This window comes from Leptodactylus fuscus, chromosome 7 (assembly GCF_031893055.1).
Source record: "Leptodactylus fuscus isolate aLepFus1 chromosome 7, aLepFus1.hap2, whole genome shotgun sequence".
In the NCBI taxonomy this organism is placed as follows: domain Eukaryota; kingdom Metazoa; phylum Chordata; class Amphibia; order Anura; family Leptodactylidae; genus Leptodactylus; species Leptodactylus fuscus.
Window position 1 is genome coordinate 151,326,831 of NC_134271.1, and position 140,161 is coordinate 151,466,991.

The following is a 140,161-nucleotide window of genomic DNA, read 5'->3' on the forward strand; positions in this document are numbered from 1 at the left end:
TGTAATTCAACTGTAGCTAATCATAGGTGTGGGTATTGTGGCCCTGGCAGTGGGCCTGTGTGCTAGTCAGGTGAACACATGGCAATGCAGTAATATGAGTAGATAGAGGAGAGGCTGGGTAGGAACAAATCTTCAGACACTACTATATGTGAATTATTAAGTAGTTTAGGTGGGCTTGTGCAGTCCACAGGAATGAAGAATGTAGACTATGGCAGGAAATATCACCCTATAAGACCTGGAAATCTACGTATGTAGAAGCACAAGAGGAAAGTTTGAGGATGATCTAAGCATGTGGGTTTTCACATTCCAGGAATGGTCTTGGTAATTTTAGTTGGCCTGGACATCCCAATGTTCTTTGGGCAGCACACTCCAGATAGCAGAACAGTTCTCAGAAGAGGACAGTTGCAGTAGATACCAGAGGATGGGAAGAGGTGAGAGTCAGTCTCTGGGCTTGTCCAAAGCAGCAGCAGCAGATTGTGGTCCTGTGGCTGAGGCCACTGTGCATGCTGGGCGGTAGTGCCACGTCTGGTTTCAGAGTAGCTATTGTAGCTGAACGGTCCACCCTGCAGTCATATGAGGGGTTAGTAGGGCCTAGGCTGTAAGAGATATTTGGGTAACAGGTGAGGATAGGGTACTTGAGAACAGAGCCTCTGCAATGTACTACCTTTGGCCATGCTCCAGTAGCTCTTTAAGGTAACTTGAACTGTTGGGTCAGAAGGAACCAGCACAGACCTAATCAAATTTTTGGTCAAATTAAGCAAACTTGAGCCCAATATAATTGTGAAAGATTCCCTAATCTCTGCTCTTCTAGGTGTTAAAGATAATTCTACTTTTTTATCTTCCCAGGCTCAAGAATGGCTGATAGAACTTCCAGCTTTGGTAAGGATTCCTCTACTTTTCCCTCCTTTCTTCTTATTCCTCTATAGGTGGAAGGTCTTATAACATCTGGACAATTCACACATCCCAATGTCTGATAAGGAATAGACTGAATGAGAAATGGCCCCCTATAGATAATATAATACTATGAAATGGCTGATGTTATAAAGGATTAGACTATTACACTAGGAGGATCTCTCCTGACATGTCCAGGCCAGTAAATCTCGTGAACACATGGAAGGAATTTCATGTTGTGTGAATGTGGCTTCACTAGTGGTGATAGTGCTTCACGTTTTGATGATTCTGATGAGAACAGTCGGTGTCTGAAGGAGGGTCAAGTAGAGGTGGAGGCCATGACTGTTCTTGCTGGTAGTATTGGTGCTTGTAGCCATGTTTGTGATACTGGTAAGAAAAAATCTAGAGGTGGAGATCATGATGGAAGGCAAGAACTATGACACACAGATGTAGCCCTTGCTATTTCATGAGAATTATTACTCCGCAGTCCGATTCCTTCTCCCACTCTCTGCTTCAGTAGTCACCCATTCTTTGGCTTAGTAGTGTTGCGTGTGAAGCAGGTAGAGATAACTGTAGTGAACAGGTGTTAAACCCCTAAAGCAAGGACGCAAGTGACATTGATAATGATGGGTATGTAATGGAGAGAACCCAGGAACAGACCAGAATGATGAGGAGGTGATGACATTAGAGGAACAGGTATTCAGCACCACGGGTGGTGTCATCACACAAAAGCGATATGATATGCTGGTTCTGGTGACAGTAACCTATCTATCTGCAGGGCTGGTAAGATATGCTGGTTCTGGTGGCACTAACCTATCTATCTGCAGGGCTGGGGTGATATGCTGGTTCTGGTGACAGTAATCTACCTATCTGCAGGGCTGGGGTGATATGCTGGTTCTGTTGACAGTAACCTATCTATCTGCAGGGCTGGGGTGACATGCTGGTTCTGGTGACAGTAACCTATCTATCTGCAGGGCTGGGGTGATATGTTGGTTCTGGTGACAGTAACCTATCTATCTGCAGGACTGTGGTGATATGCTGGTTCTGGTGACAGTAACCTATCTGTCTGCAGGGCTGGGGTGATATGTTGGTTCTGGTGACAGTAACCTATCTGTCTGGAGGGCTGGGGTGATATGCTGGTTCTGGTGACAGTAACCTATCTATCTGCAGGGCTGGGGTGATATGCTGGTTCTGGTGACAGTAACCTATCTATCTGCAGGGCTGGGGTGATATGCTGGGTCTGGTGACAGTAACCTATCTATCTGCAGGGCTGGGGTGATATGCTGGGTCTGGTGACAGTAACCTATCTATCTGCAGGGCTGGGGTGATATGCTGGTTCTGGTGACAGTAACCTATCTATCTGCAGGGCTGGGGTGATATGTTGGTTCTGGTGACAGTAACCTATCTATCTGCAGGACTGTAGTGATATGCTGGTTCTGGTGACAGTAACCTATCTGTCTGCAGGGCTGGGGTGATATGCTGGTTCTGGTGACAGTAACCTATCTATCTGCAGGACTGTAGTGATATGCTGGTTCTGGTGACAGTAACCTATCTATCTGCAGGGCTGGGGCGATATGCTGGGTCTGGTGACAGTAACCTATCTATCTGCAGGGCTGGGGTGATATGCTGGGTCTGGTGACAGTAACCTATCTATCTGCAGGGCTGGGGTGATATGCTGGGTCTGGTGACAGTAACCTATCTATCTGCAGGGCTGGTGTGATATGCTGGGTCTGGTGACAGTAACCTATCTATCTGCAGGGCTGGGGTGATATGCTGGGTCTGGTGACAGACTTATTTAAGTGCAATATGAAAGTCAGGAGATGGGCCAAAGCTCTGCTCACTTTTTTGGACTAGTATGTTTATAATTTATACATAACACACTGGAATGGGGGATTCATCAAATTCCCTACTTCAAAAAAGTGGTGTAAAATGGTCACAAATAGCTGTTATTTAGGCCACAATTTTTTATATATTTATTATGTAGATTGTGAGCCCCATATAAGACTTACAATGTGTATTTTTCCTATCAGTATGTCTTTGGAGTATGGGAGGAAATCCACACAAACATGAGAAGAACATACAAAATACTTGTAGTTGTTGTCCTTGGCAGTATTCAAACCCAGGACTCCAGTACTGCAAGGCTGTAGTGCTAACCACTGAGCCACCATGTTGCTCCACCTTTCTACATCTTCAAGACATAATGATCCTGAGCAAAAGAACTCTCCCTTGGTCTAGAATGATCCAGGACAGGAATATTCTCCATATAATGCTGCCAGTCTTCTTCACGTCCTAGAAGATTTCATTCTTGTGTCTCTTTCATGTCCTAGATGATGATGAGACCCGGCAGTTTCACCAGCGGCTTTGTCAGTATGAATATTATGTCCTGAGGATGACGTATGAATATTTCCAGGATGATCTGCTCTACATTGTGGAGAATATCAGTCCTAGATCACTGCTGGCTGAGCTGAAATCCCAGAATATCCCAGATGTTGAGGTGAGAAGACATGACTGCCCACTTCTGTTTGCCAGTGTCCCACATCTTACCATGTGTTACCAAGTGTTGTAAGAACAGTTCACTCCATGACTTCCAAAGTAAAACATGAAATCATTTCCAGGTTAGTTGAAGAAAATATCTTATATTCAATGCAGACGACCCCAAATGCTTATAATCCTGACTTTGTGGAGTATATAGCCCCCCACTTCCCGCACTCTTAGAGATTAGGGGGTCATTAGAACATGGGAATAATCTGATTGTTACTTTTGGATTCAGACGTTTTTTGTTTCAATAATTTTTTATTAGTTTTAAACAATAGAATTCAAATAACATAGAAACGTAGAGCATGTCAGTAAATAAAGGCATTAATACCAGGCCCTAGGGCGGCGAAGTCAACATGCCGTGGTGAAGGAAGATTGTAATATGTAATATAAAGAAGCCAAAAGGAAACAACATGAAGGACAGCACTGTAGGACACCAAGTAGGAGAGAGGAGGTAAAACTACAGTAATGATACCATGTAGACAACAGGAATGTCACGGCATGGAGGCGGCTAAATAGTAATTGTAAGAGTACAACATAATCTCATTTCTAGGGAAAAATTACACAATATATATAACAACATACAAAATTTTATTAAAGATACATCAATAAACATAGATGATAAAAGGTGACTAGTATCACAACACCATCAAACAGGGATGGACGCAGTACATCCAGGGTAAGCATATACTATAGGTAAGTATAAATCAGCAACGTGATTTTACATAGAGATTCTGTATACATAATAATTGAAAAGTGATATTTTACCAACTTGGCATTGCACAAAGGTTCAAATAAGTATCTAAACAGACGTATCTCTTACCCAACTACATATACACTAATCAAATGGAAAGGTGGCACAGACAATAGCCATGACAGCAGATATACAGACGCTGTAAACAGTAAATATATGCCACTGGAGTCAAAGCTTGAACCTAACCCCTACATATGGGTAGTGCAACCAAATGTGCCTCATCCGTGCCACATCACCGCTCCACCCACAGCGCCATTCGTGCTGTCACAAACTGGAAGAAAGCTAAACAAATGAACCATACCTCCCAATCGTCCCGATTTTCGTGGGACATTCACGATTCCGGTGACGTGTCCCACGGTCCCGGTTGGTGGGAGATATGTCCCGATTTCAAGTCAGATCTGCATCCGGAGGACGCAGATCTGAGTTGAATACATACGCGGCTAAAGCAAGGAGCTGTCACAGCCTCTGGGCTACTGGCTGTGTAGACGCGATGTGATGACGTCACATCGCGTCTACAACTGTGTGCGAAAGACAGAGAGAGCGGCGGGGGAGCGAGGAGAAGGTAAGTGTAATGTGTACACATTGAGGTGGAACATGAAACTGGGGGTAGATGAGGGAGAAGATGGCATGACACTGGGGGCAGAGATGGAGGGGACATGAATCTGGGGGCAGAGATGTGGGGACATGAATCTGGGGGCAGAGATGGAGGGACATGAATCTGGGGGCACAGATGGGGGGGACATGAATCTGGGGGCACAGATGGGGGACATGAATCTGGGGGAAGAGATGGAGGGACATGAATCTGGGGGCAGAGATGGGGGGGACATGAATCTGGGGGCAGAGATGGGGGGACATGAATCTGGGGGCCGAGATGGGGGACATAAATCTGGGGGCAGAGATGGAGGGAAATTAATTTGGGGCAGAGATGGGGGTCATGAATTTGGTGGCAGAGATGGGGGGACAAGAATCTGGGGCAGAGATGGGGGACATGAATCTGGCGGCAGAGATGGGGGGACATGAATCTGGTGGCAGAGATGGGGGGACATGAATCTGGTGGCAGAGATGGGGGGACATGAATCTGGGGCAGAGATGGGGGGACATGAATCTGGGGGCAGAGATGGGGGGACATGAATCTGGGGGCAGAGATGGGGGACATGAATATGGGGACAGAGATGGAGGGGACTTGAATCTGGGGGCAGAGATGGAGGGGACATGAATCTGGAGGCAGAGATGGAGGAGGGACATGAATCTGGGGGCAGAGATGGGGGGAGATGAATCTGGGGGCAGAGATGGGGGGGACATGAATCTGGGAGCAGAGATGGAGGGACATGAATCTGGGGGCTGAGATGGGAGACATAAATCTGGGGGCAGAGATGGAGGGAAATGAATTTGGGGCAGAGATGGGGGTCATGAATTTGGTGGCAGAGATGGTGGGACAAGAATCTGGGGGCAGAGATGGGGGACATGAATCTGGGGGCAGAGATGGGGGGACATGAATCTGGGGACAGAGATGGAGGGGACATGAATCTGGGGACAGAGATGGAGGGGGGACATGAAACTGGGGGCAGATTAAGGGTGTATATGAAACTGGGGGAGAGATAGAGGGGGGACATATAATTTATGGGTGACTGTAGGAGGATTATACTGTGTGGGAGCACGTGAAAAATGAATGAGAATGGACGGAGTCAACATAAAAGTGGGCGGAGCCAAATTTGCCGCAGCGCGCTGCACGTGCCGCACATTTTGTCCCTCTTTCTACTTTTCAAAAGTTGGGAGGTATGAATGAATAAACAAGATAAACTGTAGCAAATACATGAGGTCACCCAGAAGAAGGGAACCAACAGTAGGTAGAGAACAGCGGACCAGCAGTTGGTGAATTCTTGGTGGATTAAGTCCAGCAACAGCAGGCTCAGAGAAGGCTGGGGGTGTAACAAGCCTCTGATTTCAAATTCCAGTGGCAAAAGCTTTCCTATTCTGCACTGGGTGCCATCCATCTGATACAGGGCCAGGTGGGTGCTTGATAGGAAGATCTATCACAGGAATATTCCACGTGCAGAGTAATGCTTTGCCCTCCTCCAAGGTTTTAAACACATGTAGTAGATTGTCTTTGGTGACCAGCAGGTGAACTGGGAAGCCCCATTTGTATAAAATCTTATGATGGCAAAGTGCTGCAGTCACAGGAATGAGCTGACGTCTCCTTTGTAGCGTGGTGACTGACGTGGCAAACCGTCCATTGTCCTGGAAGCCTGCAGCACTAAATCTTTGGTCTGATAGAAATGTATTCTTGCTAGAACATCTCTGGGTATAGAATCATCCAAATGAGAAAGTTTGGGGACCCTATGGACCCTTCAATAGAGAAGTCCAGAGAATTGTGGTCAGGTGTTTTCATCAATTTCTGGAGAAAATTAGCTAGTTCTCTCGGGGGTACAGTCTCTGGGACTCCCCTACATTTCAAGTTACTGCGGCTCGACCTGTCTTCCAAATCTGTAAATTTGGCTTTAAGGAAAGTAACATCATTTTCCACATCATAGTGGGTGCCTATTAGATCACTATATGAAGTAGCAAACTGCGCCATCTTAGTTTCTACATGTAAGGTGCGGCCTTTCAATTCTTGAAGATCTCTATCCAATGAACAGGGTCGGACTGGAATCCCCCGGTGGGCCCCGAGCCCTGACTGAAAGTTTTCATTTTACCAATGCAGATGCATTGGTCGGGGCCCGATCGGGATGGCCAGGGGACCCCAACTGGGCACCTGGCCAATGCATTTGCCTCCACACACAGGGGCCCCCATTAGCTGATGCTGAAGCTGTACATATCGGAGGACAGCATGTGTATCTTCAGCATCAGCTAATGGCCTCTTCCTTCACTTACCTGCAGTTGCTTTCCTATGAGGTCTCCCCTGCTGCAGGTACTTCCTCCCCCTCCCCCTCACACTGAGTCCTCTTACATCATAGCGTGTGGGGAAGACAGGAGCCGTCTGCTGCGATGGTTTACTACTGCTGGAATATGTGAGTAAATTCCTTTGGTAAAATATGTTTAATATGTATATACAGTCCTATGAAAAAGTTTGGGCACCCCTATTAATCTTAATCATTTTTTGTTCTAAATATTTTGGTGTTTGCAACAGCCATTTCAGTTTGATATATCTAATAACTGATGGACACAGTAATATTTCAGGATTGAAATGAGGTTTATTGTACTAACAGAAAATGTGCAATATGCATTAAACCAAAATTTGACCGGTGCAAAAGTATGGGCACCCTTATCATTTTATTGATTTGAATTCCCCTAACTACTTTTTACTGACTTACTGAAGCACAAAATTGGTTTTGTAACCTCAGTGAGCTTTGAACTTCATAGCCAGATGTATCCAATCATAAGAAAAGGTATTTAAGGTGGCCAATTGCAAGTTGATCTCCTATTTGAATCTCCTCTGAAGAGTGGCATCATGGGCTACTTAAAACAACTCTCAAATGATCTGAAAACAAAGATTGTTCAACATAGTTGTTCAGCGGAAGGATACAAAAAGTTGTCTCAGAGATTTAACCTGTCAGTTTCCACTGTGAGGAACATAGTAAGGAAATGGAAGACCACAGGGACAGTTCTTGTTAAGCCCAGAAGTGGCAGGCCAAGAAAAATATCAGAAAGGCAGAGAAGAAGAATGGTGAGAACAGTCAAGGACAATCCACAGACCACCTCCAAAGAGCTGCAGCATCATCTTGCTGCAGATGGTGTCACTGTGCATCGGTCAACTATACAGTGCACTTTGCACAAATAGAAGCTGTATGGGAGAGTGATGAGAAAGAAGCCGTTTCTGCACGCACGCCACAAATAGAGTTGCCTGAGGTATGAAAAAGCACATTTGGACAAGGCAGCTTCATTTTGGAAACAAAAATTGAGTTGTTTGGTTATAAAAAAAGGCGTTATGCATGGCGTCCAAAAAGAAACAGGATTCCAAGAAAAACACATGCTACCCACTGTAAAATTTGGTGGAGGTTCCATCATGCTTTGGGGCTGTGTGGCCAATGCCGGCATCGGGAATCTTGTTAAAGTTGAGAGTCGCATGGATTCCACTCAGTATCAGCAGATTCTTGAGAATAATGTTCAAGAATCAGTGACGAAGTTGAAGTTACGCCGGGGATGGATATTTCAGCAAGACAATGATCCAAAACACCGCTCCAAATCCTCAGGCATTCATGCAGAGGAACAATTACAATGTTCTGGAATGGCCATCCCAGTCCCCAGACCTGAATATCATTGAACATCTGTGGGATGATTTGAAGCGGGCTGTCCATGCTCGGCGACCATCTAACTTAACTGAACTTGAATTGTTTGTCCAAAATACCTTTATCCAGGATCCAGGAACTGATTAAAAGCTACAGGAAGCGACTAGAGGCTGTTATCTTTGCAAAAGGAGGATCTACTAAATATTAATGTCACTTTTCTGTTGAGGTGCCCATACTTTTGCACCGGTCAAATTTTGGTTTAATGCATATTGCACATTTTCTGTTAGTACAATAAACCTCATTTCAATCCTGAAATATTACTGTGTCCATCAGTTATTAGATATATCAAACTGAAATGGCTGCTGCAAACACCAAAATATTTAGAACTAAAAATGATTAAGATTAATAGGGGTGCCCAAACTTTTTCATAGGACTGTATGTGTACATTTGTGTAAAGTATTTGTATATTGTATATGTGTGAGTATATATGGTATATGTATAAGGCCTGGTTCACATCTGAGTTCGGTGTTCTGTTTGGGGAGTCTGCATGGGACCCCCCTCCCCCCCCGAATGGATTACCAAACGCATTAGCAAGCGGTGTGCAGGGAAAGTACGCGGACCCCATAGACTATAATGGGGTCCGTGTGCTTTCCGCACGGTGTCCGCACAAGTCATGTGGACAGGAAAGTAAATTGTGAAGTACTTTTCTGTCCGCCTGTTCTATGCGGACACCGCACGGAAAGCACATGGACCCCATTATAGTCTATGTGTGCTTTCACTGCTAATGCGTTCGGTAGTCTGTTTGGGAGGGTCCCCATGCGGACTCCCCGAATGCATTACTAAACACAGTGAGTGCAATCCCATCCGCACATTGCAGAAAAACACACACGGCGGACACACTGCAATTTCCAAAACTGTTGCGATTTTGGAAATTGCAGCATGTCACTTATATCTACAGAAACACCTGCAGTTTCCCTATAGGCATAAGGCTAAGTTCACATGGGGTTTTTTGGTCCGGAACCTGAGGTGGAGGCCGCCTCAGGTTCCGGACCAAATAACGGGTAGCCGCGACTGAATGCCGGTGCACTGCACCCACATCCAATCACGCACTCTGCTCCAGATTAGGCCCAATGAATGGGCCTAGATGGGAGGAGGGAGTGTCTTCAGGCTGAATCGTGAGGCGAAACGACCTGAAGAATGAACATCTCGCTTCTTTTTCAGGGAGCTGGAACAAACTGGCTCCCGGAAAAAAAGAACTGACCGGCTCCCATTGTTTCAATGGGAGCCGTCTTTTTGGTCAGGATTTTGAGGCAGATACGGCCTCAAAACCCTGACCAAAAATCCCCACGTGAACTTACCCTAAAGGAAACAAAGTCCTCAGAGGAAACCTCTGCGGAGTTTCTGCAATAAGCGCTGCAGGAACAACTGATGTGTTGCCGCCGGGGTTTTTCCCGCAGCGCTTTTTGCTTTGTCTTGCTACATGGGACTTTAGCCTAAAGCTGAGTTCACACGGAGTGATTTGGTCAGGAATCCACCTCAAAATCAGCCTCCAAAAAAGCCTCCCGATAGAACTCTAACCCGATAGGACTCTAACCCTCCCAATAGAACCAAATTCCTGACCAGAAAACTCTGTGTGAACTCAGCCTTATAGTATGATGCTCAGTATATTGAGATAATAACGATGAGGCCCGACAACGAGACGCAGCTAAAAAAAATAGCTGTGGAAAAAAATAGTGGCGAATCTCAAAGTATTTTTTCCACAGTGTTTTTTTATTGAGCTTTTGATGCATTTTCCCTGCATGTTCACCCAATTGTGCAGCTGAAAGTAACCGGCCATGTTTTTAGAAGCGCTCACATTTTAGAGTTTGTGGCTGTTCCACATCTTTTTTTCCTGCAGTATGTGGATGAGGGAAATTTGATTACATTTCATTCACTTTGCTGGTTCCGTAAAACACATTTTTTTTCTGTAGTAGCCAAAGATGTTGTGTTTCTGCAATGTGAGGTTTCAGGTATTTATGGCCTACCCTGAGTATAGGCCATAAAAAAAGTTTAACCCTGCACAACCCCTTTAATATGCCACACACAGTTTAACATCCCCCTTCTGAACAGGATGTTACCCCATCACTGCTCCCACACAATATAATGGCCCCATCACTATTCCTCATACATTATGGGGGACCAGTGAAGTGGCCATGAAAAATTTGGCCCAGACAACCCCTTAAAACAGGTTGTCTGTAAACTGGAGTGATCACTGTGGCGGCCGCCAAGGAGGTGTAAATAAAAAAAGTTTTAAAAAAAGCCTTCTCCCCTGTCCTCAGCACCCCGTTTTCCCTGCCAGTGTCTGTTTGTACTCATGGCCTCATTTCTGGAAATCCTGTACCTAATTGGCCTCAGCAATCACATGAGGTGCAGGACTCCCAGCAAGGAGGTGCCAGCACGAGACTGAATAGACACTACCAGCAGACAATGGAGCGACGGGGACAGATGAGTATTCTTTTTTTATTTATTTGTTATTTATTTTACACCTCCCTCCCACCACATGAGTTGCTCCAATTCCTGGACAACCACTTTAAAGGATTTATCCATCTTTCTAATCTTGATGGTCTGTCCTTAGGATAGGCCATCAATATTACATATGCGATGATACAACAGCCAGGACCTCTGCAGATCAGCTTTTCCAGGACACTTCAGCTACGGGTAATGGTAACATTTCTAGTAGCCATGCTGTTCACTTGCCACACAGGCTGTAGCAGTAGGTATATGTAGTGCACATGGTATAGTGCGTGAGTAGCATGGCTCCCAACATGTTATTAACTTTAACCGCCCTGTCTCGGTACCGCTGATCTGCAGGGTCCTGGCGGTGGGCCCCTAGAAACAATTCCACTGGTGGGCACTAGACATCCCAGTCCGACCCTGCATGGAGTTTCAGATTGTATAGCAGAGCTCATCTCATGTGCAGGGGAATTGTCATCCTGAAATCTTGGTTTTCTGTTCACTGGACTGGTAGTCGGTGAAGCTGACAGGGACCTTGTAAGAGAGGATGCCGAGGCTCCATCTTGTAGAAGAGAATGTTCCCTGCAGGTCTCCTGTGTAGGAGATCCCCAGGCAGACGACTCCCTGAAGTATTCAGCAGTTGTTACAAGGAAGGTGCAGACAGGGTCCTCTGGTGCATGCAAGGAAAAAGGCTCTTCAGGAGAATTGCAAGGAGGTGAGGAAGCCCTAGCGGAAAAAGGAACCGATTGAAGTCAATGAAATCCACGTGGATTTTCAGCGCCAAAATCCTCGCCAAATACTCAGTGTGAATGGACCCTTGTGTGTCCTTCTCCATCCCCTGCTAGGCTCCGACCCCGATTCAGACAGTTTTGTCTCCCAACTATTCTATACATTTATATGAAAAAAAACAAAAAAACTTTTCAAGTCTTCAGTAGGTGATACCTTTTTTAATGGCTAACTCATAATGATGACAGAATATGATGTTTCGAAGCTTCCTCTGAGCTTCTTCTTCAGATATATCTAAAAACACTTTCTAGAGGCTGCATATTTATAACTGGACATAGGGGTAGGGTTACAGGAAGGAGGGGGGAAGAGGCTTATTACTATATACTTATAACAACAAACAATCAATTGCCAGATCCCCCAGTTCTTATCTTAATGGCTGTCTTAATGATTTGTATAAAAAGACATAAACCCACGTGAGATGTTCATCCCATTGTCCAATGTCTGGAATAGGGTCATGGCCTTGTACTCATAAATCAGTCGCTGTTTCCTTGATTTAAAGTTCCCTTTTAAGATCAAGATTTTCATGTCATTGATGATGCTGTGGTCTTTCTGGCAGAAGTGTTTTGGCACGGGAAGATCAGTTCTCTGTTGTTTGATTGTATGGCGATGTGAATTAATTCTCATTCTGAGTTTCTGTCCGGTCTCTCCAACATACAGATTTTCAGTGGAACATTTGGTGCAAATGATCAAATGCACTACATTAGGTGTGTTACAGGTGAACACACCTGGGATTTTATATTCCCTGTTAGAGTTTGGGATCTTTATCCTGTCAGTGGTCAGTATGTGAGGGCAGGTCTTGCACCTCTTCTGTCCACATGGGAATGTTCCTTTGTTATTTGGAGGTGACAGAGAGCTGCTAATAATCATATTCCTGAGGTTTGGTGGCTGTCTGTAGCACAGGAGAGGGGGGTCTGAAAATATGGATTTTAGACGGTTGTCTTTTTGCAGTAGTGGATGTAATTTGCGTGTGATTCCTCTCAGCGTCTCCAGGGGGGGGTTATATGTGACGACCAGGGGCACCCGATTGTTCTCCTGTTTGGTATTGTATTTTAATAACTCCGATCTTGGTATTCGGAGAAGGAGTGATTGAGCGTCAGGTTGATGGTGGGATGGAACTGGTTAAATAGTTCATGGAAGGTTTTCAGCTGTTCCTCAGAACAGGAACAGCTGAAAACCTTCCATGAACTATTTAACCAGTTCCATCGAACCATCAACCTGACGCTCAATCACTCCTTCTCCGAAATAAACTTCCTGGACGCAGTCATCAAGATACAGGACAACAAAATTGAGACATCGTTATATCGGAAACCAATTGACCGCCCTACCTACCTAAGATGGGATAGCTTTCATCCTAAACACATAAAAAACTCCATTGTATATAGCCAGGCCATCAGATACCATCGCATATGTTCAAACCCTGCAGATAGAGACGTACACCTTGGGGGCCTCAAAAACACATTCTTGAGGCAGGGTTACCATCCAAGATCAGTTGATAACCAAATCACCAGGGCCACCAGAATACCAATACCAATCGGTGACGCTAAGCCAGTCCAGGACAGCTTATCCAGGCCTGGCTTACGTAAGCAAAAATGCCGCCCTCCCCGGGGCCCTGGCATAGCGCCGCCTGAAGCGGTCGCTTCAGGTCGCCTCATGGGAGGTGCGGCGCTGGCCCTGCTTTATCTTTGTGTGGACCAGCACACTACAGGGAAGACTGCCATGAAATATATGCGAGTATTAACCCTTTCTGTTATTTATCTTTTTACAATGTGTGACATTTCTTTTGTTCTAGAAATACCTGAGTCTGGAAAATGATAGAAAAAAAATGGCCCGGACTTTACTACAGGATATTTTCCAGAGTAGAAGAGAAGCTGTGATAGGATTGTGGGTCAGTCTATACGTCTCACAGAAGAATCATAGTTCCCCCGATCTGCGCGCTGTACTGGAGGAGCTCCGTGAGAGAGGTAACCTTGTTTCCCCCTACGCCCAACAGCAGCACAACTGGGTATGGGGTATTTCTGCCCCTATGAGCTGTTAGTACAGGTGGAATTTTTAATTACCTAACAGCTTTTGACCCCTATAAGAGGCCGGAAGACATGCTCCTCCCTTGTGTTTTTTCCTGTCCTGTGGGACAGGACAGGTGGTAGGGGGAGCAGGGGTTCTGACCTCTCATAGGGGTCTGCTACTCTCTCTCCCCCTCCTTCTTACCTGACAAGCGCGCGGTATGCGGTTCGCACGGCCGCCGGGGGAGCCCGCCGGCTCATGCGTGCGCCTGGAGTGCTGCCGCGCCGGAGTCGGGCTTCCCTGCACGGCTAGGAACCTTTCTCCTGGGAACCGTTTTTTGGTTCCCCGGGTCCGCCGCCCTACTCGTCCGCCGCGCATGCGCGGTATGCGGTTCGCACGGCGGGCGAACGAAACCCCCTGGAGACGAGTGGATGCCGGGGTTCCTGAGGGGGGCCCCCTCCAGTTTCTGGGGATCCTGTCAGTATTGAGGGGCCCCCCCTCTGTGAGTTTTTGCCTTTGCCCCCCAAAAAGATTGCCCCAAAGAAGGAAAGGGCGTTCCTTTTTGTAGTCCCGCCCCCTGGCCTATATAACCCCTCCAAAAACCATCTTTCAATGTCTGTTGCTCCGGTTACTGGCACCTCAACTAGAGAAGCTCCTTGGTCAATTTGTCCTAGAAGGCAGCTCCGTTGATTCAGGTTTGGTGGAGGCGGCCAGGGGGAAGGGGTGGTAGCGGTTCCCACTATGGGAGGGCAAAGGTTGTTAGTATTCTTTTTCTTTGTTCCTTCTCAGAATGTCTTCTTCTTCCTCCTCTACTGTTCCTCCTCGGAGGAAGGCCGTGGCAAAGAGGAAACATCTTTCATGTGCTACCTGCAGAGTCCCACTGCCTGACGACTCCCAGTTTCGTTTTTGTCCAGGATGTAGAGCCCCCCCTTCTGAGGCAACCCCCATGCGGGAGATGGTATCCTGGGTGAAGGGCCTCGTCCAGGACTCCATGAAAAGGATAGAGTCCTCAGCCAAAAGACCATGGCTGGACTGCGAGTTGTCCCTTCCGCCCCTGGAGAACCTGCGCCTTAGGGACGTGGAATCATCATCCGATTCTGAGGAGGAAAAGGAGATCTTCCCCTTAGAGAAGATGTCCAGGGTGTTCAAGACACTTAGGATCAGAGACCGGGAAGGTGGTGAAGGCCCAAGTCGAAGGTCTCGTACCTTCAGACCGTCCTCGGAAATGCTTCGCCTGATGGAGAGCGAATGGAGGCACCCGGAAAAACCCTTTGCGCCATCCAAGCGATTTAAGACCTTATTCCCAGTCCCTGAAGGTCTAAAGCTAAAGGCGTGGGGTCCTCTGCCGAAGGTTGACGTCGCTGTTGCGAAGCTGTCAAGGCGCACTGTCCTCCCAACAGAGGACGGGTCGAGTTTCAAGGATCCGATGGATCGCCGGGTGGAAGGATCACTGAGACGAGTCTATTCGGCCTCCTCGGCCCAGGCCTCCCTGAGCATGGTTGCGAACGAGGTGGCCACTGGTCTGCGGGCAGAGCTCTCGTCACTTGCCAAGGACATAGATTCCGGAGTGGATCGAGATGACCTCCTGGCAGCAATGTCGGACATCTCTCTGCTGGTGGATCATCTGACGGAGGCGACCCATTTTCAGACCCATCTGGCCGCCAGATCTATGGCACTGGCTACTGCTACTCGCCGGCCCTTGTGGCTGAAGCCCTGGAAGGCTGACCTCACCTCCAAGAATAGCCTGTGTGGTCTCCCCTTTGAGCCGGGACGGCTGTTCGAGAGGGAGCTCGACCGGATTATGGAGTTTCTGGCGACTCCAAAGGCAAGAATTTGCCACAGCCCCTTGAAGGTCGGAGTCCCTCTGTCACGGAGCAAAGGTATACGTCTTCCTCCGGATGGTCTTTTGAATCAACACGGACGCAAGAGGTCGGGAGACAACAGCAATTTATTGTAATCCACAAAGTTAGTAGCCGGCGGCGGTCACATCCACCGTAATAACAATAAGTCCACAGAAGTCACAATCCAATGATAGCTTTGGTTCCTTGGTCCTGTAACTAAATCCTGGCTCTCTTCAGAGCTGTTCACAGGCCGGCTAACACATACTAACTGCTAGCTATATACTATATACTAAACTGTTACACCTATACCTGGGGGTGGGAAGGGCTGAGTCACAGATCCTTCCCCCCTCACCTATACCAAGGAGAGCAGACTCCCTGTCTACTATGGACAATGCACCGTCCAACATCTTCTTGGAGACACTGATCAGATTATCTCCACCCATTGTCCTCACTAGTTAGAGGTATTTGCATACAATGTGCTAACACACTAGACCCCAATCAGCCAACTACACATTGATGTATATAACAGGTTAGAGAATACATTCCACATGAAATATATATTACACATTGCCTATAGTATAGACTCTAACCATCCCGTGACAACCCCTCCCCCTCTCAAAACATGTGCATGACACAATTGGCCTACACAGGTAAATTGGGGAATGCACATCAGTCTCTATAGCTCATATGTCCTCCTGCCGGGATAACCCATCCGCGTTCTGGTGTTGGTTCCCTCGGCGGTACTGAATGGTAAAGTTGTAGGGTTGAAGGGCTGGCATCTGGCAGAAAATCCGGTGGATCCATGTTGGCGTCTCTCTGAGCTTGGCTTCGGGTCACTGCTCCCACAAAGTGGCACTGTAGATTTCCAACATCGTTGCCTAACAGAACATCGGCCGGCAGCCCGCTCATCACACCAATTGTGCATCGTTTTGGTCCATAACCATAGTCGAGTTCCACGGTAGCTTTAGGAATACGTCTTTGAGTACCCCCTGCCAACTTGATAGAAATGCCAGGGCCCTCCTCTAGGGCCTCGGGTCGCACAACTCGGGGGTCCGCTACCGTTAGGAAAGCTCCCGAGTCCCGGAATCCAACAACTGTTCGGCCATCCAGTAGGACCTCCTGCAAGTGCTTCCTCTGAAGGTTTGCGGGATGTGTGGCGGAAGGCTGAATCCCATAGACCCCTGGAGGTGGAACAGATGGGTCATTCATGGAGTCATCTGGAAATGGGGCCAAACTTTCAGTCCTAGGGGTGGTTCCCAGGTAGTGAATAGGCCGGGATGCCACGGTGGCCCGTGCCCCCATGTTAGCAGGGCAACTAGCTTGCAAATGTCCAGGCCGCCCGCACCCAAAACATCTGCGCTCTAGCATTCTTCCAGTAGGTCGTTGTCTAGGGACAGGGTTGTTCATAGCTGGAGGCCGATGGGCTGGGGCAGGGGTAGAGGGGGAATTGTAATCCTGAGGCCGGACACGAAAGGTGGGTGGCTGGCTGAAGGGTGTCTGGCGGACTGTGGTAGTTTTCCGCTCCTCTGCAAACAACCTCTTCCACTGCGGCTTGATGGTCAGGCCCTCATCTGCAAGAGAAGCAGCTTGCTCCACTGTGGCTGGGTTCCGTTCCAGCACCCACTCACGAATCTCAGCGGGGCACTGGGAAAAGAACTGTTCCTTAAGTATGACTTGGAGGATCTTATCGACTGTGACAGCCTCCTCTCCTTCTAGCCAGCGCTTGCATGCTTGCTTCAACTTGTGGGCGAACATGTGGAAGGAGCTTCCCCCATTGTAAGACAAAGAGCGGAACTGAACTCGGTAGGTCTCTGGAGTGACTGCATAATACTTCTGCACCGCTCTTTTAATGGCCTCATAGTCCCGCTGATCACTAGGGTCCATGGCTCTGAGAGCTTCCGCAGCCCCATCTCGTAGGTGCCCCACCAGATACCGGACCCAATCCTTCTCTGGGACTTCCATCAGGCGGCACTGGTGTTCGAAGTCCTGAAAATATCCCTCAACATCCCCAGCCGCTTCATCAAAGGTCTTGAAGTGTTTATGGGAGACATATGGTGGTTCTCTCACTGTTGGGCTGGGGGTCGACGTTTGATTATAATTCCGCGTAGTTATCTCAGCCATTCGCATTTCATGCGCCATTCTTTCCTTTTCATACGCCATTCTCTGTTCCTCCTTCTCCGTTTCCTGAGCCCTCTGTAATGCTCTACTCCTTTGCTCTGCAGTTGCTCCTAGCCCCAGCACTGCCAATTCCTCCTCATACAAAACAACCCATCTGCTCTTTTGGGTCTGTACCTGCCACTCCTGTATCTCTCCAGTCTCCTGGGGGCAGCCCTCCTCATGGTCGCTTTGCAGGGTCATCTCCTCCAGTGCCTCGATCAGTTGCTCTTTCGTTCTTCCCTGGTAACTCAGGTTTAGTTCCCGGGCCCTTACTTGTAGACTTGCCATAGTCCAGTTAGTGTATTCTGAGGTTGTGGCTCCATTAATCGCTGAGCTGCTGTAGTCCATCTCGCTGTCCGCTGTTGATCCCACCGCTGCCAACCAGTTGTCACGGAGCAAAGGTATACGTCTTCCTCCGGATGGTCTTTTGAATCAACACGGACGCAAGAGGTCGGGAGACAACAGCAATTTATTGTAATCCACAAAGTTAGTAGCCGGCGGCGGTCACATCCACCGTAATAACAATAAGTCCACAGAAGTCACAATCCAATGATAGCTTTGGTTCCTTGGTCCTGTAACTAAATCCTGGCTCTCTTCAGAGCTGTTCACAGGCCGGCTAACACATACTAACTGCTAGCTATATACTATATACTAAACTGTTACACCTATACCTGGGGGTGGGAAGGGCTGAGTCACAGATCCTTCCCCCCTCACCTATACCAAGGAGAGCAGACTCCCTGTCTACTATGGACAATGCACCGTCCAACATCTTCTTGGAGACACTGATCAGATTATCTCCACCCATTGTCCTCACTAGTTAGAGGTATTTGCATACAATGTGCTAACACACTAGACCCCAATCAGCCAACTACACATTGATGTATATAACAGGTTAGAGAATACATTCCACATGAAATATATATTACACATTGCCTATAGTATAGACTCTAACCATCCCGTGACACCCTCCTTTCGAGGAAGAGGCACCTCCAGAAGAGGAACTAGAGGCCAGCGACGATCCGGCAGAGGTAGAGGTCGGGGCTCCTCTCGTAAACGTAAGGGCACCTCCTTCTAATCCTTCCACCCCACCTCCCCTCTCCTCATCCCCCCCCTCCCCCGGGGTGGACGGTCGTCTTTCCCACTATGTGGATGCCTGGCGCCAGAATATTCGGGACCCCTGGGTCATCCAGACGATCCAGGAAGGCTATAAAATTAATTTTGTTTCCCAGCCGCCAGAGAAGATGGTAAGAACCCGCCCTCTTCAGGGCCCCAAACAACTTCATCTGGAGAAATTGATTCAGGAGTACGTGGACAAAGCCGCGCTGGAGGTGGTTCCTCGCGCAGATCAAGGCACAGGCATCTATTCTCCAGTCTTCTTGCTCCCCAAGTCATCAGGCGAGTGGAGTATGATCATCGATCTCAGGTATCTGAATCGCTTCATCCGCAGGCTGCGGTTTCGCATGGAGACCATCAGGTCAGTGCTACCTTTCATGCACCCTGGAGATCACTTCGTCACTCTGGACCTGAAGGACGCCTACCTCCACGTACCCATCTTTCCGGCACACCGAAAGTTCCTAAGGATTGCCGTATACATAGAAGGGAAAGAGGCGCATTTCCAGTTCGCAGCCCTCCCGTTCGGCATATCCTCCGCCCCCCACACCTTCAAAAATGTCATAGCTCCGGTCGCTGCCGCCCTGCACCTTCAAGGCATATTCATAGTCCCGTACCTGGACGACTGGCTTCTGAAGGCTCATTCAAAGGAGGTTCTTACCACGCAGGTGCAGACCGTCGTAGCTCTACTAGACAAGCTGGGGTGGCTGGTAAACTGGCAGAAGTCAGTAATGGTGCCATCAACACGAGTTCAGTTCCTGGGACTTATTCTAGACTCTCTCAGCATGACGGTCTCTCTACCCTCTCCTCGCAAAAGGAAAATTGCTCGGGCAGCACATCATTTGTCTTCTACACGGAAGGTCACCATCAGGACGGCTATGAAGGTCCTTGGATTGATGTCTGCTACCCTAGATGCAGTTCCTTGGGCCCTATGGCATATGCGCCCTCTACAGAACGAGATCTTGAGAGTCTGGAATCACAGTCCTTCAGGTTTACAGAAGCCAATCCAGTTAACCATCAGCACCCGGCAAACCTTGCCCTGGTGGACCCATCTGCAAGATGGGAAGTCCTCGGTCCAGCCCGCCTGGACCCTGTTGACTACAGATGCCTCCCTCACAGGCTGGGGAGCTCATCTGGGGGAGACCCCGGTTCAAGGTACATGGAATCAGCGGGAGAGGACGCACTCATCCAACTGGCGCGAGCTTACCGCAGTTCATCGAGCCCTTCTGTCATTTGCACCACTTCTACGAGGGAAAGCGGTCAAAGTAAGATCAGACAATCTGACGACAGTCCACTATATCAACAAGCAGGGAGGAACCAGGTCCCCCTCGCTCCTGCAAGTCACCAACCTGATCTTCTCCTGGGCAGAACGGAACCTCTCCCAGCTGGCCGCGGTACATATCCAGGGCCGCCTGAACATCCTAGCGGATCAACTCAGCAGAGGCCGCCCGACCGCAGGCAAATGGTCCTTGAATCAGGACATCTTCCACTACCTGACCAGGAGGTGGGGTCTCCCCGAGGTGGATCTGATGGCCACCCAACACAATGCCAAAGTAGAAATGTTTTTCTCCCTGTACCGGGAAGACAACCCTTTGGCTGTGGATGCCCTGTCAATACCATGGAGGTTCGAACTGGCATACGTGTTCCCTCTCATCCCAATGATCCCAAAGGTATTGGCGAAACTCAGGCAGGACCAGACTTCGGCAATAGTGATCATGCCGTTCTTGCCAAAAAGGGCATGGTTCACCGACCTTATCCTTATGAGTCAGGGGAACTACTGGAGGCTTCCACAAGTCAGGAACCTGGTGTCACTGAACAGTCGGCCGTGCCTGGGCCTAGACAAATTCAACCTCACTGCCTGGAGTTTAACCGCGCCATACGCGCAAACAGAGGATTGTCCCAGGGAGTGCTAAGTACCTTAGCCCATTCAAGAGCAGAGGCAACCAATCAGAGCTACCAAAGGATCACCCGGATATTCTGAGATTGGTGTACAGACAGCCACCGCGATCCAGACAGAGATGCAGTCCTAGAGTTCTTACAGAACGGCTTGGAGAGAGGACTAGCACCTGCCACCCTCAAGGTTCAAGTGTCAGCTCTATCTGTTCTCCTGGAGACACGGTTATCACAAGATCCTCTTGTCAAACAGTTCCTTAGGGGGGCTGCCAGGCTCCGCCCCCAGGTACGGCCCCCTGTCCCCAGGTGGGACCTGGCCGCGGTTCTACAAGGGCTATGTGCGCCCCCCTTCGAACCATTATCTGAAGTGGACTGGAAGTACCTGTCATTTAAGGTGACTTTACTGCTGGCAATAACCTCTGCCAAGAGGGTTGGCGAATTGCAGGCCCTAGCGGCCTCCGAACCTTTCATAACCTTCTTCCCTGACAGGGTACAGCTAAGGTTCGTTCCGGAATTTTTGCCAAAGGTACCAACACTTCAGAACACCAACCAAGTGATCACCCTACTGGGGTTCTTTCCCTCCCCTGCCACTGAGCAGGAGGAGAAGCTACACACCCTGGATCTGGTAAGAGCTCTACGTATCTACCTGGACCGTACAGCACCATTCCGAAGATCAGAGAATCTTCTGGTTAATGGCCACAATAGAGGCGCTAAAGCATCAAAGGTAACTCTGTCGAGATGGATCAGAAAAGCTATCAGCTGTTCCCTTCGGGCCCAGAATCTTCCTGTTCCAGATTTCCTACGAGCCCATGCCACCTGAGCAGTGGCGACATCATGGGCAGAGACACGGTTCCTCTCTCTAGAGCAGATATGTGCTGCAGCCTCGTGGAGCTCACAGCTGACTTTTGCCAAACACTACAGATTGGACTGGCGTACGGCCGATGCTACAGCATTTGGGCACTCCGTCTTGGCATCAGCCTGCCAGGAGGACCCGCCCTAGGGGAAACAATACTTGCTAAATCCCCAGTTGTGCTGCTGTTGGGCGTAGGGGGAAAGAAAGATTATGAATGATAATCTGTTTTCCCTTAGCCCAAACAGCAGCACAAGGCTCCCTCCCTAGGAGGTACTGTTGTACAGATTTTGTGTATGTGTGTGTAGCTCTTGGCATAAATTGCTCTCTGTATATCATACTTGTTACTAACACAAGGGAGGAGCATGTCTTCCGGCCTCTTATAGGGGTCAAAAGCTGTTAGGTAATTAAAAATTCCACCTGTCCTAACAGCTCATAGGGGCAGAAATACCCCAGACCCAGTTGTGCTGCTGTTTGGGCTAAGGGAAAACAGAATATCATTCATAATCTTTCTGTATAAGATGTGTCCACCATGTAATGGGGGATTTGACAACTTACATTGTCCACAATAATAATGATCTCCCCTCTGGATCAGTCACATACAGCAGTGTATACACATAGAGGCTCCTGCTAGGACTGGAGAATACATTCATGTTATACTGTAGATTTTACAGAAGAGACATTCATCCATTTTGTTGAGCACAGTTTGTATTAACCCCTTCTCTCTTTGCAACGTACTATCAGGGTACGGTCATACAACAGAAAATGAAGTGAAATTCCTCTTCATTTCCTGCCGCCATATATTCGGCCACAGTCTAGCCACTTTGGCATTCTGTCATGGCTTTCCACTACTGATTAGGACCAGCGGAATTAGGCCCAATCAGCGAGGAGTCTTGAGCTGTGGACTCCGCGACAAGTTCAAGCAGAATACTTATTTTTTCCGTGTCCTGTTGAGATCTCTGCCTAAAAACAATGAAAATAAACCAACTGATAGACTGGCCGGGCGTCCTTGTTTGGGAGGTTTGCGCAAATAAATACTGCGCTAGAGCCGAATGATGAAAAAACTGGAGCTTTATTGGAGACATGTACCAACACAAAGCTTTCACCAGCGTTACGGGGCCAAAAATTCCCCTTTCTCAAGTGATACACAATTAAAAAGAACGATTCTTTCTGGAGACATCAGACATGTGCACCTGGCCAATCTGTAGCAGAAAATGGAGGTGGCAGGAGGAACTTGTCTGCCTGCAAGATGTCTGCTAAAATACAAATAGCTGCAGTCTGCTGATAATCTTGAAGACACACCTGTTGCTTAACTGTTTGTGGTCTTGGTCATTGATACTCTCATATTTCTATCTGTACATCCAGCACTACTGATACGTATACCCTAGAAAATCCTACAAATCTGTCTTTTCTTATTAGGTGACATTCTGGTGTCAGAAATCCTACTGGATAAAGAAGGACACCGACTAACCCCAAAACTGACAGGTAAGTGTATATTATATATACTTATTATAGACACAATGGCCACAGTATCCATGAAGCTAAACCAATACAACCATAATCCAATGAGGCAGGTGGTCTGCTGTGGAATGCAGACACTTAACCCTTTTATTGCCCATAATCTAATTTTGTAAATGTCTTTTGTGCAATAGAACAATTTCATCTCTATACACATTCTTTAAACATACTTTTCACTCACAAGACAATCCTGTTAGTAAAAATGTTTTGTTAATTACCATTTGGGACAAGAGTTTACATTTTTTCATTAAATACATACTGCTAATTACTCTCTGACGTCCTCCTTTGTGTGGGGCCACTCCAGGCCTAAACTGAGCTTGTTTACCCTCCGACGGACGAAACAACTCAGTGGTACATCTCTCCCCGATCTTTTTCTTTATTACTTAGCTGGCCAGCTTCGTTTTCTCAAACCCTGGCTTTCCCCGGACTGCTTCCGGGCCCCGAGGCCCACCTGGCTCACCATCTGGACTTGCGTATCTTGTGGCCCGTGTTGGAACATCCCAGACTGTTTAGGGGCAGACTTCTGCCCCTTCACTCTCTGGCAGCGCAGGTCTGGAAGCAAGCCCGGAAAGTGTCTTCCTTCTCTGATGTCCCTGCGGAGACCCCACTATGGGACAATCCTGGTTTGCCTGACCTCCATATATTGCCTGATGCCCAGTCCTGGTCTCGTTATGGTGTGTCCTCCTTATCAGATTTATACAAGCAAGGTGTCTTTGTTACATTTGATTCCCTAGTCTCCTCACATGCAATCCCTCGTCATCAATTCTTTCGCTTTCTCCAAATACGGTATACAGTACGGTACGGTGTTTTAATGATAGGATCACTTTAAAGCAAAAAAATATATATTGTAATTTCATATGCTATTTTATCTGCTCTGGTGACCACATACATGTGATGGAGCATTGTTGCTAATATGAAAAAAATATTCATTGTTTAAGTGTTTACACACAAGTCTGCATGTATTCATACACAGTAGTGCAGCCTCTGAAAGTCTCTGTTATTTCAACTTTTTTTTTTTTTTCATGTGTTCACCCAATATACAGTCTAATCTGCAGTAATATTAAAAAAATCTTGTAATTTCATGGATTGATCTTTCCACTCTGGTGGGTGACCAAATACACAGTGTGAAGGAATGTGGCTAATAATCTGAAAAAAATATTAATTGTTTAAGGGTTTGTGTTCATGCGCAAGTGCACACAGTGGTGCAGCCTTTGCTAATCAATAAAATTCTTCATTATTACATTTCTTCGTTAATTAAGCACTAGAGATGAGCGAACAGTAAAATATTCAATATTCGTTATTCTGTTTCGAATAGCATCTCAATATTCGACTATTCGAATGAATATCGAACCCCATTATAGTCTATGGGAGAAAATGCTTAGTTTCAGGGGATCCCACCATTCGACTCAGGAGGGTCACCAAGTCCAGTATGACACCTCAGCAAATGATGCCAACACCCTGGAATGCAACTGGGACAGCAGGGGAAGCATGTCTGGGGGCATCTAACAAGCCCAAGTCCCTCTATTACCCCACTATCTCAGCCTAACAACTACACACTTTCCAGACTCAAAAAAAACCTATATCAAAGTGGGAAAATACCTAGAAACCTTCTTTCTTCCCCAAATGGATGGACACAAACCCCAAATTTAAGCTCAACAAACATTAACAAGCACCCCTTTAAATCACGTTGCCCATGACAACCACAGATGGAATAGGCAATGGGAAATCCATCAGTCCCCACCCTGAACTGTCATTGTGGATGTGTGTGTGATGTGGTAAGACCTTCAAAAATTCACTTTTATGGCCCTTGACGTGAGCACTTCCAAATTAAGTTACAGGCCCTTAAGCTGAGCTACCAGCAGAGAATGAGGCCCTTTAGGTGACTTCAGCCTTTTAACTGCAGAGTTTTAGGTCCTTTAACTTAGTTCAGACTTGCACAAGCAGAGATTTGTTGGTCCTTTGGTGAGTTGAGCCTTTAAACAGCAGAGATTTAGTTTTTGGCCCTTGGACAGGGGCGAACCTGCCCCTTTCGCCGCCCGAGGCGAACTACAGAAAGCCACTCCCCCTGCCGGAAGCTTGTCCTGGACTGGCTTAGGTAACCAAAAATGCCGCCCTCCCTGAGGCCCTGGTATAGCGCCGCCTGAAGCGGTCGCTTCAGGTCGCCTCATGGGAGGTGCGGCGCTGCCCTTGGAGTGAGTAGAGCCTTTAATATACAGTGCTTTTGGCCCTTGGAGTGAGTAGAGCCTTGCACCAGCAATGTTTTTGGCCCTTGGCGTGAGTAGAGCCTTGCACCAGCAGTGTTTTTGGCCCTTGGCATGAGTAGAGCCTTTAAAAAGCAGTTTTGTTGGCCCTTGAAGTGAGTAGAGCCTTTAAAATGCAGTGCTTTTGGCCTTTGGAGTGAGTAGAGCCTTTAAAAAGCAGTGTTTTTGGCCCTTGGAGTGAGTAGAGCCTTTAAAATACAGTGCTTTTGGCCCTTGGAGTGAGTAGAGCCTTTAAAATACAGTGCTTTTGGCCCTTGGCGTGAGTAGAGCCTTTAAAAAGCAGTGTTTTTGTCCCTTGGCATGAGTAGAGCCTTTAAAAAGCAGTGTTGTTGGCCCTTGAAGTGAGTAGAGCCTTTAAAATGCAGTGCTTTTGGCCTTTGGAATGAGTAGAGCCTTGCACCAGCAGTGTTTTTGTCCCTTGGCGTGAGTAGAGCCTTTAAAAAGCAGTGTTTTTGGCCCTTGGAGTGAGTAGAGCCTTTAAAATACAGTGCTTTTGGCCCTTGGCGTGAGTAGAGCCTTTAAAATACAGTGCTTTTGGCCCTTGGATTGAGTAGAGCCTTGCACCAGCAGTGTTTTTGGCCCTTGGCATGAGTAGAGCCTTGCACCAGCAGTGATTTTTTTCCCTTGGCGTGAGTAGAGCCTTTAAAAAGCAGTGTTTTTGTCCCTTGGCGTGAGTAGAGCCTTTAAAATATAGTGCTTTTGGCCCTTGGTGTGAGTAGAGCCTTTCAATTAAAGTGCTTTTGGCCCTTGGATTGAGTAGAGTCTTGCACCAGCAGTGTTTTTGGCCCTTGGATTGAGTAGAGCCTTGCACCAGCAGTGTTTTTGTCCCTTGGAGTGAGTAGAGCCTTTAAAAAGCAGTGTTTTTGTCCCTTGGTGTGAGTACAGCCTTTAAAAAGCAGTGTTTTTGGCCCTTGAAGTGAGTAGAGGCTTTAAAATGCAGTGCTTTTGGCCTTTGGAGTGAGTAGAGCCTTGCACCAGCAGTGATTTTGTCCCTTGGCGTGAGTAGAGCCTTTAAAAAGCAGTGTTTTTGGCCCTTGGAGTGAGTAGAGCCTTTAAAATACAGTGCTTTTGGCCCTTGGAGTGAGTAGAGCCTTTAAAATACAGTGCTTTTGGCCCTTGGCGTGAGTACAGCCTTTAAAAAGCAGTGTTTTTGGCGCTTGGAGTGAGTAGAGCCTTTAAAATACAGTGTTTTTGGCCGTTGGCATGAGTAGAGCCTTTAAAAAGCAGTGTTTTTGTCCCTTTGGCGTGAGTAGAGCCTTTAAAATACAGTGTTTTTGGCCCTTGGCATGAGTAGAGCCTTTAAAAAGCAGTGTTTTTGTCCCTTTGGCGTGAGTAGAGCCTTTAAAATAAAGTGCTTTTGGCCCTTGGCGTGAGTAGAGCCTTTCAATTACAGTGCTTTTGGCCCTTGGATTGAGTAGAGTCTTGCACCAGCAGTGTTTTTGGCCCTTGGCGTGAGTAGAGCCTTTAAAAGGCAGTGTTTTTGGCCCTTGGAGTGAGTAGAGCCTTTAAAATACAGTGCTTTTGGCCATTGGAGTGAGTAGAGCCTTTAAAAAGCAGTGTTTTTGGCCCTTGGAGTGAGTAGAGCCTTGCACCAGCAGTGTTTTTGGCCCTTGGCATGAGTAGAGCCTTTAAAAAGCAGTGTTTTGGCCCTTGGAGTGAGTAGTGCCTTGCACCAGCAGTGTTTTTTGGCCCTTGGCGTGAGTAGAGCCTTGCACCAGAAGTGTTTTTGGCCCTTGGAGTGAGTAGAGACTCTAACCAGCAGAGTTGGGGGGAATCAGGGTGGATTGATACTCTAACCAGCAGAGTTGGGGGGAATCAGGGTGGATTGATACTCTAACCAGCAGAGTTGGGGGGAATCAGGGTGGATTGATCCTAGTAGGATCAGAATTGTGCAGCACTGATGGAGGAGGAATTGTAGAGGGTGAGCACACACATGCAACTTCATGTCATGGTGCCTGACACCGGTGGACATGAAAATGATGGGTCTATCCAGTGGCTATTCATTTTTATGAGCGTCAGCTGGTCAGCACTGTCAGCTGACAGCCGGCTTATCCGTAATTATGCCACCGGCAGCGCTAAAGACCCTTTCCGAAAGCACGCTGGCGGCAGGGCAGGAAAGGACCTCCAATGTGTACAGCGCAAGTTCCAGCTACAAATCCAACTTGGAGACCCAATAAGTATAGGCTGGATAGGGATCGGAGAGGACAGGGCTGGTGTCGGCCAGGTACTCCCGCAACATGCGCCTATACTTATCCCTCTGGGTGACACTAAGCCCCTCAGTGGCGGTACTTTGGCGAGTGGGTGCCATTAACGTGTCCCAGACCTTGGAGAATGTGCCCCTGCCGGGTGTGGACCGGATGACAGTTTGCCGCCTCCTGGAGGAACTCTCCTGTGTGCCACCAACGAGAGTTGATGGAAACATCTTCATCATATTCTGCACCAGTTGCTTGTGGCAATCACTCATGCGACTGGCCCTCCCCTCTACCGGAATAAAATTACAAACATAATTTTTATACCGGGGGTCGAGGATTGCAAAGATCCAGTAGTCGGTGCTCTCCAGGATTTTGGCAATGCGTTTGTCAATTGCAAAGCACTCCAACATGTATTCAGCCATGTGTGCCAGAGTGTTACTTGGCGTCACTTGACACTCCTCCATTTCGCCCCAACCGCTCTGCAGCAATGGGGCGCAATGAACTTCCCTGCTAGCCTCCTGTGTGACAATGAGATCTGCAACTTCGTCCTCCTCCTCCTCTCTCAATATACGCTGTGAAGCGGATAGGAGTGTGCCATGACTATCCTGCTGGGATGTTTCAGCTCCTATGCCCGACTCCTCAGCATCCAATTCGTTATCCCTGATAGCGATGAGGGATTCTCGCATCACACACAGGAGCGGGATTGTGACACGATTGTGTTGTCACAACTGACTCCTCAAAGACACGCAAGATCTCGCATAAGTCTGCCATCCCTGGCCACTCATGGTGCAGAACAAGCTGGAGTGGTAACATCTCCTGGGCCAGCAGTTTGGAGATGTGGGCGTTTAAGGCTTGTGCATGGGGGTGGGTAGCGCTGTATTTTTGCCTGCGCTCAAAAGTCTGGGAGATGGTGGTTTGTTTTGAGGAGGCGCATGATGGTACGGGAGAAGGAGGTAAGGCAGGAAAAGGAGAGGATGAGGGAGAAGTCCCTAAAGTGGTGGAGGGAGATGTAGAGGTTTCCTGGCTGCTGGTCTGGACTGCAACGCCAGCACTGGCAACAGTGGGAGAGGCAGTGGCGGCAACGCCGGATGACGATTGTCCTGCGTTTGCTCTCTGCCACTGAGCCCAGTGCTTGCCTTCCAAATGACGGCGCATGGTAGTGGTTGTAAGGTTGCTCTTTTCAGAGCCCCTACTCAGTTTCGAGTTACAGAGTGTGCAAATGGCACTAAATTTGTCCACAGCACATACATTAACAAATTCCACACCACCGAAGACCGTGGCCTCGATGGGGGAGTTTTTCTAGGCTGGCTACAAGAGGGAACATTTTGGGCCCTGCTGGCTGTGGTCTGGTTTCGGGTGAAGCAGCTGTCCTCTGCCTCTGGACATGCCTCTGCCTCTAGCCACCCTCTTTGGTGCTGCACTTCCCTTCACCTCTCCACTGCTCTCCCCGCTTCACATCCGCCCTGTCCAGGTCGGGTCAGTGGCCTCATCGTCCACCACCTCCTCTTCCAAATCCTCCGATGGCTCCTCCTACTCTTGCGCAACGACGATAGCAACAGGCTGCCCTGATGGCAACTGTGTCTCATCATCGTCGTCACTGAGGGATGATTGCTGGTCAACAACAGCAACAGGAGATAACGGATGCTCCAGTGTTTGTGCATCAGGCAACTCATCTGTTACCTCTGGTGATTCAGGACGTGGTGGGACAGAGAGAGGGACAGTGAATGGAGCCGAAAACAGCTCCTGGGAGGTGGGAAAGGTGGGATTAGGTTACTGGGAAGATTGAGCATGTTGTGAGGAAGGAGGACCAGACTGTTGGGTAGGAGAAGGAGTTGAGGTAGAGGCTGACTGGCTGGTGGAGAATGTGCTGGAAGCATTGTCCGCCAGCCATTGTAACACCTCTTCCTGGTGCTCGGGCCGACTTAGGTTTGCACCCTGCAGCCTACTTAATGTGGCCAGCAAGCCGGGGACTGTGGGGAAGCGCAATGCTTGCTGCCGCAGAGCTGTAGGCACAATAGACGCTGTTCGTTGAGTGCAACCTTGCTCATCATGTGCATTTCCATGCCCCCGTCCTCGCCCCCTTGCGCTAGCCTTGCGCATTTTGGATGTATAGTAATTCCCTTTTTTATAGTCTATATAACACAAAGAAAAGCTGTTTTCCAGCTATATATGAACTTGTAGTGGATTGCTGCCATTTTTCAAGAAACCCCAAAATGAAAGGCTTTTTTCAGCTCTATATGAACTTGTAACTGCTGTGGATTCTGGCTATTCTGTGTGCGGACAGCCAAGAATGAAAGCTGTTGCTCCGCTATATATGAAGTTGTATCTGTTGTGTATCCCTGTTTTCCACTGTCCGGGGAAAGCTGGGCTGATGTCCCTACAGTGTGTAGCTCTGAGAAGAGCTGTTGGTTTTCTTCTTTAGTTCTTGCCTGCCTATCTGAAGCTAATCGCTATCTAGCCCTCAGCAGATGTCTTTCTCTCCCTATCTCTCACTGGCAAATGACGAATATTGGGCTGGACTATTCCTATAAATGGGAGGTCAACTGATTTCAGCAGCCAATGGTTTTTTTCATTTTTTTTCACTGCCTCTGTTGTTGTAGTTCCTGTCCCACCTCCCCTGCACAGTTATTGGTGCAAAAAACACGCCAGAGAAGGTGGGAGGTGATACAAATTTTAACTGCGTATGCGGCCTGGTATTCGATTGTGAACGAATACATCGAACGCCCTGATATTCGATGTATTTTTTTCAGTTTATATAGCTGAAAAAAAACTTTGCATTTTGGGGTGTCCTGAAAAATAGCAGCAATCCACAGCAGTTACTTCTTGCTATATACGTGCAAATCAGCGTTTCAGGCTGTGTAACCAGGGCCGCCGATAGGCCAGTACTACTGCTACTGGCGTTAGGGGCCCGGCCAAATTTTAAAATGGGGGGGGCCCGGGCCCCTTGGCGCCGGCAGCAGTCATTGTATGTCCTGTTTCAACTCAGATCTGCGTCCAGCCGCATATGTGTCAGCGAGAGAGCCGGCAGCGGCGAAGTGAGGAGCTGACACAGGTCAGCTCCTCGCTTCAGCCGCATATGTGTCAGCGAGAGAGACACCCAGCGGCGAAGCGTGGAGCTGACCTGTGTCAGCTCCTTCCTTCAGCCGCATGTGTCAGCTCCTTCCTTCAGCCGCATGTGTCAGCGAGAGAGACGTGCAGAGAGCGGCGAGGGAGCGGAGGAGAAGGTAAGTTTAATGTGGAGGTGGAACGTGAATCTGGGGGCAGATGAAAGAAAGGACGGAATGACACTGGGGCAGATGAAGGAGGGGACGGCATGACACTGTGGGGACATGAATCTGGGGGCAGAGATGGAGGGACATGAATCTGGGGGCAGAGATGGGGGACATGAATCTGGGGGCAGAGATGGAGGGGACATGAATCTGGGGGCAGATGAAGGGTGTATATGAAGCTAGGAGAGAGACGGAGGGGGACATATAATTTACGGGTGACTGTAGGAGGATTATACAGTGTGCGGGCAAATGGAAAATTAATGAGTGGGCGGAGTCAACATAACAGTGGGTGGGGCTAAATTTCCCGCGGCGCGCAAAGCAAAAATGGCAGGGGGGGGCCCAGACACTTAGGCTGTATGGGGCCCCAAAATTCCTGATGGCAGCCCTGTGTGTAACCCCAAAACAAGGATACAGAGCAATTAGGTCAGGCTATGTCCGCTCAATCCAGATATCCAGGGTGTGTACCCCTAAAACCTAGGTGGGAGAGACAGAAATTCAGTCAGGCTATATCAGCTCAATCCAATTGTTAAGGGTCTACCCCCTAAAGCTAAGTGTGATACACAGCAATTCAGTCACTCTATATCAGCTCAATCCAATTTTTTTGTTCAATCCAGTATTGTTTGCTCTCCATGATGTGAACTATGCCTTTGTCTCTTGAAAAGCAACCCAACATGAAGTCAGCCATGTGTGCCAGTGTGTTACTTGGCATGACTTCGCTGCCCCCAACTGTAAGGGTCACTCTCCATTTCCTTCATTTTCCACTCCCCTTCAGACCATCTGTGCTGAAACAATGGGGATGCACTGAACTTCACCCTCAAGCCTCGTGTGGGACAGTGACATGAAATGCCACTCTATCCCCCTCGTCTTTCTCCGCCAACCAACGGTGTGAAGATGACAGGAGTGTGCTCTAAATCTTTTCAGCCTAGCTGAGGCTACTTCTCACTTACGAAAATGGCCGCACTTTGACCAGTATATCAGGCACAATGGTATAGGTTTCAAAGAACCTTTACACCAACAAGTTGAAAGCGTGGGCCATGTGTGGACCATGTTTGAGTCTGGCAAGCTCCAGATCTGCTACCAGGTTCCAACCATTATCACATACACAAACATGCCTGGGCCCAGGTGCAGCAAGGAAAAAACACATTGCCATCTCAGTCAGGATGGCATCCTTGACCTTTGAGGTAGTGTGCTGTCTGTCCCCTAAGCTGATGAGCTTCATCACGTCCTGCTGATATCTCCCCACGCCAGTGTTACAGCGTTTCCAGCTTGTAGCTGGGGTGGAGGTTGCAGCACAGTAGGCTTTCAGATAACTCGTGCCATGAATTTTGGGCTGGGAGAGGAGATGGGCCACCCCAGTTTGCACCCCGGGCCCAGACTCCACTACATTCACCCGGCCTGTCATTAAAGATAAGCAGCATCCCTGACCACAGGCGTTGTCGATGCGTCGGTGGTCAGGTGGACCTTGCAGCAAAGGCTCAGCATAGGGAGGTGCCCCAGCTGCCATCTGGTGAAGGAAAGCCTGGGTATCCAGAAGCATAAACACCGACATCTCCAGGGCCAGCAGTTTTTCGATGAGGCGGTTAAGGTGGTTAGGACCTAGTCCTAACCAACAAGGAGCACATGGTTAAGGGACTACGGGTAGCAGGGACACTGGGATTCAGCGATCATGCTATACTTGAGTTTGGGGTTGCAAGAAGAAGAAGACCTGAGAAGACACAGACTTCAAGGCTCGACTTTAGCAGGGCAGACTTCAAGAGCCTGAAGGCAAGGGTTAGCAGAATTCCATGGTGCAAAATTCTTAAGCACAAAAATGCACATGAAGGGTGGGAAATCTTCCGTAGGGAAATCATTAAAGCACAGGAACTAACAATACCTAGAAGGAAGAAAAATGGGAAGCACCTAAAAATATCAGGATGGATGACCAAAAAATTACATAACATGCTAAAAAGGAAAAAGGAAACATACAAAAAGTGGAAGATGGGAACTATACCTAAGGAAGAGTACACAGCAGTCTGCAGACTCTGCAAGACAAGCATCAAAGGAGCTAAGGCTGAACACGAATTGAAGCTTGCAAAAGAGGCAAAGAGTAAGGTAAAAGGATTTTGGGGATATGTTAAAAGCAAAAGAAAAGTGAAGGAGACCATTGGAGTCCTGAAGAATGACAAAGGAGAAACAGTTAACATGGTGGAACAGCAGGTGGAGCTACTAAATTCATATTTTGTATCCGTCTTCTCCCAAGAAACTAATGGAAATATCGACATTAATGGTGATGGAGATGAGGGGAAGGAGGACTCCAAGCTGACTATAAGCGAAGGTCTGGTAAGAGAGCACTTAGCCAAATTACAGGAAACCAAGTCCCCAGGACCAGATGATTTACACCCTAGAGTCCTGAAAGAGATAGCAGAGGAAATAACAGAACCCCTTGCTATAATCTTCAGTAAGTCATGGGAAACAGGAGTGGTCCCTTTAGATTGGAAAAGGGCAAATGTTGTCCCCATCTACAAAAAGGGGAAAAGGGACGATCCAGGAAATTACAGGCCGGTAAGTCTGACCTCGATAGCAGGAAAAATCTTTGAGCAAATTGTCAAGGAACATTTACTTCGGTACCTGGATGGGAAGGCATTAATTAACCAGAGCCAGCACGGCTTTATGACCAATAAATCTTGTCAGACTAACCTGATTTCCTTCTACAACAAAATCACTGAATGGTTGGACCAAGGGAATGCCGTGGACATAGTATATCTTGACTTCAGTAAGGCATTTAATAAAGTATCACATAACCTTCTTATTGAAAAAATGATTAAGTATGGCTTTGACAAAAAATCAGTTAGGTGGATTCACAACTGGCTTAATGATCGGGCACAACGAGTAATACTAAATGGCTACACATCGAACTGGAAGAAAGTCAAAAGCGGGGTGCCGCAGGGCTCTGTTCTGGGCCCAGTACTTTTTAATCCTATTAATATTATAAATGTGAAAGTTTGTGATTTTGGATGTTTGTGGGTTTGTGTGTTTGGATGTTTGTTCCTCAATCACGCAAAACCCGCTCGACCGATTTGGCTGAAAGTTTCCACAAACATAGCTAATACACCCGATTGCGCAATAGGCTACTTTTCGTCACAATAGCGCAAATACGTTTGTGCCAGGACCCCCACAAAACCCAAACTCACACCACCATCTCTGCAATCTCACCCACTTTGGACCCTCTGCAGCCTCGCCCCTAACCCCACACAATCTCATATACATATACTTTACCACTTTGCCCCTCACCTTAACGATACTCCAGGAGGCTCTCTTTAACGCTCCGGAGCAGCCATGTTTGCCGACCCCCACCGCTCTCACAATCCGCAACACCGCCCACCCATGTCAATACCCCTAGGCGGTCTAATAAATGCAAAAAAAAAGTTTTAAAAACAGTAAAAAAATATATAAAAACAAATAAAAAGGATTAAAAATTCAAATCACCCCCCTTTCCATAGAACACATATAAAAGTAGTTAAATACTGTGAAACACCTACATGTTAGGTATCCCCGCGTCCGAAACTATACAAATATTTTTCCTGTTCGGTAAACGCCGTAGCGGGAAAAATGGTCAAAAGTGCCAAACCGCCGTTTTTTCACTGTTTTGATTCTGATAAAAATTTGAATAAAAAGTGATCAAAGCAATAACATTTCCCGAAAATGGTAGAACTACAAAGTACACCCGGCCCCGCAAAAAAGACGCCCTATACATCCCTGTACACGAACGTATAAAAAAGTTACGGCTGTCGGAATATGACGACTTTTCAAAAAAAAATTTTTAACACAGTTTTGGATTTTTTTAAGGGGTCAAAATGTCAATATAACCATATAAATTTGGTATCCTCGGAATTGTAACGAAACATAGAATACAGGGGACATGTCATTTTCGTTGCACAGTGAACGCCGTAAAACCAAAGCCCGTAAGAAAGTCACAGAAATGCATTTTTTCGTCAAATCCACTCCATTCAGAATTTTTTCCCTGCTTCCCAGTACATTATATAGAATAAATAATGGTGGCATCATGAAGATACATCTGTCCCAAAGTCACTATGTAAAGCTTCTCACAATACCGTATATATAGCAGCTCTAATACAAATTAACTTCAACACAAAAGTCTCACGTATTCTCTGAATTACAGCAAAAACAAGATACAAACTTACATTTCATATCCCATCCCTTATACACAGTACGAAAACTTTACCCACGCCTGTATATACCCACTACTACAATCACCGCAGATGAAGTCGCGGGTACCAGCTAGTATCTTTATAAATGATCTGGACGATGGAATTATTGGGGAACTCATAAAATTTGCAGATGATACGAAGATAGGAGGAATAGCCAACACTAGAGAGGAGAGAGAGAGTATTCAAAAGGACTTAGACACACTGGAACAATGGGCTGAGGCCAACAAAATGGTATTTAACAGGGACAAATGCAAAGTTCTACATCTGGGTAACAGAAATGTAAAAAACATATATAGTATGGGAGGAATAGAACTAAGTGATAGCATAGGGGAAAAGGACTTGGGCATAATAGTAGATCACAAACTCAACATGAGCCAACAGTGCGGTGCTGCTGCAAAAAAGGCTAATAAAATTCTGGGATGTATTAAGACAAGCATTGAATCTAGATCAAGAGAGGTCATTATTCCGCTGTACTCTTCCCTGGTCAGACCACACCTGGAATACTGTGTACAGTTCTGGGCGCCTCAATTCAAGAAAGACATCGATATATTGGAGCAAGTCCAGAGAAGAGCAACCAAAATGGTGGAAGGTCTGCAAACCATGTCCTATGAGGAGCGGCTAAAAGAACTGGGATTGTTTAGTTTGCAGAAGAGAAGGCTGAGGGGAGATTTAATAGCAGTCTACAAATATCTGAAAGGTAGTCACAGTGCAGAGGGATCTCCCCTATTCTCATTAGCACAAGGAAGTACAAGAAGCAATGGGATGAAACTAAAGGGAAAGAGATACAGATTAGACATTAGGAAAAACTTTCTGACAGTGAGGGTAGTGAGAGAGTGGAATAGGCTGCCACGGGAGGTGGTGGGCGCTCCATCAATGGAAATCTTCAAGCGGAATCTGGATAAACATATAGCTGGAATGATTTAGGAAAACCTGCACTCGCAGGGGGTTGGACCCGATGGCCCATGAGGTCCCTTCCAACTCTACCAAAAGTAAAGTAAAGTAAAGGTGTGGGCATGTGGGTGGCTTGAGCTGTACTACTGTCTGCAATGCAAAGCCTGGGAGATAGGGAGTGGCTGGGAAGAGGCGCATGATGGTGCAGGCCAAAAGGGTGGATGAGGGTGAACTCCCCAATGTGTCAGAGACAGATGTGTAGGTGTCCAGGCTGGTTTAAACAGTGGAAGAGGCAGTGTCGGCAACGCCGGGCGACAATTGTCCTGCATTTACTCTCTCCCACTGAGCCCAGGGCTTGCCTTCCAAATGACAGCGTACGCAAAAGGTGGTAAGGTTCCTCTTTTCAGAGCCCCTACTCAGTTTAGACTTGCAAAGTGTGCAAACGACACTAAATTTGTCATGTAACTTGTGACACTAGGCACCTCAGTGTCTCTTGAAAAGCAACCTAACTGAAGTCAGCCATGTGTGCCAGTGTGTTACTTGGCATGACTTATAATGAGCTTCTAACCAGCACAGTTGGGGGAATCAGGGTGGATTTAGCCTCTAACCAGAAGAGTTTGGGGGAATTAGTGTGAATTGAAGCTAGTCGGAGCAGAATTGTGCAACGCAGATGGTGGAAGAGTATGAGGAGGAGGACACTGCTGGAAATGAGGACACTGCTGGAAATGAAAATGATGGGTCTATGCAGTCGCTGCTCATTTTGATCAGCATCAGCCGGTCAGCACTGACAGCTGGCTGTGCTTATCCGTGATGATGCCACCGGCTGCGCTGAAGACATTTTCCGATAGCACACTGGCGTCAAGGCAGGAAAGGACCTCCAATGCGTAGAGCGCAAGTTCCAGCCAGAAATCCAACTTGGAGAACCACTAAATGTAGGGAGCAGAGGGATTGGAGAGGACAGGGTTGGAGTCGGCCAGGTACCCCGCAACATGCACCTATACTTGTCCCTCCTGGTGACACTAGGCCCCTCAGTGGCGGTAATTTGGGGGTTCCATTAACATGTCCCAGACCTAGGAATAAGTCTTGCAACAGGGTAGAGTTTTGCATGAGTGGCCTTGCTGCCTCTGGACATGCCGTTGCCTGTAGCCACCGTTTTTGTTGCTCAGCTTGCCTCCACATCTACACTGATTTCGCCCCCAGACATCACCCCAGTCTATGCCTCTGCTTCTAGACACCTTTTTTTGTTGCTTAGCTTGCCTCCACATCTACACTGCTTTCCCCGCTAGACATCACCCCCGTCCATGCCTCGTTGTCCACCAACTCCTCTTCCAATTGCTCACTGTCCCCTTACTGAAAACCGCACATAACCACAGCTCGGGCCTGCTCTGCGTTGTACCCTGCACCCTGCTTAACGCATCTGCTTTATCCGGAATTGTGATGAGCGCATGCTAATGTTTCGTGTCCAGAGGAAAGGATGGGATAGGATTTCACATAAGTCTGCCACCCATGGAAACTCATGGTGCAGAAACTGAGGGAGCTGACTTTGATGAACCCTTGGGTTTTGGAGATGGAACTCCATCAAAGGTCTCTGCAGCTCACACACCCTGCTCAACATATGGTATCTAGGGTTTCAGCGTGTGGGGACGTCACACAACAGCCGGTGTTCGGGCAGATGGAGGTGTTGCTGGAGTGTTTTGAGGCTAGCAGCGGCTCCTGTAGACTTGCGAAAGTGGGTGCACAAGCGCCGCACTTTTACCAGTAACTCATGTACATTTGGGTATGTTTTCAAAAAACGTTGCACCACCAACTTAGATGTGGGCCAGGCATGGAACGTGTTGGAGGCTGGCAAGCTCCACAGCTGCTACCAGGTTCCTGCCGTTATCACACATGACAAAAATGCCTGGCCCCAGGTGCAGCAGGACAAAACACATTGCCATCTCAGCCAGGATGGCATCCCTGACCTCGGAGGCAGTGTGCTGTTTGTCCCCTAGGCTGATGAGCTTCAGCACGGCCTGTTGACGTCTCCCCACGCCAGTAGCTGGGGTCGATTCAACGGTGGAGGAGGAGGAGGGTGGTGTTTCAGCAGTCCTGCCAGGAATATTGGGCGGGGAGACAAGGCAGGCCGCCACAGTTTGCGACCCGGTCTCAGCCTCAATTACATTCAGCCAGTGTGCTGTGATTGAGATGTAGCGTCCCTGGCCGCATGCACTTGTCCACGCGTCGGTGGTCAAGTGGAACTTTGTGCATCTTAGCGCAGAACTTAGGGCCCGCCTTATGTTATGGGACACGTGCTGGTGCAAGGCTCAACTAACCCCAAGGGCCAAAAACACTGCTGGTGCATGACTCAACTCACCCAAATGGCCAAAAACTAAATCTCTGCTGGTTAAAGGCTCAACTCACCCAAAGGGCCTAACATTCTGCTGGTGCAATGCTCAACTCAATGAAAGGTGCAACGTTTAGATGTCTTCTTTCCAAACCGAGAGTGATTCCTTTTGGTAAGATGTGATGGCTGTTTCCAGCCCCGATTATCCTGGTTGATCGTATTCAGTAATGAGGCCAGCTCAGCATGAGGATCTTGGATGTTAGGCTGTCCATGCCCACTAATATGCATGAAAACTCGATCACAGTCCTTATTTTTCTCCAATTCAATCTCTGAATGAACTGCTCTGAAAGATGGCCTAGGCACTGCTGCAATGGCAATCACTGGCTTTTCCTGTTCTGGTTCCAAAGAATCTTGTGTCTTACTTGAAGAAGAGACAATCTTAGTCTGACTGCTGGTTGCTTGTGCTGCAGCATTTGGAGTTGGGTCTGTCAGCCTTGTGATGAACTCCTCATTCTGGATCCCATTACTTTCAACAGTCTCTAAAGTCTTTTGACACTTTGAATTTTGTTCAGTTCCAAAGGACTCTGTGTTTAGGTTTGGCTCAGTCGCAGCTCCAGAACATGCCTTGGAAGGCAAGGTTTCCTTTAGTGGCTCCATCTCAGCAGGATGATGATGATGATGAAGCTTTGTTAAATCTGGTGTTGGAAGGGAAAGTGGTTTCTGATCTACAGCTAAAGTACTGGAGCATGTTGTTTGGACTATTAACACCTGATCAGAACCCTGTAGAGGTAATGTAGAGTCCGATATTAGAGGACCATTACCGCTAGTAGTGGTTTCAGCCAATTCTCCACCTTTGCGGCCCTCTAAATAAAAGTTACCCCCAGGACTTGATGCCAAAAAGTTATCAATTTCACAATCAAAATCAAGGTCAATGTCTGGGTCCTCAGTCCAATCCACTGCATCAATGCAACACAATGAGAGTGATGGTTCAGGAACCACCCTTTTAGGGGCTAAGGAATTTAAAGGGGCTAACACTCTGCTGGTGCAAGGCTCTACTCACTCCAAGGGCCAAAAACTAAATCTCTGCTGTTTAAAGGCTCAACTCACCCAAAGGACCAACAAATCGCTGCTGGTGCAAGGCTGAACTAAGTTAAAGGGCCTAAAACTCTGCAGGTAAAAGGCTGAAGTCAGCTCAAGGGCCTCAATCTCTGCTGGTAGCTCAGCTTAAGGGCCTCTAACTTAATTTGGAAGGGCTCACGCTAAGGGCCATGAAAGTGAATTTTTGAAGGTCTTACCACATCACACACACACAATGACAGTTCAGGGTGGGGACTGTTGGATTTCCCATTGCCTATTCCATCTGTGGTTGTCATGGGCAATGTGATTTAAAGGGGTGCTTTTTAATGTTTGTTGAGCTTAAATTTGGGTTTGTGTCCATCCATTTGGGGAAGAAAGAAGGTTTCTAGGTATTTTCCCACTTTGATAGAGGTTTTTTTGAGTGTGAAAAGTGTGTAGTTGTTAGGCTGTGATGTTGGGGTAAAACAGTGACTTGGGCTTGTTAGATGCCCCCAGACATGCTTCCCCTGCTGTCCCAGTTGCATCATTTGCTGAAGTGTGATAGTGGACTTGGTGACCCTCCTGAGTCGAATGGTGGGATCCCCTGAAACAAAGCATTTTCTCCCATAGACTATAATGGGGTTCGATATTCGTTCGAATAGTCGAATATTGAGCGGCTATTCTAAACGAATATAGAATATTTTACGGTTCGCTCATCTCTAATAATAAATTTTATTTATATAGTGCCAACATATTCCGCAGTGCTGTACTACAATCTTCATCACTGTTTCTCCTCCTCTTCCAGTTGAACGTCAGTCATCCATAAGGGAATGTGTGGACAGGAGACACCAATATGTGTCCAGTCATCTGGCAGTTGTGCAACTTAACTTGCAACTAGCAAAGCTGCTGGGGTGCAGCCGCTGCAATACTGTTTAGTGGATTCTACTATTTTTCACCAACTGATGGCATGGGCTCAACCTCAATGGATACCTTGCCACCAATTTTCTAGGAAAGTGTTCACTGCGTTATATGGCCATGTGTTGGAGAACATGTGCCTTTCCTTGAACACTATAGGATTAATACTAGCCTACCTCCACCTCTATGGTCTATATCCACAAACTGTCTATATCACATGGGGTGAATTTGATAGGGCTCATATGTGAATATCTCCAGGGCCCATGAGAATTTGTATATATATTTCCCCATGTTCGTTACTGATGTTTGGTACTGAGCGACTTATCATTGATCCTACTACTGTGAATTATTAACAGTGGAGGAGGTCGTGGCAATTCCCTCCTATACATCAGTTTTAAAACCCACTCATTTTTATGGGTTTTAAAAGCAAATCGCCAGTGTCCCTATGCAGTCTCTCCACAGCGAAACCTTTTTTTTGGGCCAGTCACAAAGTCCTGCATGTCCGACTTTGTGTCCGGCCAAAAAAACGGACTCCCCGTGGAGAAAGGCTGCATATGGGCACTGTCAGTTTGCATTTAAAACTCATAAAAATGAGTGGGTTTTTAAACTGACCACCGGGAAGCCGCCCCCTATGCAGTTTCTCTGGGAAATAGAATGGAGACCTGGAGGGCAGACAAGGGCGCTAGTGCTAACGCCCCCTCAGTGGTGTGGAGAAGGTAGCTTGGTAGAAGCAGTGGTGCGGACCCAAACAGTCAAGACAGGGACACAAAACTGTGCAGCAAACTGGTTTATTTACAAAAAAACCCAGAAAAAAATAAACATTCAATTAAAGCACAAACAAGCAAAATAAAAATACAGTCTTAACCAGGCAAAAATAAAACAAATTCTTGCTCGTCTGAGCGACTAACTAAGCAGAAGTTATAACCTAACTATACATGTGGCTTAATTCCAGCCACACGAAATATGCAAGCAAAACTGAAATTCTGCTAGCAAAAATAGGAACCCATCAAAGTCAATGGGAGGCTTTTTTTCAGCGCTGCAATTCAGCACCAAATTCAGCGCCATTTTCCACCGAGTGAATGGACCCTTCATTAGGTCTATCTGCAAGGCTACAATAGTTGCAAAATTTGGGATAAACCTGCAGTAATAGCCAATGATTCCCTGGAAAACTCTGACTTGCTTTTTATTTAACCAATTCCCAACATCCGCCATCTTAGTACGTGTGTAGTAGGTGTTTAAATATGGCGGAAGCTATGTAGCCTGCAATAGAAATGCTGGTATTTTGCAATGCATTGCAATGCATTAGCATTGTAATGCGCTGCATTAGTGATCAGATCCCTTGGGGTTCAAGACCCCCTGGGGAGTCCAAAAAATGCATAAAAAAATTAAAAAGTAAAAGGAAAAATATTTTTTTTAAAAAGTAAAAAAAAATATTTAAAAATTAAAAGTTCAAATCACCCCCCTTTCCCTAGAACACATATAAAAGTATTTAAATGCAGTGAAACACGTACATGTTAGGTATTCCTGTGTCCGAAAATGCCCGCTCTACAAATCTATAAAGATATTGTTAGGGGGCAATCACCCTTGGATATGTTGTTGTAGGCCAAATTGATGACATAATCACGAGCGCTCAGGAAACAGACTCAGACACCAGTGTATCTCAAGCAAATGTTTCAATCTATTGCAGCATCCAGTGCAGGGGTGGGCAATTAATTTTCCCATGGGGCCGTATAAGAAATTGAAACTATGCTAGAGGGCCGCGCCACGGCAAATTTAGCTTCCACCCACTTCTCTGTTGACTCCGCCCATTCGCAATCATCTTTCCATGCCCCCCCACACAGTATAATCCTCCTACAGTCACCCGTACATTATATATCCCCACATTATAATGTCCCCTCCAACTGCCCCACAGTATTAAGTCCCTCACCTGGTGCCTCAGTATAAACTGGGGGAAACTAGAAACTGGAGCAGCTGGAGGGGGACATTAAACAGTGGGGATAGTTGGAGGGGGGCAATAAATTGACAGCTGGAGCGGGACATGAAACTGGGGGCAACTAGAGGGGGATATTAAAATCGGGAAGCTGGAAGCAGACATTAAACCGTAGGGGTAGCTGGAGGGTGACATTAAACTGGGGGCAACTAGAGGCAGACAGGTCCCCCTACAGCTTCCTCCACGGTTTAATGTCCCCCCAGTCTGTGCCCTCTTCATCTACCCCCAGTTTCATGTCCCCCCCCCCCCCTCCATTTCTCCCTCAGTTTCATATCCCCCTTTATTTTCCCCATTTCATGTCCCCCCCCTCCATCTCTCCCCCAGTTTCATGTCCCCCCTCCATCTGCCATCTCTGCCCTAGTATAACATTCCCCTTCCATCTCTGCCCCTAGGTTACTGAGACACACACACACAGATAAAGAGACACATATAGACACACTCACACATATATAGACAAACAGACAGACACACATATAGACAGACACATATAGACAGGCACACATATAGACAGGCACACATATGGACAGACACACACATAGACAGACACATAGACAGGCACACATATAGCAGGCACATAGACAGGCACACATATAGACAGGCACACATATGGACAGACACACACATAGACAGACACATAGACAGGCACACATATAGACAGGCACATAGACAGGCACACATATAGACAGGCACACACATAGACAGACACATAGACAGGCACACATATAGACAGACACATAGACACACATATAGACAGACACATAGACAGGCACACATATAGACAGGCACACACATAGACAGACACATAGACAGGCACACATATAGACAGGCACACATATAGCAGACACAGAGACAGGCACACATATAGACAGACACACATATAGACAGACACACATATAGACAGGCACACATATAGACAGACACACATATAGACAGACACACATATAGACAGACACATAGACAGGCACACATATAGACAGGCACACACATAGACAGACACATAGACAGGCACACATATAGACAGGCACACATATAGCAGACACAGAGACAGGCACACATATAGACAGACACACATATAGACAGGCACACATATAGACAGACACATAGACAGGCACACATATAGACAGACACACATATAGACAGACACACATATAGACAGGCACACATATAGACAGACACACATATAGACAGACACACATATAGACAGACACATAGACAGGCACACATATAGACAGACACACATATAGACAGACACATAGACACACATATAGACAGACACATAGACAGGCACACATATAGACACGCACACATATAGACACGCACACATATAGACAGGCACACATATAGCAGACACAGAGACAGGCACACATATAGACAGGCACACATATAGCAGACACAGAGACAGGCACACATATAGACAGGCACACATATGGACAGGCACACATAAGGACAGACACATAGACAGGCACACATATAGACAGGCACACATATAGACAGGCACACATATAGACAGGCACACATATGGACATAGACACACATATAGACAGACACATAGACAGGCACACATATAGACAGGCACACATATAGCAGACACAGAGACAGGCACACATATAGACAGGCACACATATGGACAGGCACACATAAGGACAGACACATAGACAGGCACACATATAGACAGGCACACATATAGACAGGCACACATATAGACAGGCACACATATGGACATAGACACACATATAGACAGACACATAGACAGGCACACATATAGACAGGCACACATATAGCAGACACAGAGACAGGCACACATATAGACAGGCACACATAAGGACAGACACATAGACAGGCACACATATAGACAGGCACACATATAGACAGGCACACACCCTCTCTCTCTCCACCCTGCAGCTCACCTTACATCTCTCAGTACTTTATGACACGCTCCACATCTCCATCTTCGGCCGGCACTAAGACACGCCCCCTAGACACGCCCCCCTAGTCAAAGCTGTGCGGGCCGGACTGAATAAGTCAGAGGGCCGGATATGGCCCGGGGGCCGGACTTTGCCCAGGTCTGATCCAGTGGATACTTATAGGAAGTATGATATACTACAGTCACAGGGTACATGCCCTTACAGGGAGATCCGCTGCCGGGCCTAGTTTTACGACATGCAGACACAACAAGAACTGATCACAGTGTACATCTGCTTCTTTTCCCAGCTTTGATATCACTATGCCCTAGACTGGCATGCCCTTTCTTCAAGTGGATTACGCGGCTTATTCAGCCACTGGCGTCTACCTTGCCACACTCCCTCCCGACTAGGCCCATACATTTGGGCCTAATCCAGAGTGGAATGCTGCAACTGGATGCCAGTTCACTGTATGCACTGCATCGGCATCCAGTCGCAGCTAGCCGTTTTTTGGACCGGATTCTGATGCGGCCACCGCATCAAAATCCGGTTCAAAAAACTCAGTGTGAACCCGGCTTCACACTCCTGTAAGGAGTTTGCTCTTGTTCCCAGGATTCCTTGGCTATGTCTAGGAGACCACGTGGGTGTCTATCATACACCTTGGGGGAAATGGGGAAAAACCTGTGGAGGACTGGGGGACCTCCCGGATTACAAACATTAAACAGGCCAGTAGGTAATCGTAATCTTTGCCATCCTTGCTAACCATCCTCTTTAACATGCCCTTAAGGGTTTTATTGAACCTCTCCACTATGTCATCTGTCTGGGGGTGATAGACAGAGGTGTTTAATTTTCAGGATCTTACACATCTTTCATTACCTTGGACATAAAAGCAGTCCCTTGGTCAGTCAGGATCTCTTTAGGTATGTCTTTCTGAGAGAACATATAAAAGATCTCCTTGGCAATTAATTTAGCCAAAATGAGTCTCAAGGGTATGGCCTCAGGGTATCGGGTAGCATAATCTAACACCACTAGTATATACTGCACACTATGCAGCAACGTGACCCAGTGTATGGCACTGCCAACACCTGAGGCGGTTTGTGTCTCCATTCTGATACCTGGGCTTAACACTTTCTGTCCCAGCTGCCTGTTCCCCCTCTGAGCGTCCTCCCCTCACAATCTTTTTAACCCCCACAGTGGTAGGTGCAGCCTTACCTGCCTTAGGATTAAGATAATCCTTTAATAGTCCCACCATGGGGAAATTAAGCAGCATGGATAATACAGTAATATATTCAAGAAAGAACACATACACTCTCATAGCAGAGAGAAAAGATACTAGGAATCATAGCAATTAAGAAGGAAAATGAAAGACTCGGAACCATTTAGTTCTCTGTGCGAAGTGATCTCCACTCAGCCGGATGTTGATTATACAACCTGATCGCAGTTGGGAGGAAAGATCTCTGATAGCTCCTTCTCGCACTTGGGGTGAAGCAGTTAGTCACTGACAGTGCTGCCCAGTGCTGTCACGGTCTCATGCATGTGATAGGAGTTGTTCTCCAGCATGGAGCTCACCACAGACAGTGTCTTTCTGTCACTCACCCCCTGTACTGGGTCTAAGGGGCTCCGCAGGACAGAGCTGGCCCTTCCAATTAGCCTGTCAGGTCTATTTCTAGCCCTGGCTGTTGTGCTATTCCTCCAGCAGCCCACTCTGAAGAAGATGGATGATGCTATCACAGAGTTGAAAAAGGCCCTAAGAAGCGCCCCCTGGACTCTGTGACCCTTTCTGTGCAGCGCCTCCAGGTGATCAGCCCAGTCCAGCTTATTATTGAGGAGCACACCCAGGTACTTATAGGTCTTGACTATGTCAATGAATGTCCCTTGGATGTCAAGTTAGTAGATCCTGGAGACACCTGCAGTAGTTCCTCGGTGGCTCGGTATCGTTCCACCAAACACACCAACTGGTCAGCCGTTGTAGGTCCCAACCAATGCCGGATCTTAGATGGAAATGACCAAGTACCACTTTCATTACTTTATTAAAGTCGCCCAGACACAGCACCACTGCCTCGGGGGATCTAGTTACAAACTGGGCAGCCTTCTGGATTACAGAAAGGTCAGACGCAGGGGGCAAGAACATACCCAGAATCACATACAAGGTTGAGTCTATCCATGCCTACACAAACACATAACACCCCTCAGTGTCCCTCTCAACCAAACCCAACTCCCATCTAAGGCTATGATGCACTAAAACAGACACCCCTCTGGAAAAAGAAGTATGCGTAGAATGGGCGGCCCAATGAACCCATGGTTTCTGCAGCCATCTAAAGTTTTCTGACACCAGATGGGTCTCCTGGAGACACACAATATGAGGGTTAACCTGTCTAATCTGGGAAAAGATAGTGGAGCGCTTATGCGGATTACCCATACCCCTCACATTCCAAAAGAGGACATTAAGTGACACCATAACAGTCTATTTTCCAACAGGCGTCAGGACATAGAGGCAAGATAGCGTGCGGCAGATCAAGAACCAAACAAAAACATAAACATAACAAAACAATACACCCACAAGAGGTGCAAAGAATTGTGTAAACTGTCTTAGAATACTGGACGTACCAGTACCGTGGCTACTAACAACGGGGAAGAAAGCACACCTAAACCGATCGTAGCTGGGCACTCTCTCAAGAAAATAGCGCAGTGAAGCTAAATACAGTCATACAGCAGACCCGAAAATACAGAACCATAACAGTTGAACATCCTAGGCTCCTGGGCCTAATGGGGCAGAATAATGTCCACCTGGTCAATGAACACAAAGGGAAACACAACAAGCATATCAACAGTACATTTTCAGAGTAATTTCATAAATCAAGAGTCCATATACTCGGTTTAGGTGGACCTCTCACCACCAGGATGTGGGCCAATGCCGTGGGGACCCGGGCAGAAGAGACAGCCAGTCCTCAGTGTCCTTAGGAGAAGTGAAGAATAGAGAGCGGTCACCATGGATGACACGAAGCCTGGCTGGGTAGACCATGGAGTATTGTATAAATTTTTCACGTAGCCATCTTTTAACCGCCACAAAGGAAGCTAGGGTCTTTTGGAGGGCAGCTGAGAAGTCGGGAATAATCGCCACCACAGCTCCATTGAACTGGATTTGTCAAGTACCACTTTCAACACCATTTGTGCCAGAGTGGCTTCCACAGGCTGAAGCCATTTCTTTACTAGGTAAATCAAATCATGAATCTGGAACCGGGGTGGGAGACTCTTAGAGAAAGTCCAATAGTGCACTCTCCCAATACATACATATATATTCAGACTAGAATGTGTCAAGATCTAACTTCTCAGTTTAAAGTGGTCCTTAGCCTCCTGTTCACAGAGGGTGTAGTAGGCCTTCTGAGGTTCCCCAGTGAGAAAAGATGCCACATCTTCCTGCTGATCTCTCAGCAGCTTCTCCCTCTTAGCAACTCGCTCAAAGCCCCAAAGATATGCCTCCACATTGTCTGTGGATGTCATCTTTTTCAGGGTACTTTGAACTGCAGCTTGGGCAGCGGCTTGTACTCTCTGGGTCTCTTTTATACCAGTACTCTCTACTGCCATCGTCTTGTCAACCAAAGCCTGGCTGAGCAGTGTCAGCTTCTCCATGAGCTGCAAGTTCATCTCCTGCTGCTGTACTTGTGCTTGCTGCTGTCACCTCTAGGCTTCTATCAGGGCTTTTTCCTGCTGCCCCTGAGCTTCCTGTTATCGCCTTTCAGCTTCCTTCTGGGTTTTTTGCTACTGTGACAACATTTGCTGCAGGATGACCTGCTCAAACTGATAGGATATAGGAAAGTGGGAAAAAATAGGTGTATTTCTCTTTAAGACTGTGTAACTTGGGTTTGCCCACATCCGAACCACCATTTGTGGAGAAGGTAGCTCAGTAGAAGCAGTGGTGTGGACCAAAACAGAACATGACAGGGACATAAACTGTGCAGAAAACAGGTTTATTTACAAAAAAAACTCAAAAAGTATATTAATCTTCACTTCAGGCACAAATAAGCAAAAAAAAAAAAAAAAAATACAGCCTTAACTACAGGCAGAAATAAACAAATTCGTGCTCACCTGAGTGACTATCTAAAAAGAAGTAATAACTTAACTATACATGTGGCTTACTACCAGCCACACGAAAAACACAAGCACAATTTGGTCTCACTGGACTCAGGGTTACAGGACAGACCCAGTCACTTCCTCTCCTCCAGGATCTGCCCTGAAGTGCAGGCTCAGCAGGCTTTTATGGGCCAGTAAAAAGCCTCAGGACCCACACCTGGGGCTCAAACTTATTCCAAACCCGCACTGGACTACACATAAGTCAGGAATCTGGGGCTGATATAGTGTGATTCCAGCACTTTGCCTTTCACTTTCTCACAGTGGGTTTCCTGATTTTGTAAGTATCTGAACTGGGAAATCCAAAACAGGCTGTAAGGAGTGTGAAGACCTTGGAGTTCAATCCCTGATGAAGCCATAAAGGTGTAAACTAGTGGGACTTGACTGTCTTCTATGGAGTGGTGTGACTAATCGATTTTGAATGCTAAGAAGATCGCTGTCCAGAAGCTGTGAACATTTGATGCTATAAGAAGTGGAGAATGTAGTACAGGAGGAGATATTGTGGACCATCTGGAGGGATCGGACTATGTTTTGAAAAACAAAAAGAACAAAGAGTTTTGCGCTGCTAGGCTGATGCCCCCCGTTGCAGTAAAGATTTTTTTTTTTTTTTTGCTGCAGATTTTGCAGTGTTATTTCAAACTATACCCAAAAGTAGACAATTCAAGGGTGGACTAGATACCAGAATCAAAATCAAATACATAAAAGGGGTACGCTCAAAAAACAAAAAATGATAATAAAATGTAACCTTTATTGATAAAAATATAAAAACTAGACATCAACACACCAAAACAAAAATTGATGAAACCCCTACACTAATAGCCATATAGGTGGGGCCACAAACACTCGCTACAGTGCTAGCAGATGTAACAATACACCAGCACTGCTCAATAGTGTGTGTTTGAAAACACTAATGCACATCAAAGGCCAGTTACAAAGTTTCACATACAGTGGAACAGGGATACAGGTTGAACGCTCACACCTCTTCATCTAACTAGCACAGGGTTAAACTAGTGGTAGGACCGGGATAGTCACCAAACAATGGCAACCTCCCTAACTGTAGCGAAGTAGAAGTGGCACACCTAAGTCCCACGCCCCCAGCCTAGTACAGGAGTTGGAGCCCCTGTCCCTATTACCTACTCTGTATACAGTCATGGCCAAAAGTTTTGAGAATGACACAAATATTATATTTTCACATGATCTGCTGCCCTCTGGTTTTTATGTGTGTTTGTCAGATCTTTTTATCACTTACAGAAATATAATTGCAATCATATTATGAGTAACAAAAGCTTATATTGACAGTTAGAATGAGTTAATGCAGCGTTGCAATATTTGCAGTGTTGACCCTTCTTCTTCAGGATGTCTGCAATTCTCCCTGGCATGCTCTCAATCAACTTCTGGACCAAACCCTGACTGATAGCAGTCCATTCTTGCACAATCAATGCTTGCATTGTGTCAGAATTTGTAGGTTTTTGTTTGTCCATCCGTCTCTTGATGATTGACCACAAGTTCTCAATGGGATTAAGATCTGGGGATTTTCCAGGCCATGGACCCAAAATCTCTATGTTTTGTTCCCTAAGCCATTTAGTTATCACCTTTGCTTTATGGCAAGGTGCTCCATCATGCTGGAAAAGGCATTGTTGATCGCCAAACTGCTCTTGGATGGTTGGGAGAAGTTGATCTTGGAGGACATTCTGGTGCCATTCTTTATTCATGGCTGTGTTTTTAGGCAAGACTGTGAGCGAGCTGATTCCCTTGGCCGAGAAGCAGCCCCACACATGAATGGTTTCAGGATGCTTTACAGTTGGCATGAGACAAGACTGGTGGTAGCGCTCACCTTGTCTTCTCCGAATAAGCTGTTTTCCAGATGTCCCAAACAATCGAAAAGGGGATTCATCAGAGAAAATGACTTTACCCCAGTCCTCAGCAGTCCACTCCCTGTACCTTCTGCAGAATATCAGTCTGTCCCTGATGTTTTTTTCTGGAGAGAAGTGGCTTCTTTGCTGCCCTCCTTGAGACCAGGCCTTGCTCCAAGAGTCTCCGCCTCACAGTGCGTGCAGATGCACTCACACCTGCCTGCTGCCATTCCTGAGCATTCCTCTGCACTGCTGGTAGCCCGATCCCGCAGCTGAAACACTTTTAAGAGACGGTCCTGGCGCTTGCTGGTCTTTCTTGGGCGCCCTAGAGCCTTTTTGCCAACAATGGAACCTCTCTGCTTGAAGTTCTTGATGATGCGATAGATTGTTGACTGAGGTGCAATCTTTCTAGCTGCGATACTCTTCCCTGTTAGGCCATTTTTGTGCAGTGCAGTGCAATGATGACTGCATGTGTTTCTTTAGAGATAACCATGCTTAACAGAAGAGAAACAATGATGCCAAGCACCAGCCTCCTTTTAAAGTGTCCAGTGGTGTCATTCTTACTTAATCATGACAGATTGATCTCCAGCCCTGTCCTCATCAACACCCACACCGGTGTTAATGGAGCAATCACTGAAATGATGTTTGTAAGTAATTGCTGTTAAGATGATCACTCTTTATAACATTCTGTAGTATATGCAAATTGCCATTAGAAAAACTGAAGCAGTAGACTTTGTAAAAATTAATATTTGTATCATTCTCAAAACTTTTGGCCATGACTGTAGGCTCTGCAATCACACAATGCTGCTATGTAGTCTCATTGTCTTAGTCTAAATGTTTCTACACATTTTGCTAAGTATGAGCTCATCAGCAGACCAATCCCAACTACCACGACGTGGTTGCGGTCAAAGCCACAGTTTCCACGACCTGGATGGTTGGGATTGGTCTCTTGATGAGCTGATACTTAGCAAAATGCGTAGCGACATCTAAACTAAGACAATGAGACTACTGTTAGGACAGTGCGGCAGCTGTGGCCGAGGGGACAGGTCGCAGTCTGCTCCTTGGTTGCTGTGCCTTGCCGGCTGTCACATTTCCCTACTTGATACTGTTCCACTTTGGGGTTAACCTTCCTTGCATCAGCTGGGCATGGTTGGTTGTCTGACTGACTATGGTGTTGGCCAATGTGCGTTCGGCGTGGGCAGCTGGGCTGGTTGGTTAGGACCACCCTTTCCCCATTTAAGGAGCCAGATGGCTCAGCCTGCTGCTCTAGTCTCATTCCAGATCCTCATTTCTGTTGTGTGTGAATGGGTTCCAGTGTGGATACTCCTTAGTTGGCCTTAGCTACAAATTACCCGAGATAGTAATCTCACTGTTAGTTGGGCAGTAAGCTGCCCTGATCTGGTTGCACACACTGTGTACTGGTCTCTGTCTAGTTCAGAGGTTCTGACTAGATTGACTTGTTTGTTGTTGCGGCTGCTCTGAGCTGCACAGGCCTCCTCTGTGATTTAACAGAGCACACCCGCTTGCTGTAGTGATCTGGCATTGATGCTAACGGCCAGACTTTGTTCACACCAGGGTGTTCCTGCTGTTCAGAGCCCAGTTGGGCTCTGCAGGGTTTATGTTTATTAGTTTTTTTAATAACCGTGATGACCATAACAACTACATAGCAGCATTGTGCGATTGCACAGCCTATATAGCGTAGGGAATAGAGACAGGGGCTTCAACTCCTGTACTGGGCTAGGGGCATAGGACTTAGGTATGCCACTTCTACATTGCTACAATTACTTCACTACATAAAGAAAGTGTTGTAAAGTACAAGCAGCTCAGTATACAGTATCACACAGGATAGGATTAGATACACAGCTCAGTATACAGTATCACACATGATAGGATTAGATACACATCTCAGTATACAGTATCACACAGGATAGGATTAGATACACAGCTCAGAAGACAGTATCAAACATGATAAGATTAGATACACAGCTCAGCAGACATAAACACCGTCCCAAGACACCTACACCTGATTGTGCCGCAGATGGAGAGAACTGGAGGATGGAAGTAGTAGTGGTGGATGATGTGCCACCAGATAGGTTGATTGTCCTCAACCACTCTTTCCAACTCTTCTTCTAGGCCAGACACCAATAAGAGAGGCCTGCTGTACTGCCTGATGGTGGTGGTAGTAGTCTTTCCCAGGGTTGCTTCCAATTGGAGAGGGGATCTCTCTACTCTGAGCCTGATGGTGATCAAAAGGGCCCTGATAGTAATGCAGGAACAACTCAGGAGGGCAGTTGTGCAGTTGAAACAGGTCCTCGAGCAGCAGATACTGGAGTTTTACTCCTAACAGGGGTCTGTTACCTTGTAGAAGGTGCTGGGATACACTACTCACAGGACTACACTACTCTTCCTGGTGCAATGTCTAAAATGTTAGCTAATTCCTTTGTCTCAGGGCTGTTTCAGTAAGAACCTTGGAATCTGTGCAAAGTACTGATGCACAGACTGCACTGCTAACTACTCAGTAATTTTTTTGTCCCTAACACGTCGGAATATCCTTAAGAAAGGCTATCCTTCTCCTATCTTTAGATGTCTTCTCCGAACCGCCGTAAACAACTCATTATACTTATATTAGCAGTTTTAGAATGTGTCGACATGGCCATGTATTAAAAGACATGACCATAATTTACTAAATATTTTTTTTACAAATTTTTTTTACTACGTACTAATTTTTGCTAAAAGTTTTATTTCATTTCTTATCTTCACTTTTTAATTTCTTCTTTTCTATAGACATTCAGAATTGTCACAAGAAACATTTCCATGAAAAAAATGAGAAACTTAAAGAGAACAAACCTCCAAGATGTAACCAGGGAGAGGAAAGTTTCTCCTTCTCTACACGTTATGTGAACCTCATGATTGTCACCGCTCATCACTTTAGGGAACGTTCTAAGAATGAGCTCATAGAGACCGGAGCAAAACATGAGGAATATTTAAAGGAAAAACAAAATGAATTACATCACATTTCCCCCAACAAGATCTTCCGTTGGTGCCACCAATCCGGACTTGTACCACATATGGTAATGGTGAGCGGAGTGCCCGGTGTAGGGAAGACCACACTGATGCAGAAGTTTGTCTATGACTGGGTGAAGGGCGATCTCTATCAAAGATTCTCTTTTGTCTTTTTCTTTAAATTCCGAGAACTCAACAGACTTAAGGATAAGGTTAGTCTGGAGACCATGATCCTTCATCAGTACCCATATCTGGAGGAGCAGCTGGAGAACATCTTACAAGATCCAGAGAAACGTCTCTTTATATTTGATGGATTAGATGAAAGCAATCATACAATGGATTTCACATCACGTCACTTGTGCTCTCATCCTAAACAGCTCGGACATTGTGGTCAGATTGTGGTTAGTTTGGTGAGAAAGTCTCTTCTTACTGGTTGTTCTGTCCTAATGACCAGTCGTCCAACCAGACTGGCATCAATTGATTGTGGAGTTTTCCAGAGAATAGTAGAAATCACTGGGTTTTTTCCAGAAGAACGACAAACTTACTTTGAGAATTTCTTCTCCAACCCTGAACTGTCAGAAAAGGCTTTTACTTATGTGAAGCAGAATGCCACCTTGTACACGTTCTGTTACCTCCCGTCCTACTGCTGGATCATCTGTAGTGTACTATCCAGGAGCTTCCAGAAAACAAGTAGTGACCAGCAGGTGACATTATTACCCAGAACAGTGACAGAACTTTTTGCCATATTTGTCGCCAACATTCTGTCCAATCACAGCCTGGAGAAAAGTGACGCTCAGAAGATCCTGCAGTCCATCGGATGGATGGCACAACATGGAGTCATGAATCACAGGATTGTTTTTGAAAAAATAGATCTGGATTCTTTCCATGTGGACAATAAAGCAAAGCTCTTATCAAGTTTTCTCATGGAATCGGAGGAACCTGTGACCTATTCCTACTTACATCTCACTGTTCAGGAATTCTTCTCTGCCTTGGTCCATTATATTGATTATTCTCCAGAGAAGTTACAGAAATCACTAGAAGAAGCCAAATCCTATCCTGATGGACGTGGTGAGATGTTCCTCCGTTTCCTGTGTGGGCTATCAGACGGCACCACCAGGTCAGTACTAAATGGATACCTGGACAAACAAGCAACTCAGGCCTCCATAGATGTCATCACTTGGATAAACTACTTTATTTCAGAAGAACAGAGGCTAGTGGAAAGTGAAGACATAAAGAGACGTCTTCTCAGGACATTTTACTATCTGTTTGAATCCCGGAATAAGGCTCTAGTGCTGGAATCATTACAAGCATACAGAAGATTGGACCTATCTCATGTTCACATATCGGTTCTAGACTGCACAGTGTTGGCTTTCATCATGGGAACCTGCAGAGATATAAAAGAACTAAATCTATATAGATGTTCCTTAGATACTGAAGGATTAGAAATACTTGCCCGAGAATTGCATAACCTGCAGTATTTGAGGTAAATACTAATTATATTTTATTTATTTGTGGTATTAGGGTCCATTCGCATGGAGGAAAATGGTGAGGAATTTCAATTAGCAGAAAAAGGAACCCATTGAAGTCAATGGGAGGCTTTTTTTTCAGCTGCTCAATAACATTTAGGTCGGGGCTCATAGAAGGCCACTTCAGAATAGTCAAAAGTTTTCCTCTTGGGTGTTTTTAGCTGTTTGTTTTGGGTTATTATCCTGTTACAAGACCCATGACCTGTGACTGAGACCAAGCTTTCTGACAATGGGCAGCAAATTTCACTCTAGAATTCCTTGCTAGTTTTGAGATTTCATTGTACCCTGCACAGATTCAAGACACCCTGTGCCAGATGCAGCAAAGCAGCCCCAGAACATAACAGACCCTCCTCCATGTGTCACAGTAGGGAAACTGTTCTGTTCAGGATAGGCTTCATTTTTCCATCTGTGAACATAGAGCTGATGTGCCTTGCCAAAAAATTTAGTTTTTGTCTCATCTGTCCATAGGACATTCTCCCAGAATCTTTGTGGCTTGTCAACATGTAGTTTGGTTTTTATTACTTTTGTCAGATTCAAGTTATTTCTGTTACCATAATGAAGAAATAGAAAATTGGAAGGGCGCTCACCCACACAGAGGCTCGTCTTCATAAAAAGGCTTCCTTTATTAGGGTATCACATCTTAAAAACAATTCTTGTAGGGAGGGAAGAACAGCATCAAATGGCAAGAAAAGCAATCAAAAAAGCAATGGACAATTGACCATAATATCACTAGGGACCAAAGGCGAGCGATAGGTGAGTTGTCCTCCTTAAAGGAGGTCCTTATCAAACCATCCGATAAGGGAGGAAATGTGGTATTATGGCCTAGAAGTATGTACAAGAAGGAGGCCCTTAGGCAACTGAGGAATACATCGTGTTATAAAAGGTTGACTTATAACCCTATGAAACAATTTTCCTCCGAGTTATCCCTTATTTTACAGGATGCGGTTGATCAAGGGGTTCTATCTCAAACTCAATCTTCTTACCTGTTGCCGGAATTTCCAACCTGTCCCACCTTTTATATGCTGCCTAAATTACACAAAAATCGTGATTGTCCACCAGGTAGGCCCATTGTGTCAGGGGTGGGGGGTTTATGTGACCCTGCGTGCAAATTTATAGATTTTCACCTTAAGAACTTAGTGGAAACTCTTCCCTCTTACATTAGGGACTCTTCGGATATCCTTTTAAAGGTAGATGGAATACACCTAGATGACAACATGTATCTTGTTACATGTGATGTGGAGGCATTGTACACATCGATTCGCCATGATGATGGCCTGTCTGCAGTTAAAACTTTTCTGGAAATGTCAAGCATCGACAGACCTCTTGGTGAGTTCCTCTTACGTCTCCTCAGATTTGTACTTACGCACAATTTCTTCCTCTTTGAAGGTTTGGTCTACCTGCAGCTCCAGGGGACGGCTATGGGGGCGTCTTGTGCGCCCTCGTATGCCAATCTTTCCCTGGGGCTGTGGGAGAGGATTATTTTTTCTACTGATCCTGTTCCTCTTGTAGACCATGTACAAAATTGGTGGAGATATATAGACGATATTCTATTTATCTGGCAGGGTTCCATTCAAGAATTGAATGAATTCATGACATTGTTGAACCAAAATGATAGGAATATCTACATTACGTGGTCGTACAGCCGGTATCAAGTGGAATTTTTGGATATTAAAATTACTGTCAATGATGACGGTTACATTAATACAAACCTATACCGAAAACCCACTGCCACAAATTCTCTTCTTCATTACAGTTCTGCACATCCCCGACCACTTCTTCGAAATATTCCTACTGGACAATTTTTGAGGGCTCGTCGCATCTGCTCCACAGATGAATCCTTTGAGTCGGCTGCAAGCGACCTACAGCGGCGCTTTCAGGCACGCGGATATGATGCACATACCATCAAACGAGGTTACTATTGTGCCAAATCAATGGACCGATCGACTCTTCTTAGATATCAAAAGAAAAAAACCTCAGATGGAATGGATACTTCTTCTCAGGTTAGATTTATCACCACCTTTAATTCACACTGGGGCAGAGTACGAGCGATTTTACAAAAACATTGGGGCATTTTACAACTTGACCCAATTTTACGTCAATACTTGAATCGAGTCCCCAATATTACATACAGACGTGCTAGAAACCTAAGGGATTCCTTAGTTAGGAGCCATTTTGACGAACATTCAATCCAGAGAACCATTAGCACACATGGCCCTAGGCCTGGATGTAGGCCTTGTGGCCATTGTGTGGCTTGCACTAATGTTGAGTCGGTCGATACCTTTATGGATTCATCAGGAACTCGTAATTATGATATACGAGTTCCTCTTAACTGTATCTCAGTGGGAGTAATCTACGCCGCAATTTGCCCTTGTGAACTTATTTATATAGGCATGACTTCACGTGAATTCCGACGACGAGTAAGGGAACATGTATTGGGAATATCTAATGCTAGGGATGTGGAGAACACCGATACCCTTACTACAATTCCTAAACATTTTAAATTATTTCACAATTCTGACCCTGCACTTTTTCGGTTCAGGGCAATCGACCAAGTCACTCCAGGTCCACGGATGGGGAATTGGAAAAGGCTCTTAGCACAGAAAGAGAGCCGGTGGATTTATACTCTAAAAACTATTCACCCCAGAGGCCTTAATGAAAATATTAGCTTTTCTCCATTTTTGTGAGTATTGCTTTGATCCTGTGTCTACTACTCTTCTTTGTATCGGTTGTCTTTTTGGTAGCGTTATTTTAACCATTTTATTTTTATGTTTTTATGTTGGTTATCGTGTGTTGTTGTTATTAGTTTACTGTCTTCAGTTTTGTTTTTTTCAGATTTGTGTTCTCCCGTTGGTCCATCATATACGAGACAAGTCATCCATCTGTCTGCAGAAGAATTCCTCTTTATTCTCTTTATTAGCAGTCTTTATATGAAACTGTGCATTATGACTTTTCATTTATCACTTTATCACTCGCACTGCGCACGTTTGTCACTTTCACTTTTTAATTTTTTTATTTTTTTATTTTTTATTTTTTATTTCTTTATTTTTATTTTTTATTTTATTTCTGGCACAATTGTGCCCCTATTATCACATGCACTATGTTTATATTTATATATATTTTTTAAAAAATATACATCACATTTTGGCTATTTATACTACTATCAGGCATATGCACTAAGATTCTATATACATGTGAACTGAGTAGTATTACTTCAGTGTGCATCTTGTATTAAGATCTACATACACGTATTTGTCATTTGTATCGAGTTGGTTGCTCAGTTTGTGTGCAAGTGTATACTTAGTGGCCATTTTGTTTGAGTCTTTACTCATAACATTTTGGCCTCTTGGGGATTAAACAGTCTGCTGACAAATCTTTCCAGTAAACATACCTATTGTTATCCTATGTGCATACAAGCGCAGTGGTGGTGTTTTAGTGTGGCCTGTATATTCAGCTTTATATATACGCTTCAATCGCTATAGGTTTGGCTGGTCGCGCATCGATTTTTTGATTGTGCGCATGCGCAAATTTGGCGGCCATTTTGCTTGAGTCTCTATATGAACATTTTTTCCTCTTGTGGATTGTATTACCTATTTGCGCATGCGCATTTGCTAGCGACGCGGCCGTCTCATGAAGACGCTACTAATTAGGTATGTGGCCTGATGTATGGACCATACAGGTTTATGGAACACAGCTGAATGTCATTTTTTAAACTATATATATCCCATGATATCTAGCTTTAGTATCCCTTGACAAAGCCCTAGCGGGCGAAACGCGCGTCGGGTGTGGAGTGGTCTGGGACATTTGGCCTTGTGGCCTACACGGTCTGTATGCTAATACCATTGCAGTAAAGTATTTTTTGCATCACTCATGGGCCTATATGTTTACCATATCTCTGTAGGAGGGTTACTATTGTGGCATGTCATTTCTGCTATTATAGCTACATATTTAGTCTTGTTACGCTACATTTGCTATATATCCACTGCTCTATATATATCTTTGGGCCTATGATCCTGCTAAATATATCCATTTATCTTTTATGGGCATACTTTCCACCTTTCCCATTCTCACTCCTATTTATTGGGTAACTCAGTTGCCTCCTCCATTTTTTCTATATATTTTGTATGTTATATGTTGTATTGTTATATGTGGATTTTATGTAATAAAACCTTTTTCTATTTTTGCTTAAACTTGTTTACCTGGTGGTTTTTTGTAATTTATGATTAATATTATCTTAAATGTATATCTACTATTCAAGCCAACATTATTGATAGAAGTCTGGTTGTAATGTTTACAAGGGTTAGGTTAGTCTGACATGGGGGGGTTTTGTTGATTATAGCTACCCATGATACATCTAGTGACAGCTGATGGGAGAGGATCTGTATAGAGAGTGAGACTAGTTGATTGCTCTGCAGGAATAGGAAGGCGGAGTTTTCTAGCACTCGATCGCGGGCATGTCAGTGTACGATCGTAGTGCCGTTGGTAGGCACTGCGCATGCGCGGACTTCCGATGGAGTCTCGCGCGCTTGGTCCGTGCTATGGACATCTGCGCATGCGCGGGATTGAGAATCCCGCGATAGGTCTCGGAGGACGTCCCAGAGCAAGGGACGCGACGGGAAGCGCAGAATGGCGCCAAATTCAGACGGACGCCGGTGACTGTAATCCAGGTATTAGAGTCTGTGGGCGGAGAGTTCTGCATGTATGTGTATAAAGAACCCTGGATACAGGGGCTCATTGCTGCCAGTGTCACTACCTGTAGTCAGCAAGAGGAGTAGGTCATTCCATCTAGATGGTGCTCAACCACTGTGGGCACACTCATATTGGATGGAAGACGGTCTATCTATATGTTAATAGTCAGTTGTAGTTAAGGTCCCCTGATGAATGGTGCATAACTGTACCAGGAAACGCGTAGGGATACTTAGGGCCATCCGAGGGTCAGCTTGGGACTGCCCTTGTTAGGGCGGGAGTCTTGTGGGTGTGAGGTTGTATCGGCAGGTTAAGACCAGGGATAAGCTATCCTCCTGTGGTACACACTGCACCAGATGAATGTCTCCCACCCATCAAGTTTGGTAAGACCGTTCTTGTTTACCTTCTATCTATACTACTTGTTTTGTGCTGGGCAAAATTGCTTGTCTTTTGCTAGGCATAGTGGAAGTATAATACATTGGTACTAGACAGTTTATGTATGCCCTGGATAAGGGTTTGGTGCTGTTCACGGTATACCTACATAGGGTATTGTGATCTTTTTTATATTTATTTCATGTCTATAGCATGATTTTAAGGTATATCCATTAAATGTTATGTTTTAGTTGTATCAGTGCTTGTTCTTTGTTGAAATTTCTGCTACAAAGAAACGCGATCAAAATACTTTTGAGTACGCGTAGATCCATTTGCTTTATATGTAGACAGAGATGAGGGAAGAAATGTATGGAGGTGCAGCATTATGGAGAGCCTTGTGGATGAGAGTAATAACTTTATATTTTATTCTGTAATGAATAGGCAGCCAATGTAGTGACTGGCACAGACCAGAGACATCGCTGCAGCGTCTAGCCTGATAGATGAGCCTGGCCGCTGCATTCAGAATAGATTGTAGAGGAGAGAGTTTAGTGAGGGGGAAGAGCGATTAGTAAGGAATTACAGTAGTCAAGGCGAGAATGAATCAGAGAGACAATAAGTGTCTTTAGTGTATCTCTGGTGAGGAAAGGATGTATTCTGGAGATGTTTTTGAGGTGGAGGTGACATGAACGTGCAAGTGATTCAATATGAGGGGTGAAGGAAAGGTCTGAGTCAAACATGACCCCGAGGCAGCGGGCATACTGCCTAGGAGTTATAGTAAGGCCTGAGACTGCAATGGATATATCAGGGACAGATCTATTAGATGGTGGAAACAGTAGTAGTTCAGTCTTGGAGAGATTTAGTTTCAGATAGAGTGAGGACATGATATTTGAGACAGCAGAGAGACAGTCGCTGGTGTTCTGTATGAGTGCAGGGGTGATGTCACGGGAAGATGTGTATAATTGGGTGTCATCAGCATAAATATGGTACCTGAAGCCAAATCTGGCGATGATTTGTCCAATGGGGGCTGTGTAGAGAAAAAAGAGCAGGGGGCCTAGGACCGAGCCCTGAGGAACCCCAACAGCAAGGGAAAGAGGGGAGGAAACAGAGCCTGCAAATGATAGACTGAAAGTGCGGTCTGAGAGATAAGAGGAGAACCAGGAGAGCGCAGTGTCGTTGAGGCCGACTGAGCGGAGCATAGTGAGGAGGAGTTGATGGTCAACAGTGTCAAAAGCTGCAGAGAGGTCCAGAAGAATAAGAAGAGAGAAGTCACCATTGGATTTAGCCTTTAGTAGATCATTGGAGACTTTTGTGAGAGCCGTTTCAATAGAGTGCAGAGCGCGGAAACCAGATTGTAAGGGATCAAGCAGAGAGTTAGCAGAGAGATAGCGGATTAAACGAGAATAGACCAGGCGTTCCAAGAGTTTAGAGATGAAGGGGAGGTTAGAGACGGGTCGAAAGTTAGCAGCACAGGACGGGTCCAGGGAGGGTTTTTTCAATAGCGGAGATATAACAGCATGCTTGAAGGAGGATGGGAAGATTCCAGAAGAGAGAGAGAGGTTAAATATTTTAGTAAGGTAAGTAGTGACAGCAGGCGACAGACAAGGAGTGTTATTATCCCCTGATCCTAATCCTATCATGTGTGATACTGTATACTGAGCTGTGTATCTAATCCTATCATGTGTGATACTGTATACTGAGCTGTGTATCTAATCCTATCATGTGTGATACTGTATACTGAGCTGTGTATCTAATCCTATCCTGTGTGATACTGTATACTGAGCTGTGTATCTAATCCTATCCTGTGTGATACTGTATACTGAGCTGTGTATCTAATCCTATCCTGTGTGATACTGTATACTGAGCTGTGTATCTAATCCTATTCTGTGTGATACTGTATACTGAGCTGTGTATCTAATCCTATCATGTGTAATACAGTCTGCTGATACATCACTCACATCTCATCTTCTTATTCTTACAGTTTGCGCAGTAATGACCTACCAGACACTTCCTGCACCCAGTTGGCCTCTGTAATAAGGGATAACCAGTCCCTGAAGAGACTTGACCTGTCTAATAACCGTCTGTCTGGTCCTCACTTCAGTGACTTGATGGCCGCTCTGTCCAGTCCAGACTGCAGGATAGAGGAATTACAGTGAGTAATTCAAGTAATGCTGACTATGAAAAGAGAAAAATAACATTACAACAGGTAGTTGAACGATTTATCATCTATTCATGATCAAACAGTAGGAAACTTAGAAATTTACGCTCCAATAGACCCATCAACCTGGGAGCTGTAGCATCACAAAATTCTAGGAGAGGACGTAGTAGAGGGAGAAAGCAATCATCTCAGGGGAGTTTATTAGTGCAAGGACCCCCCATCTCTGATTATCTACTACATGCAAGGACATAGCCCCAAGAAAGGGAAATGAGGAGACGCAAAATGTTAACTTTTCCTACCGTATTTTGTTACCCTTACCCTTGTTACTCTTTCGACCTGCTGTGACTGTGGGTTTGCCGGTGGGAGGTGTGGGCTCGCTGATCCTCCCTGATTGGTGGTTACTGCCTGGAGGGGTGGAGTCAGAAGCCCATTTAAATCAGCGTCTCGCTGCTCTCACTCGCGGCTGTGAACTAATGCTGGGATGGAAGCTGGGTACTGTAGCTACAATATTTTGAGGATATAATCTACACCTCTGATGAATAGCTGTAAATATGCAGCTTAGGGCTTATTCACATCTGCGCCCGGGGTGTCCGCCTTCAGGTTTCCGTTTCCTGCCCGAAACTGGCAGGAGACGGAAACCTGCAGAAAATGTTTCAAACCCATTCATTTGAATGGGTTTGAAAAGTGTCTGGCTGTGAGCGCCGGTGAGCGGTTTATGCTCTCTGCGGTGAAACCGTTTTTTTTTTTAAACTGGACACAGAGTCGGACATGCAGTACTTTGTGTCTGGTTTAAAAAAAAATGCACACGGCTGGACTCGGCATGACAGGTTACCATCTTCTGCATGCAGAAGACGGAAACTGAAAGCGGAGACCCGAAGGCTGCTGTATACCCAGCAGTAGGGTGCTTTCACATCATGTTATGTAGGTCCGCCTGACAGACACATTTTTATAGCTGTTTACTTTATAAAAACGTGCCAGCCAGCGGACCCATTGCCTCCAATAAAACAATCCATTATGGTCTCTGCGTTCCCCTCTCCATTATTTCAAATGGACAGAAAAGCATGTACTACTCCACTTTTCTGTCCTTTACACACGTCAGCAGTGTCCAGCCGCTTCACTTCACCACTGAAGAAGGCGCCCTCCTCCATTACCATAACCCCGCAGGCTGAAACCACAGGGACTCGGGACTGCCATCCTTCCTCCACCTCTTATAATGTAATTGTCTACAGTATCATCCCCATGCTATGTTCACTTCACACATGCCGCCAGGTGAAGATAAGATAGCATGGAGATGATGCTGTAGACATTCAGGAGCCTGGACAAAAGTAGTGAGAAGTGGGGGAGGGCAGTAGCAGCCCTTTCTGTAATGGGGGTTGCAAATGGCAGGGGGTAGCAGGCTTTAGGGGTAGCACATGTCGGGGAGACAATCGATCCCTAACGGCTGCCCCTCCCTCACATGTGCTACCCCTAATGGTACTAGGTGAAGCACATGTGGGCGGTAGCAGAGGAGCTGTCCAAGCACAAGTCACAACACAACTTTTTTTTGTTATTTATGCTGTGACTTGTAGTACTTGGGGGACAGCTCCTCTGCCACCCCCACATGTGCTTCACATAGCTGCCCCCAGTGACACCATGTGCTAATGCCTGCACCAATTGCGGGCATTAACCCCTCTGGTGCCTCAGTCAAAGCTGACCGAGGTGCCATTTTACCAGCGATCGCAGGCACCCTGAGCAAGCTCTGGGTCCTGCGTCCCGTTTCTATGTCAGCCGGGAGCCTTGTGAAGGCTCCGGCCTGTCTTTCTATACTTTCTATTGCAGGCTACTGTACTGTATTTTTGCAATGCATTAGCAATATACTGCATTGCATTAGTGATAAGACCCCCTGGGGTTCAAGTCCCCTGGGGGGGGGGTCTAAAAAATGAAAAAAACTTAAATAAAAAAATAATAATAAAGTAATAATAATAACATATTATAATAATAATAACACATATAAAACTACTTAAATACTGTGAAACACATACACATTAGGTATCCCTGTTTCCGAGAACGCCCGCCTACAAATCTATAAAACTATTTTTCCTATACGGTAAACACCATAGTGGGAAAAAAAAGTAAAAACTGCAAAACCCATACCCACCATCTTCTATCAACAAACTTTATTTAGTGTTTCACAAGGTAAACGTAAAAAACTGATCCGATTTTTTTAGCAAAAAAACTGATGCACACTGATGCAAACAGATGCACACCCGTTAACGGATCAGTTTTTGATGCCTTAACTGACATCAGTTTGCATCAGTTTTTTGATTAAAGTAACGGAACCGTTTAACTGATCACTTAAACTGATGTGAAAAACATGATGTGAAAGCACCCTTAGAAAGGTAGTAGGTGTTAGATCTCTTGTGAGAATTATGTGAGGAATTCCCATGCACCTAGGGTTGCTCTTTGTTATGCATTTTAGCATAATACAAGTGTATAGAATACACGTGTAAAAATAACACTCCCATTGACTTCAATGAAAATTTTTACACGTGTAAACGTGACGTTTTTTGGCGCGTTTTTTTTACACATGTAAAAATTTTATTTTATTCCGCAGCACTGTACAATTTGTAGGGTTCAAATACAGACAGAGAGATGCATTACAAAGAAAGTCAATTCACACAATGGGACTGAGGGCCCTGCTCGTCAGAGCTTACAATCTATGAGGTAGAGGGGGTGACACGAGGTAGCAGGGGCGGCATTGCTTATACAGAGGTCAGACAGTTCTGTAATAGAGGAGACTGTCATTACACAAACTTAAAACTTTATGAGCCGTCACCAGTCGTGTCCTGTAACATGTGGATGGAGCTTGGACAGATAAAGTTAGCCTGAGATGGCATCATGTGGGGTAATGTGAGAGCGGGGACAGAGGAGGGTTAAATTTTGGGGATTCTAATTATAGTACGGAAGGGTTTACGTTAGAAATTGTGATAGGCCTGTCTGAAAAGATGCGTCTTTAGTTTGCGTTGGAAACTGTAGAAATTGGGAGTTAATCTGATTGTCCGGGATAGAGCATTCCAGAGAAGTGTTGCAGCTCGGGAGAAGTCTTGTATACGAGCGTGGGAGGTTCTGATAATAGAGGATGTAAGTGTTAGGTCATTGAGTGAGCGGAGAGCACAGGTTGGGCGGTAGACAGAGATGAGGGAAGAAATGTATGGAGGTGCAGCATTATGGAGAGCCTTGTGGATGAGGGGGATAACTTTATATTTTATTCTATAATGAATAGGCAGTCAATATAGCGACTGGCACAGACCCGAGGCATCGCTGTAGCGTCTAGACTGATAGATGAGCCTGGCCACTGCATTCAGAATAGATTGTAGAGGGGAGAGTTTAGTGAGGGAAAGACCGATTAGTAAGGAGTTACAGTAGTCAAGGCGAGAATGAATCAGAGAGACAATAGGTGTCTTTAGTGTATCTCTGGTAAGGAAAGGGTGTATTCTGGAGATGTTTTTGAGGTGGAGGTGACATGAACGTGCGAGTGATTCAATATGAGGGGTGAAGGAAAGGTCTGCATCAAACATGACCCCAAGGCAGCGGGCATGCTGCCTAGGAGTTATAGTAAGGCCTGAGACTACAATGGATATATCAGGAACAGATCTGTTAGATGGTGGAAACAGCAGTAGTTCAGTCTTGGAGAGATTTAGTTTCAGATAGAGTGAGGACATGATATTTGAGACAGCAGAGAGACAGTCGCTGGTGTTCTGTATGAGTGCAGGGGTGATGTCACGGGAAGATGTGTATAATTGGGTGTCATCAGCATAAAGATGGTACCTGAAGCCAAATCTGGCGATGATTTGTCCAATGGGGGCTGTGTAGAGAGAAAAGAGCAGGGGGCCTAGGACCGAGCCCTGAGGAACCCCAACAGCAAGGGAAAGAGGGGAAGAAACAGAGCCCGCAAATGATACGCTGAAAGTGCGGTCTGAGAGATAAGAGGAGAACCAGGAGAGCGTAGTGTCGTTGAGGCCAACTGAGCGGAGCATAGTGAGGAGAAGTTGATGGTCAACAGTGTCAAAAGCTGCAGAGAGGTCCAGAAGAATAAGAAGAGAGAAGTCACCATTGGATTTAGCCATTAGGAGATCATTGGAGACTTTTGTGAGAGCCATTTCAATAGAGTGCAGAGTGCGGAAACCAGATTGTAAGGGATCAAGCAGAGAGTTAGCAGAGAGATAGCGGATTAAACGAGAATAGACCAGGGGAGGTTAGAGACGGGTCGATAGTTAACAGCACAGGACAGGTCCAGGGAGGTTTTTTTCAATAGTGGGGTTATAACCGCATGCTTGAAGGAGGATGGGAAGATTCCAGAAGAGAGAGAGAGGTTAAATATTTTAGTAAGGTAAGTAGTGACAGCAGGCGACAGAGATTGGAGAAGGTGTGAGGGGAAGGGGTCACTGCTGCAGGTTGTAGGGCGAGATGAAGAAAGTAGTTGGGAGACTTCCTCTTCTGTAACAGGTTCAAAAGATGAGAATGGACAGTTTGAAGTGTGGTTGGTGAGGGGATCAGTACTATGGTAGGTGTAGGAATCAATGCCACCTGGGGCTTGGGCAGTAATTTCCTAACGGATCTTATCAAATTTATCATGGAAATAAGTGGCCAGGTCTTCTGCACTAAGGTCTGTGAATGGCGTCTGCACCTTGGGTGTGAGTAAGGAGTGAAAAGTTTCAAAAAGCCTTTTAGGGATGCTGGAGAGAGAAGAGATGAGGGCGGTGAAATAGTCTTGTTTGCCGAGGTAAAGGGCAGAACTATATGTTTTAAGCATAAATTATTATGCTGTGTATCATGCTAAATTGCGTGCACGTTAACTCCATGTGAACGGCCCTTTAGGCTGTTATTTTAGGTGATACTCTTAGCTCTATTACCTTTAATTTAGGGAGGTACTAGCAATGTGGGATTAAATTGATAGGAAATTATATAAATCCCTGTCCCTATGAAGTAGTTTTAGCTGAGATTTTTTTGAGGAACTGTGAGAGCAATTTGCTCTAAGTATCATCGTATTGAAGTCCAAATTAATAAAGTTGTCTTAATTCCTTTTCATAAGCCAGGCTCAAAGAAACTCACTCCACATACAGCTTGTGTGTGTAAAGTGTGTTCTGGCTTTAATGGTATCAATGAGGTAGTATATAACACATTGCATAGATAAAACACGTTGGATTTGCATAATTAGCATAACATGATTGGTGGAGAAGTTGTAACAATAGTCCTGATGCATGTCTATTGGATAAGAAACTGGAGAGAGGTCACACCCCCTGAGGGCTGATGGGGGGGTGTGAGTTGTAAAAAACCACATGGCCTCAAAATTCAAAATGGAGTCTGTGAGCACATGGTATGGTGACTGCACGGTCTCACAAAATGGCAGCCGTCAGCACACGTCTCAAACACAAAATGGAGGTTACACAAGCTGACATCCTCCACATTTCCCTCCGTTTGTAAATGATATAACCCAAACTCAGGGTACATTAGGAGCTGCTAATCAGATCCTGAGGACTCTCCAGGAGACTTCACCTCATTCCCCATAAATATGTTATGCCATTTACATCCAGAGGAATACCTTCACTGACATGTCTGTGTGCTCCTAACCACCATTACAACTTGCAAACCTACTGTCTCAGGTTTACACCTCTTCCAAGTGAGTTTCTTTACAAACCAGAATATAAACTTTATATTCACATAGACAGGGCAGTAATATTTAAAATATTCCCTGTAATATTCCCATAAACCATCCACCTAATCCCTTACATCAATTGGCAGGATTTAATAATGAAGAAGCATCTGACCACCAACTATCCTGCCTCTTCACATGTTCTTGACTCCATTTTAGTTCTCTGACCTTATTAATTGCTGCACTCCTGTACAGAGTATGACGGGGTATCATCTCAAGTGTCACATGTTCATGAACAATTGTAAGGGTAACTGGTGTCAGTGTAAATAAATAAGTGGAACTCCACCGTAGTAATCTTTTCAAATTATAAAGCTCAAAATAGTGGAAAAGAAACAATAGTGAACGTTACTTTTATTTAAGGTACGTAACCTCGTGCTTTAAAATACAAAGCTAAGAGTATTAGCGCCGGGGTGTTAATGAGATTGCAATTGCTTGATCAACACTCTCTGGTCATCCTGTGCCAAATACACTGTACATCACTCTGCAATCATCATTCATTCGCCTCTATGGACATTATTTTACTATATGGGATCCATAGGTTTGTCTGTTTACTCAGCTTTTTTCAGCTATCATCCCATACTCTCCCTCAGTTGCGCTAATACATACTAACCCCGTCACTATTTAAGATAACTGGTGTCAGTCTAGCAAGACTACAAGTCCCCCTATCCCCCTGGGGGTAGACACTTGTATGCCTGGTGACCACATTCTAGATATACATCCTTGGGCAATATGCATGCTTTCCGAAGCTGAACTAGGTAATAGAGGTAGCTAAAGATTCGCTGCATGGGGGGGGGGGGGGGGTTGCACACCACTTATCCCCATCTCTAGGTCTCCTTGGGGTCCAGTGCTCTGTATCAGACACCCCTGACTATCCTTGACTAGTTCCCGTTCTATTAAGTTGTGCTCTGGACAACCCTTTATTCCCTCTGTGAACCATCTGGCACTATCTTGTATCTTGAATCTTTTTCTTAAAACTGCGCTCCACTTTACCTGACCTTACATTAGAGGTAGTTGGCAGACCTAAGTTAATATTCCCGCTCTTTTGTGGGAAGGGTACTGGTATGCAATGGGACTTTGGATTTATGTTCAAATTTTCCTTTCACCCCATTCCAATCATACCACTTGCTTGGTCTCCCTGTCAGGTTTAGCTCTATCCATGGGAGGGTCACCCAACCTGCTATAGGAATTGGAACGAAGTGATTATTAGTGACATTCAGTCACTGAACTCCAACATACATTATGAAAACAGGAGTCATATATAGAAAACCTCATCTAGATGAAGAGAGAGCTAAATAAAGCATAGTCTTTGCAGAACCAGGACTGCGAGTACAGATCCAACAGTCTCTGGGTTTTCATCCATGTTATCAGTTAACACCTGATGGTGTTTAATCAGTCTATTGACCGACTCTTCTTCTTTTAGAATTTCATGTATCAAGCCCACTGGTTGCATCACCAGAGCTAGGATCACCAATGGGTACCACATCTTTTCAGTCCTCTTCTGGGGAAGGTCACGTTTTTACAGTGATTAGCATGGTTCCATATCAACTTTCCTTCTAGTTTGGTCGATGTTGTCAGAAGCACTTGGAAAGGACCATGAAACTGTGGCTCAAAGCTCTCACGTATCTCTTTACCATCACCCAGTCTCCTGGATTTAGGGAATGTGTTCCCAGTACTCAGTTTGGATCTAGAAGAACACTGTACAGTGAACTCTACTATCACTCCTGTTGCTTTTGTGGTGGCTTTCTGTACCATATATGCCTCAGGCCATCCTAAAAAAAAGAGATCAACACACACAAGCACGTACTCATACTTTCCCACCTTTGGTAACTGTATATAGTCAACCTGCAATCTCAGAAACGGGTACAAGGGCTTTGGGGGGTGTTCTTGAGGGACCTTAATTTTGGGCCCATATTATGCTTATCACATGTTACGCAGGCTTGCATGTATCTGGCTGCAGTCATGCTAAAACCTGGAGCTACCCTATCATTTGTTCACCAGGTCACACATGGCTGTTTTTGAGTTGTGCACTTGAGAATGAGCTGCTTGCGCCATCATTGGGAACAATGCTCTCAGTAAACCTATTCTCTTACCACTGGCCATCAGGCCTTGTTCACCTTGCTGCTCCCAAGTCTACTTTTCTTCTGGACCAGTTTGGTCCTGCAATGTTTTTAGAACCTGAAAAGAGAGCTGAGATACTTTCTCTGGTATGGTGACCTTCAGTGCTGAGGCATGTTCCCTAGACTTTTCTGCAACTAGTTTGGCGGCACCATCTGCGTTTGTGTTACCTCTACTTTCCTTTGTACCAGCCTTGGTGTGTGCCTTGACTTCAACTATACCCACCTGTGCGGGTAGAGATAAGGCCTCCATCAGTTCCTGAACAGCCTGGAAGTTCTTTATAGGCTTACCATTAAACGTAAGGAAAGCTCTTGCTCTCCAGGTCAGACTATAGTTGTATTCTATATCAAAGGCATAGTGGGCCTACCCTCAGCTGTTTTAAACCGTTTCAGTGAGGCCTGTGGGGGTAATGGTTCTGATTGGTTTACCTTGTTTTCAGTGACCACAGCATATCTGGTGCAGGATCCGCCATTTTTCCCAAATCCAAAACCATCTACAAAAGAATCTCAAAATCAAAATTAGAAAAATCTCAAAATAAAAATTAGCAATAGATCATTTAAATACAGTTCATCAGAAAATACATGTATCTATAGGTTGTTTCTACAGGTTGTTTCACTGCTGTCCTTTGTCCTTTTACCCCCCTTGAATCTACTGCTAACAGGGTAGAGGGATGAAGTGTGACATAAATACTGCACACTGTAGTCTGAGTCGTCTAGCCATTGAAATGTGCTTTGTCTGGACCTGAGACACCATATATTATGCACATCATGAGGAGTAAGTACTGTGACAGGGAAATCCAGTAAGATGTCAGCACTTTTCTCCAAGGGCAATTGGACCGCAGATACAGCCCTAACACAAGAAGCTTCTCCTCTGGACACTGGGTCTAATCTAGAAGAATAGTAAGCTGCTGATCTTTGTTGGTGTCCCTGGCTTTGAGTAAGCACTGCTGCTTCATATTCTAAAATCTCAAGTACAGAAAAGAGAAAAGGTCTTGTCATAATCAGGAAGCTCTAAAACTCACATAAATAAGATTGCCAACTTGAGGGAGTGGAAATTTTCCACTGTCTGTTCTAGTTTAGTAAATATAAAAAACAAAAAAACTTTGCAAGTCTTCAGTAGGTGATACCTTTTTTTTTAATGGCTAACTCATAATGATGACAGAATATGACGTTTCGAAGCTTCCTCTGAGCTTCTTCTTCAGATATAACTAAAAAACACTCTGTAGAGGCTGCATATTTATAACTGGGCACAGGGCTAGAATTACAGGAGGGAGGGGGGAAGAGGCTTATTACTATATACTTATAACAACAAACAATCAATTGCCAGATCCCTGGTTCTTATCTTAATGGCTGTCTTAATGATCTGTATAAAAAGACATAAACCCAAGTGAGATGTTCATCCCATTGTCCAATGTCTGGAATAGGGTCATGGCCTTGTACTCATAAATCAGTCGCTGTTTCCTTGATTTAAAGTTCCCTTTTAAGATCAAGATTTTCATGTCATTGATGATGTTGTGATCTTCCTGGCAGAAGTGTTTTGGCACGGGAAGATCAGTTCTCTGTTGTTTGATTGTATGGCGATGTGAATTAATTCTCATTCTGAGTTTCTGACCGGTCTCTCCAACATACAGATTTTCAGTGGAACATTTGGTGCAAATGATCAAATACACTACATTAGGTGTGTTACAGGTGAACGTACCTCGGATTTTATATTCCCTGTTAGAGTTTGGTAACTCTATCTTGTCAGTGGTCAGTATGTGCGGGCAGGTTTTGCACCTCTTCTGTCCACATGGAAATGTTCCTGTGTTAGTTGGAGGTGACAGTGAGCTGCTAATAATCATATTCCTGAGGTTTGGTGGCTGTCTGTAGGGGGGTCAGAAAATATGGATTTTAGACGGTTCTTTTTGCAGTAGTGGATGTAATTTGCGTGTGATTCCTCTCAGCGTCTCCAGGTGGGGGTTATATAACGCAAATTACATCCACTACTGCAAAAAGACAACCGTCTAAAATCCATATTTTCTGACCCCCCTACAGACAGCCACCAAACCTCAGGAATATGGTTGTCAGCAGCTCACTGTCACCTCCAACTAACACAGGAACATTCCCATGTGGAGAGAAGAGGTGCAAAACCTGCCCTCACATACTGACCACGGACAGGATAGAGATACCAAACTCTAACAGGGAATATCAAATCCCAGGTACGTTCACCTGTAACACACCTAATGTAGTGTATTTGATCATTTGCACCAAATGTTCCACTGAAAATCTGTATGTTGGAGAGACTGGTCAGAAACTCAGAATGAGAATTAATTCACATCGCCATACAATCAAACAACAGAGAACTGATCTTCCCGTGCCAAAACACTTCTGCCAGGAAGATCACAACATCATCAATGACATGAAAATCTTGATCTTAAAAGGGAACTTTAAATCAAGGAAACAGCGACTGATTTATGAGTACAAGGCCATGACCCTATTCCAGACGTTGGACAATGGGATGAACATCTCACTTGGGTTTATGTCTTTTTATACAGATCATTAAGACAGCCATTAAGATAAGAACCAGGGATCTGGCAATTGATTGTTTGTTGTTATAAGTATATAGTAATAAGCCTCTTCCCCCCCTCCCTCCTGTAATCCTATCCCTATGTGTCCTGTTGTACATAAATATGCAGCCTCTACAGAGTGTTTTTTAGTTATATCTGAAGAAGAAGCTCAGAGGAAGCTTCGAAACGTCATATTCTGTCATCATTATGAGTTAGCCATTAAAAAAAGGTATCACCTACTGAAGACTTGCAAAGTTTTTTTGTTTTTTATATTTTATAACCACTGGCTAACACGGTACCAAAACAAACATTTTCCTTTTACTAGTTTAGTAATGCAGTCATAAAGAGGTTGCACTAATAGGGGTGCATTACTGATCCACTGTCTGCAGCAGGACACAAGGCTTAAGAATGTCCTAAGTTATGCCACACCATTAGGGGGTGTGAGCTCCTGTATGGCCTGAAGTCTAGCACCTGAATGACATACAAAAATAACCTTAGTAAGGCAGAACTGCAGGCTTAGGGCTAGTTCACACGTGAGTATAAGGGGAGGTTTTTGACAGCGGATTTCGCGTCCAAAACCTCCCCTTATAATGGTGGTCTATGGAGACCGCCGGGCTTCTGTTCTCCGCTAGCGGCGAGCTGCTGCTAGCGGAGAAAAGAAAGGACATGTCCTTTCTTCAGGCGGAAGCCGCGCAGGTTCAGCCGCGCGGCTTCCGCCCCCGGCAGCTCCCTCCTTGTCGGCTCATTCATTTGAGCCGACAGCAGAGGGTTAAGGCGCGACAGCGATGGTCGCGGTGGGCGGGTTTTGACAAGAGAGAGACGCGGCTCGCACGTGTGAACTAGCCCTTAGACTTTTGAGTTTTCTGCTAACGAGCAAGACAGATATACTGATGCTTCCACACATATCTCCGGGGGGGGGGGGCAGTATGAATCTGGTCAACCCCATACAGGAGAAGAACTATGTCCAAAGGCGGTATCCAGTTACTTTTTTCCTGACTTCTCCTCCCCAGAATTATCTTCCTCTCCCCCACCATGGAAATCAACCTTCTTTTGTAGTATAGATATTGGCCTGTTTGTAATAGAATTTAGATCTAACTCAGGGTTAGTGATTTTGGGCATAACTATCTCACCCTTAGGGTCTTTTATCATAGGATAACAAATTGGCCGTCTTTGGGTTTTCTGAATTTCCATGGTTAGGTTTGGGTTTAGGGGCTCAACAGATTGAGCAGTTTTCTAAGAGGGGTTTTGTTGTCCACATACCCCACATAGCCAACCAGCCAGATCATACTGGGGTGGTCCTCTATATACCATCACTGGGGCTGCATAGTATGGTGATGCTTGAATAAATGGGTTATGTGGCCTGAGGAGTGTGGGGCTACACAGAGGAGGGAACTCCCAGATCACCTGCTTGGGTTAAAAGCTATTGCCCACTAACTAGTATCACAATACAATAGGTAGTAACCTAACATATACTGTGGGATCATATAGTGTGTGTGTGGTGGTGGTGGTGGGGGGCTTAAAAAAAAAAAAAAAAAAAAAAAAAAAGAGCGATCTTAAATTGTGTATGTGCCACAAAATGCATCTTAAACTGTGTGGGGACCAAAAAGAGGGTCATAAACTGTGGTGGTACATAAGAAGGGGTTCATATACCATGTAGTGAGTCAGAAAAAGGGAGTTGTTTTTTTAATCTTGTGTGAGGTCAAATAAGGGGATTTTTTGATCTGCCAGTCACACAACAAAAGATAGCAGAGTTGGTTTTCATATTTTTTTTTTTTTTGGAGGGGGGGTCACCTTTCTATAGTATGCCACAGGCAGCAGAGAGAGTAAGTTCCCCCCTGTGTCTAAGATAAACTGCTGACCGCAACTTCATTTGTGACATCAGTTCTGAACTGCTGTATCTAATCCTATCCTGTGTGATACAGCTGCTGATACATCGCTCATATCTCATCTTCTTATTCTTACAGTTTGGCTGGTAATGATCTACCAGACACTTCCTGCACCCATTTGGCCTCTGTAATAAGAAATAACCAGTCCCTGAAGAGACTTGTCCTGTCTGGTAACCCTCTGTCCGGTCCTCACTTCAGTGACTTGATGGCCGCTCTGTCCAGTCCAGACTGCAGGATAGAGGAATTACAGTGAGTATAAGAGATGTGTACAGGAGGAGACATGTGGGGACAAGTTATACAGGGATTTTATTCTATTTTATGTTCCTCCGCACCATTGTTATGTCTATGAGATAAACTGTATACTGAGCTGTGTATCTAATCCTATCCTGTGTGATACTGTATACTGAGCTGTGTATCTAATCCTATCCTGTGTGATACTGTATACTGAGCCGTGTATCTAATCCTATCCTGTGTGATACTGTATACTGAGCCGTGTATCTAATCCTATCCTGTGTGATACTGTATACTGAGCTGTGTATCTAATCCTATCCTGTGTGATACTGTATACTGAGCTGTGTATCTAATCCTATCCTGTGTGATCCTGTATACTGAGCTGTGTATCTAATCCTATCCTGTGTGATACTGTATACTGAGCCGTGTATCTAATCCTATCCTGTGTGATACTGTATACTGAGCCGTGTATCTAATCCTATCCTGTGTGATACTGTATACTGAGCCGTGTATCTAATCCTATCCTGTGTGATACTGTATACTGAGCCGTGTATCTAATCCTATCCTGTGTGATACTGTATACTGAGCCGTGTATCTAATCCTATCCTGTGTGATACTGTATACTGAGCCGTGTATCTAATCCTATCCTGTGTGATACTGTATACTGAGCCGTGTATCTAATCCTCTCATGTGTGATACTGTATACTGAGCCGTGTATCTAATCCTATCCTGTGTGATCCTGTATACTGAGCTGTGTATCTAATCCTATCCTGTGTGATACTGTATACTGAGCTGTGTATCTAATCCTATCATATGTGATACTGTCTGCTGAGTTGTGTATCTAATCCTATCCTGTGCGATACTGTATACTGAGCTATGTATCTAATCCTATCCTGTGTGATACCGTATACTGAGCTGTGTATCTAATCCTATCCTGTGTGATACTGTATATTGAGCTGTGTATCTAATTCTATCCTGTGTGATACTGTATACTGAGCTGTATATCTAATCCTACCATGTGTGATACTGTATACTGAGCTGTGTATCTAATCCTATCCTGTGTGATACTGTATACTGAGCTGTGTATCTAATCCTATCCTGTGTGATACTGTATATTGAGCTGTGTATCTAATCCTATCCTGTGTGATACTGTATACTGAGCTGTGTATCTAATCCTACCATGTGTGATACTGTATACTGAGCTGTGTATCTAATCCTATCCCGTGTGATACTGTACATTGATACATCTCATCTTATTCTTACAGTTTGCGTGATAATAAACTACTAGACACTTCCTGCACCCAGTTGGCCTCTGGAATAAGGAATAACCAGTCCCTGAAGATACTTGACCTGTCCTATAACCGTCTGTCTGGTCCTCACTTCAGTGACTTGATGGCCGCTCTGTCCAGTCCAGCCTGCAGGATACAGGAATTACGGTGAGTATAAGAGATGTGTACAGGAGGAGACATGTGGGGACAAGTTATACAGGGATTTTATTCTATTTTATGCTCCTCCGCACCATTGTTATGTCTATGAGATAAACTGTATACTGAGCTGTGTATCTAATCCTATCCTGTGTGATACTGTATACTGAGCTGTGCATCTAATCCTATCCTGTGTGATACTGTATACTGAGCTGTGTATCTAATCCTACCCTGTGTGATACTGTATACTGAGCTGTGTATCTAATCCTATCCTGTGTGATACAGTATACTGAGCTGTGTATCTAATCCTATCCTGTGTGATACTGTATACTGAGCTGTGTATCTAATCCTATCCTGTGTGATACTGTATACTGAGCTGTGTATCTAATCCTATCCTGTGTGATACTGTATACTGAGCTGTGTATCTAATCCTATCCTGTGTGATACTGTATACTGAGCTGTGTATATAATCCTATCCTGTGTGATACTGTATACTGAGCTGTGTATATAATCCTATCCTGTGTGATACAGCTGCTGATACATCGCTCACATCTCAGGGGCCACTTCTTAGGGCCTTCTTCAACTCTGTGGCTGCTTCTGCCATCTTTTTCGGTGTGGCCTGCTGGGGGAGCAGTATATCAACCAGGGACAGAAATAGACTTGACAGGCTGATCAGGAGGGCCAGCTCTGTCCTGGGGAGCCCCTTGGACCCAGTACAGGTGGTGGGTGACAGAAGGATACTGTCTGTGGTGACCTCCATGCGGGAGAACAAATCCCACCCCATGTATGAGACCCTGATGGGACTTGGCAGCACTGTAAGTGACCGTCTGCTTCACCCCAAGTGTGAGAAGGAGCTATCGCAGGTCCTTCCTTCCAACTGCGACCAGGCTGTATAATCTACATCAGACCAAGCGAAGATCTCTCCGCACAGAGAACTAATGATTATGATGATGACCATGAGGTCTTCCTCTTTCTCTTCCGTTTTTTTTTTTCCCCTTAGCTGCTATGGACTCCTAGTATATCTTCTCTTCTCAGCATATGTGTGTCTACGTCTGTAATATATTACTCTGTATTATCCTGTATCTGTATTACTATGCTGCTGTAACATGCTGAAATTTCCCCAATGTAGGACTATTAAAGGATTATTTTATTCTTACAGATTGGGTGGTAATAATCTCCCAGACACTTCCTGCACCCAGTTGGTCTCTGGAATAAAGAATAACCAGTCCCTGAAGATACTTTACCTGTCTGATAACCGTCTGTCCGGTCCTGACTTCAGTGACTTGATGGCCGCTCTGTCCCACCCAGACTGCAGGATAGAGGAATTACAGTGAGTATAAGAGATGTGTACAGGGGGAGACATATCTAATCCTATCCTGTGTGATACTGTATCCTGAGCTGTGTATCTAATCCTATCCTGTGTGATACTGTATACTGAGCTGTATCTAATCCTATCCTGTGTGATACTGTATACTGAGCTGTGTATCTAATCCTCTCATGTGTGATACTGTATACTGAGCTGTATCTAATCCTATCCTGTGTGATACTGTATCCTGAGCTGTGTATCTAATCCTATCCTGTGTGATACTGTATACTGAGCCGTGTATCTAATCCTATCCTGTGTGATACTGTATACTGAGCTGTGTATCTAATCCTCTCATGTGTGATACTGTATACTGAGCTGTCTATCTAATCCTATCCTGTGTGATACTGTATCCTGAGCTGTGTATCTAATCCTATCCTGTGTGATACTGTATACTGAGCTGTATCTAATCCTATCCTGTGTGATACTGTATACTGAGCTGTGTATCTAATCCTCTCATGTGTGATACTGTATACTGAGCCGTGTATCTAATCCTATCCTGTGTGATACTGTATACTGAGCTGTGTATCTAATCCCACCATGTGTGATACTGTATACTGAGCTGTGTATCTAATCCTATCCTGTGTGATACTGTATACTGAGCTGTGTATCTAATCCCACCATGTGTGATACTGTATACTGAGCTGTGTATCTTTCTTTCAAATTCTCATTTTACTGAAAAGTGAGGACATAGTAAACGGCAATTCAACAAGATACCAGAAACAAAACATCTCGTGAACAGCACATAAGTAAAGCATGCATTTCTGTCAATTTAGTATCAAAGAAACAAAATCTCTGAGTCATGAACAAAGTTATAGCTGGAGAATTAGCTAAACAAGGAAAAAAGGATAAGGGGAGGGGGAAATAAAAAGGGGGTGGGGGTAGAGAAAAGGGATGGTCCTAGGTTACTGAGTCAAATCAAATAAAAAAAGCTTTATTGGCACGTCCAAATAGGTATTTGGCATTGCCAAAGCTAGTAAAGTGGGTGGTGGTGGTGGTGGTGGGGGGAGTTGGATTCGGGTGGGTGAGTGGTGGGTATGGGGGGGTGGTGGTTTGGGTTATAACAGACCATGGAGTCTCATCTTCCTCTTAGTTGGTGACCGATATATGGGGAGGTGGGGGTGGGGTGGCTGTATTGGGATAAATATAACAGTCCGTGGAGTCTCATCTTCCTCTTGTTTGGTGACAGCTGGACACGTATTGGGCAGCGATCTCCACAGTGGCCTCTTCTCCCAGTAGGATGTAGAGTTTCCTCTTCTCGTCTGCAGATATGAAGTCTGGGATTGGGCAGAGAGTCTTTGGTAGTAGACGGCCCTCACAGCTGAGTATTTGGTGCAGTGTAGCAGGAAGTGGGTCTCGTCTTCTAGGGCCCCCTGGTCACAGTGCTGGCACAGTCTCTTCTCCCGTGGCTTGTACGTCTGTCTGTATCATCCCGTCTCTATCTCTAGGTTGTGGGCGCTCAGTCTGTACCGGCTCAGGGTCTGTCTGTGCTTGGGGTGGCGTATTCTCTCCAGGTAGAGGGCCATGGTGTAGTCCCTTTGTAGGGATTGGTACACGGTGAGTTTCTTGGAGTTATTTATTTCGTTTCTCCATTCTTCAGTGTACCGCTCTCTGTTTGCCTCTGTGGTCGCCTTTATTTTGGCCTTGGTTATCATCTGTTGGTGTTTTTGGTTTGGTGGTTGGCTGCTGTTTGGTTGGTGAGTGTCTGGTTTGCTCAGGCGGCTTAGCCATGCTTGGTGGTGGTAGGAGTCAGGCTTGCTCCCCTGGATGTGTGCCTGGAAAGCTAGCGCCCTCTTCTGTATGGTGAGCCATAGGGGGAGTCTGCCTAGCTCTGCCCTGCAGGCCATGTTGGTGGTGTTGCGATGGACATGGAGCAGGTATTTGCAGAACTCCAGGTGGAAGTTCTCTGTTGGGCTGGAATTCCACTTTGACTGGTCTGGGTAGGTGGCTGGGCCCCAAACCTCACTGCCATAGAGAAGGATCGGGGAGATGACTGCGTCAAATATCTTCAGCCAGACCCTCACCGGTGGTTTGAGGTGGTACAGTTGTCTTCTGATGGCGTAGAAGGTTCTGCAGGCTTTTGCTTTCAGGGTTTCTATTGCTGCTTTGAAGCTTCCTGATTGGCTGAGCTCCAGCCCCAGGTAGGTGTAGCTGTTGGTTTTCTCCAGTGTGGAGCCGTTCAGTGTGAATTATGGGTCAATAAAAGCAAAAAGAAGGTAAGTGTGAACATTGGCAGTTCATGAACATAATCACTCTACTAGCTGGTACAACTGCAATTTTATGGCTTGGTTCGTTTTCGGTAATCAAGCCATGGTTTCCATAAGTCTACAAATGACTGGTGTTTTCTCAACTCCCAACTATACAATTCTTCAAGTCTGGCTATTTCGTCAATTTTACCTAGCCATTCAGATATCGTAGGCGGATCCTTATCTAGCCAGTGGAGTGAGATAAGCAATTTGGCAGCTTGTACTAGAATAGTAGCAAGGTCGTTCTTAGAGGGTGTCCATGAGTTAGCAGGCAGCCAAAGTAGGACTGATTCTGGTGAGTATGAGAGTAGAGTGGGTTATTTGGCACAGCGTCGATTCTACCTGTAGCCAGAAAGGTTTTATCTTATTACAGTACCAAAATAAATGGGCTAGTGAACCGCCACTCTCCCCGCACCTCCAGCAAGTATCGTCACATCTCAAACGCATCATTTGCAGGTCAACTGGCGCCTTATACCATCTTGTGAGGATTTTAAATGAATTCTCTTGAATCCTGATGCAGGGCGAGAACCCATGGGACCTGCTGTGAATATGGGTTATTTCTGGTTCCGAGAACGTGCGACCTAAATCTTTTTCCCACTTACTAATATAGGCTGGTTTTGGTGAATGAGGGTGTGTTAACTAAGTATAAAGCAAGGAGATCAAGCCTTTAGTGGTATCTGTACGGGAAAGTAATGAATCCAGCCACTGTGGGGAAGGAGGATGTGGAAAAAAACGTTTAAGGAGTGCATGAGTATTCTGAAGGTCAGAAAGTTGAAGAAAGGTATGGGCTTTCTCCGCTATCTGGTGGGGTATCTCATCCCATTCTAAGAGATCCCTGAGTTTATACATACCCATAAATTTCCATGCCCCTGATACCTCTTTCGCTCTCGGACGTACAAGAAAGGGCGTTATATTGCCTGGGAGGGACAAAGGAGGATATCCAATAAGGGGGATAGAGGCATGTATTTCCCCGAACATCCTCGCCATTGCAGCCGAAATTTTGAAAGGAATTTCAGTATGTGGAACAAGGCCCCACAAGCCAGCCCTGAGACGAGGGCCAAGAGAGTTGAGTTCGAGAGAGACATCTAAAGCTCCGCAACCCACGGAATGTAAACGTATCCACCTCTTCAATAGAATCGCCTTATAATAAGTCCAAACATCCGGCATGCCAAAACCTCCAAATTTCTTCGGGCGAATGAGACAGTCATATGATAGTCTAACTGGCTTATCGCCCCAAAGGAAGGAGATAAACAACGATCTAACCTTCTTAAAGTAGGAGCGTGGAATGGAGATAGGGATCATATTCATAAGATAAAGGAATTTAGGAAGAACGTAGGTCCTTAGTATATTCTTTCTTCCCATCCAAGATATATATGGGGTAGAGAGGGCTGAAAGGTAACTTTGTACAGAATTCAATAATGTGACATAGTTAGCTTGGAAAAGGGAGTTAGGGTCTTTAGTAATATATGCACCTAGATATTTTAATTTAGATGGTTGCCAAGTGAATGGAGATTGCCGTTGGATCACTCTAAGCTCAGGAGGAGATAGGGAAATGTTCATTGCCTCAGATTTTGAGTAATTTATTTTGAAATTGGATAGCTTCCCAAAATTGTTCAGCAATTCAATTACATGAGGGAAGGTGTGGATAGGGTCCGACACAAAAAGCAGTAGATCATCTGCAAACGCTGCACTATAATGAGTGTCTTCCCCAACCTTAAATCCTTTAATATCTGGGTGATCCCTTATTGCTTGCAAAAGAGTTTCCATTCTTAATATAAAGAGGGTGGGGGATAATGGGCAGCCTTGTCTCGTTCCGTTTTTAATAGTGAACGGATCGGAGAGAATGCCATTAATTCTTATTCTAGCACTAGGGGTAGAGTATAACGAGAACACAGCTGTAATAAATTCCTGGGGTAAATCAAATCTAGTTAGTACTCGGCGCATAAAGAGCCAGTTGATTCTATCGAACACCTTCTCGGCGTCAGTGCCGAGAAGGATCAACGGTAATTTCTTATGTAAAGCATATTGAATCATTTGCACGACCCTACAGGAATTATGGTTGCCCTCTCTGCCTGGGACAAACCCGCATTGCTCTGGGTTTACCAGTGCTGGTAGAAGAGATTGAAGACGGGAGGACAAAATCTTTGCCCACAGTTTTACGTCTACATATAATAGAGATATGGGTCGGTAGTTACCACATTTAGTAGGTTCTTTGCCTTCTTTAGGTAGGATTGTGATGGTTGCCATAAGTGCTTGAGGCGGTAGCGAACCCCCAAGTCTGATCTCTTCACACCATAAAGCTAAATGAGGTAATAGAACTTGATCAAATTTCTTATAATATTCCACCGGGAGGCCATTCGGACTTGGGGATTTGCCCATTGGCAGGGAGTTCAATATTTTTTGGACCTCTTGTTGAGAAATAGGTTGCAGTAGCGCAGTCTTTTGGTCCTCCGATAATGAGGGCAAGCGTAGCCTCTGGAGGAAGTCTTCCATTTTAGTAATCGTATCCGGATCCCCTGGATCAAGGGCAGGAGTTAGGTTGTATAAAGTCTGAAAAAACTCCTGGAACTGAGAGGCTATTTCTTCAGTAGAAGAAACAGTTTGTCCTTGATCAGTAGATATTTTGCTAATATAAGTTAAATCCTTTTGTTTTTTGATCAATTGTGTCATAATTTTGTTTCCCCTATCGCCATGGGCATAGTATCTAAATTTGGAATACTGATAATTTTTGGCATGACGGATATTAAGATGGTCACGTAGTTGGTTGCGTAAGTCTAACAGCTCAGATTGCATAGTTAAAGCTCGAGAGCGCTTCTGGATGCAATCCACAGCGTAAATTTTAGACAATAATTTGTTTAAGCGAAGCATTCTCTCTCTATTAACCGTCGCCCCCACGTATGAAAGCCTTGTGTGTCTCCCATGTAATAGCATGGGAAGTATCTGACGCAGGGTTTTCGTCAAAGAAACGTTGTAGTTTGGTGGACAGGGCTTCTACATGGCGAGGATCATCAAGGAGCGTCTCGTTAAGTCTCCAAACCCACTCTTTAATAGGTAAATCTTTCAGAGTCAGTGACATAGAGACTGGGGCGTGCTCTGAAATGGTAAAAGAGCCAATGTCAACAGCAGTCAATACAGGTAAACATTAGAGATGAGCAAACACTGTTTGGATCAGCCGTTCCGAACAGCACGCTCCCATAGAAATGAATGGAAGCACCTGGCACGGCGACCGGCCGACGGCTAAGTATACGTACCAGGTGCTTGCATTCATTTCTATGGGAGCGTGCTGTTCGGAACGGCTGATCCGAACAGTGTTCGCTCATCTCTAGTAAACATGTCTTAGATATAAATAAGTAGTCTATACGGTGGGCAGAGGAGTGAACTGGCTAGTGAGTGGGTAGCGGAGGAATACAAAGACCACGACTTTTGCATGATCTTCCTGATCGTCAGTACCGCCTGGTGGTACAACTACAAATCTGAGTGAAAACATATAAAACATCACTGAAGGTATAAAGTCTTAGATATAACGAGGTAGAGAAACACGTCGAAGCAAACTCAGAAAAGCGACTAAGTTATAGAAATTTTAAGTCACATAAAGCTGAGTAAACTGAACAGTCCAGTCAAGCTAGACAAACCACATGGCAAAAGGACAAGATTTCACGGAGGAAGTTTCTTGATTTTAGCCGACTTTCCTCTGGTTATCTTTGTCCAGTGGTGAGGCAAAGGGAGTTTTGGAAAGTCCAGATGTTGGTCAGCAACTGACAGCCAAGAGGAAATCTGGATAGGTTCAATATCAATCACTGCCCAGGCAGCTGGTAGATCATCTGGAACTCGTATTGTACAGCGCTTGCCTGCGTGCTGAAACTGTAATCCAAATGGAAAAAGCCAGCAAAATAGGATTTTTTTGTCACGTAGATAGGTGGTAAGTGGTTTGAGAAGGTGCCGTTTGTATAGGGTAGAGGAGGCCAGATCCTGAAAAGTCAGATGGAGTCTCCTTCCAGAGTTAAATCTTTGTAAGATCTGGCTGCTCTGAGCACCACAGCTGTATCCGTATAGCAAAGCAAAGCACATATAACATCCCTGGACAGGTCAGCTGAAGAAAGAGCAGGGCGCAGGGCCCTATGAATCCTTTCAATTGAAATGGAGGATGCCTGTTCTTCCCCCAGTAGTATGGTGAAAATGTTCATCGCTTCTGCAGGCAAGTCTTGGTGTGTAATAGATTCAGGGATGCCTTTAAATCTAATGATTTTTCGTCTCCCCTGGTTCTCCTGGTCCTCATTGCGTTCCAGGGCAATATTGAGAGCATTTAGTTGTTGTTTACAACAGGTTTCAGTAGCACTACAGAATGTCAAAATGGCGGCCTGTGTAGATTCAACTGTTTCAAGGCGCGCCCCCATGTGTCCCATCTCCGCCTTAATGTCCCCTAATTCCTTCATCACCGGAGTACGAACCTGTGACAGGGACTGAGCTAAAATCTTTTTGAGGTAAGTACGAGATATAGGTGCAGCATCAGAGGTTTCAGTTAGTTGCATACCTCCGCAAGTTGTTTCTGCATCAGAGCCATCGGGTCCGTCCGAGTCTGCTGGAGTAGTAGTCGGCGGCGCAATATTGAAAAGGCGCGAAGGGGATGTCAGAGTTTTCTTGTGGATGTATTTCTCCAGATCCCCTAAGCTTTTCAGGGTCTCCTGTCGGTCCCCAGCTTTATCCCTCTGTGGCCTGACCATGTTTGCTTTCATTGAAGGCAATATGTACAGTTATCCAGGCAGTGTGACGGGTGCTCCTCTCTCAAGGGGCCGTCTTGCTCAGCGGTCAGGCTCCGCCCCCCTGTGTTTCTAATCCTATCCTGTGTGATACTGTATACTGAGCTGTATCTAATCCTATCCTGTGTGATACTGTATACTGAGCTGTGTATCTAAACCTATCCTGTGTGATACTGTATACTGAGCTGTATCTAATCCTATCCTGTGTGATACTGTATACTGAGCTGTGTATCTAATCCTATCCTGCGTGATACCGTATACTGAGCTGTGTATCTAATCCTATCCTGTGTGATACCGTATACTGAGCTGTGTATCTAATCCTATCCTGTGTGATACCGTATACTGAGCTGTGTATCTAATCCTATCCTGCGTGATACTGTATACTGAGCTGTGTATATAATCCTATCCTGTGTAATACTTTATACTGAGCTGTGTATCTAATCCTGTCCTGTGTGATACAGTATACTGAGCTGTGTATCTAATCCTATCCTGTGTGATACTGTATACTGAGCTGTGTATCTAATCCTATCCTGTGTAATACTTTATACTGAGCTGTGTATCTAATCCTGTCCTGTGTGATACAGTATACTGAGCTGTGTATCTAATCCTATCCTGTGTGATACTGTATACTGAGCTGTGTATATAATCCTATCCTGTGTAATACTTTATACTGAGCTGTGTATCTAATCCTGTCCTGTGTGATACAGTCTGCTGATACATCACTCACATCTCCTCTTATTATTCTTACAGTTTGGCTGACAATAATCTACCAGACACTTCGTGCACCCAGTTGGCCTCTGCAGTAAGGAATAACCAGTCCCTGAAGAGACTTGGCCTGTCCTATAACCCTCTGTCTGGTCCTCACCTCAGTGACTTGATGGCCGCTCTGTCCAGTCCAGCCTGCAGGATAGAGGAATTACAGTGAGTATAAGAGATGTGTACAGGAGGAGACATGTGGGGGACAAGTTATACAGGGATGTTATTCTATTTTATGCTTTTCCGCACCATTGTTATGTCTATGAGATAAACTGCTGACTGCACCTTCATATGTGACGTCTCTACTGAGCTGTGTATCTAATCCTATCCTGTGTGATACTGTATACTGAGCTGTGTATCTAATCCTATCCTGTGTGATACTGTATACTGAGCTGTGTATCTAATCCTATCCTGTGTGATACTGTATACTGAGCTGTGTATCTAATCCTATCATGTGTGATACAGCTGCTGATTAGAGATGAACAAACACTGTTCGGATCAGCCGATCCAAACAGCACGCACCCATAGAAATGAATGGAAGCACCTGTGACGCTGACTTTGCCGGCGTCACAGGTGTTTCCATTCACTTTTATGGGTGCGTACTGTTCGGATCGGCTGATCCGAACAGTGTTCGCTCATCTCTACTGCTGATACATCGCTCAAATCTCATCTTCTTATTCTTACAGTTTGGCTAGTATTGATCTACCAGACACTTCCTGCACCCAGTTGGCCTCTGTAATAAGGAATAACCAGTCCCTGAAGATACTTGATCTGTCTCGTAACCGTCTGTCCGGTCCTCACTTCAGTGACTTGATGGCCGCTCTGTCCATTGCAGCCTGCAGGATAGAGGAATTACGGTGAGTATAAGAGATGTGTACAGGAGGAGACATGTGGGGACAAGTTATACAGTGAAAGAAATAAGTATGTGACCCTTTGCTGATTTTGTAAGTTTGATCACTGACAGACATGAACAGCATATATTTTATGGGTAGGTTAATAGAATATCCAAAATAAAATCCAGAAAATCACATTGTATAAATATTATAAATGTATTTGCATTTTGAAGATAGAAATAAGTATTTGCCCCCCTACCAACCATTAAGAGTTCAGGCTCCTATTGACCTGTTAGACGCTCCTGTCTTATATTATCACCTGTATAAAAGACTCCTGTCCACAGACTCCATGAATCAGTCAGACTCTAACCTCTACAGCATGGCAAGACAAAGGATGTCAGGGACAAGATCATAGACCTGCACAAGGCTGTAATGGGCTACAAACCAGAAGTAAGACTATGCTAGGTGAGAAGAAGGCAACTGTTGGTGCAATAAGAAAATGGAAGAAATACAAAATAAGGGAGCCTTCACACGGAGTTACGCGTCACTCATTCTGAACGTAAAAACACGTTCAGAATGAGCGCGTAAAAAGCAGCTCCCATTGATTTCTATGGGTGTCGGCATACGAGCTACCCATTGAAATCAATGGGAGGCCTTTTTGGTACTTTTTACTTATTGGGCCAGCATCGCAGTTCAGCATCAGCATCGGGACACACTGAACTGCTGACTGCTGGCGCGATGCTGGCTGGCACTGGAGCTGTGTATAAAGGAGCAGCGGATCACAGGATGCCAGAGAGGGGCGCCCAGACCCTGCACTCACTCGCGGTGCGGAGAGGGTGGTGGAGCCCGGCCTGGTGTGAGCGGTGTGCCACCGTGACAGATGCTGTGTGTGTGTCACTGCAGCTGCAGCATCAGGGGGTGACGTCCAGCTTTACCGTGTCCTCCCGGCACTGGGACGTGCAGCCTGGCCACTGACAAGCTTATGCTCACCGACAATCACCAAGTCAACTCAAGTCCCAACCCTATCGGGAAGGACCAGGGATTAAAGAGGATCACCGCACTCAGCTGATTGTCAAATGGATAAACTTTATTTCTGTATAAGGCACACACTACGCGTTTCGGGCACAGCGCCCTTTTTCAAGTGTATAAGCTTATACAGTGTATGCACACAGCATCTGTCACGGTGGCACACCGCTCACACCAGGCCGGGCTCCACCATCCTCTCTGCACTGCAAGTGAGTGCAGGGTGTGGGCGCCCCTCTCTGTCCCGATGCTGATGCTGAACTGCGATGCTGGCCCGATAAGGGAAAAGTACCAAAAAGGCCTTCCATTGATTTCAATGGGTAGCGCGTATGCCAGCACCCATAGAAATCAATAGGAGCTGCTTTTTACGCGCTCATTCTGAACGTGTTCTTACGTTCAGAATGAGCGCAGCGTAACTCCGTGTGAAGGCACCCTAACTGTCAACCGACATCGATCTGGGGCTCCATACAAAATCTCACCTCGTAGGGTATCCCTGTTCATGAGAGGGGGACTTGCTAATGATCTCACAGCAGCTGGGACCACAGTCACTAAGAAAACCATTGGTAACAGATTACGCCTTAATGGATTAAAATCCTGCAGTGCCCACAAGGTCCCTACTCAAGAGGGCCCATATGCAGTTTGTCAGTGAACACCTGGATAATTCTGCAAGTGATTGGGAGAAGGTGCTGTGGTCAGACGAGACAAAAGTTGAGCTCTTTGGCATCAGCTAAACTCACCATGTTTGGAGGAAGAGAAATGCTGCCTATGACCCAAAGAACACCGTCCCCACTACCAATCATGGAGGGGGAAACATTATGTTTTGGGGCTGTTTCTCTGCTAAGGGCACATGACTACTTCACTGCATCAATGGGATAATGGATGGAGCCATGTACTTTAAAATCCTGAGTGACAACCTCCTTCCCTCCGCCAGGACATCAAAAATTGGCCGTGGCGGGGGGGCGTGGCTTGCAGGCAACAGAAGCAGATGCTCTTACACTGAGCTCCTACAGCACGGCTTGAATCTACAGGACATCGATGGGTCAGGCTGCCATCTGACTTCTCTGCTGCCCAGAGGCTTTCCCCCTGGCCTGGTCTGTCACCTGGGGCGCCCATCTCTCCTCTCCGCGGCCTATTAGTGACTTTTGGCTTCCTGCGGCCTACCTTGCTCCCAGAGCTGGCCTCCATCTTGGATCTGGGGACCGAGGCTTGCAACCTGACCAAGATGTGAAAGAGCCTCCGGTGGTGGTGTGGAGCCTGTCTGGTCGTGGCTGGGACCTGCTCTGCTTCCCCCCGGACCTCCTGCAGCTGACTCTCCACCTGGACGACGGCGCAGCCTACCCCGGCTAATGCGGCTGCCATCTTGCTGCTGTGGCCTACTCCCCTCCTGGAGCTGCACTGACCTGTGTACCACCAGGACCTTTCCCTACAGCATTGTGGTCACCTCCGACCCTGCTCTCACTGAGGCAGGGGGTGTTTTGGACTTCACCGCTGACCTGATGCCCTTGTCTGAATCTGCGGCCTACATTGTCCCTGGCAGCCTGGGAGGAATGTCACATCGTGCATCAGTGTCTACTGCTCCACATTGGAACCGGGTGAGCTTATACTGGACTTTTGTATTATTCCAGCGCTGTGCCTCTGTTGTGCCTCCTGGCACCAACTGCTACTTCATTACAGCTGCCTGCCGGGGAGGGGAGTTAGAGACCCTACACATCCGTCAGGGGGACTCCTCACCCTACCTGTGCTGAGTGCACAGATACCTTTGCTGCTCACGACCATGTGGATAACTCCTCCTGGCAGTGCATCGCAGAGTGACGGGTGAGTGCTGAGTCCTTACATTTCTATCGGAGGAGCTTCCCACCTCCATCAAAGCCATACTCTGCTTTGGAGTATATTGTACTTGCAAAGACTTCCCTCCTGTTGCCTCATCTGCCTCTTCTTATCTACCCGCTATGACTGAGTAACCTGTCAACATATTCGCACACTGCGGCTCACAACTGTCTTGGAGATGCTCTATTGATTACCACTAGAGATGAGCGAACAGTAAAATATTCGATATTCGTTTCGAATAGCCGCTCAATATTCGACTATTCGAACGAATATTGAACCCCATCATAGTCTATGGGGAAAAATGCATCGTTTCAGGGGATCCCACCATTCGACTCAGGAGGGTCACCAAGTCCAGTATCACACCTCAGGAAATGATGCCAACACCTCTGCAATGCAACTGGGACAGCAGGGGAAGCATGCCTGGGGGCATCTAACACACCAAAGTCCCTCTATTACCCCACTATCACAGCCTAACAACTACACACTTTCCACACTCAAAAAAAACTCTATCAAAGTGAGAAAATACCTAGAAACCTTCTTTCTTCCCCAAATGGATGGACACAAACCCAAATTTAAGCTCAACAAACATTAACAAGCCCATGACAACCACAGATGGAATAGGCAATGGGAAATCCAACAGTACCCACCCTGAACTGTCATTGTGGATGTGTGTGTGTGAGATGTGGTAAGACCTTCCAAAATTCACTTTTATGGCCCTTAACGTGAGCCCTTCCAAAGTAAGTTACAGGCCCTTAAGCTGAGCTACCAGCAGAGATTGAGGCCCTTTAGGTGACTTCAGCCTTTTACCTGCAGAGTTTTAGGCCCTTTAACTTAGTTCAGCCTTGCACCAGCAGAGATTTGTTGGTCCTTTGGGTGAGTTGAGCCTTTAAAAAGCAGTGTTTTGCACCCTTGAAGTGAGTAGAGCCTTGCACCAGCAGTGTTTTTGGCCCTTGGCGTGAGTAGAGCCTTTAAAAAGCAGTGCTTTTGGCCCTTGGGGGTGAGTAGAGCCTTGCACCGGCAGTGTTTTTAGTCCTTGACATGAGTAGAGCCTTTAAAATACAGTGCTTTTGGCCCTTGGAATGAGTAGAGCCTTGCACCGGCAGTGTTTTTGGCTCTTGGCGTGAGTAGAACCTTGCACCGGCAGTGTTTTTGGCCCTTGGAGTGAGTAGAGACTTGCACCGGCAGTGTTTTTGGCCCTTGGAGTGAGTAGAGCCTTTAAAATGCAGTGCGTTTGGCCCTTGGAGTAGAACCTTGCACTGGCAGTGTTTTTGGCCCTTGGAGTGAGTAGAGCCTTGCACCGGCAGTGTTTTTGGCCCTTGGAGTGAGTAGAGCCTTTAAAATACAGTGCTTTTGGCCTATGGAGTGAGTGGAGCCTTTAAAAAGCATTGTTTTGGGCCGTTAAAGTGAGTAGAACCTTGCACCGGCAGTGTTTTTGGCCCTTGGAGTGAGTAGAACCTTGCACCGGCAGTGTTTTTGGCCCTTGGAGTGAGTAGAACCTTGCACCGGCATTGTTTTTGGCTCTTGGAGTGAGTAGAGCCTTTAAAATAGAGTGCTTTTGGCCCTTGGAGTGAGTGTAGTCTTTAAAAAGTAGGTGTTAATAGTCCAAACAACATGCTCCAGTACTTTAGCTGTAGATCAGAAACCACTTTCCCTTCCATATTTAACAAATCATCATCATCATCATCATCATCATCATCATCATCATCATCATCATCATCATCATCATCATCATCATCATCATCATCATCATCATCATCATCATCATCATCATCATCATCATCATCATCATCATCATCATCATCATCATCATCATCATCATCATCATCATCATCATCATCATCATCATCATCATCATCATCATCATCATCATCATCATCATCATCATCATCATCATCATCATCATCATCATCATCATCATCATCATCATCATCATCATCATCATCATCATCATCATCATCATCATCATCATCATCATCATCATCATCATCATCATCATCATCATCATCATCATCATCATCATCATCATCATCATCATCATCATCATCATCATCATCATCATCCTGCTGAGATGGAGCCACTAAAGGAAACCTTGCCTTCCAAGGCATGTTCTGGAGCTGCGACTGAGCCAAACCGAAACACAGAGTCCTTTGGAACTGAACAAAATTCAAAGTGTCAAAAGACTTTAGAGACTGTTGAAAGTAATGGGATCCAGAATGAGGAGTTCATCACAGACCCAACTCCACATGCTGCAGCACAAACAACCAGCAGTCAGACTAAGATGGTCTCTTTTTCAAGTAAGACACAAGATTCTTTGGAACCAGAACAGGAAAAGCCAGTGATTGCCATTGCAGCAGTGCCTAGGCCATCTTTCAGAGCAGTTCATTCAGAGATTGAATTGGAGAAAAATAAGGACATTTACTGTGATCGAGTCTTCATGCATATTAGTGGGCATGGACAACCTAACGTACAAGATCCTCATGCTGAGCTGGCCTCATTACTGAACAAGATCAACCAGGATAATCGGGGCTGGAAACAGCCATCACATCTTACCGAAAGGAATCACTCTCGGTTTGGAAAGAAGCCATCTAAACTTTGCACCTTTAATTGAGTTGAGCATTGCACCAGCAGAATGTTAGGCGAGTTGTTTGGGTGAGTTGAGCCTTTAACCAGCAGAGATTTAGTTTTTGGCCCTTTGGGTGAGTTGAGTCATGTAATCCAAATAGGAGCAATTGGAATAATAGAACTAGTAAAACATAACCTTTAATAAATCGGTTAAAATACTAAGATAACATAAATACATAAAAATACCCACATAAGACAATAAGTCCAACTCAATCACCACATATCTGGACACGGCGGTCCCAAAAGGAAATTAAGCCAATTGGTGACTCACCTCTTTGTGGTGGATGACCTGGAACTACTTTAAAAACAATCCAGGGAAGAAGTCTCCGTCCTGATGAAAGTGTTTGAGACAATAAAGAAAAATGTCCCTAGACTGTAAGACAGGGAGGGAGCTGTATACCCCTAAGCCTAACACGGGGTCACCTCCCTAAATGGCCAGTGCCCCGACCGGAACCTTGCCCTGGTATTGGGATGTCCCTATACACGCCCTCCTGGACAAAGATTTGAAAAAATGTGCTATAAAGAGTTAATTACAACTAAAGATGACATACCCGACATGCATGTTTCGTGGTGCATAAGTGGCAGTAACACACACACTCATCAGGGGTAAATAACAAGGTTGCTAATAAACCGCACACATAAACATATGGGCATATGTATATATTAGCCCATCAGGGGAACAGACAGTCACTAAAGCTAGTGACTCAGTCACATTCATACCACACTAATGACAAGTGGTTAGATAGGCAGGACAGAGAAATGAACAAGTGAAAATAAAGTTCAGTCCTCAGAACACTACGGAGTGCCGAACAGTGTACGTCCAAACCCTTCCCCTCGCGAGAGACGCGCCAAATGCGGGCATTTAAAGGAAACAGAAATGCGCATGCGCGATAAGTAAAACAGTCGCGCATGCCCAGATTTCACTGCCTTCGTACTCTAAATCGGGCGCATGCGCATTACATTGTCTGAGCGCCGCATATCCCGATCATAGAAGCGGAGCCAAACTCAGGTAAATTTTGGCATCTAGGACAGCCTCAATATTCTACCAGCTGGCCAAACATGAAAACAGGCTCATACAACTGACCCATATCAATAAGGGGCAGAGAATATGCCTGAGCGCAAAAAGGGGCAATCCCCTATGCATAAAAAGTACAAAAACGCACCATCTGTATTGTTACTAACCAGACAGTACCAATTTCATAGGAATATTTAAACTGGTTAAAAGATTCAGGAACAGCTACAAGATAGCATACCAAGTGGTCGAATTTATACACATATAGTGCCAAATATTATATGAATGAAGCAAAACTGAGTTGTTCATTAAGACCCCTAGGGTGTGTGGTCTGTAGTCTAAAGATCCACTTTGTCTCTGTCTGTGTGACCAATCTATCCCAGTCGCCTTTGCGTGCTGGAAATTTAACGACATCAATGCCCGTGAATCTTAAACCGGTGAAATTTCCTGCATGCACGTCACGGATGTGTCGCGCAATAGGGGTATCTCGTGAATGTCGTATATCACCTAAGTGTTCACCTACACGTCTACGAAATTCCCTGATAGTTTTGCCAATGTACTCAAGGCCACATTGACAGATGGCCCTATAGATCACACCTTTAGTACGGCAATTGATGAAATGTTGGATAGTATACTTTGCTCCTGTAACCTGACTCGTAAACTGTTTGCCACAGGCGATATATGGGCAAGCCACACACCCACTACACCTGTAGCAACCTTTTGTCTTGACTGGTAGCCAACTCTGGGGTGCTGATTGACCCACAAAGTGACTACTAACAACACGGTCCCTAATGTTACGCCCTCTCCGATATGTGATCTGTGGTCTAGATCCAACCACTGGAGCGATGTCAGGATCCATCAACAGGATCCCCCAGTGCTTGTTAATAATATCTCTCACTGGCCCAGAGGCTCCATCAAATGTGGCTATGAGCCTTATCAGGCCCTCATCAGGATTTTTTTGCTTCGGAATAAGGAGCTGAGTACGATCACTTTTGAGTGCAAATTGATAAGCTTTCCGTAAAACGGAATCAGGGTATCCCCTGGCCAAGAATCTAATACGGAGATCATCCGCTTGGGTCTTGAAATCCTGGATGGAAGTACAATTACGTCGCAGCCGTAAAAATTGGCCCTTGGGGATCCCCCTCTTCAGAGACGACGGAGCATTCGCTTGGTCCGGGTGAGGGGGAGGGCGACTGGTTGGGGCGGGTTCACGTGTGGGCTCGTTATATCGACGACATTTTCGTCGTGTGGGAAGGATCCAAAAGTGATTTTGAAACTTTTGTTGGGTCCTTGAATGACAATCACATTGGCCTGCGGTTTACTTTTGAAATTGATCCCGTTAGTTTACCCTTTTTGGATGTTAGGATCTTCAGAGCGTCGGGTGGTGACATAAATACTACAATTTTTCGTAAAACTACAGCCACCAATTCTTTATTGAGGTGGGAGAGTCACCACCCGTCGTCTCTGAAGAGGGGGATCCCCAAGGGCCAATTTTTACGGCTGCGACGTAATTGTACTTCCATCCAGGATTTCAAGACCCAAGCGGATGATCTCCGTATTAGATTCTTGGCCAGGGGATACCCTGATTCCGTTTTACGGAAAGCTTATCAATTTGCACTCAAAAGTGATCGTACTCAGCTCCTTATTCCGAAGCAAAAAAATCCTGATGAGGGCCTGATAAGGCTCATAGCCACATTTGATGGAGCCTCTGGGCCAGTGAGAGATATTATTAACAAGCACTGGGGGATCCTGTTGATGGATCCTGACATCGCTCCAGTGGTTGGATCTAGACCACAGATCACATATCGGAGAGGGCGTAACATTAGGGACCGTGTTGTTAGTAGTCACTTTGTGGGTCAATCAGCACCCCAGAGTTGGCTACCAGTCAAGACAAAAGGTTGCTACAGGTGTAGTGGGTGTGTGGCTTGCCCATATATCGCCTGTGGCAAACAGTTTACGAGTCAGGTTACAGGAGCAAAGTATACTATCCAACATTTCATCAATTGCCGTACTAAAGGTGTGATCTATAGGGCCATCTGTCAATGTGGCCTTGAGTACATTGGCAAAACTATCAGGGAATTTCGTAGACGTGTAGGTGAACACTTAGGTGATATACGACATTCACGAGATACCCCTATTGCGCGACACATCCGTGACGTGCATGCAGGAAATTTCACCGGTTTAAGATTCACGGGCATTGATGTCGTTAAATTTCCAGCACGCAAAGGCGACTGGGATAGATTGGTCACACAGACAGAGACAAAGTGGATCTTTAGACTACAGACCACACACCCTAGGGGTCTTAATGAACAACTCAGTTTTGCTTCATTCATATAATATTTGGCACTATATGTGTATAAATTCGACCACTTGGTATGCTATCTTGTAGCTGTTCCTGAATCTTTTAACCAGTTTAAATATTCCTATGAAATTGGTACTGTCTGGTTAGTAACAATACAGATGGTGCGTTTTTGTACTTTTTATGCATAGGGGATTGCCCCTTTTTGCGCTCAGGCATATTCTCTGCCCCTTATTGATATGGGTCAGTTGTATGAGCCTGTTTTCATGTTTGGCCAGCTGGTAGAATATTGAGGCTGTCCTAGATGCCAAAATTTACCTGAGTTTGGCTCCGCTTCTATGATCGGGATATGCGGCGCTCAGACAATGTAATGCGCATGCGCCCGATTTAGAGTACGAAGGCAGTGAAATCTGGGCATGCGCGACTGTTTTACTTATCGCGCATGCGCATTTCTGTTTCCTTTAAATGCCCGCATTTGGCGCGTCTCTCGCGAGGGGAAGGGTTTGGACGTACACTGTTCGGCACTCCGTAGTGTTCTGAGGACTGAACTTTATTTTCACTTGTTCATTTCTCTGTCCTGCCTATCTAACCACTTGTCATTAGTGTGGTATGAATGTGACTGAGTCACTAGCTTTAGTGACTGTCTGTTCCCCTGATGGGCTAATATATACATATGCCCATATGTTTATGTGTGCGGTTTATTAGCAACCTTGTTATTTACCCCTGATGAGTGTGTGTGTTACTGCCACTTATGCACCACGAAACATGCATGTCGGGTATGTCATCTTTAGTTGTAATTAACTCTTTATAGCACATTTTTTCAAATCTTTGTCCAGGAGGGCGTGTATAGGGACATCCCAATACCAGGGCAAGGTTCCGGTCGGGGCACTGGCCATTTAGGGAGGTGACCCCGTGTTAGGCTTAGGGGTATACAGCTCCCTCCCTGTCTTACAGTCTAGGGACATTTTTCTTTATTGTCTCAAACACTTTCATCAGGACGGAGACTTCTTCCCTGGATTGTTTTTAAAGTAGTTCCAGGTCATCCACCACAAAGAGGTGAGTCACCAATTGGCTTAATTTCCTTTTGGGACCGCCGTGTCCAGATATGTGGTGATTGAGTTGGACTTATTGTCTTATGTGGGTATTTTTATGTATTTATGTTATCTTAGTATTTTAACCGATTTATTAAAGGTTATGTTTTACTAGTTCTATTATTCCAATTGCTCCTATTTGGATTACATGTAGTGTGGCGAGCATAGTGCTTATTTTGACTTTAGTAGTTGTACGTGAGTTGAGTCATGCACCAGCACGTGTCCCATAACATCAGGCGGGCCCTAAGTTCTGCGCTAAGTTGCACAAAGTTCCACTTGACCACCGACGCGTTGACAAGTGCATGCGGCTAGGAACGCTACATCTCAATCATGGCACACTGGCTAAATGTAGTTGAGGCTGGGACGGGTCACAAACTGTGGCGACCTACCTTGTCTCCCCGCCCAATACTCCTGGCAGGAGTGCTGAAACACCACCCTCCTCCACCGTTGAATCGACCCCAGCTACTGGCGTGGGGAGACGTCAGCAGGCCGCGCTGAAGCTCATCAGCTTAGGGGACAGACAGCACACTGCCTCCGAGGTCAGGGATGCCATCCTGGCTGAGATGGCAATGTGTTTTTCCCTGCTGCACCTGGGGCCAGGCATTTTTGTCATGTGTGATAACGGCAGGAACCTGGTAGCGGCTCTGGAGCTTGCCAGCCTCCAACACGTTCCATGCCTGGCCCACGTCTAAGTTGGTGGTGCAATGTTTTTTGAAAACATACCCAAATGTACTCGAGCTACTGGTGAAAGTACGGCGCTTGTGCGCCCACTTTCGCAAGTCTACAGGAGCCGCTGCTAGCCTCAAAACACTCCAGCAATGCCTCCATCTGCCCAAACACTGGCTGTTGTACGAAATCCCCACACGCTGAAACCCTAGATACCATATGTTGAGCAGGGTGTGTGAGCTGCAGAGACCTTTGATGGAGTTCCATCTCCAAAACCCAAGGGTTCATCAAAGTTTGCTCCCTCAGTTTCGGCACCATGAGTTTCTATGGGTGGCAGACTTATGTGAAATCCTATACCATCCTTTCCACTGGACAGGAAACATTAGCATGCGCTCAGCACAATTCCGGATATGGCAGCTGCGTTAAGCAGGGTGCAGGGTACAACGCAGACCAGGCCCGAGCTGTGGTTATGTGCAGTTTGCATTAAGGGGACAGTGAGCAATTGGAAGAGGAGTTGGTGGACGACGAGGACACCGACCCCACATGGACAGGGGTGATGTCTAGCAGGGAAAGCAGTGCAGATGTGGAGGCAAGCTAAGCAGCAAAAACGGTAGCTACAGGCAAAAGGCTTGTTCAGAGGCAGCAAGGACACTCATGCAAAACTTTACCCTGTTGCAAGACTTATTCCTAGGTCTGGGACACGTTAATGGCACCCCCTGGCCAAATTACCACCACTGAGGGGCCTAGTGTCACCAGGAGGGACAAGTATAGGAGCATGTTGTGGGAGTACCTGGCCGACCCCAGCTCTGTCCTCTCCAATCCCTCTGTGCCCTACACTTATTTTGTCTTCTCTTTTGCTGCAAAACACAAATCTTTTGAAGTTCCTTTGGGATCTCAGAGGAGGTGGTCTCAGTGCTGAAAAACACACCTGATGCCCTTTGGCAATATTCATTAAGAGAACCCTCGAGCAACCAAGTGTAGTCAGCTAGCATAGCATCGAGCATGGCTAAATGCAGAGAAAGATGTACCACTTCCAGAGATGGTAACTTCAGTGCTGCAGTTGGCAATGGACGGTGTAACGGGATTAGCTCAGGGATCGCTGTCTTGACCACTTTTTGCCTCAAAATGAAAGTCCAATCCAGCCAAGTGTGGTGCAGGGATTTAACCCCACGTATCCCAAAACCTGGAGTGGCTGAATGAAGTAGAGACACCAATACTCCCTGCTCCAGCAGCCAGACCTTTTCCAGGGCTTTGGCACCTAGATTGTGTATGACAGGAACCTGAGAGAAATGTATACTCCTTCTCCCACTTTTCCCCGGTCCTGTCACAATGGTCACAGCAGAGTTTGGATTGTCCTTCATTAAAGTTTCCTTATACTTTAGGAAATAAACTTGTTAGGGTGAAAGGTTGAGATATCGCATCAAACAAATCTTTAACTGTACTTGTGTGACTGTGAAGAATGCCAACAGTTGCCCTTGGAAATAGGTAGGCACGAGCGACCTGAGTATCAAATATATTGTTTAGTGTATCACACCGTATTGAGGGGAAGTGGTTCAACAGAGGGAGAAAAGGACCCGAAAAGAGATCCTGGGAGGGCGGAGAAGTAATGGCTGCAGTTGTACTACATTTATATAGCAGTTTTCAGTGTTCTAGTACCAGTGTCCGGTGCTTGTACTGCTTGAGTTATTGGTTGAAATAATGTCACAGAAATAAATGAAAAATACAAGGGGTAGACCCTTAAAAATTGGATTGAGCTCATATAGCCTGACTGAAATTCTGTCTCTCCAACCTAGGTTTTGGGGTTACACACTGTGAACAACTGGATTGAGCGGACATAGCCTGACTGAAATTCTGTCTCTACCACCTAGGTTTTGGGCCTTAGTGATGATGATGAGACACAGTTGCCATCAAGGCAAGCTGTGGTTATGTGCGGTTTGCAGTAAGGGGACAGTGAGGAATTGGAAGAGGAGTTGGTGGACGACGAGGCCACCGACCTGACATGGACAGGGGTGAAAACAGTGTAGATGTGGAGGCAAGCTAAGCAGCAAAAAAGGTGGCTAGAAGCAGAGGCATAAACTGGGGTGATGTCTAGGGGCGAAAGCAGTGTAGATGTGGAGGCAAGCTAAGCAGCAAAAACGGTGGCTACCGGCAAATGAGGGGCCTAGTGTCACCAGGTGGGACAAGTATAGGTGCATGTTGCGGGAGTACCTGGCCGAACCCAGCCCTGTCTTCTCCGATCCCTCTGTGTCCTACATTTAAAGGTCTCCAAGTTGGATTTCTGTCTGGAACTTGCGCTCTACGCATTGGAGGTCCTTTCCTGCCTTGACGCCAGCGTGCTATCGGAAAATGTCTTCAGCGCAGCCGGTGGCATCATCATCACGGATAAGCACAGCCAGCTGTCAGTGCTGACCAGCTGACGCTGATCAAAATGAGCAGCCACTGCACAGACCCATCATTTTCTTTTCCAGCAGTGTCAAGCACCCTGACATGAAGTTTGATGTGTGCGCTCACCCTCTTCAATTCTTCCTCCTCCTCATACTCCACCACCATCTGCGTTGCACAATTCTGCTTCGACTAGCCTCAATTCACACTAATGCCCCCAAACTCTTCTGGTTAGTTTCAATCCACCCTGATTCCCCCAACTGTGCTGGTCAGAAGCTCACTATAAGTCATGCCAAGTAACACACTGGCACACATGGCTGACTTCATGTTAGGTTGCTTTTTAAGAAACACTGAGGTGCCTAGTGTCACCAGTTACATGACAAATTTAGTGTGGTTTGCAAACTTTGCAAGTCTAAACTGAGTAGGAGCTCTGAAAAGAGTAATCTTACCACCTTTCGCGTGCGCTGTCATTTGGAAGGCAAGCCCTGGGCTCAGTGGGAGAGAGCAAACGCAGGACAATCGTCGCCCGGCGTTGCCGACACTGCCTCTTCCACTCTATATTGTAACAATTTATCTGGGTAGGTAAAAGACCCAGGATCCGTTCTCAGGTGATGTCTCAGCCATGGTCCCATGGGGGTGCTGGGGTTCCCGATGTTAAAAAGTACTATGTGGCGGCGACCCTTGAGCAGCTCTGGGTTAGTTGGTGAGAGGTAGCTAGCTGCAAGTGGGCAGAGATTGAAGAGAATATGTTGGATGCTCTCCTTATGAGTCTCTTGAGTCCTAAGGATATTGGCCCACACCATAGTCAGGTCCCACTGCTGAGCATAAAGATGTCCGTATTGGCATGGCGATATCTCTTGTTGCATACTTCCCTAGAAGATTTGGTCCCCTAACGAAGCTGCCACTGCACTATGCGACCTCATTCCTTCCCCAAGGAAGGATACGTAGGATAAGGATACATAGCTGGATAGCAAAGGGACTTAGTAAAATCTCTTATTTATATGAGAATGACTGCTTTAAATCCTTTTCTGCGTTGTGAGAGGAATATGACCTTCCTCACAAGGATTTTTTTAAGTACTTGCAACTAAGGTATCTCCTTCAAACCCAAGGTGCTTCGAGACTCGTTTTTCCCAGGCTGGCATGGAGGCTGTGGAAACAGGCTGCTCCTTCTAAGGGCGGCATTTCAATGTTTTATACCTTTCTTTCTACCCCCTCTGAGTGAGTCAAACCTCTATGCCTTACTAGATGGGAAGCAGACCTTGCTAAATCCATCTCTCTGCCTGAATGGTACGAAGCCTGTGGGTTTGTCAAACGGGTGTTGAAGGGTGCGGCGCACTGGGAGATGGCTCAGAAGATCCTATTACGTTGGTATAGATCTCCTAGACAGTTAGCGCATATTGATGCTTCATTCCCGAAACTCTGCTGGAGGGGATGCGGTCGCGAAGGAACCCTTTTTGGGAATGTCCCCCAATCCGTACCTTTTGGACCGCTGTCTTCCATTTTATGTCCTCTGTAGCTGGGCTCCCTATTTCTCCCTCCCCGGGGTTGGCACTCTGTTTTTTGGACACTGGGTCTTTTCCCACAGGCATGCATGTGGTGTTGGGCCAAATCCTGCTAGCAGCTAGGTCTATGATAGTGAGGCAGTGGAAGTTTACTCCTTGCTTGACAATCAGTGAGCTTACTCATCATGTGGACCTCGCTTTCACCCTGGAGCGGATGCTGGCCACCAAAAACCACACTTTTTCTAGCTTTTGCTCCAAGTGGGCCTCTGGTTCTCCTTTATGGAGGACAGGGGAGATCCCCCAGCCCGAACCTCACTCTCTTCCCCTAGTGCATCCCAGTAGTGCGCTCCACAAGCTGGCTCTCGCTACTGCTAATATTGTTCCTGTTCTTTCCCCTCCATGGATCACATGTGTTTGTGTATGTATTTGTATGCTTGCCCTCCTTACCTCACTTATTAGCAATGCAACATCTTGCTCTGAGCATGCGGTATTCTCTCAAATTTGTTCTTTATATTTCTGTTTTTCCATAGTTTTGTGCTCCCTAGCCCACATCTCCTTGCCCTTTTTGCCCCCCCTTCTTCTCCATCCCCCTTATGTTGCCCTCGAGTCTACTCGAATCATCATTTGTTTTATATTACTTTGTTTGACGACTCGTATTGTACAACCTGCATAGACCGCTGTCTTCTGTATGTTGCTACTGAAACATTTTCTTTAATAAAAACTAAATTTAAAAAGAAAAAAATATATATATAGGGGTCGTGGGACAAATGACCCACAAGAGACAGCCAAGGCAAGGAAGGAGCGGCTGAAAAAGAAGCCTCCAGACCGTAATCCCATAGAAAACTTATGGAGGAGCTGAAGCTCTGAGTTGCCAAGTGACAGCCTCAAAATCTTAATGATTCAGAGATGATGTGCAAAGAGGAGTGGACCAAAATTCCTCCTGACATGTCCGACATGTGCGCAAACCTCATCATCAACTACAAAAGACGTCTGATTGCTGTGCCTGACAAGGGTTTTACCACCAAGTATTAAATCTTGTTTGCCAGAGGTGATTTTCTTGATTTTATTTTTGACATTCTATCTCTGTTAAAATTAACCTATCCTTAAAATTATAGACTGTTCATGTCTTTGTCAGTGGGCGAACTTAGAAAATCAGTAAGGGATTAATTACTTATTTCCTTCACTGTATAAATGAGGCTCAGGTTTGTGATATGTCTTGTAGTAAGACCTGGTAAAGGGTCGGACAGTAATATACACTCACCGGCCACTTTATTAGGTACACCATGCTAGTAACGGGTTGGACCCCCTTTTGCCTTCAGAACTGCCTCAATTCTTCGTGGCATAGATACAACAAGGTGCTGGAAGCATTCCTCAGAGATTTTGGTCCATATTGACATGATGGCATCACACAGTTGCCGCAGATTTGTCGGCTGCACATCCATGATGCGAATCTCCCGTTCCACCACATCCCAAAGATGCTCCTCTATTGGATTGAGATCTGGTGACTGTGGAGGCCATTGGAGTACAGTGAACTCATTGTCATGCTCAAGAAACCAGTCTGAGATGATTCCAGCTTTATGACATGGCATTGCATTATCCTGCTGAAAGTAGCCATCAGATGTTGGGTACATTGTGGTCATAAAGGGATGGACATGGTCAGCAACAATACTCAGGTAGGCTTTGGCGTTGCAACGATGCTCAATTGGTACCAAGGGGCCCAAAGAGTGCCAAGAAAATATTCCCCACACCATGACACCACCACCACCAGCCTGAACCGTTGATACAAGGCAGGATGGATCCATGCTTTCATGTTGTTGACGCCAAATTCTGACCCTACCATCCGAATGTCGCAGCAGAAATCGAGACTCATCAGACCAGGCAACGTTTTTCCAATCTTCAATTGTCCAATTTCGATGAGCTTGTGCAAATTGTAGCCTCAGTTTCCTGTTCTTAGCTGAAAGGAGTGGCACCCGGTGTGGTCTTCTGCTGCTGTAGCCCATCTGCCTCAAAGTTGGACGTACTGTGCGGCGTTCAGAGATGCTCTTCTGGCTACCTTGGTTGTAACGGGTGGCTATTTGAGTCACTGTTGCCTTTCTATCAGCTCGAACCAGTCTGGCCATTCTCCTCTGACCTCTGGCATCAACAACGCATTTCCGCCCCCCACAGAACTGCCGCTCACTGGATGTTTTTTCTTTTTCGGACCATTCTCTGTAAACCCTAGAGATGGTTGTGCGTGAAAATCCCAGTAGATCAGCAGTTTCTGAAATACTCAGACCAGCCCTTCTGGCACCAACAACCATGCCACGTTCAAAGGCACTCAAATCACCTTTCTTCCCCATACTGATGCTCGGTTTGAACTGCAGGAGATTGTCTTGACCATGTCTACATGCCTAAATGCACTGAGTTGCCGCCATGTGATTGGCTGATTAGAAATTAAGTGTTAACGAGCAGTTGGACAGGTGTACCTAATAAAGTGGCCGATGAGTGTATAGTATAGCTTCTACCCAACAGAGGGCGCTTGTTTTTGTTCTGTATAGGAAATAGAACTAATGTTTATTCAGTCCATCATGATTTCAGGATTACAGCCTCACACACCATGGCCACTCACACACGTTTTAATGCTACCGAAGTGAAATCCCTGTAATAATTGTGTAATAGGACCAGTGTATTAATATTAATAAACCCCAGCTATTAGGAGGGGGCTGTAGGGGTGACCTAGTTCCCCTACTTGTCCCCTTCCCCTCCTGGTGTACACAGTGATTTACCGCACAGTGCTATAATAATATACACTACACTAGATCACAGGACAAGTGAATAGGAGCAGAGCTGCAGGACCGCTACACAGTCACTATACAGTGGATGGAGCCGTATGTTTCCTACTGTTCACTGTATAGTTCGGACGCTGGATGCAGTCCTGAACAGCTGATTTGTTTGGAGACTGTGTGTCACCCCCCCCCCAATCCTGACGAAGGGTCATCAGTATCAGAAATGACCTACAGCCCAGAAATCCCATTTAACCCTTTCTGTTAATCTAAACCCTCCCCCTAGTTTGAGCTGTGATTGTCCTGGCTTATTTCCCAGGATTATACTAAATAGATGAACCTTTATAAGCCCCTCACAGAGGCTCTGAATGATGGTGTGAATATGGAGATAGTGGCAGACATTCACCTGTGTATGGATGTTAGGAATATGTGTCCTTAAGATTGCTATGACAACATATGAAGCTTCCTGTAGATGTCAGAGCTATGTCACCCTGAACCAATCACGCTGATTTAAGGTCTATTCTAATACCCCAGGTGCCTGCTATTAGTTTATTTGTGCCAGATAGGCCGTTTTGCGGTTATACTGACCTTGGCTTGTTTACTGGATTTTCACTTGTCTTCTGATTTTGGCTTTGACTGTGACCTCTCTGATTAACCCCAGCCTGGATACCTTTACTTTTTTGATTCATCGCTCCTGTTTAGCTCTGACTAGCGAGTATTGTTGCATCATTTGTGTGATTTCAGAGCATCTATTTTTTTACACTAATCTGGGGTGATAACCTGGGTCCAAATCCAATATAAGTCCAACTGCCATCACAGGGTGCTTTAGTCCTATCTCTGTGTGAAATTTAATACAATAAATGGTCAGCTCTCCAAGGTTGTGAACAAAATTACTGTGGGTTTATTCCTCCAACGTTTGAGAAAGGTCCCCTGCTAAATGCTGTAAGGAATAAACCCACAGTAATTTTGTTCAAAACCTTGGAGTGCTGTCCATTTGTTATATTACGTACCTGGGATCGTATGCCAGATCTATAGGGTTTGCACCCACTGACTGTCAGAATGTATTTTGGTGCTGCTCTAGACTCTTCGTTTGTGAGATTTAGGTAGCTTATTTTATTGCTCTCTAGTATCTGCCGTAGATATATTAGATGTGTGTGTGCGCGGAACCTGATGATTTATAGTCCAACCCTGCTATACCAATGGCCCATCCCTGTAGTCCTGAAAGCCCAACTGTGCTACAACCTTGGGTCAATTCCAACATACTGCTGGTCAAACTCTGCTGACCCAGTTCTATTCCTTTAGTCCAACTTTGTGATACTGCTGTTTTGCTATATCATTGATGTCCAACGCTACTACATAGACGGCACTAAGCTACAGCACAAGTGAACTGTGTAATACACTTGGTTCAACCTTAAGGGTGCCTTCACACGGAGTTATGCTACGCGCCTTTGGCTCCAAATACAAGTGTAAAAATACACGTGTAAAATGTAGTTAGCCATTGATTTCAATGGCTTTTTTTTTTTTTACGTGCGTATTTTAACCCGCGTATTTTTGCGCACGCAAAAAGATGCGCGTAAAAAAAAAAAGCCATTGAACTCAATGGCTTACTACATATTACACATGTATTTTTACACGTGTATTTGGGGCCAAAAGCGCGGCGCGTAACTCCGTGTAAAGGCACCCTAATATGCCAATGACCCAACTGTGCTATATCACTGATTTAACACTCCATCGATGTCACAACTCTTTTACACTAAGATTCCAATTCTACTATACAACTAACTTAACTCCAATATACTGCTGGTCTAAGCTAAGGGGCTCTATCACTGGGAAAAGTCATTTTTAACTAATCATATCCTTGCATAGACTTTAGAAAGGCTATTCCACACCTACCTTTAGTATGTAAATTGACTCAGCGGTTTTTGAATAAGTCCGTTTTTATTCATATACTAATTAGACTGGGTGCACGATGCATAGTGCACCCTCTTTGCTAATGTTTCCTATGGATGTACAGTATACAGCACAGGCTGATGATGATGATGACTCAACTTCCTGTTTGCACACACACATAGGAGATAATAGCATAGACGATTAACTCCCAACTTCTACAGTTTCAAACGCAAACTAAAGACGCATCTTTTCAGACAAGCCTATCACAATTCCTAATGCACAAAATTGTCTGAACACTGTATAAGCAATGCCGCCCCTGCTACCTCTTGTGTCACCCCCTCTACCTCATAGATTGTAAGCTCTGACGAGCAGGGCCCTCAGTCCCATTGTGTGAAATGACGTTCTTTGTTATGTATGTCTGTATCTGAACCCTATAAATTGTACAGCGCTGCGGAATATGTTGGCGCTATATAAATAAAATGTATTATTAAATGTATTATTATTAGACGAGTGCGGCTGGGAACTTCCTGTGCTAGCTGGAAGCTCATTAGCATATGAATAAAAACTGATTTATTCAGAAACCAGTCTAATTAGTATATGACTAAAAACGGACTTATTCAAAAACCACTGAGGCAATTTACATACTAATGGTAGGTGTGGAATAGCATAGGGGCTGTGCAAGGATGGGATTAGTTAAAAATGACTTTTCCCAGTGATAAAGCCTCTTTAAAACACTGGTCCACTTTAGCTCCACCACTTACCAACTCTGCTACACTGATGTCCCAAGTCTACCATAATTCCAAACCTACTCTTCTATACTGCTGATAAAAATTCTGTTACACTACTGGCCCAGCACTGCTATATCATTGTCCTAGCTCTACCATATGACTGACTTAACCATTTTACTTGTCTTATTACTACACTACCACTGGTCACACTCTGCTATCCCGCTGTATTATTACTACACTACCACTGGTCACACTCTGCTATCCCGCTGTCTTATTACTACACTACCACTGGTCACACTCTGCTATCCCGCTGTCTTATTACTACACTACCACTGGTCACACTCTGCTATCCCGCTGTCTTATTACTACACTACCACTGGTCACACTCTGCTATCCCGCTGTATTATTACTACACTACCACCGGTCACACTCTGCTATCCGATTACTACACTACCACTGGTCACACTCTGCTATCTGCTGTATTATTACTGCACTACCACTGGTCACACTCTGCTATCTGCTGTATTATTACTACACTACCACTGGTCACACTCTGCTATCTGCTGTATTATTACTACACTACCACTGGTCACACTCTGCTATCCCGCTGTATTATTACTACACTACCACTGGTCACACTCTGCTATCCCACTGTATTATTACTACACTACCACTGGTCACACTCTGCTATCTGCTGTATTATTACTACACTACCACTGGTCACACTCTGCTATCTGCTGTATTATTACTACACTACCACTGGTCACACTCTGCTATCCCGCTGTATTATTACTACACTACCACTGGTCACACTCTGCTATCTGCTGTATTATTACTACACTACCACTGGTCACACTCTGCTATCTGCTGTATTATTACTACACTACCACTGGTCACACTCTGCTATCCCGCTGTCTTATTACTACACTACCACTGGTCACACTCTGCTATCCCGCTGTATTATTACTACACTACCACTGGTCACACTCTGCTATCTGCTGTATTATTACTACACTACCACTGGTCACACTCTGCTATCCCGCTGTATTATTACTACACTACCACTGGTCACACTCTGCTATCTGCTGTATTATTACTACACTACCACTGGTCACACTCTGCTATCTGCTGTATTATTACTACACTACCACTGGTCACACTCTGCTATCTGCTGTATTATTACTACACTACCACTGGTCACACTCTGCTATCCCACTGTATTATTACTACACTACCACTGGTCACACTCTGCTATCTGCTGTATTATTACTACACTACCACTGGTCACACTCTGCTATCCCGCTGTATTATTACTACACTACCACTGGTCACACTCTGCTATCTGCTGTATTATTACTACACTACCACTGGTCACACTCTGCTATCCCACTGTATTATTACTACACTACCACTGGTCACACTCTGCTATCTGCTGTATTATTACTACACTACCACTGGTCACACTCTGCTATCTGCTGTATTATTACTACACTACCACTGGTCACACTCTGCTATCTGCTGTATTATTACTACACTACCACCGGTCACACTCTGCTATCCGATTACTACACTACCACTGGTCACACTCTGCTATCCTGCTGTATTATTACTACACTACCACCGGTCACACTCTGCTATCCGATTACTACACTACCACTGGTCACACTCTGCTATCCTGCTGTATTATTACTACACTACCACTGGTCACACTCTGCTATCTGCTGTATTATTACTACACTACCACTGGTCACACTCTGCTATCTGCTGTATTATTACTACACTACCACTGGTCACACTCTGCTATCTGCTGTATTATTACTGCACTACCACTGGTCACACTCTGCTATCTACTGTATTATTACTACACTACCACTGGTCACACTCTGCTATCTGCTGTATTATTACTACACTACCACTGGTCACACTCTGCTATCTGCTGTATTATTACTGCACTACCACTGGTCAAACTCTGCTATCCCGCTGTATTATTACTACACTACCACTGGTCACACTCTGCTATCTGCTGTATTATTACTACACTACCACTGGTCACACTCTGCTATCTGCTGTATTATTACTGCACTACCACTGGTCAAACTCTGCTATCCCGCTGTATTATTACTACACTACCACTGGTCACACTCTGCTATCTGCTGTATTATTACTACACTACCACTGGTCACACTCTGCTATCCCACTGTATTATTACTACACTACCACTGGTCACACTCTGCTATCTGCTGTATTATTACTACACTACCACTGGTCACACTCTGCTATCTGCTGTAATATTACTACACTACCACTGGTCACACTCTGCTATCTGCTGTATTATTACTACACTACCACTGGTCACACTCTGCTATCTGCTGTATTATTACTACACTACCACCGGTCACACTCTGCTATCCGATTACTACACTACCACTGGTCACACTCTGCTATCCTGCTGTATTATTACTACACTACCACCGGTCACACTCTGCTATCCGATTACTACACTACCACTGGTCACACTCTGCTATCCTGCTGTATTATTACTACACTACCACTGGTCACACTCTGCTATCCCGCTGTATTATTACTACACTACCACTGGTCACACTCTGCTATCCCGCTGTCTTATTACTACACTACCACTGGTCACACTCTGCTATCCCGCTGTCTTATTACTACACTACCACTGGTCACACTCTGCTATCCCGCTGTCTTATTACTACACTACCACTGGTCACACTCTGCTATCCCATTACTACACTACCACTGGTCACACTCTGCTATCCCACTGTATTATTACTACACTACCACCGGTCACACTCTGCTATCCCGCTGTATTATTACTACACTACCACTGGTCACACTCTGCTATCCCATTACTACACTACCACTGGTCACACTCTGCTATCCCACTGTATTATTACTACACTACCACCGGTCACACTCTGCTATCCCGCTGTATTATTACTACACTACCACCGGTCACACTCTGCTATCCCACTGTATTATTACTACACTACCACCGGTCACACTCTGCTATCCCGCTGTATTATTACTACACTACCACCGGTCACACTCTGCTATCCCGCTGTATTATTACTACACTACCACCGGTCACACTCTGCTATCCCACTGTATTATTACTACACTACCACCGGTCACACTCTGCTATCTGCTGTCTTATTACTACACTACCACTGGTCACACTCTGCTATCTGCTGTCTTATTACTACACTACCACTGGTCACACTCTGCTATCTGCTGTATTATTACTACACTACCACTGGTCACACTCTGCTATCCCTCTGTATTATTACTACACTACCACTGGTCACACTCTGCTATCTGCTGTATTATTACTACACTACCACTGGTCACACTCTGCTATCCCACTGTATTATTACTACACTACCACCGGTCACACTCTGCTATCTGCTGTCTTATTACTACACTACCACTGGTCACACTCTGCTATCTGCTGTCTTATTACTACACTACCACTGGTCACACTCTGCTATCTGCTGTATTATTACTACACTACCACTGGTCACACTCTGCTATCCCGCTGTATTATTACTACACTACCACTGGTCACACTCTGCTATCTGCTGTATTATTACTACACTACCACTGGTCACACTCTGCTATCCCGCTGTATTATTACTACACTACCACTGGTCACACTCTGCTATCCCGCTGTATTATTACTACACTACCACCGGTCACACTCTGCTATCCCACTGTATTATTACTACACTACCACCGGTCACACTCTGCTATCTGCTGTCTTATTACTACACTACCACTGGTCACACTCTGCTATCTGCTGTATTATTACTACACTACCACTGGTCACACTCTGCTATCTGCTGTATTATTACTACACTACCACTGGTCACACTCTGCTATCCCGCTGTATTATTACTACACTACCACTGGTCACACTCTGCTATCCCGCTGTATTATTACTACACTACCACTGGTCACACTCTGCTATCTGCTGTATTATTACTACACTACCACTGGTCACACTCTGCTATCCCGCTGTATTATTACTACACTACCACTGGTCACACTCTGCTATCCCGCTGTATTATTACTACACTACCACTGGTCACACTCTGCTATCTGCTGTATTATTACTACACTACCACTGGTCACACTCTGCTATCCCACTGTATTATTACTACACTACCACCGGTCACACTCTGCTATCCCGCTGTATTATTACTACACTACCACTGGTCACACTCTGCTATCCCGCTGTATTATTACTACACTACCACTGGTCACACTCTGCTATCTACTGTATTATTACTACACTACCACTGGTCACACTCTGCTATCTGCTGTATTATTACTACACTACCACTGGTCACACTCTGCTATCTGCTGTATTATTACTACACTACCACTGGTCACACTCTGCTATCCCGCTGTCTTATTACTACACTACCACTGGTCACACTCTGCTATCCCATTACTACACTACCACTGGTCACACTCTGCTATCCCACTGTATTATTACTACACTACCACCGGTCACACTCTGCTATCCCATTACTACACTACCACTGGTCACACTCTGCTATCTGCTGTATTATTACTACACTACCACTGGTCACACTCTGCTATCTACTGTATTATTACTACACTACCACTGGTCACACTCTGCTATCTGCTGTATTATTACTACACTACCACTGGTCACACTCTGCTATCTGCTGTATTATTACTACACTACCACTGGTCACACTCTGCTATCTGCTGTATTATTACTACACTACCACTGGTCACACTCTGCTATCCCACTGTATTATTACTACACTACCACCGGTCACACTCTGCTATCTGCTGTATTATTACTACACTACCACTGGTCACACTCTGCTATCCCGCTGTCTTATTACTACACTACCACTGGTCACACTCTGCTATCCCATTACTACACTACCACTGGTCACACTCTGCTATCCCGCTGTATTATTACTACACTACCACTGGTCACACTCTGCTATCCCATTACTACACTACCACTGGTCACACTCTGCTATCTGCTGTATTATTACTACACTACCACTGGTCACACTCTGCTATCTGCTGTATTATTACTACACTACCACTGGTCACACTCTGCTATCCCGCTGTCTTATTACTACACTACCACTGGTCACACTCTGCTATCCCATTACTACACTACCACTGGTCACACTCTGCTATCCCACTGTATTATTACTACACTACCACCGGTCACACTCTGCTATCCCGCTGTATTATTACTACACTACCACTGGTCACACTCTGCTATCTGCTGTATTATTACTACACTACCACTGGTCACACTCTGCTATCTGCTGTATTATTACTACACTACCACTGGTCACACTCTGCTATCTGCTGTATTATTACTACACTACCACCGGTCACACTCTGCTATCCCGCTGTATTATTACTACACTACCACTGGTCACACTCTGCTATCTGCTGTATTATTACTACACTACCACTGGTCACACTCTGCTATCTGCTGTATTATTACTACACTACCACTGGTCACACTCTGCTATCTGCTGTATTATTACTACACTACCACTGGTCACACTCTGCTATCCCACTGTATTATTACTACACTACCACCGGTCACACTCTGCTGTATTATTACTACACTACCACTGGTCACACTCTGCTATCCCGCTGTCTTATTACTACACTACCACTGGTCACACTCTGCTATCCCATTACTACACTACCACTGGTCACACTCTGCTATCCCACTGTATTATTACTACACTACCACCGGTCACACTCTGCTATCCCGCTGTATTATTACTACACTACCACTGGTCACACTCTGCTATCCCATTACTACACTACCACTGGTCACACTCTGCTATCTGCTGTATTATTACTACACTACCACTGGTCACACTCTGCTATCTGCTGTATTATTACTACACTACCACTGGTCACACTCTGCTATCTGCTGTATTATTACTACACTACCACTGGTCACACTCTGCTATCCCACTGTATTATTACTACACTACCACTGGTCACACTCTGCTATCCCACTGTATTATTACTACACTACCACTGGTCACACTCTGCTATCTACTGTATTATTACTACACTACCACCGGTCACACTCTGCTATCTACTGTATTATTACTACACTACCACCGGTCACACTCTGCTATCTGCTGTATTATTACTACACTACCACCGGTCACACTCTGCTATCCCACTGTATTATTACTACACTACCACCGGTCACACTCTGCTATCCCACTGTATTATTACTACACTACCACCGGTCACACTCTGCTATCTGCTGTATTATTACTACACTACCACTGGTCACACTCTGCTATCTGCTGTATTATTACTACACTACCACTGGTCACACTCTGCTATCTGCTGTATTATTACTACACTACCACTGGTCACACTCTGCTATCCCACTGTATTATTACTACACTACCACTGGTCACACTCTGCTATCCCGCTGTATTATTACTACACTACCACTGGTCACACTCTGCTATCCCGCTGTCTTATTACTACACTACCACTGGTCACACTCTGCTATCCCACTGTATTATTACTACACTACCACTGGTCACACTCTGCTATCTGCTGTATTATTACTACACTACCACTGGTCACACTCTGCTATCTGCTGTATTATTACTACACTACCACTGGTCACACTCTGCTATCCCACTGTATTATTACTACACTACCACTGGTCACACTCTGCTATCTGCTGTATTATTACTACACTACCACCGGTCACACTCTGCTATCTGCTGTATTATTACTACACTACCACTGGTCACACTCTGCTATCTGCTGTATTATTACTACACTACCACTGGTCACACTCTGCTATCTGCTGTATTATTACTACACTACCACCGGTCACACTCTGCTATCTGCTGTATTATTACTACACTACCACTGGTCACACTCTGCTATCTGCTGTATTATTACTACACTACCACTGGTCACACTCTGCTATCCCGCTGTCTTAGCTCTGCCATATTCTGCTCAGTTTGACATGCAGATGTATCCACACTCAACTTATCCCCCATTTAGTTAAATATTCCAGTTTGTCTTGAAGCCAATTCCACACAATATGACAACCTGCTAAGAAACGCCTTGGATGGAAGTTATCTAGGAATGATAGAAAGGGCCGCACAGCAGGGAATAATATCGTATAATATAATATGGTAATAAAATGACCTGGTAGATCCTTCGCTGCTACAGCGCCGCTCTGGTGGTCATGTCCTCTATTATCTGTCCTGCAGTGCTGACTATGTACAAGTAACCCCTATAGCCCATCACTGGCCCCTGGTAAGATTGTACAGATTCATCCTCAACAGATCTAGTCACTGACTAGAGTCAGGATCTAGTCATCTGAGGTCAGGAGAAAATCCTCACAATACAAAGTCACTAATACTGCGCTGTCTGTTTTATGTTCTAGTCTGGGGGACAATGGACTGTCTGAAGAGGAGAAGGAAGAAATAAGAAAGCTGGAAACACACAAACCAGATATGAAGATACATTACTAAATAAAAGCAGAAGACGGATATGTATGTGTGCTGGGCAGATAACAGGAAATCATGGTGAATATTTATTCACAGCTCCAGTATTAGGAGCGTCTCCTGGTGCATTATGGGTAATATCACTCATTTACACATTACACACAGTGTAAGCTCCGCCCACAAGTTCTTTCCTTGATATGACACATGATGGTGATACTGGTGATCTGACTGGGGTTATGGTTTGGTGATGGATATCTGATTATCATGGGCACAGACCTAGGACCTATCTAGACCTAGACCTGTCTATAGGGAATAAAACTCCATATTACACAACTCCTGGACTGTATAACTGTATGATACACTCAGATCCTGTATATTACATAGAGGAGGACACTGATATCTCTACAACAGATCATTATTTCACAGACTACAGTATGGACTCCATATGAAAATGTTACTAAAGGTCTTAGTTTAAGGAATGAAGACAGTTTGTATAAATTCTCTAAAATGTGGAGGCAGAAAGTCAAAACCTGGTGGGAAAAAACTATCAAACTCTCCTCCATGCTCCCTGAGTGGATAAGCAGGATTTCTGACTTTCCACTCATAGGGGTTCTCCGCTCGCATGGACCTAGAGGACTGATCTCCACCTTATATGTGCACTTAGTCCAAGTTAAGGTGTCCCTACTGTCCCTCTGGCGAGTTGGTGTTTGGGTATTCCTGATATCCAGGATGAGATGTTTCAGGAGATCCTTGAATCTCCCCAATATGGGTCTCCCTCAGCGAATAACAAACTGATACAAGTTTACATTTTACACCGGTGTTACTTGATCCCCTTCCATCTCTTTAAAGTGGGACAATTGTCACATCCAGGTTGTCTCAGGTGTCCCTATGCACTGTCAGACTTTTGGCACATGATTTGGGCTTGTCCGGTTATACTAGACTTCTGGAGGGGGGTTGTGGATCTCTTGGTGGAGGTGTTGTCTATGCCTGTACCATTAGCCACAGAGGTGTGCCTTTTCTGTATACTGGATGAGGAGTCCTGGCAGCATCATGCCAGAATCTTCCTGCGGGAGTCTGTTTTACACCAGGAAGGGTATTGGAGTTTTGTGTAAAATGATCAATGATTTAACTTTTTTTTCATTCTCTTTTGTGTTTTTTCATTGCAAGCAAAATAAAAGATATTAATACCAAAGAGTTTGTGCTTGCAAACATTTTCTGGAAGACAATGAGTATTATCTGACAGAATTGCAGGGGAGCTAATACTTTTGGCTAACACTGTAAAGAACTCCATTGTATACAGCCAGGCCATCAGATACCATCGCATATGTTCAAACCCTGCAGATAGGGACGAACACCTTGGAGGCCTCAGAAACACATTCTTGAGGCAGGGTTACCATCCAAGATCAATTGATAACCAAATCACCAGGGCCACCAGAATACCAAGATCGGAGTTATTAAAATACAATACCAAACAGGAGAACAATCTGGTGCCCCTGGTTGTCACATATAACCCCCACCTGGAGATGCTGAGAGGAATCACACGCAAATTACATCCACTACTACAAAAAGACAACCGTCTAAAATCCATATTTCCAGACCCCCCTCTCCTGTGCTACAGACAGCCACCAAACCTCAGGAATATGATTATTAGCAGCTCACTGTCACCTCCAACTAACAAAGGAACATTCCCATGTGGACAGAAGAGGTGCAAGACCTACCCTCACATACTGACCACTGACAAGATAGAGTTACCAAACAAATCCGAGGTACGTTCACCTGTAACACACCTAATGTAGTGTATTTGATTACACTGGGGAACACAATTTTTGTTGACTTAGATCTGACACTTGTTTCAGACTTACTTTTAGCTCTTGGTTCCAAAAATGACCCCCGTTTTTCTCTAGCACATCAAGTCTTTAAGATACAGGATACCCTCCATTTTTCGTGAAAAATCTTACAAAATATACACTTCCATGACAATGAAGCAGAAATTAATCTGAATATACTAGAGTTATTTTCTTCCTACAATTGCTATTTATTGCTCAGTTTGGACCATTGTTTTAGAAGTAGTAAAGTTTTGACTTGGAATGGTGAAACTGCCACAGATGTAACAAAACGAATCAGGGCTGTTGAGGCGCTTACGACGAGAAGATGAAGCCGCAGACATGATCGAATGGAAAGCAAAAAAATACTTATGTCTATAAAAGAATAAATTCTGTTAACTGCTTGTCTACAAACAAGAACTCACAACAAAATTCGGAAAAAGATAGCTATCTAGACCAGGGGAGGGCAATTTTCCCATGGGGCCACATTAGAAATTGGAATGGTTTCAGAGGGCTGGACTAATATACTTAAGGCTTCCCGTACACGACTGTGAAAACAGATCCGTGTGCGAGGCCTGCTCTGTTCTATTCTGTGGTAGTAGACTAGAACAGGACACAGGATGTCTGGAGCGCAGGGCACAAAGCCTGCCCATTGCTCCATCACAATCACATTCCCCATTGCAGCCCCCCTACACACACAGTGCAACATTGCAGCCCCCACTACACACACACACACACACAGTATACTGCCTATCGCACCCCCGCCCGCACAGTATAGAGACCATAGCGCTCCCCACAGCCCGACACTGAGTACTCACCTCTCAGCGTCTTCTCCCAGTCAGTCGGGACAGTTATGACGTCACCATGTGCGCGGGAGAAGGGTGCACAACCTCCCACCACCTTGTCGCATGCGTTACCAAATAGCCTAGCGTGGTCACATCAAGATACGCTGTAGAGAAAAAAACTTGACGTGATAGAAGAAAAGTAACTGCAGATTTGAGTTCAGCATGTCAATTTCAGTATTAAACAGCTCAAAAATTTAACTCAACAGAAAATGGTTTTTTTTTTTGTTGCCCTGTGTAATGTGTACCAAATATCCCACTGAAAATCTGTATGTTGGAGAGACCGGACAGCAACTTAGAATATAAAGTATAAACTTATGACCCTGCTTCAAACACTGGAGAAGGGGTTAAATCTGTCACATGGTTTTATGGCATCTTACAGAAATCACTGACCTGTGACCCTGAGAATTGATAAGAACCTGGAAGTGTTTACATTGTTTCTACCAATTACTAACAACCCTCTACCGTCCTTCCTCCTGGAATTCTATCCCTATGTGTCCCTCTGTATATAAACATGCATCCTTCAGAAATGGTTTTTAAATTTACTTGAGAAAGGAGCCGAGAGTTCCGAAACGTTGTAATCTGTCATCATTATTAGTTAGCCATTAAAAAGGTATCAACTACTGAAGACTATCAAGTTTTTTGTTTTTTCTTTTTTATATTTCTTACCCAATGGCTAACAAGGTACGAGAACAAACATTTTCCTTACCCTGTATTGGGTCATTCCATGTCAAGTGAACCAATGATTTTTACCTCTATATTTTTAATTCTTTTGAGATTTTGTTATTTGGTAATAGTGTGTCAGAGAAAGCAAAATGTGAAGAAAAAAAAATTCTAGAAATTTTTTTGATTTTTAATTGATTTTCAAAGTTCAGAAAAAGTGTGAATTTCGATGTTTCCTGCCTTTACATTTCTCCTCATAACTCAGGCTAGAAAAGAGATAGAGAAACAAAATAAACACCATTCTACTCAGAACTGTCCAGGCTTTCACCAGATATGTCTCAAGAGTATCTTTGTTAATATTTTACCCATGCGAACACAAACACAAAATTTTAAAACACATTTCCGAAAAAAAACGTTTAATTTAAAAATTTTAAAAAATGCACGTGTGCCTGCTATGCTCCGAGCCACATCTGTTCCCAAATTCACGTTGGGATCGCGATGGGATCATATTTTAAAGAATAACTACAGTATTACAGTGTCAATTTAAAAATCTTGAATTCAGACCTGTCCAGCCTGTAGTCTAAAAGCGTGGGGTCTATATTTACCAAAAAAAATCCATGATTTTTACATATTACTGTATTATTTTATTATATTACAGTTTAGGGGGCATTCACACTACCGTTGCTGTCTGCTCGGCAGTGTCCGTGGTTATTCTCCGTACAAGATTTTAGCAACAGCCACTCGCTGGTCCTTTTGCAATTTCCATTCATTTCAATGGGATTTTATCTTGTGTCCTTTAGTGTCCGTTTACAACCATGGCCGTTTATTCAAGCGGTCAAAAAAATCCTACATGCAGGACTTTAGTGTCCGTTTGAAAAAATAGGCAGGAAGTGTCTTTTTTTTTTTACTATTGAGGTCTATGAGCAACGGACATATAACGGACAGTAACTGACAGCCATCAGGTACTGTCCGTTTGTGTACGTTATGATAAGTGTCCGCTTTTTTTTTGGGAGGGGGGGGGGGTTAACAGACACCAACGGTAGTGTGAACCCTACCATAGAAGCAGGAGAGGACAGAGGAGAAAGTTTTGTTAGAGCTTAACCTGAGAATGAACAGGGATAGACAGTGAATGCAGAGCAGATGACAGGCCAGCAACTCTGTCAGTAAGGGATCGTTCACATCTGCGCCCCGGTCTCCGTTATGCAGGTTTCCGTTTCCTGCCCGGAATTAGGCCGAAAACGGAAACCTGCAGGCATTTTTCAAAGCCATTCAAATGAATAGGTTTATAAAGTGTCTAGCCGTGAGTGCCGGTGAGTGTTTTGTGCTCTCCACGGTGAAACCATTTTTTTTTTTTTTTTTTTTTTTTTTAAGTTGAGGTCCGCAGCTCTTGCTCGTAATAAAAATATATTTTATTCCATTATTTTAAAATTTGGCAAAGAACACCATAACAAAAAAGTCAAGTAGTAGAAAAAGTATTCCAGTCCGCACTCCTGAGATTTACTTAAAAATTAACCTTTAATTATCCATATAAAAATGGGTAAATCCAATATAAAAAAAATTGAACGTGACAGTGATAAACACGAAAAGTGCATTTAAAAACCCATAAACCGGCTGACGCGTTTCTGGGTATGTTTTACCCTTTAGTCATAGCCTGACCCTGACTCCAATCCTTACATGCACTCACTATTCTGCTGGTGCAGTCACTGTGTACATACATTACATTACTTATCCTGTATTGTACTCCAGAGCTGCGCTCACTATTCTGCTGGTACAGTCACTGTGTACATACATTACATTACTTATCCTGTATTATACTCCAGAGCTGCACTCACTATTCTGCTGGTACAGTCACTGTGTACATACATTACATTACTTATCCTGTATTATACTCCAGAGCTGCACTCACTATTCTGCTGGTACAGTCACTGTGTACATACATTACATTACTTATCCTGTATTGTACTCCAGAGCTGCGCTCACTATTCTGCTGGTACAGTCACTGTGTACATACATTACATTACTTATTCTGTATTATACTCCAGAGCTGCGCTCACTATTCTGCTGGTGCAGTCACTGTGTACATACATTACATTACTTATCCTGTATTATACTCCAGAGCTGCACTCACTATTCTGCTGGTACAGTCACTGTGTACATACATTACATTACTTATCCTGTATTATACTCCAGAGCTGCACTCACTATTCTGCTGGTACAGTCACTGTTTACATACATTACATTACTTATCCTGTATTATACTCCAGAGCTGCGCTCACTATTCTGCTGGTACAGTCACTGTGTACATACATTACATTACTTATCCTGTATTATACTCCAGAGCTGCGCTCACTATTCTGCTGGTGCAGTCACTGTGTACATACATTACATTACTTATCCTGTATTATACTCCAGAGCTGTGCTCACTATTCTGCTGGTACAGTCACTGTGTACATACATTACATATCCTGTATTATACTCCAGAGCTGCGCTCACTATTCTGCTGGTACAGTCACTGTGTACATACATTACATATCCTGTATTATACTCCAGAGCTGTAATCTGTAACGATGCTAGTTATCAGATTTGGAGTCCAACTGGTGGGGCAAATGGTACAGTACTTAAATAGTAATAAATGAAGGAAAGGTACCTCAGAAGTAGAAGAAACCGTGGTCAGATGGTTGCCGGGATCGGTACACAGGAGGAGCAGATCAATCGTAGTCAGGCGTTAGCAAGGTTCGGTACACAGGAGCAGCAAGGTAGTGGTGAGGTTCAGGGCAACAGGAAGCAGACAGCCAGAATAATCAGGCACAGGATGGAGTGAGCTGTGAGTTTATATAGGACAGGCTAAACTGTGATTGGCCACAGAACAGGTGATCTTAATAACCCAATTACTCCAACAGAAAAGACCAGACAAGGTGAAGTACAGAACAAAACAGGATTCCATATAGTACTATGGTTAAGGCCTCAGAACATAGCCAGGAAGTCATGGGTTCAAGACCCAGAGAATTCAGTTCGTAACATAATCACTATTCTGCTGGTACAGTCACTGTGTACATACATTACATTACTTATCCTGTATTATACTCCAGAGCTGCGCTCACTATTCTGCTGGTACAGTTACTGTGTACATACATTACATTACTTATCCTGTATTATACTCCAGAGCTGCGCTCACTATTCTGCTGGTACAGTTACTGTGTACATACATTACATTACTTATCCTGTATTATACTGCAGAGCTGCACTCACTATTCTGCTGGTACAGTCACTGTGTACATACATTACATATCCTGTATTATACTCCAGAGCTGCGCTCACTATTCTGCTGGTACAGTCACTGTGTACATACATTACATTACTTATCCTGTATTAAACCCCAGAGCTGCACTCACTATTCTGCCGGTGCAGTCACTGTCTACATACATTATATTACTTATCCTGTATTATACTCCAGAGCTGCGCTCACTATTCTGCCGGTGCAGTCACTGTGTACATACATTATATTACTTATCCTGTATTATACTCCAGAGCTGCGCTCACTATTCTGCTTGTACAGTCACTGTGTACATACATTACATTACTTATCCTGTATTATACTCCAGAGCTGCGCTCACTATTCTGCTGGTGCAGTCACTGTGTACATACATTACATTACTTATCCTGTATTATACTCCAGAGCTGCGCTCACTATTCTGCTGGTACAGTCACTGTGTACATACATTACATTACTTATCCTGTATTATACTCCAGAGCTGCACTCACTATTCTGCTGGTACAGTCACTGTGTACATACATTACATTACTTATCCTGTATTATACTCCAGAGCTGAGCTCACTATTCTGCTGGTGCAGTCACAGTGTACATACATTACATTACTTATCCTGTATTATACTCCAGAGCTGCGCTCACTATTCTGCTGGTACAGTCACTGTGTACATACATTACATTACTTATCCTGTATTATACTCCAGAGCTGTAATCACTATTCTGCTGGTATAGTCACTGTGTACATACATTAAATTACTTATCCTGTATTATACTCCAAAGCTGCGCTCACTATTCTGCTGGTACAGTCACTGTGTACATACATTACATTACTTATCCTGTATTATACCCCAGAGCTGCGCTCACTATTCTGCTGGTGCAGTCACTGTGTACATACATTACATTACTTATCCTGTATTATACTCCAGAGCTGTAATCACTATTCTGCTGGTATAGTCACTGTGTACATACATTACATTACTTATCCTGTATTATACTCCAGAGCTGTAATCACTATTCTGCTGGTATAGTCACTGTGTACATACATTACATTACTTATCATGTATTATACTCCAGAGCTGCGCTCACTATTCTGCTGGTACAGTCACTGTGTACATACATTACATTACTTATCCTGTATTATACTCCAGAGCTGCGCTCACTATTCTGCTGGTACAGTCACTGTGTACATACATTACATTACTTATCCTGTATTATACTCCAGAGCTGTGCTCACTATTCTGCTGGTGTAGTCACTGTGTACATACATTACATTACTTATCCTGTATTATACTCCAGAGCTGTAATCACTATTCTGCTGGTGCAGTCACTGTGTACATACATTACATTACTTATCCTGTATTATACTCCAGAGCTGCGCTCACTATTCTGCTCTTGCAGTCACTGTGTACATACATTACATTACTTATCCTGTATTATACTCCAGAGCTGCGCTCACTATTCTGCTGGTGCAGTCACTGTGTACATACATTACATTACTTATCCTGTATTATACTCCAGAGCTGTGCTCACTATTCTGCTGGTACAGTCACTGTGTACATACATTACATTACTTATCCTGTATTATACTCCAGAGCTGCGCTCACTATTCTGCTGGTGCAGTCACTGTGTACATACATTACATTACTTATCCTGTATTATACTCCAGAGCTGCGCTTACTATTCTGCTGGTACAGTCACTGTGTACATACATTACATTACTTATCCTGTATTATACTCCAGAGCTGCGCTCACTATTCTGCTGGTGCAGTCACTGTGTACATACATTACATTACTTATCCTGTATTATACTCCAGAGCTGCGCTCACTATTCTGCTGGTACAGTCACTGTGTACATACATTACATTACTTATCCTGTATTATACTCCAGAGCTGTGCTCACTATTCTGCTGGTGTAGTCACTGTGTACATACATTACATTACTTATCCTGTATTATACTCCAGAGCTGTAATCACTATTCTGCTGGTGCAGTCACTGTGTACATACATTACATTACTTATCCTGTATTATACTCCAGAGCTGTAATCACTATTCTGCTGGTGCAGTCACTGTGTACATACATTACATTACTTATCCTGTATTATACTCCAGAGCTGCGCTCACTATTCTGCTGGTGCAGTCACTGTGTACATACATTACATTACTTATTCTGTATTATACTCCAGAGCTGCGCTCACTATTCTGCTCTTGCAGTCACTGTGTACATACATTACATTACTTATCCTGTATTATACTCCAGAGCTGCGCTCACTATTCTGCTGGTACAGTCACTGTGTACATACATTACATTACTTATCCTGTATTATACTCCAGAGCTGCGCTCACTATTCTGCTGGTGCAGTCACTGTGTACATACATTACTTATCCTGTATTATACTCCAGAGCTGCGCTCACTATTCTGCTGGTGTAGTCACTGTGTACATACATTACATTACTTATCCTGTATTATACTCCAGAGCTGCGCTCACTATTCTGCTGGTGCAGTCACTGTGTACATACATTACATTACTTATCCTGTATTATACTCCAGAGCTGCCCTCACTATTCTGCTGGTACAGTCACTGTGTACATACATTACATTACTTATCCTGTATTATACTCCAGAGCGTCGCTCACTATTCTGCTGGTACAGTCACTGTGTACATACATTACATTACTTATCCTGTATTATACTCCAGCGCTGCGCTCACTATTCTGCTGGTACAGTCACTGTGTACATACATTACATTACTTATCCTGTATTATACTCCAGAGCTGCACTCACTATTCTGCTGGTACAGTCACTGTGTACATACATTACATTACTTATCCTGTATTATACTCCAGAGCTGTAATCACTATTCTGCTGGTGCAGTCACTGTGTACATACATTACATTACTTATCCTGTATTATACTCCAGAGCTGCGCTCACTATTCTGCTGGTGCAGTCACTGTGTACATACATTACATTACTTATTCTGTATTATACTCCAGAGCTGCGCTCACTATTCTGCTCTTGCAGTCACTGTGTACATACATTACATTACTTATCCTGTATTATACTCCAGAGCTGCGCTCACTATTCTGCTGGTGCAGTCACTGTGTACATACATTACATTACTTATCCTGTATTATACTCCAGAGCTGCGCTCACTATTCTGCTGGTGCAGTCACTGTGTACATACATTACATTACTTATCCTGTATTATACTCCAGAGCTGTAATCACTATTCTGCTGGTATAGTCACTGTGTACATACATTACATTACTTATCCTGTATTATACTCCAGAGCTGCGCTCACTATTCTGCTGGTACAGTCACTGTGTACATACATTACATTACTTATTCTGTATTATACTCCAGAGCTGTGCTCACTATTCTGCTGGTGCAGTCACAGTGTACATACATTACATTACTTATCCTGTATTATACTCCAGAGCTGCGCTCACTATTCTGCTGGTGCAGTCACTGTGTACATACATTACATTACTTATTCTGTATTATACTCCAGAGCTGCGCTCACTATTCTGCTCTTGCAGTCACTGTGTACATACATTACATTACTTATCCTGTATTATACTCCAGAGCTGCGCTCACTATTCTGCTGGTACAGTCACTGTGTACATACATTACATTACTTATCCTGTATTATACTCCAGAGCTGCGCTCACTATTCTGCTGGTGTAGTCACTGTGTACATACATTACATTACTTATCCTGTATTATACTCCAGAGCTGCGCTCACTATTCTGCTGGTGCAGTCACTGTGTACATACATTACATTACTTATCCTGTATTATACCCCAGAGCTGCCCTCACTATTCTGCTGGTACAGTCACTGTGTACATACATTACATTACTTATCCTGTATTATACTCCAGAGCGGCGCTCACTATTCTGCTGGTACAGTCACTGTGTACATACATTACATTACTTATCCTGTATTATACTCCAGAGCTGCACTCACTATTCTGCTGGTACAGTCACTGTGTACATACATTACATTACTTATCCTGTATTATACTCCAGAGCTGTGCTCACTATTCTGCTGGTGTAGTCACTGTGTACATACATTACATCACTTATCCTGTATTATACTCCAGAGCTGCACTCACTATTCTGCTGGTGCAGTCACTGTGTACATACATTACATTACTTATCCTGTATTATACCCCAGAGCTGCACTCACTATTCTGCTGGAGCAGTCACTGTGTACATACATTACATTACTTATCCTGTATTATACTCCAGAGCTTTAATCACTATTCTGCTGGTGCAGTCACTGTGTACATACATTACATTACTTATCCTGTATTATACTCCAGAGCTGCGTTCACTATTCTGCTGGTACAGTCACTGTGTACATACATTACATTACTTATCCTGTATTATACTCCAGAGCTGCGCTCACTATTCTGCTGGTGCAGTCACTGTGTACATACATTACATTACTTATCCTGTATTATACTCCAGAGCTGCGCTCACTATTCTGCTGGTACAGTCACTGTGTACATACATTACATTACTTATCCTGTATTATACTCCAGAGCTGCGCTCACTATTCTGCTGGTGCAGTCACTGTGTACATACATTACATTACTTATCCTGTATTATACTTGTGAAGGGTTAAACAAAAGAACTGTTTACAAATTCTCAGCCTTAAGAGATAAGCACGTACTGGTTCAAACTAGTCAAACTGGTTTTCAAACTGTAAGAAACTAAGTTGAGGGTCCATTCACAAAATAACGCGGCGTATACGATCCAGGCTCCCATTGAAATCAATGGGAGCGTATACGGCGCTCAAAGTCTCACACGCCATATATGTGCCACATCATGCAGCACGTTACTCCGTGTGAATGGACCCTAAGGGTGATGATTAGAGATGAGAGAACAGTAAAATATTCAATATTCGTTTCGAGTAGCCGCTCAGTATTCAACTATTCGAATGAATATCGAACCCCATTATAGTCTATGGGGGAAAATGCTTTGTTTCAGGGGATCCCACCATTCGACTCAGGAGGGTCACCAAGTCCAGTATCACACCTCAGCAAATGATGCAACACCTCTGCAATGCAACTGGGACAGCAGGGGGCGCATGTCTGGGGGCATCTAACACACCAAAGTCCCTCTATTACCCCAACATCACAGCCTAACAACTACACACTTTCCACATTCAAAAAAACCCCTTTCAAAGTGGGAAAATACCTGGAAACCTTCTTTCTTCCCCAAATGGATGGACACAAACCCAAAATTTAAGCTCAACAAACAGTAACAAGCACCCCTTTAAATCACATTGCCCATGACAACCACAGATGGAATAGACAATGGGAAATCCAACAGTCCCCACCCTGAACTGTCATTGTGTGTGTGTGTGTGTGTGTGTGTGTGTGTGTGTGTGTGTGTGTGTGTGTGTGTGTGTGTGTGATGTGGTAAGAGCTTCAAAAATTCACTTTTATGGCCCTTAACGTGAGCACTTCCAAATTAAGTTACAGGCCCTTAAAGGGGTATTCCAATCTACATAATTATTTTTTAATTTGTAGATGATTAAAAGTTAAACATTTTTGCAAATGTAAGTAATTAAAAATTCTACAGAGTGAATAGAGCCTTGCACCAGCAGTGTTTTTGGCCCTTGGAGTGAATAGAGACTCTAACCAGCAGAGTTGGGGCGAATCAGGGTGGATTGATACTCTAACCAGCAGAGTTGGGGGGAATCAGGGTGGATTGATACTCTAACCAGCAGAGTTGGGGGGAATCAGGGTGGATTGATACTCTAACCAGCAGAGTTGGGGCGAATCAGGGTGGATTGATCCTAGTAGGATCAGAATTGTGCAGCACTGATGGAGGAGGAATTGTAGAGGTTGAGCACACACATGAAACTTCATGACGTGGTGCCTGACACCTGTGGACATGAAAATGATGGGTCTATCCAGTGGCTGTTCATTTTTATGAGCGTCAGCCGGTCAGCACTGTCAGCTGACAGCCGGCTGCGCTTATACGTAATTATGCCACCGGCAGCGCTGAAGACCCTTTCCGAAAGCACGCTGGTGGCAGGGCAGGAAAGGACCTCCAATGCGTACAACGCAAGTTCCAGCCACAAATCCAACGTGGAGACCCAATAAGTATAGGCCGCAGAGGGATCGGAGAGGACAGGGCTGGTGTCGGCCAGGTACTCCCGCAACATGCACCTATACTTATCCCTCCTGGTGACACTAGGCCCCTCAGTGGCGGTACTTTGGCGAGTGGCTGCCATTAACGTGTCCCAGACCTTGGAGAGTGTGCCCCTGCCGGGTGTGGACCGGATAACAGTTTGTCGCCTGTTGGAGGAACGCTCCTGTGTGTTGCCAACGACAGTTGATGGAAACATCTCCATCATATTCTGCACCAGTTGCTTGTGGCAATCACTCATGCGACTGGCCCTCCCCTCTACCGGAATAAAATTACAAACATAATTTTTATACCGGGGGTCGAGGATTGCAAAAAACCAGTAGTCGTTGCTCTCCAGGATTTTGGAAATGCGTTTGTCAGTTGCAAAGCACTCCAACATGTATTCAGCCATGTGTGCCAGAGTGTTACTTGGCGTCACTTGGCTGCCCCCACCAGAATGGTCACTCTCCATTTCCTCCTCCATTTCGCCCCAACCGCGCTGCAGCAATGGGACGCAATGAACTTCCCCGCTAGCCTCCTGTGTGACAATGAGATCTGCCACTTCGTCCTCCTCCTCCTCCTCCCTCAATATACGCTGTGAAGCAGACAGAAGTGTGCCCTGACTATCCTGCTGAGATGTTTCAGCTCCTATGCCCGACTCCTCAGCGTCTAATGTGTTATCCCTGATGGCGATGAGGGATTCTCGCATCACACACGGGAGCGGGATTGTGACACTCACGAGTGCGTGGTCACAACTAACCCTCATGGTTGACTCCTCAAAGACACGCAAGATCTCGCATAAGTCTGCCATCCATGGCCACTCATGGTGCAGAAACTGCGGGAGCTGACTCTGAGGAACCCTTGGGTTTTGGAGATGGTACTCTATCAAGGGTCTCTGCTGCTCGCACACTCTACTCAACATGGGGTACGTCGAGTTCCAGCATGTGGGGACGTCGCACATCAGCCGGTGTTCTGGCAGATGGAGGCGTTGCGGGAGGCTTCGGAGGTTAGCAGCAGCTACTGTGGACTTGCAAAAGTGAGCCCACAAGCGCCGCACTTTCACCAGTAGCTCGGCTACATTGGGGTATGTATTCAAAAACTGTTGCAACACTAAATTGAGCACATGGGCCAGGCATGGAACGTGTCGGAGGTTGGCCAGCTCCAGAGCCGCTACCAGGTTGCGGCCGTTATCACACACAACCATGCCTGGGCCCAGGTGCAGTGGCGAAAACCATGTTTCTGTCTCATCAAGGAGGGCATCCTTCACCTCTGAGGCAGTGTGCTGTCTGTCCCCCAAGTTTATGAGCTTCAGAACGGCCTGCAGATGTCTCCCCACACCAGTGCTGCAGCGTTTCCAGCTGGTAGCTGGGGTCAACGTGATGGCGGAGGAGGTGGAGGGTGGTGGTTCAGAGCCCCTGCCAGGAATGTTGGGCGGGGAAATGAGGTAGACCACCCCAGATTGTGACCCGCTCCCAGCCTCAACTACATTCACCCAGTGTGCCGCCAGTGAAATGTAGCATCACTGTCCGCATGCACTTGTCCACGGATCGGTGGTCAAGTGGACCTTTGTGCAAATCATGGAACTTAGGGCCCTCCGGATGTTGCGTGAGACGCAAGGCGGGGATGGCACACTGGGAGAAGTAGTGATGGCTAGGGATGGCATAGCACGGTGCCGCACTTGCCATCAAGTCACGGAAGACCTGAGTTTCAACAAATCGGAACGGCAACATCTCCTGGGCCAGCAGTTTGGAGATGTGGGCGTTTAAGGCTTGTGAATGGGAGTGGGTGTATTTTTGCTTGCGCTCAAAAGTCTGGGAGATGGTGGGTTGTTTTGAGGAGGCGCATGATGGTGCAGGAGAAGAAGGTAAGGCAGGAGAAGGAACTAAGGTAGGAGAAGGAGCTAAGGCAGGAGAAGGAGCTGAGGCAGGAGAAGGAGCTGAGGCAGGAAAAGGGGAGGATGAAGGAGAAGTCCCCAAAGTGGTGTAGGGAGATGTGGAGGTTTCCTGGCTGCTGGTCTGGACTGCAGCACCAGCACTGGCAACAGTGGGAGAGGCAGACGACGATTGTCCTACGTTTGCTCTCTGCCACTGAGCCCAGTGCTTGCCTTCCAAATGATGGCGCATGGCAGTGGTTGTAAGGTTGTTCTTTTCAGAGCCCCTACTCAGTTTTGAGTTGCAGAGAGAGCAAACAGCACTATATTTGTCCGCAGCACATACATTAAAAAAATTCCACACCACCAAAGACCGTGGCCTCGATGGGGGGAGTTTTTCTAGTCTGGCTACAAGAGGGAACATTTTGGGCCCTGCTGGCTGTGGCCTCTGCCTCTGGACATGCCTCTGCCTCTAGCCACCCTCTTTGGTGCTGCACTTCCCTCCACATCTCCACTGCTCTCCCCGCTTGACATCCGCCCTGTCCAGATCGGGTCAGTGGAGGGACATGGCCTGGCAGAGGGGGCACCTCTATTTATGGGTAGGTGTGCACCTTGTAATATATGTGGTGCATCCTTCGCCGGTGATGGGGTTATGAAGACCGGTGGTAATAATACCAGTCTTTATAAAACTGCTCTCTATCCCTAGTCTGCATTGTCCATAGTGTTAGATGCAGAGTGACAGTCGGTGACAGCCAGTATATGACCCTGTCACTCATCATCTGCTGTCACTGACAAGTGCTCCCCATCACTATTACATATGTGAGTAATGGGGTCTGAATGTTGGGGTGTAATCTTGGGTTATAGGGGCGTTCTAAGCACTAAGTGTAAAGCCTTATTCACACTAGGGCAGATTTATTATATTTTTAGGCCAATTTTCCTGTAGATAAAAGTTACACACCGCAGAGGTTTCTATGATGACACTGCCGACTGGTTAAAGGGGTATTCCCATGTACATAATCATATCTAGATTTGTAGTTAATTAAAAGTTAAACATTTTTGTAAATATAAGTAATTAAAACTTTATTAGTGGTGACAGTCTTTTATCTTGATCAGTTACCAATGGATACGACCACTAATGCAGAAACTTTCTATAGTCTGGGACTTGTCAGGAACCCAGCCATGATTTCCTTATTGTTCCTGGGGTATCAGGCAGGGACACTACATGTATGAGAAGATATCCCGGCCACAATAAGGAAATCATGGCTGATTCTCTGACCTTAGAAAGTTTCTGCATTGGTGGTCGTATCCATTGGCAAGCGATCAAGATCACAGACTGTCACCACTAAGAAAGTTACAGAAAACCTTTAAAACTCTGCAGAATTTTTAATTACTTATATTTGCAAAAATGTTTAACTTTTAATTAACTACAAATTTAACAATAATTATGTAGATGGCAATACCCCTTTAACCCTTTCGCTGCCAGGCACGTAGCTATACGTGATCCCAAGGTGGCACTTCAGTAGCGGAGGACGTAGTTACTACGTCCTCCATACTAATGCCGATATCTCTGGACTGCATCAACATATCTTGATGCTTTAAAATGCCATTTAAAGAAGAGACTCATCTTTATAATGATACCAGGGACTTAATGATTTTACTTACAGTTTTGGAGCGATTCACTGTTGAAAACACTATTTGGCATTGAGATCCAACTGCAGATCTCAATTCCCAACAGCGTTTTAACAGTGAATTTCTCCAAAACTGTACATCCAATCATCGAGTACAACTGTATTGCCGTCTATGGGACATTCTGTGTATTAGTATTACGGCTGGTCATAGAGACCAGCCGCAATACTAATACAGCAGTGACAGGCCTGGGAGCCTCATTAGGCTCCCGGCTCTCACCGGAACAGGTCGGCTCCTGCGATATCGCCGCGCAGGAGCCGGCCTGCAACTTCACAGGTACGGGGCCGGTGGGGACCAGCCCCGGGGGAGAAGGGGCCACCGATACTGACCCGGCATCCGCTGTACTAGAGAGGCGGATGCCGGGGAGGGATAGACGCCGGGGCCTGAGACATCGCTGCCCTGCCCTGCATGAAGCCAGCGGCGGGGGGACGGAGGAGCAGAATAGCATCACTCCTCCCGCTGCTGGCTTCATGCAGGGCAGAGGAGCGCAGCGATGTCGCAGGCCCCGGCACCTGTAATGGCGTCTATCACTTGCCGGCTTCCGCCTCTCTATTACAGCGGATGCCAGGCGCCACATTCGGCCTATAAGACGCACCCTTCTTTTCCCCCCAAATTTGGGGGAAAAAAAGTGCGTCTTATAGTCCGAAAAATACGGTATATATATGGGTGTAAACGGCTACTTGGGCACACCGCAGCACGGACGTTGTGATTTCCAAAACTGGCACGGTTTTGGAAATCACAGTATGTCAATTATATCGACGGAAACACCGGCAGCTTTCCCATAGATATAATGGTAGCAGTAAGGGTGCATTCACACTGAGTAAACGCTAGCTTATTTTGTAGAGTAAAATTACACTTGTAAATTTTGCTATCCCATTGACTTCAGTGATATTTTTTTACAAGTGTAAAAATACGCCTGCAAAAAACACGCCTGTAAAAATACGCCTGTAAAATGTCATTGAAGTCAATGGGATAGCAAAATTTACAAGTGTAATTTTACTCTACAAAATAAGCTAGCGTTTACTCAGTGTGAATGCACCCTTAGGGTGCATTCACACTACATAACGCCGGGCGTGTATGAGAGCCATACACGCCGGCGTTACAGCAGGGCTGTCGAGCACTTCCCATTCACTTCAATGGGAGCGCTCGTAACAGCGGCGTTTACGAGCGCTCCCATTGAAGTGAATGGGAAGTGTTCGGCAGTCTGCCGTAATGCCGGCGTGTACGGCTCTCATACACGCCCGGCGTTACGTAGTGTGCATGCACCCTTAGTCTGCAGAGGAAAACTCCGCAGACTGTATGTTTAAAGCGCTGCGGGAAGAATCACAATGCTTTCCCTCCAAGGTTTTTCCCGCAGCGTTTTTTTTTTTTTTTTTTTAAATGTAGATTGTGAGCCCACAATGTACATTTTTCCCTATCAGCATGTCTTTGGAATGGAAATCCATGCAAACACGGGGAGAACATACAAACTCCTTGCAGATGGTTTTTAGCCCTTGGTGGGATTCGAACCAAGGATTCCAGCGCTGCAAGGCTGCAGTGCTAACCACTGAGCCACCGTGTGGCCCCCTTTCCTGCAGCGTTTTATAGCTGCGAATCGTTCCGTGGGGCCTTAGCCTTAAAGGGATTTTCTGGACGCCATGTTGTTTTTTCGGTGCCCTGGAGGTGCCAGTAAATTGGAATTCTCCAAGAAGTGACCCCATATTGTAGTGGTATTTTAAGAATCTCTACAAATGTGACATGGCGTCCAAAAACCAACAATCTAAATCTGCACTCCAAAACACATAGCGCTCCTTGACATCTCTACTGTCATGGATGACACTGTTGTACCCAGGATAATGTCCTTCAGGGGTGTAGTTTTCAAAATGGGGTCACATGTCATGGGATTTTACTTTATTGGCAATTCAGGTTTCTGCAAAAGTGTCATGGCATCCAAAAACCAAACTGTCTAAATCTTTGGTCCAATAACCAAAATAGTGCCCCTTTCCTTCTGTGCCCTGCTTTGGTCACACAGCAGTTTATACCCACATATGTCCTTAAATACGTTATCCTGGGTACAACAGTGTCATACATGTGGCATAAACTGTAATTTGGGCACACAGCAGGGCGTAGAAGGGAAGGAGCTCTATTTGGTTTTTGAAGTGTATATTTACGTTTTATCTCTGGGCGCAATGTCATGTTTGCTGAGCCTCTAAAGTGCCAGTAAAGTGGAATTCCCTAGGAAGTGACCCCGTTTTGAAAACTGCACCTCTCAAAATTTATCAGGGGGTGTAGTGAGTATTAGGATCCCAGACGTGTATGCACAGCCAATGGTGGACAGTGAATATGTAAACTTTGCGGAGTACATTGGGTAAACTAAATTCATAACTAAATTTCCTTTGTAAGCTCTAAAATTGAGGTGTCCCCTGATATACGCTCACACATCTTGTACATTCCCTTCCTGCCGCAGCCAGTTATGTTCTAATGATTTTCCGATTTTTGGGGGCTTTTGTCTTCCCATTGTACAAGCTATATATTTTTATTTTTCTGTTGATGTAGCCACATTAGAGCTTGTTGTTTGCAGGGTGAGATGTATTTTGTAATGACACTATTTTTGGGTGCCTATGCCTTATAGAATAAATTATATTAACTCTTTCTTGGTGGATTAAAAAAATATCTAGCAATTCTGTTATTAGCCTTAGCACTGTTTGCTACCTGTTAAGGCAGACCTGGGCATTGGCAGAATGGTGTTAAATATCTCCAAAATTGCGGGTGAGACTTGTGTGACCACGTGTTGTAGGCCTTATCACAATGGGAGGAGTCAGCTTGTTATAAATCAGTGTAGGGGTTTATTAATATCTTGAAGGAAAACACAGGAACAGGGAAAATGTCTAAAATAACAGAAATATCAGTCAATGTCAATATAGTTTACATCTTCAGAGAAGTTAGAGTTCTTCATCTGGATATCCTGTAGTTACAGCTTGCTTCATGCTTGTCATCTGGTTGATGGACTTGGGCTGGTCACGGCATCCATGGATGACCATCTACCTGGACCACCCACCCTGGTCTTCCCAAAGACAGACCTTGACATTTGTATTTCTTACTCATTTATATTCATGAGAGGGGGTGTTACCTTCCATCTTGCTGCTATGTAAGGAGATTTCTACTATGGTGTACTCTAACCGCACCCATGTTCTCAGAATATAGCAGACATGATGTCAGTAGGGTATTAACCCTTATTGTACTAGAGAATATTGTAACTTTCATACTATTTAACACCCTGAACTGTCATTGTGTGTGTGTGTGAGAGAGAGAGAGATGTGGTTAGACCTTCCAAAATTCACTTTTCATGCCCTTAACATGAGCCCTTCCAAATTAAGTTACAGGCCCCTACGCTGAGCTACCAGCAGAGATTGAGGCCCTTTAGGTGACTTCAGCCTTTTACCTGCAGTTTTAGGCCCTTTAACTTAGTTCAGCCTTGCACCAGCAGAGATTTGTTGGTTTTTGGGTGAGTTGAGCCTTTAAACAGCAGAGATCTAGATTTTGTCCCTTAGGGTGCATTCACACTACGTCTACTGAAGCTTATTCTGAACGTAAAACACGTTCAGAATAAGCGGCGTATAAAGCAGCTCCATTCATTTCTATGGGAGCCGGTATACGAGCGCTCCCCATAGAAATGAATGGGCTGCATCTTTCACGACGAGCAGTCCCATTGAAGTGAATGGGAAGTGTCGGCGTGTACGGCTCGGCATGAGCAGAGCTTGCTGTACACGCCGACACTTCCCATTCACTTCAATGGGACTGCACGGAGTGAAAGAAGCAGCCCATTCATTTCTATGGGGAGCGCTCGTATGCCGGCTCCCATAGAAATGAATGGAACTGCTTTATACGCCGCTTATTCTGAACGTGTTTTACGTTCAGAATAAGCTTCAGTATACGTAGTGTGAATGCACCCTTAGGGTGCATTCACACTGAGTAAACGCGTGTGTATTTTTGCAAAATACACGTGTAAAAATAAGACTCCCATTGACTTCAATGACATTTTACAGGCATATTTTTACAAGCGTATTTTTACAGGCGTATTTTTACACGTGTAAAAAATATCATTGAAGTCAATTGGATAGCAAAATTTACAAGTGTAATTTTACTCTACAAAATAAGCTAGCGTTTACCGTATTTTGCGGACTATAAGGCGCACTGGACTATAAGGCGCAGCGCTGTCCGGTGCGCCTTATATGTGATTGAAAGCGGTGGCTCGCAGACTTTGCCGGCGGCCGCTTAATCCCCCGCGTGCAGCCGCTTCTATTCATTTCAATGGCACACTTCCACTGAAATGAATGGAAGCGCTCGGCAAGCGCTCGGCACAGGAGGAGTTAAAGGGATTCTACCATTAAAAGAAGTTCTTTTCTCTTGACCACGTCGGAATAGCCTTAAAAAAGGCTATTCGTCTCCTACCTTTTGCCATAGCTAGCGCCGCCTTCTTCCTGAGCTGCGTCCTCCCCTTCTGTGTCGTCTTCTTTGGGCGTCATGGATGACGCATGCGCAGTCGGCTCTAACAGGCTCTCGCAGCCAGAGCCGACTGCGCATGCGTCATCCATGTCGCCCAAAGAAGACGACACAGAAGGGGAGGACGCAGCTCAGGAAGAAGGCGGCGCTGGCTATGGCAAAAGATAAGAGACGAATAGCCTGTTTAAGGCTATTCCGACATAGTCAAGAGAAAAGAACTTCTTTTAATGTAAGAATCCCTTTAAGCAGCGGCCACCGGCAAAGCCTGCGTGCCGCTTCCATACATTGCAATGGGAGCGTGCTGTTCAAATAGTATTCGTGCATCTCTAACTTCAATTGTAAGAAGTTACAATTAAAGTTAGAGATGAGCGAATACTCCGCCGTGTAACTCCTCGCGTGCCGCCGCTTCCATCCATATATAAGGCGCACCGGACTATAAGGCGCACTTTCGATTTCTGAGGAAATCGTAGGATTTTATGTGCGCCTTATAGTCCGGAAAATACGGTACTCTGTGAACTTACCCTTAGGGTGCATTCACACTACGTAACGCCGGGCGTGTATGAGAGCCGTACACGCCGGCATTACAGCAGACTGCCGAACACTTCCCATTCACTTCAATGGGAGCGCTCGTAACAGCGGCGTTTACGAGCGCTCCCATTGAAGTGAATGGGAAGTGTTCGGCAGCCCTGCTGTAACGCCGGCGTGTACGGCTCTCATACACGCCCGGCGTTACGTAGTGTGAATGCACCCTTAGAGTGAGTAGAGCCTTTAAAATCCAGTGTTTGTGGCCCTTGGTGTGTGTAGAGCCTTTAAAAAGCAGTGTTTTTGGCCCTTGGAGTGAGTAGAGCCTTTAAAATACAGTGTTTTTGGTCCTTAGCGTGAGTAGAGCCTTTAAAAAAACAGTGCCTTTGGCCCTTGTGGTGACTAGAGCCGTGCAGCAGCAGTATTTCATTTTTTTGGCCCTTGGGGTGACTAGAGCCATGCAGCAGCAGTGTATTATTTTTGGGCCCTGGGGTGACTAGAGCCATGCAGCAGCAGTGTATTATTTTTGGGCCCTGGGGTGTCTAGAGCCATGCAGCAGCAGTGTATTATTTTTGGGCCCTGGGGTGTCTAGAGCCTTGCAGCAGCAGTGTTTCATTTTTTTGGCCCTTGGGGCGACTAGAGCCATGCAGCAGCAGTATATTATCCACGTCCTCGCTCACGTCCCCTGCTGCTACTGACGAGGGGCACTGCTGGCAGCCTCTCTCCAGTACCTGGACTGTGGAGTGGATATCCAGCTCGGTATCCACGTCCTTGCCCACGTACCCTGCTGCTACGCTGCATGATTTGCAGATTGATTTTATATTTAGCTCTGAAAAGAGCTGTTATTTCCTGCCTAACTAACGCTAATATCAGTATATTGCCCTGAGAACAAGCTCTTCCTATCACTCCAAAACGAAAACGAGACGAAGATGGCCGACACTATTCTTATGAATCAGAGGTCACAGGCAGGCGTTCGCTCATCTCTAATTATCAACTAAAACAAGAAATGAACAAGGAACATGAAGAATAAGGAAACCATGCGTGAAGCCATTGCGTAGCAAGTCGGCTGCCTCCCTCATTTGGTACTGATCTAGCCAAGGGCATTTTTACTGTATTCACTGGCATCCTCCGCTTTTCCGGACACCAGTTTAGAGGTTCTACCCCTCTTGGTGCACCCTAGAGCCAAGTGTGCTCCCCCACATATTTAACACTCATGTTTGAAACGGCATGATGAAAAGAAGTGACAATTCCCTTCATTGACCATCCAGCAGGCACCAGGCCATCTACCAGCTGCAGCAGACTGAGACTGTCCAGCAACAGCAGGCTATAAAGTTTTGGAGTCAGCATGAGCTGTATCCAAATATCTGTGGTCCCAACCTACTTCTGGTTGCAGGGCTAACCTGCAGCGGACCTCCTCATACCTCCACCAAGTCAAACTGCCATACAGTTTGTGCACTGAAAAAATGGTCTCCATGTAAATAAATATTTCAGATGACTTCTCAGGCTTTGCTTGACAGAGAATACAACCAAATGCAATGTTTGCCTGCAACCAATTGCCTGCAAAACATCTTTGCCACCTTGGGCTTCCTATCGTCGCCTTTACCAAAAATCTGCTCCTTATCAAGGCCCATAAATTCACAAAATCTCCTTTAACTATTTCGTCCTTGACATCAGCTGAAACATGCGTGAGCAGTGGTGCCACACTACAAAAATATGCATCCTTACACAGAAAATCTGAATTAGGGTGCAGCGTCTGGAGAAGCAACTGAAGGCATTTTACCTTATGCTTTCAGAACATCCAAAACATCACCACCAGTTGCAGATGCCTGGGAACACCACATTTCCGAGCAAGCTAACTCACCCGTAGGAATAAGGACAGGACGAGCTGAAACCACTGGGTGAAAGCAGCGAAGCAGGTCCAGGTGTCGCCGCAGCAGGAGCAGAAGGTAACTGTTGAAGGGCCTGAACGTTCCCTCCGCCTCCGTGACTGCCTGCCCTCATGAGACCGCCTATGTCGGCGGCGGTAAGAAACTAGAGATGAGGATGGAGAGCGCGACAGCAACAGTCCACGCTCATACCTATGGAAAAGTCTTCTCCACCTAGATGAGTAGAAACTATAGCAGCTATGGTAACTTCTAGAATGCGAATGGCTGCGAGAATGAAGACAGCTCCGAGAGGAAACTCTACGGTAACCATGACGTCTACTACTGGACCTCACGTAAGCAGAATCAGCCCTAGAACTCCTGTAGGAGTGGGCAGCTAAGTATCTAGAACAGTGGTCCTCAAACTTCGGCCCGTGGGCCACATGCGACCCGCCAAGCATTTCTGTGTGGCCCCGCCGACAATGCCTGCAGGCGTGCATTTATAATGAAGCTCCTGGGGAGCTCGGCCAGGCCATGGAGCGCACTTCACTTTACGTATTGGAAGGCACCGCTCCCGATGTCTGTGCGACCTGCTCTGCCTCCGGCCCACTGTTTTAAAAAGTTTGAGGACCCCTGATCTAGAATGAAGAAAACAGGTGATGAATTTATTCACCCAACACCACCATGTGAATTGTACACATCTTGTATGGTCATGTATAGAGATGAGCGAGTACTGTTCGGATCAGCCGATCTGAACAGCACGCACGCATTGAAATGAATGGAAGCACCTGGTACTTCCGCTTTGACGCCGGCCGCTTAACCCCCGCGTGCTGGCTACGTCCGTTAATTTCAATGCGTGCGTGCTGTTCGGATCGGCTGATCCTAACAGTACTCGCTCATCATGTACCAAATGCAAGAATAAGATTGTTATGAAAAGGAAGAAAGAAAAGATGCCTTACTACCGCTGGAAGTTTTATTCCCCATCGCTGAGACTTTGTTGTTATTAAGATCTCCTGCTAGATAAAAATAATTTATATTTAGAAGCATAAAAATCCAGAATTTTCTTTATAACCCAGTAGCATGCACGACACCATATAGAATTAGGTCCTGTAGTCTAGACCATCTCTTATTAAATATCACCTATTGAATGGACCCAGACCTGTCTTGCAGAGATTTCTATATTTCTGCCTAGGGCAGCCTATGATTGGAATGAATGGATATGTCCATGTACCGCAGTACATTAATGAAACAGCTCTAGCTCTGGAGCCACAAATGTAATAATTCTGGCATTAAAATAAGACCAAGATGGTGTCTGTAGCCCCAGTAGATCACAAGATATCACTGGTTGAAGTGGGAGCTGCATATACTCACAGCTCTCACTTTAGCCAGTGTGCAGTATTCCTCTCTCCGTGACTGTATATAACTCCAGGGGAAGGGGTACTTTAGAGATTTGCTCATGATAGGCTATTCTTCTCCTACCTTTAGATGTCTTCTCCACGCCGCCGTTCGGTAGAAATCCCAGTTTTCGTCTGTGTGCAAATGAGTTCTCTCGCAGCACTGGGGGCGTCCCCAGTGCTCAAACAGCACTGGGGGTATTCCCAATGCTGCGAGATGGCTCTGCAGCAATAGTTTTTTTATGTTTTTATTCCCCTGGGTCTCCGATTATTATACTCTGGGGTCTGAAAAGACCCCAGAGTATAATAATCGGAGACCTGGGGGAATAACATAAAAAACTACTGTTACTTACCTGTCCCCCGGCTCCTACGTGGTCTTCTTCACTGCCTTCTGCGCTGCTGTCCTTGTTCAATGACGTCGGACGTCACCTGACCCGGGACGTAGGCCGGGTTCATGTGATGTCAGAGACGTCAGGAAGGAGGCCTGGCAGGATTGTGGAGAGGTAAATAACGTTTTTTATGTTTCTTACCTCTCCCGGTCCACCAATCATTATACTTGGGGGTCCGAAAAGACCCCCGAGTATAATGATAGCAGCGGTAGCGGCTGTCACCGGGCCCCCAATGTCCCGGGCCCTGTGGCAGCTGCCTCCGCTGCTATGGCGGTAGTTACGCCACTGTATAGGTGTGACAGTGGCATGTTTGAAAGCGGAAGGGAAGGATCCATTGACTAGGGATAGGTTGAAGAGATGCGTTAGGGCCAGAGTAATGACTTCAGTGAGTTTGGGGATGAGATGTGACTGGATCGGATCAAGCGTGCAGGAGATGAGGTGGGATTTAGAGATTAGGGTGGAGAGTTTTTCATCAGTGATGGTGCTTAAAGATGAGGAGCAGTGAGCAGTTGGGTAGAGGGGTTGTCGGGGGTGTAGGGTGAGACTGTCTCTGATTGTGTCAAGTTTGCTTTTAATATAAGAGCCAAAATTGTCATCTGAGATAAGTGATGTCGGATGAGGCACAGAAGGACGGAGAAGGGAGTTGAAGGTGGTGAATTTCTGTTTGGGGTTGCGGGATAGGGCAGATATGAGTATGGTGAAGTAGACCTGCTTTGCAGTGGTGAGTGCATTCTTGAATGTGAGTGCTGCCTCTTTATACCTCTTATAAATTGTCACCCTTTGAATGCCACCATATAAAATCCCAGATTTGGCAGGTTGCAGATTGGCATTATAGCGGTTGATTATATGAGGGGGGAGGGCCCACTTATGAAACCTTTGCACTGGGCCCACCAGTGTGTTAACACAGCCCTGACTGTAAGCCTGATATGTAATTATACTAATTCTACAACGAAAGTTACATTGTTTGTAAGAGGATGCTCTGATGGCTGGTTGCCGGAAATTTGGCTTAAGAACCCCTATTTTGGGACATTTGCCAGATTTCTCTGCCCTACCTGAGGCCTCTGTAGCTACGTCTCTTTGTTTTGTTTATTATCGCTACGTCTAATAGGTTTTTTTTCTTGCACCCTCAATTTTAAAGGGATTCTATCATTAAATTGCTATTTTTTCTGACTAATACGTCAGCATTAAGAAAGGCTATTCTTCTCCTACCTTTAGATGTCTTCTCCAAGCTATCCTTCAAGCCCCATATCAAACCCTCAACACCTTCTGCCGCCTCCAAGTGGGAGGCCCCAGTACACAGTATTATGCCCCATAGTGGCCCCTGCACACAGTATTATCCCCCATAGTGGCCCCTGCACACAGTATTATGTCCCATAGTGGCCCCTGCACACAGTATTATGTCCCATAGTGGCCCCTGCACACAGTATTATCCCCCATAGTGGCCCCTGAACACAGTATTATGTCCCATAGTGACCCCTGCACACAGTATTATGTCCCATAGTGGCCCCTGCACACAGTATTATGCCCCACTGTGGACACCCATGAACAATTATTATATTCTGGGGTCTTTTCAGACCCCAGAGTAGAATATTAGGAGACCCAGGGGGGATACACACATAAAAAACACTGTCACTTACCTATCCCCGGCTCCGCTGCAGTGCTCTGTGGTGTCAGCCATCTTCAATGACGTCGGGACGTCACATGACCTGGGACACAGGTCCCAGTCATGTGACATCAGATACGTCACACAGCTAGGCCGAAGCCTGTCTGTAGCGCGGAGAGGTAACAGTGTTTTTTTTATGTTCCCTTACCTCTCCGGTCATTATACTCGAGCTCTATCTTCGTAGTTGCAGTTCGAGATGTTGTATGGCCGGCGCGTCCGGCCAAACTTTATTTAGTACTCTGTTTTGAGTACAGTGACGTCGTCACATTACGTGTGCGTGACAATGTCATCTGTGACTCGCGGGCATAGACGGAAATGGAGCCCTGGACTCGGGGGACGCATTTACTCGGATACAGGTGAATCTTATTATATTCTTTGCATACTGGAGTATATATATCGCGCTGTCGCATATTTCATCTTGCTTCCTGATGAAGCCTTGGTTGGCGAAACGCGCGTCAGGCATCTGATCTTCTGTCCCTTTGATGGTGTATAGGGATACTCTCCTTCCCCAAGTGGTCTATTAAGATTTGAATATGTCTGTAGGTATGTACCAATAGGTGGTTTTATATTTCTCTA

At 45.3% G+C, this 140,161-nt stretch overlaps 1 protein-coding gene across 1 annotated transcript; it reads left to right on the top strand.

The window, feature by feature from the left end:
* The first annotated feature begins 289 nt into the window (after positions 1-289).
* LOC142214638 (NACHT, LRR and PYD domains-containing protein 12-like) lies at positions 290-87,999 on the top strand. The gene is made up of 12 exons (XM_075283576.1): positions 290-321; positions 364-431; positions 812-879; positions 3,185-3,385; positions 13,475-13,646; positions 22,957-23,022; positions 52,827-54,528; positions 61,605-61,775; positions 75,516-75,686; positions 76,834-77,004; positions 85,483-85,653; positions 87,825-87,999. The coding sequence occupies exons 1-12, from the start codon at positions 290-292 to the stop codon at positions 87,997-87,999; spliced, it is 3,168 nt and encodes a 1,055-aa protein (XP_075139677.1).
* Positions 88,000-140,161: the final 52,162 nt, after the last annotated feature.

Coding starts and splice junctions, on each gene's coding strand:
- LOC142214638 (XM_075283576.1), top strand. CDS start 290: ATGTGGGTTTTCACATTCCAGGAATGGTCTTG. Junction 13,647..22,956: donor GGAGGAGCTCCGTGAGAGAG/GTAACCTTGTTT, acceptor TTTTCTTATTAG/GTGACATTCTGGTGTCAGAA. Junction 85,654..87,824: donor TGCAGGATAGAGGAATTACG/GTGAGTATAAGA, acceptor CCTTGCTCCCAG/AGCTGGCCTCCATCTTGGAT.